Source organism: Elephas maximus, chromosome X (assembly GCF_024166365.1).
Source record: "Elephas maximus indicus isolate mEleMax1 chromosome X, mEleMax1 primary haplotype, whole genome shotgun sequence".
Classification (NCBI taxonomy): Eukaryota; Metazoa; Chordata; class Mammalia; order Proboscidea; family Elephantidae; genus Elephas; species Elephas maximus.
In genome coordinates, this window is record NC_064846.1 from 19,964,841 (window position 1) to 20,105,398 (window position 140,558).

General features: G+C 41.7%; 2 protein-coding genes across 6 annotated transcripts; one reads left to right on the top strand and one right to left on the bottom strand.

Moving 5' to 3' along the window:
• Nucleotides 1-8,444: 8,444 nt before the first annotated feature.
• Nucleotides 8,445-76,841, bottom strand: SLC9A6 (solute carrier family 9 member A6). 5 transcript variants are annotated; one of them, XM_049871810.1, is made up of 17 exons: nt 76,755-76,841; nt 62,054-62,278; nt 51,053-51,252; nt 49,493-49,570; nt 49,124-49,200; nt 48,719-48,831; nt 46,060-46,165; nt 40,271-40,412; nt 38,382-38,487; nt 37,992-38,080; nt 35,632-35,745; nt 29,376-29,487; nt 28,203-28,356; nt 22,688-22,718; nt 20,257-20,336; nt 12,750-12,855; nt 8,445-9,735 (listed from the first exon to the last, which is right to left on the bottom strand). In XM_049871810.1, exons 2-17 carry the CDS (start codon nt 62,220-62,222, stop codon nt 9,463-9,465), a joined length of 1,950 nt encoding a protein of 649 aa, XP_049727767.1. In that variant the 5' UTR covers nt 62,223-62,278; nt 76,755-76,841; the 3' UTR covers nt 8,445-9,462. The 5 variants fall into 5 exon arrangements, with proteins under 5 accessions (XP_049727767.1, XP_049727768.1, XP_049727769.1 ...); XM_049871811.1 differs by lacking the exon at nt 76,755-76,841 and adding an exon at nt 62,411-62,456; XM_049871812.1 differs by lacking the exon at nt 76,755-76,841 and adding an exon at nt 62,406-62,451.
• Nucleotides 76,702-89,060, top strand: MMGT1 (membrane magnesium transporter 1). Its single transcript, XM_049871814.1, has 4 exons — nt 76,702-77,028; nt 81,953-82,005; nt 84,087-84,190; nt 86,002-89,060. The coding sequence occupies exons 1-4, from the start codon at nt 76,950-76,952 to the stop codon at nt 86,159-86,161; spliced, it is 396 nt and encodes a 131-aa protein (XP_049727771.1). The 5' UTR covers nt 76,702-76,949; the 3' UTR covers nt 86,162-89,060.
• The last annotated feature ends 51,498 nt before the right edge of the window (nt 89,061-140,558 follow it).

The window sequence follows — 140,558 nt, forward strand, 5'->3', positions numbered from 1 at the left end:
TTGATGCACTGAACACTAATGACTGAAGACCAAACAAGTTGTGGGATGATATCAAGGACATCATACCTGAAGAAAACAAAAGGCCATTAAAAAGACAGGAAAGAAAGACTAAAATGGATGTTAGAAGAAACTCTGAAACTTGTTCTTGAACGTAGAGTAGCTAAAGCAAACAGAAGAAATACGAAGTAAAATAGCTGAACAGAAGATTTCAAAGGGTGCCTGGAAAAGACAAAGTATTGTAATGAAATGTGCAAAGACCTGGAGTTAGAAAACCAAAAGGGAAGAACATACTTGGCATTTCTCAAACTGAAAGAACTGAAGAAAAAACTCAAGCCTCGAGTTGCAATATTGAAGGATTCTATGGTCAAAATATTGAATGACATAGGAAACATCAAAGGAAGATGGAGGGAATATTCAGAATCACTGTACCAAAAGGAATTGGTTGATGTTCAACCATTTCGGGAGGTAACATATGATCAAGAACCAATGGTACTGAAGAAAGAAGTCCAAGCTGCACTGAACGCATTAGCAAAAAGAAGTCTCCAGGAATTGACGGAATACCAATTGAGATGCTCCAACAAATGAATGTAGCGCTGGAAGTGCTCACTGGTCTATGCCAAGAAATTTAAAAGACAGCTACCCGGCCAACCAACTGGGAAGAGATCCATACTTATGCCCATTCCAAAGAAAGGTGATCCAACACAACACGGAAATTATTGAACAATATATCAACGTCACACACACAAGTAAAATTTTGCTGAAGATATTTTCAAAAATGGTTGCAGTATACATTGACAGGGAACTGCCAGAAATTCAAGCCGGATTCAGAAGAGGACATGGAATGACGGATATCATTGCTGATATCAGATGGATCTTGGCTGAAAGTAGACAATACAATGTTTACCTGTGTTTTATTGACCGTGCAAAGGGATTCGACTGTGTGGATCATAACAAATTACGGATCAGATTGCGAAGAATGGGAATTCCAGAACATTTGTTTGTGCTCACGAGGAATCTGTACATAGGCCAAGAAGCAGTCGTTTGAACAGAACAAGTGGATACTGAGTGGTTTAAAGTCAGGAAAGGTTTGCATCAGCGATGTATCCTTTCACCACACTAATTCAATCTGTACACTGAGCAAATAATCCGAGAAACTGGACTATATATGAAGAATGGGACATCAGGGTTGGAGGAAGATTCATTAACAACCTGTGATATGCAGATGACAAAACTTTGCTTGCTGAAAGCAAAGAGGACTTGAAGCACTTGCTGATGAAGATCAAAGCATACAGCCTTCAGTACGGATTACACATCAGCATAAAAAAAAATCCTCACAACTGGACCAATAAGCAACATCATGATAAACTGAGAAAAGATTGAAGTTGTCAAGGATTTCATTTTACTTGGATTCACAATCAATGCTCATGGAAGCGCCAGTCAAATGACATATTGCATTGGGCAACTCTGCTGCAAAAAAAAAAAAGCTCTTTAAAGTGTTAAAAAGCAAAAACGTCAGCTTGAGGACTACAACACACCTGACCCAAGCCATGGCATTTTCAATTGCCCTCATATGCATGCAAAAGCTGGACAATGAATAAGGAAGACTGAAGAAAAATTGACACCTTTCAATCGTGGTGTTGGAGAAGAATATTGAATATACCACGGACTGCCGAAAGAACCAACAAATCTATCTTAGAATAAGTGCAGCCAGAATGCTTCTTAGCAGCGAGAATGGCAAGACTTCGTCTCGTGTACTTTGGACATGTTTTCAGGAGGGACCTGATGGTGCAGTGGTTAAAAGCTACAGCTGCTAACCAAAAAAAGTCAGCAGTTTGAATCTACCACCTGCTCCTTGGAAACCCTATGGGGCAGTTCTACTCTGTCCTATAGGGTCACTATGAGTCAAAATGGACTCGATGACAATGGGTATCAGGAGCGACCAGTCCCTGGAGGAGGACATCATGCTTGGTGGAGGGTCATTGAAAGAGAGGAAGATCCTCAATGAGATGGACTGACACAGTGGCTGCAACAACGGGCTCAAACATAGCAATGACTGTGGCGATGGCACAAGACCAGGCAGTGTTTCACTGGGCAGTGTTTCCTTCTGTTGTACATAGGGTTGCTGTGAGTCATAACCGATTTGGTAGCATTTTTTTAACAACAATGGCTTCCCATTCCTTTGAGAATAAAGTCCCCTCTGTTGACCACGGCCTGGCTCCTGCCTGGCTTTCCTCTGGCATTGCAAATCATCTCTGATGGTGAATTTTATGCGTCAACTCAACTAGTCTATGATGTCTGGTTGTGTGGTCAAGCACTAGTTTAGATGTTGTTGTTAGGTGAGTTGAGTTGATTTTGACTCATAGTGACCCCATGTAACAGAGCAGAACTGCCTCATAGGGTTTCCTAGGCTGTAATCTTTAAGGGAACAGATTGCCAGGCCTTTCTCCCTCGGAGCCACTGGGCGAATTTGAACTGTTAACCTTTCAGTTAGCAGCCAAGCGCTTAACCATTATGACACCAGGGCTCAACCAGATGTTGCTATCAAGTATTTATGTGTGATTAGTATTTAAATCAGTTGGCCTTACGTAACCTGATTTAAGTACTAATGTGGATGGGTTTCATCTAATCAATTGAAGGTCTTAAGAGCAAAAGCCTCCCAGAACAATGCCTAGCACATGGTAAGTGCTGAACAAGTATTTATTAAATGAATTAATGAGTTCCCAAAGTAGAGTTACTGGATTAGAGAATATGTGTTTTAACACTTTACCAGATGTTGCCTCATTGCTTTATAGAAATTAACACTTCCACCAGCAATGGATACAAGTACTCTTTTCATAGCATCCCCACCAGCAAGAGGTGTGGTTGCTGTTCGTAGATATGCCAGTCAGATGGATGTAAATACATATCTCGTCATTACATTTGTGTGTGTGTGTGCGCTTTAGGCAAAGGTTGACAGAGCAAATTAGTTTCCCTTTCAATAGTTTATACACAAATTGTTTCATGACATTGGTTGCCATCGCTGCAATGTGTCAGCACCCTCCCCATTACCACCCTGAGTTCCCCATTTCCATTCGTCTCATTTTCCAGCCCCCTCCCTGCCTTCTTATATTTGCTTTTGGGCATATGTTGTACTTTTGGTCTCATATAGATGATTGTTCTAAGGAGCACTTTCCTCATGTGTGTTATTGCTTGTTTATTATCTTTTATTTGGCTGAAAAGTCATCTCCAGAATTGGCTTCAGTTCCAAGTTAGAGAGGAGGCCACGGTTTTGGGAGTTTCTCCAGTCTCTCCCAGACCAGTAAATCTGGCCTTTTTTATGAATTTGAAATTTGCTCTACATTATTTTATTTTTTGTTTTTTCCCACTCTAACCAGGACTTTCTATTGTGATCCTGGTCAGAGCAGTCTATAGTGGTAGCTGGGCCCCATCTAGTTCTTCTGGTCTCAGGCTGGTGTAGGCTGTGGTTCCTGTGGTCCATTAGTTCTTTGGACTAATTGTTGCCTTGGGTCTTTGGTTGTCTTCATGTTCCTTTGCTCTGAATGGAAAGAGACCAACAACTGTATCTCAGAAGGCTGCTCACATGCAGACAAGGATGCCCTTTATGACCACTCATTTAACATTGTGCTGGAGGTCCTAGCCAGAGCAATTAGGCTAGATAAAGAAATAAAGGGCATCCGGACTGGCAAGGAAGAAGTAAAAGCATCTCTATTTGCAGAGGACATGATCTTATATATAGAAATCCCTAAGGAATCCTCCAGAAAACTACTGAAACTAATAGAAGAGTTCAGCAGAGTATCGGGATACAAGATAAACATACAAAAATCATTTGGATTCCTCTACACCAACAAAAAGAACAATGAAGAGGAAATCACCAAATCAATACCATTTACAGTAGCCCCCCAAGAAGATAAAATACTTAGGAATAAATCTTACCAGAGATGTAAAAGACTTATGCAAAGAAAACTACAATACACTTCTGCAAGAAAACCAAAAGAGACCTACATAAGTGGAAAAACATACCTTGCTCATGGATAGGAAGACTTAACATTGTAAAAACGTCTATTCTACCAAAAGTCATCTATAGATACAATACAATTCTGATTGAAATCCCAATGACATTCTTTAATGAGATGGAGAAACAAATCACCAACTTCATATGGAAGGGAAAGAGGCCCCGGATAAGTAAAGCATTACTGAAAAACAGAAACAAAGTGGGAGGCCTCACTCTACCTGATTTTAGAACCTATTATACCGCCACTGTAGCCTGGTACTGGTACAACAACAGATACATAGAGCAATGGAACAGAATTGAGAGTCCAGACATTAATCCACCCACATAAGAGCAGCTGATATTTGACAAAGGCCCAAAGTCTGTTAAATGGGGAAAAGACAGTCTAACAAATGCTGCTGGCATAACTGGATATCCATCTGCAAAAAATTGAAACAAGACCCATACCTCACACCATGCACAAAAATGAACTCAAAATGGATCAAACACCTAAACATAAAATCTAAAATGATAAAGATCATGGAAGAAAAAATAGGGGCAATGTTAGGAGTCCTAATACATGGCATAAACAGTACAGAAAACATTACTAACAATGCAGAAGAAAAACTAGATAACTGGGAGCTCCTAAAGATCAAACACCTAAGACTTAACCAAAAGAGTAAAAAGACTACCTACAGACCGGGAAAAAGTTTTTACCTATGACATTTCCGATCAGGGCCTGATCTGTAAAATCTACATGATACTGCAAAAACTCAACTACAAAAAGACAAATAACCCAATTAAAAAATGGGCAAAAGATATGAGTAGACACTTCACTAAAGAAGACACTCAGATGGCTAACAGATACATGAGGAAATGCTCATGATCATTAGCCATTAGACAAATGCAAATCAAAACGACCGTGAGATTTTGTCTCATTCCAACAAGGCTGGCATTAACCCAAAAAACACAAAATAATAAATATTGAAGAGGTTGTGGAGAGATTGGAACACTTCTACACTGCTGGTGGGAATGTCAAATGGTACAACCACTTTGGAAATTGATTTGGCGCGTCCTTAAAAAGCTAGAAATAGAACTACCATACGATTCAGCAATCCCACTGCTTGGAGTATATCCTAGAGAATTAAGAGCCTTCACACGAACAGATATATGCACACTCATGTTCACTGCAGCACTGTTTACAGTAGCAAAAAGATGGAAGCAACCAAGGTGCCCATCAACGGATGAATGGATACATAAATTATGGTATATTCACACAATGGAATACTGTGCATCGATAAAGAACAGTGAGGAACCTGTGAAACATTTCATAACATGGAGGAACCTGGAAGGCATTATGCTGAGTGAAATTAGTCAGCTGCAAAAGGAAAACTATTGTATAAGACTACTATTATAAGAACTCTAGAAGAAGTTTAAACACGGAAGAAAATATTCTTATTTACTAATTAGATAATAGATAAGAACTACTTTAGGTGAAGGGAAAGACAACACAGAATACAGGAGAGGTCAGCACTTCTGGACTAAACCAGAGCAAAAAGTTTCCGGAATAAACTGAATGCTTCGAAGGCTGGCGTAGCAGGGGCGGGGGGTTGGGGGCCATGGTTTCAGGGGACATCTAAGTCAATTGGCATCATAAAATTTATTAAGAAAACATTCTGCCTCCCACTTTGGAGAGTGGCATCAGGGTGTTAAATGATAGCAAGCAGCCATCTAAGATGCATCAATTGGTCTCAGCCCACCTGGAGCTGAGGAGAATGAAGAACACCAAAGACAGAAGGTAAATATGAGCCCGAGAAACAGAAAGGGCCACATGAACCAGAGACTGCATCAGCCCAAGACCAGAAGAACTAGATGGTGTGTGGCTACCACCAATGACTGCCCTGACAGGGAACACAATAGAGAACCCCTGAGGGAGCAGAACAGCGGGATGCAGATCTCCAATTCTCGTAAAAAGACCAGACTTAATGGTCTGGCTGAGGCTAGAAGGACTCCAGAGGTCATGGTCCCCAGACCTTTTGTTAGCCCAAGACTGGAACCATTCCCAAACGCCAACTCTTCAGACAGGGATTGGGCTGGACTTTAAGACAGAAAATGATACTGGTGAGGAGTGACCTTCTTGGCTTAACTGGACACATGAGACTATGTGGGCAACTCCTACCTGGAGGCGAGATGAGAAGGAAGAGGGTGACAGGAGCTGGCTGAATGGACATGAGGAATACAGAGCGGAGAGGAGGAGTGTGCTGTCTCATTAAGGTGAGACCAGCTGGGAGTGCACGGCGGGGTGTATATGGCTTTTTGTATGAGTGACTGACTTGATTTGTAAACTTTCACCTAAAGCACAATAAATAAAAACAAACAAACAAACAAACAAAAACATGGGCTTGTGCAAGAAAAAAGCCGGTTGTCTGCAGACCCACCGCCTCTCTCTCACTGGGCCATGAGAAAAGGGAGCTGGGGTGGATGGAAACAAAGCTGCCATGGCCCTCCACAGCACAGACAGTGTGGCTGGTTCCATTACTAGATTAGACAAAGTTGCCATCAGAAAACTCTAACCTATAAAGCTTCTCATGTACCAAAAGCGAGCTGTAACTTTAAGTTGGAGGAAGAAACATTTGTGTGAACATGCTCTCAACCAAACCTGGCACTGCCTCTCTACCTAGCTGGGTACAGAAGTTACTCTCCCCATAGAATGGAACTAAAATGTTCATGATATTATCTATTACTGAGCTAATAGGCTACGAATCAATGTAACAGAACTAGACTGCTTTAGGTATTTCTTAAATGGTTCGATTGTGACCATAAGCAAATACACCCACCTTTATACATAAACACCAAGACTTTGCCACCCCGTAAGTTAAGTTCCATTTGGTTTCTGTTTGTTTCTTTTTCAAACATCAGTCTTCCCCATTTCCCAGTAGATATATAGGTGGAAAAATACATGAAGTCAGTACTCTTTACTTCTCAATAGAATAAATGGTAACTCAAATACGTGAGTGGTTATTTGCAAGGCTATCATTTTTTTTTTAATGGCAGATTTTCCTCTAAGAAATCACTATAACATCTGTCGAAGAACTCCAAAGGAAAACAAAAGACACATAAAGATTAGAAGTCTATTACTTTAACAGCACATTGCCAAACACAGACAACTAGGATAAAATGCCAAGGAACCTTAAAAAATAACTTTAAAAGATGCAATGTTCAAGTCAGTCGAACGTGTAGTTCCACAAACAACAGAAAAACAAGTCCAAGAGCAGTTCTACTGTGCAGGATGGCAGCTCACACTGTACTTCATCAAAGTTCATTCTGGTGTCTAAAGCCAGCAGGCCTCTGAGCAGGGCGGGGGTTTTCCTCTTCGCTTGGAGATGTGCATACGGGCTGGAGGAGAGGATAGTCTTCCAGGTGCTGACGTGGGCACGGCAGTCCTGGTTCCCCTTTGATAAAGTACGAAGGCAGATTTAGTGGACTCAAGCTTTGTCAGCGTCCCTAATAAAGTTTCATGCATGCCGAAACAGACGAGTTACTGAATATGTCATGCTAAGTATTTACAGCCATTTTCATCAAGTGAGCTCAGTAACCTGACAGAATAAAAAAGGTAGTTGTTAATTTATTGTATAACCTTTCACAACTTGAGTGACTCTGTGGGTGAACGAGGCTGAAGCTCAGACATACATTAACAAGAGATTATTTACTGCGTGAGGAGGACAAGTCGTACAAAACGCACACTTCACAGGGTTCCTGCATAGCAGGAAAGTTGCTACCGCTACACAACAAAGGGCAATGCCAACAGTTACAGCTGCCACTAAAGGGGGTGACGGCACAATTCCCTCAAAATCTCAAGGACTGTTTTCACCAGCACGGATTCCTCTTGGAGAGCATGTACATATTTGGTCTGGAAAGATGTGTTACGTTGGAAAATCTGAACATCACGTAAATCAGTTTTCTAAATGGGTAAAATGTAAGGCAACGCTACTCAGACCTGAGGGGGGAAAAAAAACACCCCGAAGTTTGTATTTTTCTTCAAAAACATTAACAGGTCAGAAGCGACATGAAAAAGGATTCCCTTTTGAAGTGTACTTTATCAGTGCGCCTTTAGTATTTTTATCATTGCCAAATAAAACTCCCTTTCACACTCCAAATATGAAATGAGAAATTTTTCCGTGCTCTTCCTTGAAACATGTAAACGCACACACACACACACACACACAGATACACGGCAGCTTAGGTGTTAATATTAAAAAAGATAACACAGAAAGGAAGACAACTACACCCACCGAGTGCACACAAGGGCGCCGCCAGCTCTGACCACACATGCTCAGGAGAGGGCGCCCCAAAGCCTTTCCGTGTCTCTTACCACTGGTGTAGTGGGAAACTAGCAAGGACTCATAAATTAACTTGTAACATCAACTACAGACTAACAAATGACAATCAGACACAGTAAGTTCAAAAATTTTACATTTTGCTCCTGTCTGGCTGCTAAAGAGCAGCAATTTCAAGTGATACAAAAACTTCTGACCACAAAGCTCGCTATACAGATAAAGTCCATAATCAAAAGTTAAGCAGCAATTACATTTCTTAAACTTATCTGGTACAGAATATTTACATGTCTGCAAAGAGAGAGCTCTGCAACCCCCAGGCTCTTTATTTGCCCCCTGCCCTCTGCCCCCTCCGGCCCCAGCCTCTCCAAGTGGAAACCGCCAAGTGCTCTGAACTATATACCCCTGTACTTTGGCTCAACAGGCTGGATGTAACTCTGATGGGCCGGCTCCGGGGAAAAAAGAAAGTCTTGGAAGTCATTTGCAGCCTCCTTTTCTCCACAGCAGTGTATGGTAATGGCCGAATCTGTCTTTTCACAGCAAGGGGGAGAAGGGCCCCATACTTTCCTCCCCAACCTGAATGGGGCAAGATCCAATGCCCTCAGCCTTACACTTCAACAACTCCGTGACCACAACAGACCCGTCAAAGAAAGGGGTGAAAGAAAGGTCACAACAAAGGCAGCAGCAGTCAACAAAAGTTCTCCAACAAAAGAGCCTCTCCTCCCTCGCTCCTTGCTCCACGGCCCTTCCTCTTCCGGCTCCCTCCCCCTGCGCACAAAATAAATTCACATCACAGGAACTTGGCACACCAGTTAAGTGTCAGGTCAACATGAAAAGGAGGAAATTCGTCACTTCTGATATTTAGAAATGAGACAGAAAGCTAACAGAACACACAACATCACTGTGAAAAGAACTTTCTAAAACGAATCCATTCTACATAGTGCAGCCGATAAAACAGAAAAGGGATAGTTTGTTCACAATTTGCCTTGTACAGGATATTTATATTCTTTCTATGCCATATAAATAGTATTTATACAGCTTGGACATTCCGAGACATGCACTGGGACTTCGTAGGTAGTACAGATTTCTTCACAATCACATGTGCAAATGTCACAAATCACTAGGTGAGGATTAAGGAGCTTAGGCTGGACTGTGTCTCGTATTATCTAACATATTTAACGGCGGTTCAGAATCATCCATGGGAAGAACCAGGCGTGTGCCCCGAATGACCAGTTCGTGGTCCCCGAAAGCAAGCTCCCGATCCAAGGCATCTTCCGAACTGTTTTCCATAAATCTCCTAGGAGCGCCGGATGCTGCCGACTCCGTGTGCACGGTAGAATCCCCGTATGTCAAACTGATGTCACCATCATTGAGAATAAGATCTGAGTCGTCATCTTTCAGTTGTTCCTGGTTCTAAAGGCAAAGCAATTAAGTTTTAAGAATTGTGAAGAAATTTCAGAAACATTTCTACTAGGAGAATTTTAAGATTTCCTCTTAAAGATCCTTCAGTGGTATCCCACTGCCCTCAGGATAAAGTCTAAAGTCCTTACCTTGGCTTAGACGTAGACGCTGTGACTTGGCCCCTTTAGCTTTATCTCCTGCCACCACCTGCCTCCTCTGCCCGACATCCCCATGGAGTGCCAGTCGGATGAACTGCTGACGGTTGCCCAAATCTTTCCCTCACCTCCAGGCTGGTCTACATGTTGTCCCCTCTGCCCTCCTTCATAGGACTAACGCCTACTTGTCATTAAGGTCTCTGCTTACAAGTCACCTTGTGCAGGAAGACTTCCTTGATCTTCCAAGACTAGGCGAGATGCCCCTCCTGCACGCTCACGTAGCACCCTGCACACAGCCCTACCCTAGGGCACAGCGGACCCCTCATCATAACTGCTGCATACTGATCTGCTCCCCACACCCCCGCTAGACTGTAAAAAAACTGTAACCCCCATAAAAGGAGGGACTACATGGTCTTCGGTGCTCAATCCAACTATCTAAACACAGTGTGTGGAACACAGGAAGTACTCACTAAATGTAAGTGGAATTACTTAATGGCTTTAAATAGACAAAGCTTTCACTTCTGTATTAACAATGCCTAGAGGCACTAGGTTTTTTAGGTAGAAGTACAACATTCCCCAAATGTACTGACCCCATACTTGTCTCCCAGCTTGGTAACCTTTGGTTCTAATGGGAGTTTTGTGGCCAAAATAGTATATTAAATAGACTCCTACAGAAAAGAGTCAAGAAAATATAGCCCTGCTTCGGTAAATAAAAAATATACATATGCAGAGAAAAATCTGGAAGGGCATTTTAAAATGATGAGTACATAGTGTATTACTTTTAAAAATCAGAAAAAAGGTCATTTCTTTTTCTAATGTAAAGAGTAAGAATCCTTCTAAATACTCATATTGATCTTGCAAAAAAAGTCTGTGATTAATACTCCCTGAATGAAGTAGAACTGATAGAGACATTTTATATGCAAATCTATCCTACATATGTAACTTTATATACTTGGGTAAATTTATACGTACAAGCATGTCCACTGTAATGGTTGTTTGCAGTAGCAAACAAACCAAAAAAAGGAAACAAATATCTATCCATAGTATGCCACACAATGGAGTACTAAATTATGCCACACAATGGAGTACTAGGCAGCCATAAAAAAGAGAAAGTAACATAACTAATGTACTCATATAGAAAGAGATCCATGATGTATCATTAAATGAAAAAAAGTAAGTAACAGGACAATACACTTATTACAGTTCTATTTGTGTAAAACAATGCCAGAGTTATATACACATATACAATGAAACCTATGACAGCTGGAACTCCATGGGACTGCCTTGTTTTTCTGAGTCTTGCAAGTTTTCCGCCTTTGACAGGGTGTACTCACCACTTTTCCATTGCTCTCTATTAGTGGAAAATATCTGAGTTTTCCTTCTCTGACAGGTTTCCACCTTGCACAGATTCCAGCTTTCACAGGTTTTACTGTATGAGTTTGTACAGAGAAAATACATCAGGAGGTCTACAATAAGCCTTTAATAAAGACCACCTCTGGGGAATGCAGGTGGGAGCAGAATGGCGAGTTTTAGTTTTCGCTTTGTACATTCCATAGTGTTTGAATATTTAGCCATGAATTTGTCACTGTTGTAACTAAAAAAAGTAGTTAACAACATGAAAAAATAAATATAAAACATTAAGTCTGATGGTGTGTTCTACTTTATTATATTCCACAGAACATACAGTCCTTGTGGAACTCCTTGGCTTTCAGTGATGGTGAATGGGTCTCTGGAACCCAAGAGCCAAGCCTCAATGGCTTAACTGACAGAGATGCCTGAGCCCTCTGCACAGAGTTATGTAGGCACACGGCGCCCAGAGGAAATGGAGACCATGCTTGCGAGGGGAGCCTGGACAATGTGGGAAGGAAAGACAAGGACAAGGCAACATGGCCAGTTACCCCAGTCTACCAGCCAAAGGTCAGAAGTGTACACTGACTCCACACAACACAAAGCTGTAGAAGCTGTAGGGCACTCCTCCCTGATCCAGGGTGCCGCCCCCACCATGTCTACTCATTCCCATCTGTTCCCTGTAAGCTCTGACTCCTGCCACTCATGAAGTCTGGCTGCTCCAACATGCCACAACAGAGGTCGTAGGGAACTGGCGGTGCGGGTGCATGTCTATACTGCTTCACAACAGCTTCCCCTCTCTATTCAAAGCTCTGACTGGTGTATCAGAGGAACAGAAATAGGTTTTTTTTTTTTTTAACATGGGTGCCTACTTGATGCCATCAATTATTTCCAAAGGCTTGGTTCAGAATTAGAAAGCTTAAGTTTCAAAGGTTCACATTCAAAAATAAAGGCTGCTTAGCATATCTGTCATTTATTCCTCACCTGCAATACCTACGAAGTCCCCAGTCATGTCAGTAGCTCAGGCACAAATCTGGAATCTTGATTGTATCTAGATATGCTCATGTCTCCCAGCAACGGGGCACAGAGGTAGAGAAACTTGCCCTCCACCCAAATTGGATATAATAGACCATCTGTTGCACTCTTAGGTGCATCATGTTTTTTACTAATCTTCTCTATGTCACTGTGACAGCTCTAATTTATAGATGAAAACATACATTTAATACTGAGCTCAGGTCACATATTGCAAATAAATGGAAGCCAGCACAGCACGGAAATTGAATTCTTTACTAAAATCACTTACAGTAAGATGAGGTACTATTCTGTACCCGCTTTCAACTGATATTTCAAAGGCTATGAATTATATTTATAGATTTCTGTGTATTGTCAATCTACTGAGCAAAAATATGCTTACATTCTCTCTCGTGGTTTTTGTAACACAAAGGCAAACAAAACCAGCAACGCATCCATAAAGCAAGTAGATTCAGCTTAATGAAGAACTTAGTTGTCATATATCTAACTTACTTCATAAGCCTGAGGACTGGTCAGGCATCTCGCAATGGGTCCGCAGCAGGCAGGGAGGGTTGTTGTAAGAGGAGGCCCGCTATGCGTCAGCAGAGGCTTCAGGTAGCTGTGCTGGTTAAGGAAGAGCTTCATTCCTTTCTTCACAACTTTAAAACAACAACTCATTTGATAATAACTACCATCACAGTGCACCAGCCACTTCAGAGGAAAACAAAGGGCTTTCACCTGCATTTTCTCATTTCGTCTTCACATTATGTCAGTGAGATAGCCAAGGGAGAGTTTATGATCATTTCTAGTTCACAGATATGGAAACTGAGGCACAGGGAGCTCAATGATCTGCCTCAAGTCACACAAGTCAGTAAATGGGGGACCAATACTCTAACCCAGATTGGTTTGACTCCAAAGCCTGTGTGCCCTTTCCACTACACCGTATTGCCTTTCTGGTCTGATTAAAACCAAAAGAAAGAGAAAATCACTCTAAAGTGAAGGAGACAGGGTGAAAGTAAACAATGATAACAGTCACAGATGAGATTAAATATTCCAGTATATAGAAGACAACAATAAAAATGGCTTTGATGATTTATTGGGGAGTAAGCTGGCCTCTTGAAGGGTATAAGCTGAACTTCAGCATCAAGTTGTTTCTTTTCCTATAAACCTTTAAGGAGGAAAGGAAAGTCAATTCTAAAGACATTTTAATTATGGCTAGTGAGTTTCTCTACTATAGACCCTCATTCAGTATTCATTTATTCTCCTAAAAAAATAGATGTGATAATATATGATTCTCATAAAAAGAGGGAATCACAGAAAAAGGAGCGAGAAAAGGGGAAAGACACATATATCATATGCCTACTTTCTAAAATTAGAACTTAAGGTTGTTCTCAATTGAAAATGGGAAAAATATTTTAAGAATTTCCATCATTATAAATTCTAAGTAAAGATTAAAGCAGTCTATATAAATACATACATGTACTTTATAAAACATCTGGCCACACAAAGAAACTGAAATACTGGAATGATGAATTCTACTAGTGTATCAAGTAAACAAAACTACCAGGTCTTAGTCTAGTGGTACTTAATAAAGTAGTATTAAGGCAACTCTTGGTATTTGAACTCTACCAGAACAAATTCCTTAAAACCAAAAGTTGCCCAAAACTCCCCCCCCTCAAAAAAGAAGAAGAACGGAATAGTCCTGTATCCATTAAAGAAATCGAAAACCTTCCCATACAACAAGTTCCAGGCCCAGACGGTTTCATTGGTAAAGGCTTCCCAGCACTTAAGGAAGAAACAACACCAATCTTATACAGACTTCTCCAAAGAACAGAAAAAAAAGGGACTACTTCCCAAGTTATTTCATGAAGCCAGCATAATCTTGTTACAGAAACCTGACAAAGACATTATAAGAAAAAAATTCGTATGTCAATATCTCCCATGAAAATAAACACAAAACTAAAGACCCCAAAAGTCAGTGATTTAAATACAGTGACATATATAAACAATTAACACATCATGACCAAGTGTGATTTGTTCCAAGAATACAAGAATGGTTTAACATTCCATCAACCAACAGAAATCAGCATAGTAACAGATTAAAAGGAGAAAAAAAAAAAACACATGATCATCTCAACTGATGGAGAAAAAACATCTGATAATATCTCTTTAATGACGTGGATAGAATAGAGCTTCTGGAACCTTCATTTGCTGATGCAACACAACTCAAAATGAGCAAAAATAGCTGCAAACATCCATTAATAATCAGAACATGGAATTCATGAAATACGAATGCAGGAAAATAGGAAATTGTCAAAAATGAAATGGAACATTTGAAGATAGATATCCTAGGCATTAGTGAGCTGAAATGGACTGGTATTGGCCATCTTGAATTAGAGGGTCTAATAGTTTACCAGGGAGCCCTGGTGGTGCAGTGGTTAAGAGCCTGGATGCTAAGCAAAAGGTTGACAGTTCAAATCCACCAGCCACTCATTGGAAACCCTATGGAGCAATTCTACTCTATCCTATAGGGTCAGTATGAGTTGGAACTGACTCGACAGCAATGAGTTTACTATGCCAGGAATGACAAAATGAAGAGGAACAGTGCCACATTCATCGTCAAAAAGAGCTTTTCAAGATCCATCCTGAAGTACAGCACTGTCAGTGACAGGATAATATCCATACACCTACAAGGAAGACCAGTTAATACAACTATTATTCAAATTTACGCACTAACCACTAGGGCCAAAGATGAAGAAATTGAAGATTTTTACCAACTTCTGCAGCGTGAAATTGATCAAACATGCAATCAAGACGCATTGATAATTACTGGCGATTGGAATGCGAAAGCTGGAACCAAAGAAGGAACAGTAGTCGGAAAATATGGCCTTGGGACAGAAAAGATGCCAGAGATCGCATGACAGAATTTTGCAAGACCAACAACCTATTCATTGGAAACACCTTTTTTCAACAACATAAACAGCAACTATACATGTGGACCTTGCCAGATGGAATACACAGGAATCAAATCAACTACAACTATGGAAAAAGACAATGGAGCAGCTCACTATCAGTTAGAACAAGGCCAGGGGCCGATTGTGGAACAGACTATCAATTGCTTATATGAAGTTCAAGGTGAAGCTGGACAAAATTAAAACAAGTCCACGAGAGCCAAAATGCAACCTTAAGTATATCCCACCTGAATTTAGGGGCCATCTCAAGAGCAGATTTCAAGCATTGAACACAAGACTGAAGACTAGGGGAGTTGTGAGATGACATCATACATGAAGAAAGCAAGGGATCATTAAAAAGACAGTAAAGAAAGACAAGGCCAAAATGGATGTTAGAAGAGACTCTTGAAACTTGCTCTTAAATGCAGAGTAGCTAAAGCGAGGAAGAAATATGAAGGAAAGCAGCTAAACAGAAGATTTCAAAGGGTGGCTTGAGAAGAAAAAGTATCATAATAACATGTGCAAACACCTGGAGTTAGAAAACCAAAAGGGAAGAACACTCTCAGAATTTCTCAAGCTGAAAGAACTGAAGAAAAAATTCAAGCCTTAAGTTGCAATATTGAAGGATTCTATGAATAAAATACTGAACAACACAGGAAGCATCAAAAGAAGATGGAAGGAATACACAGAGTCACTGTACCGAAAAGAATTGGACAACATTAAACCATTTCAGGAGGTAGCATATGATTAATAACTGATGGTATTGAAGGAAGAAGGCCAAGCTGCTCTGAAGACATTGGTGAAAAACAAGGCTCCAGGCACTGATGGAATACCTATTGAGATGTTTCAACAAACAGATGCAGCGCTAGAGGTGCTCACTCGTCTATGCCAAGAAATATGGAAGACAGCTTCCTGGCCAACTGACTGGAAGAGATCCACATTTATGCCTATTCCGAAGACAGGTGATCCAACCGAATGTGGAAATTATCATTAATGTCACATACAAGCAAGATTCTGCTGAAGATCATTCAAAAATGGCTGCAGCAGTATATCGACAGAGAACTGCCAGAAATTCAGGCCGGTTTCAGAAGAGCACATGGAACCAAGGATATCATTGCTGATGTCAGATGGATCGTGGCTGAAAGCAGAGAATACCAGAAGGATGTTTACCTGTGTTTTATTAACTATGCAAAGGCATTCGACTGTGTGGATCATAACAAACTGTGGATAACATTGCAAAGAATGGGAATTTCAGAACACTTAATTGTGCTCATGAGGAACCTGTACATAGATCAAGAGGCAGCATTCGAACAGAACAAGGGGATACTGATTGGTTTAAAGTTGGGAAAGGTGTGTGTCAGGGTCATATCCTTTCACTATACTTATTCAATCTGTATGCTGAGCAAATAATCCAAGAAGCTGGACTATATGAAGAAGAATGGGGAATCAGGATTGGAGGAAGACTCATTAACAACCTGTATTATGCAGATGACACAAACTCGCTTGCTGAAACAGAAGAAGACTTGAAGCATTTGCTCATGAAGATCAAAGACCACAGCCTTCAGTGTGGATTCACCTCAACATAAAGCAAATAAAAATCCTCACAACTGGACCAATAAGCAACATCATGATAAATGGAGAAAAGATTGAAGTTGTCAAGGATTTCATTTTACTTGGATCCACAATTGACACCCATGGAAGCAGCAGTCAAGAAATCAAATGACATATTACATTGGGCTCTGCTGCAAAGGACCTCTTGGAAGTTTTGAAAAGCAAAGATGTCACTTTGAGGACTAAGGTACGCCTGACCCAAGCCATGGTATATTCAATTGGCTTATATGCATGTGAAAGCTGGACAATGCATAAGGAAGACAGAAGAAGAATTGATCCCTTTAAATTATGGTGTTGGTGAAGAATATTGAATATACCATAGACAATCAGAAGAACGAACAAATTTGTCTTGGAAAAAGTACAGCCAGAATGTTCCTTGAAAGTGAGAGTGGCAAGATATCATCTCAAGTACTTGGGACATGTTATCAGAAGGGGACAGTCCCTGGAGAAGGACATCAAACTTGGTATAGTAGACGGTCAGCGAATGGGAGGAAGACTCTCAACAAGATGGACTCATACAGTGGCTGCAACAACGGGCTCAAGCGTAACAATGATTGTGATGACGGCTGGCCCAGGACCGGGCAGTGTTTTGTTCTGTTGTACAAAGGGTCGCTATGACTTGGACCCAACTCAATGGCACTTATCAACAACAACAATATCTAATACCCATTCATGACACACACACAAAAAAGTCAACAGACTAGAAATAGAACTATTTTCAACTTGACAAAGGATAGATCCAAAAACCTACAGCTAACATCATACTTAATGGTGAAAATATTGAACAATTTTCCCCTAATGCCACGAATAAGAATGTCCACTATCATTACTTATAGTCAACACTGCACTGGATAGGCCCAGGCAGTGTAAAAAGATTTAAAAAAAAACATAAGGTACTGGAAAAGAAATAAAAATTATGCATCATTATTCTCAGAAGATATGACTGTATAAACGGAAAACAAAAAGAACCTATAAGCTATTAGAAATAGTAAGAGAATTTTGCAAAATTGCTGGTACTAGGTCAATGTATAAAATCCAGTTGCATTTCTATATATTAACAAAGAATTGGGAAATAAAATAAATAGCATTTCAGTAGTATCAAAAAACCTAGGGATAAATCTAATGAAAGATGTACGAGACTTGCACACTGAAAATTACACAAGACTAACGAGAAATTAAAGACCTTAATAAATGGAAGGATGTACTGTGTTCATGGATTTGAAGACTCAACATGTTAAGATGTTCTTTCCAGATTGATCTATAGATTCATATATGAATCTAAGAAAATTGCCAGCAGGTGTGTCTCTCTGTATGTGTGTGGGGAGGGGAGGGAGGGGAATTGGCAAGCTGTTTCTAAAATTAAGATGGAAATGGAAAGGATTTAAAATAGCCAATACTGAAGAAGAACAAACCTAGAGGATTTACCCTACCAAACAGAAAAGGTTTATTAAAAAGTCCAATAATTAGAAGAGTGTGGTATTGGTGCAAAAAAAATAGGCAGATAGTAGAGAGTCCAGAAACAGACTCCCACATATATGGCCAAGTGATTTACAACAAAGGTTCCACTACAATTCAGTTGGGTAAGGAGTCCCTGGGTGGTACACTTAATGTGCTTGGCTGTTAACCAAAAGGTTGGCAGTTCAAGCCTGCCTTGGAAGAAAGGCCTGGTGATCTACTTCTGAAAAATCAGCCACTGAAAACACTATGGAGCACAGGTCTACTCTGACACACACAGGGTTGCTCTAAGTCCGAATCAACTCAAGAACAACTGGTAATGATGGCATTTTCAATAAACGGTCCTCTGTAAATTTTTTTCCATATGGAAAAAAAGTAGATCTTGACCCATACCTCACACCAGATATAAAAAATTAATTTGTGATGGATCAAAGGCCTCAATGTAATAGCTAAAACAATCATGCTACCTATATAAAGATCAGCATCCAAGGGAACACAGGGCAACTTCTAGAGCACGGATCTTTATATAGGTAGTTATAGAGGTCAACATTAAGCTGTACACTTAAGATTCATATACCTTAGTATATCTAAGATATGCCTCAATTTAAATAAACAAGCAATCTAGCCACACAAAGGAACCAAAATCTAGAATAATCAATTTTTTAAATTCTATTAGTGCACTAGGTATTTAAAACTACCAAGCCTTAGTCTAGTAGTACTTAACAGTAGTACTGAGGCTAACAAGTGTTGGTGTTTACTTCTGTAAGAATATACAGAAAATTAAGCTATACTATTCTACTTTCTCTACATTAGGTCATTTAATAGTTTTATGTAGTATGAAGAAAATGTACAAAACATTTCATGCAGGAAACACTAAAATTTTTTTTATTAAATGAGAAGTATGAAAAAGCCCCAAGAGATATAAGTGGCTTGGACCCAAAATGCTAATAATGGAGCCAAAAGCAATGACACAACCATTAAAGAATCTTAAAGAGCCAGGATCTCTCTTTCTAATGGGTGTCTTAGTACCACAGATATATTTCTATTATCGTTTCCATATAATTTAATTTTGAAGTACTTATAAAATTTGAATGCACCAATCTAATGTACATAAGTAGTAGCTTCTAACAATTAAGTGTCAAGTGTATTTCTTTTCAAACATACAAGGCTTTGATCAGAAAAAGTTGAAAGCAGGGAAAAAATTTTTGCATGGTTGTCTCAAAGTTGTTTCAATGGAACATAAACCATGTTTTGATTCATGTATTGGTAAACATCAGCCCGAAAGAACTTCATGGTTCCTTTTTCTGGTGTGATTTTCAAATAAGGAATTACTTTTACTAAACAGTGATCAAATGCTTTAAAAGAAATTACCGATTTAAACAGGTCACAGAATATCAACACTACCTAAAGTAAAGCTATGAAGTAGACTTCCAAGAAGACCAGAAGGAAATTTGGTCAAGAACGAAAACACGAGCTGTTTGTGGCAGTGCGAATGGAGAGGGGAATCTCACTGTCTCTGGAAAGCTCAGGCGAAAAAGGCACATTGCTGAATGTTTTGGTATCTAATACAACTGCATTTTTATTTCATTCTCACGCTTTTTTCTAAGACAGCCTTTCCTCTTTCACCCTCGTAGGTTCACTGGCAAGAACCAACAAATACGTTTTGCCAGATTCACTCAATTAGCTTAGGGATAATAAATATTAAAAGCTGCTTACTAAATATACCTGTACATCCAAGAAAGTATGTGATTAGGGCTCTCAAGTCCCTTCGCACAGCCAGCTTCTGCAGTCACCTGTCCCTACCGGCTTCATGGGTTTTCAGAAGAGCTCATTTGTGTGGGTTCCTTTAAGAACCTCCTCCACTACACTGAGGGGAAAGGGAGGACTAAAGGCTGCTCCTATATTCCGCCTTGAGAAGGAAAAAGTCAAAATAAACTGTATTTATCCGTCTATCTATTTATCAGTCTATCCCATACTGTCATTTTTTCCTCAATTAAGGATACTTATGATCAAAGTTGTACCATATCCGGAAAAGCCAAGCACTCTCTGCTTTGGTAGTCCTTCTTTCATTTTCAGGAACACCCTAGAAACAGATCATCAATAAATCAATGCATATACAAAGATTAAAACACATTTATGTAGAGACGGTCCTTTGTAGATCCAGAAATAGTGCCTGCTACCTATAAAACTCTCTAACATGGGTAACATTCGAAATTTAATAGCTTGTATTTGTAGCTTTGGAAGAAAAAATAGAAATTTTGTTTCTGAACACCTTTATTACTCAGACTGTTTACTGATTTATGAGTCTATTATCATTTAAAAATCAGTGTGGGATAATTCACAGCTAAATCGCAAAGATTTACATTCCCAATGTGAACAGTATCTTAAACAGAAAACACCACATCAACATCCCTATCTTTGGGGATTGTCATGGATTCCAAAAATAACCAGCATTTTCACAGTTGCTACTATGTTCTTAGAACACCAAGCAAAATGAAAGCAAGTAGGGAAATTCCATGGTAAGCCTGACAGACTAGGAGGAAAAACTAAGATAGCAAGCAGGCACCTTCTGAAAGAGCTTCCAACATCAACTGTGTCCTGATTTGTAGTATGGTGTGGTCAGCAGTCAGGCAGTTAGACGATCTGGCAGTTTGAGCCCCGGCTCTGACATTACAATTTGGAAAAGTTCCTTTCCCTCTCTGGACCTGAATTACTTCATGTGTAAAATGTGACAGATAATCCCCAAGGTCCTTCCTAGCTCTAATGTTCTATGGTTCCATGCTTTTCTTTTCTAAGAGCACAGGGTTTACATTTTGGCTTTTGGTTCCTTTCCTCCTGTCCTTACTGACCCTCAAAATGAATTTGTCTTCCCCTCAACATCTATCAAAGCATTCACAGTATAAAAATGTTTGAGGGAACACGGTGCGGGCTTACAAGGGCCAAAAAACATCCTCTGTATCTTTCATATTATTAGGCGTGGGTTTGTGTGTCCCCCCAGTTCTTGAAGAGCCAAAGAACTTTCTCGATTCAACTATAAATCTCAGTGTCTCTTCACCATACCCACACGCCTGTTTAACCCAATGCCGTCCCCGCTCCATACTTACTATAATGTTCCTCTGTGCTTCCTAGTGGGCACTTAAAATATTGAGTAAACAAAATAACAAACCAAGACATCCACAGGGTTTTGAAGGCAAGCGAAAAATGGGATTTTTTTTTTTCTGTCTGTCACAACTGGTACTCACCTCCCTGGCTCTCTCCCTGTCACTGCACTTCCATTTCTCCCCTGTGGCAACAGAGGTGACATAGCAGATGGAGACTTACACAGTGATCATGCATTTGCCTTGTGGGCTGGGTGATAACTTGATTCTTGTTTTGACACAGGGGTGGAGGCATTGAGCAGCTCTTATACCTGGGAAACCACCCCAGCAGCTTGGCATCATGCGAATTTATCCAGCTCGGTTTGAATAATATTTCAAGCCCAAAGAATTATATTTTAAGGTTCTGACCACAAAAGAGGGCAAATACTTTTTATATCACACACACACACTCTCATCACTCAACAGCTAATCAAATTAGCATCTAGAGAATAAATCAGATCACTTTTTTTTTGACCACACCCTGAAGACAAGATACCAGGGCTTGTTTCAGACATAAGAATTGTGTTTTGAAACCAAATGCTACCATGAGATGCCTTCCATCTTCAAAACCTAATTTCTTTGATTTCTCATATAAACCCTTATAAATATTGTCCAGCAGAGTCATGTATTCAGCGGTGTGCACACACGCATACACGCACACACAAAAAGCGAATGGAAAATACCAGAAAGGGGTGGTCAGTCTAAAAGGGAACCGAGTTACACGGCACTCAGTCCAACAGGCTCAGGTTCCCAGGAACAACTGAGAAAATGACACATGGAAGCAAGCCAGGAAATCTGGACAAGGTTGAAGCACAGGGTAAGAAAGTACACTCCCCTTAATAGGCAGGGAACACTGGTTGAAAATTCAAAAGCTTCTAGGCAGTTCTCAAGGGCAGCTGCTGGTCATCCAATTTGAAAGTGACACAGGAAGAGCAGCTGGAGTGGGGCTTACATCAGAGGCAAGTCCTTCATGCGCAAGCCAAAGTGGAAAACGGCTTCCCATGCCAGAGCAGTCACTTGAAAACCCAGAAGCACTTAAGAGATTGCTCTCCTCTGCGGCAAAAGCCCAGTATGGCCACATATATGAATGCTGTCACCCCTGATAACTACACCCTGTTGCAAATTTGGTTTTGTCTCTATCAAGTAGTGAGAAAAGCCAGGAATTATGTCAGTTAAAAGCTGATGCGAATGGGACAGGATCTAAATAATAATGGAACGAAGCCTACAGTAGATTGTTTTCTTTCCAGAAGACTACACATTCGACAGAAATGCCAGAACAATACAAACACATATTTACCAAATGTTCTTGGTCTGAATCAACACCAACCCTAAAGGAGAAACACAAAAGGCAAATGAGATTTCAAAGCCAAAAAAGGATCCATTCACATGTGTACATTGTCAGGCAACTACTTTTCTCAACACAGAAGCTACGGGATAGTTAATATTTTCTTTGTTCTCTCTGATTGTTGATGTAGAGTTTTGGCTACTGTCACTTCCTTTAGCAACAGCTTGGATTCTAAGTCAAGAAGGGTCTACTAATGATTCTCTTCCTGATAATCCCACTTACCAGCTTCAGAAAAAGAACATCTCCTTCTCTGGATGTAAACACACTGGAAGCAGAGTCAAGGAAAGCAACACTGCCTCAGTTGCCAACTAGGTGCCACCGGGGAGCTATTCCAGACACAAGGCTGGCACAATGCAACTCCGGGAGGGAGCTGCATGTTTCTGGACCTCCTGGCCCTTATGGCAGAATGCTGTTACAATGCCTGGAGACAGAGTCCAATTACTATTTTTTCACAGCTAACTTTACCTTTGGTTCTTCATTCTTTTTCATCTACTTAAAATTCCTGCTTTCTGTCTCCCAGGGAACAGCTTCCTCATGAAGAAGTTTCTTCGGCTTCTCTCTACCCCCCAAATATGAGCACTCACGAACTCTGGTGATTCTTGCTCTAGGCTCTCTCAGGTCTTTCCTCCTCTCCATCCCAACTACTCATGCTCAGGCCCTCATTCAGATTCATGGCGTCTATATCCATTGGCTGTGAGGTTTTTCAGCTGCCAGGCTCTCCCCTAGAGTTAGCTGTCTAAAGCATAGAATTCACTGGGTTATTCCCTTGACAAAAGACTAAGAGTGGGTTACAACCCAGAGGGTCAAGTCCAAAGTCCCAAGTGTGGCACTCAGGACTTTCTAAAAACTAGTGACTCTACACCCCAACCTACCTTTCCACCCTCACTTCCCGTGACTCTCTTCTACATACTAGCCAACCCCGACTAGGCCTCTCCCCAACTCTGTCCTTTGCTCATGCTATTCTATCTGAAATGTACCTTCCCTCATTTTTTTCTACTCATTTTTCAAGTTCCAAGTTAACCACTTCGTGACTCCCTCAGGCAGAATCATTTATCTCTCTGTGCTTTTGCAGTACTTCCTAGATTCCTCTATTATAATACTTAGCACAGTAGATTATAGTTATTTACCTGTCAGTCTCCCCAAATAGACTGTGAACTCCGCGAGGGTAAAGGCCATGTCTCAATTCATCTCTGTATCCCCAGAGTCTAGCACAGTACCTGACACACAATAGGTGCTCAAATGTTTATCGATTAAGCTAACTACTACAGAAAACACAGCAGTGTAAGAAGCCTGTAGCAGTAACACCCCAGAATACAAACAGCATTGAAGGGAAGAAAATGATACAAGACCTCATCTGGAACGCAAGTGAATCACGGTCCAGTACTTGAAAACAAATGTCCATGACCAGATTCATAATTCAAAGAAAGGTTCATTTCTTCTTTGTTAAAAGTACCAGAGGCTATTTAGTATCTTCTTACTCACATTAAACTCTAACCAGATTTATGCATCTAAAGTGACATCTAGTGGTCTTGAAGACAGCACATCTGTAATAGCCAGTTGTACTTTATCTGCAGCCAATTCAATGCAATAAACATTTATAGAGCACCTATTATTTGCCAGGCACTGTACTAGGCACAGGGCATAGGCATGAATTAGACATGGCCCCTGTCCTCAAGGAGCTCAGACTAGTGGGGGAGACAGACATAACTATAACGTAATTCCTAAGGGCTTTGCAATTCAGGGGGAGCTGGGCTCAAATTTGAACTCATTTGCATTCTAGCTGTGTAAACTTAGTCAAGTTATACAGCCCTATGAACCTTAATTTTACCACCTGGAAAACGGGGATAATGTCCACTATGCAGAGTTGCTGCAAAGATTAAAGGAAAAAAAATGTATCTAAAGATTTTAGCAGAGTGTTTGATACATCATAAAACACTCACTAAGCTGTAGCTATTATTATAACAAGGCTATTATTGTTAATATTATTATTACAAGGCTGAATGACATAAGTACCAGAGTACAGATACCCAGCGGTACGCAAACAGAAGAGTGGTTCGGATAGAAAAGATCGAGATCAAAGGAGGCACTTTAGCTGAGTCATTTACTAGGAGGAAAGGAGAATTCTAGGCAGAAGGAACAATATGAAAAAAGGCTCAGAGACAGAAAAGTGCAAAGTATGTTTGGTAAATGGCAGGGAGCCAAATGTGACTGTCACAAAGTTATGTGAAAGGAGGCAGAAACAGCTGGCTGGCTCTAACTCACTGAGGACCCATTGTTCACACAACAGCTAGAGTGATCCTTTTACACTGCAAATTAGATCATACCATTCCTTTGCTTAAAAATCCACCAAGATTTCCAATTGTAATTTAAAAATCCAAACTCTTTACCATGTCCTACAAGACCCTATAGCAGGAGTCTACAAATGACAGCCCATGGGCCAAATCTGACGTGTCATCTATTTTTGTAAATAAAGTTTTATTGGAACACAGGCACACCAATTAATTTATATATTGTCTATGGCTGCTGTCCTACTAGAGCTGAAAACAGAGACAGAGACCTTATGGCCCACAAAGTCTAAAATATTTGCTACTGGCCCTTTATAGGAACAGTCTGTTGACCGCTACCTTTGTAAGATCTTGCCCAACCTCATTTCCAACCTCCCCCTCAATCACTATACTCCAGGTACGTGGGCTTATTTTTCTGTCCATTAAACAGGCCAAGTTTGTTCCTGCCTCAGGGCCTTTGCACTTGCTTTTCCCTCTGCCTGCACTACTTTTCTTCTGATCATCGTGTAAGTGGCAACATCTTGTCATACAGGTAGACTGAGCTCAAATGTAACCTTTCAGAGGGAACTTTCCTGACTTCCTCCTAAAAAATAAACCTCCATCCTCAGTCATTATCACAGTACCTTGTTTGATTGTCATCACAGCATTTAATACCATTTGAAATTGTCATACTCATCTACTTGTTTACTAGTTTATTGTATCTCACTCAAGTATAAACTTGAGGAGACCAAGGACCTTTTCTCATTACTATCACTGTACATTTCTAGAGCAAGGTTTCTCAACCTTGGCATTCCTAACATTTTGGTCCAGATAATTCTTTCTTGGAGGGTGGTATTGGGAGTGGGTTAAAGGAAAGCATGTCCTGTGCACTGTAAAATGCTTCGCAGCATCCCTGGCCTCTATCCACTAGATGCCAGTAGCACCCCCTCCCCCAGTTGTGACAATCACAAATGTCTCCAGACACTGCCAAATGTCCCCTGGGGGCACAATCGTGTGAGTTGAGAACCACTGAGCTAGAGCCTAAAACAGTGCCTGACAGATGGCCAGGTGCTCAGTAAGTATTTGCTAAATGAATGAAATGCTGTGCTAAGAGCTTTACATACATTACCTCATTGAATCTTCACAACAACCCTAAGAGGTAGAACTGTTATACACATTCTACAGATGAGGAAAAGTGAGGCTTAAAATGTTAAATAACTTGCCCAAGATCACAGAATTAGTAAGTAAATGAGCAAGAACTCCAAAGCTAAGTCTGCGTGAATCTTAAACTTTAAGAGCTTATCAGCATCCCCAAAGCTAGGCAAATTTGGAGGAAGGGAAGAGAAGTTGCAAACACAGCTTCTGTTCTCAAAGAGGCAAAACAAACAAGAATATGAATTTATCTAAGCCTGTGAGGCAATGGATATAATTAAGTGCCAAACTGTATGCTACAGGGCAGGTGAGATGGGGCCAGACAAAGAGCTTTCAAAGCTCGTGAGGGGGATTAAACTTTATGTGAGTAGGTGAGTCTGGGGGGTTTAGGGGAGTAGGGGTAAGTGTGGGTGTATTGTTGGTATCAAGAGCATTTAGGGAAGAGAACTGATTCTACTTGAAACTATGAGATTCTACTGAAGAATGTTATTTTTCCTAAATTATATTTAATTTTGTTCTCCTTGGTGGAATAAGAAGCCTTCTTTTACAAGGTCGTGAGAAAAGACAGGAACCTCCTCCTGCCAAAAATTTACCACCCTCATTTCATGATACAACACAGCATAGAAGAAATGAAGTGAGAGCAGAAGCTCCTCAGCCCACCATTTAATTATCTGCATGACTTCAGCAACTGAGAATCTTTGTGAGGCTCTCTTTCCTCACACATAAAGTGGAGTTACTGTGACTGGATAGGATGTAAAACGCGCTAAGCACAATGCTCAGCATGCAGTAGACACACAACAAATGCCAGGTCATCTCTGAAGTAATAATTAGGGTTATAAGAACATGAATTTCATGTATTTTCTATTGTATGCAGTAACAGCACGGAAATCATAAAAAAGAGATTTGAATATAAACAGAAGTGAAGATAATAAGAACATTCAAAGCGTGATTTAGGGCTGGCTGGTTTTTAGAATGTTAAAAGAAAGGCAAGAGAATAATGAAATGAAAAAAATGGGAAGCAGATTCTATAAAATGTGAAATACTGTTTTCTCTAATGAACTCTGCAGATTCTGGAAGCTCAATAGCTCTTAAGGTCTATGAAGAACACAGAACTAAGATTTACAAAGGTTTTAGCAAGGCAGCTGCTGTATCCATGGAAACAAATGCAAAACTCTGGAGAAAAAAGGGAGCTTTCGAACTGAATACATTAACTAGAACACATTTAAGACTAAGACCCCACAATTTCAGCCGCGGATCGTTAGGTTTCTAACAACTGTTAGAAACAACCATAATAATGAGAGAATGATAATATCTAGTGTTGATTAGGGTTGAGGTAAAGTACAACCAACAGGGATTCAGTCAAATAAATTATGAGCTATACCAAACCCTTGCTGTCAATTCTGACTCATAGTGACCCTATAGTACAGAGTAAAACTGCCCCCTTAGGATTTCCAAGGCTGTAAATCTTTATGGAAGCAGACTGCCACATTTTTCTCCCAAGGAGCGGCTGGTGGGTTCAAACAGCCGGCATTTTGGTTAAAAGTCGAGCACTTTAACCACTGCGCCACCAGGGCCCCTTCTGAGCTATACAGCCATTAAAAATTATGATGTCAATATATTTGCTAACATAAATGCCCATACTACGTTACACTGAAAAATCAGTTTACAAAAGTGTACTTTTAGTGTTGCCCCTTTTTGTTAAAAATATATATCATGCACAGGAAGAGGTCTGGAGAGATACCCCTCAAGATGTTAACAAATGATTTTTCTTTTTCTTTTGCGTATTTTCAAGTTTTTCCTAAAATACATGCTGTAGACTTGAAAAAACTGTGGTAAAATACATGTAGTAAAACCTTTGCAGTTCTCATCATTTTGAAGCGCACAATTCAGTGATAGCAACTACATTCACCATGTTATGCAACCATCACTGCTAGCCATTTCTAAAATGAAACATTACGGACTCATCAAAGCCTAAAATTGTCTCATGACTGTAAGAAAAATGAACGGAGTTACAATTTCATATTAAAATGAGGTCTCCAGTCCCTACTTACCTTATATGCAAGCATGACAACATCGCAGTGGTACCACCGCCAAACACCCACACAGTGAAAAACACAATTAGAAGTGTGGTGCTAAACATCATCTGCCGGGCATAAGTGGCAGTGTCTCGAATGGCCAGGGCAAAGGCCATTGCACCACGAAGCCCTACAAGGGAATGAAGAGGCATGTCTTCTATTAACTCATTACCAATGGGAGCTTCATAAATTCATATAAGTATATTCTAAAAACTTACGAGCATGTTAACAAATACGCAATATATATTAACATATACAAATAGAGAAAAATAAATAGAATTAGTATATGATGTTCACATGCATTGATCTTTCAATAATTTTTAGCAACCCTATACGACAGAGTAGAACCTCCCCATAGAGTTTCCAAGGAGAGCCTGGTGGATTCGAACTGCTGACCTTTTGGTGAGCAGCCGTAGCTCTCAACCACTGTGTCACCAGGGCTCCATTTTTTAATTTACATACTGTAAAATGCACTCTTTTTGGTATACAGTTGCATGAGTTTTGATAAATGCATAGAGGTACATCACTACTACCACAATCAAGGTAGGGAACAGTTTCATCACCTCCCAAAATTCCTTTGTGCTACCCCTTTTTAGTCCAATCCCTATCCTGCCAAACCCCTGGCAATCACTGACCTGATCGCCATTGCTATGGTTCTGTCTTTCGGAGAATGTCACATCAATGGAATCATACAGTATGAAACCTTTTGAGACTGTTTTCTTTCACTCAGCACAATGTCTCTGAGATTCATCCATGTTAATGTGTGTATTAATAGTTTGTCCCTTTTTAGTGCTAAGTGGTATTCCATTGTAAGGATGTACCACAGTTTGTTTATCCACTCACCCATTGAAAAACAGATTGTTTCCAGTTTTGGGCAGCTATGAATACAGCTGCTATGAACATTCACATACAAGTTTTTGTTTGAACATGAATTAATCTTTATTTTCACCTTCATGTAACATTATTTCTGAACCAGAACACACAGAAGTCCCATAGAAGAGAATGGAACTCAATAAAAAGAATTTTCTATCTGACGTTGTTTAATGGAGTCTTACAACATCAGCCTATCATTTCAGTTTGACATTAAACTGGCATGTGCATTATGAGTGATTTCTTGGGGTAGGCAAGAGAAGGAAAGTTGTAACTTACCAGCAAACATCATCATGTGTTGAAAATTTGATCCAATCTTACTTCTTCTACCCAAATTAAGTAAGAGGGACAATGGGTAAATATTGGCAGCTCTTCCCAAGAAAATAGCAATCTGAAATTATTAATACGTTAAGGATGATTTCCTTTTACTTTCAATATTATTTAGACTATACAATCAAGATGGTGGAAGATTATCTTAGGGAACTCAGTTTCTAACAGTCTTTTGATTCCGCTATCTAACGCGACGCTATCTAACAGAACTTTCTGCAATGATGGCACTGTTCTGTATCTGCACTGCCCAAAATGGTGAGTGCTTGAAATGTGGCTAGTGTGACTGAAGAACTGAAATTTTAATTTGATATAACTTTAAATAATCACATGTGGCTAGCTGCTACCAAATTGGACAGTGCAGGTCTAACATATAGGAAATTATTTAGATGAATAGAAACATGTTTAAAATTTACATTTAAATTTCTATGTTTAAAATTTATATAATAGGTTAACTCATTTTAATTGCCAGTGTTGATAAAATGAACAGCAATACTGGCTAAAGTTTCCTTTTCTTCCTCAGAACGATGAAAAAGGGAAGCTCAAATACCTCCTACCACTGGAATTCCTGCTAGCCCTGTTGTGTCCCACTGAGTCCCTACTTCCATCTGCTGCAAAGGAGAGGCTGAACTGCTGTCATGGATTGAATTCTGTCCCCCAAAAATATCTGTCAGGTTAGCCGGGCCATGATTCTCAGTACTGTATGACTGTCCACCATTTTATGTGATTTTCCTCTATGCTGTAAATCCTATCACTATGACGTAATACGATGGATTAGCAGTAATTACATTGACAAGATGAACCTGAACCAACTTGCAGCGCCAGAAGTTAGGAAGTACTTAACAAAAAACATAATGATGGGGGTATGTCAAAGGGACACAGGAGCCAACTAAGAGAGCTCCCAATGGCCATGGCCAGAACAATTTGAGCAACAAAATATAGTAGTATGGGATTATAACCCAAAGCATAAAATAAATATTCGTAAGTCCATACTGATATAAATAAATGATTAAATAAAACAATAAGTGGGGAGAACAGACAAATCTCCAAAGGAGAAGAATTCCAAATAATTTATGCGGACATTCTGCCTTCAAGGAGGTGGGTGTGTGGATATCCACTCCCTAAGCGTGGGCTGCACCCAGTGATGTGTCTCCAAAGAGTACAGTATGAAAGGTGGGAGTAACTTCACAGCAGAGACACTTGACATGCACCACCTCAGCCCCGCAATCAAGATTAACATGAACGTTGATAAGACATGTTAATAGGTCTATATCCTTGATATGATATAATGAGAATAGCACCTCACCTCTGTGGTCTTCCTCCCAATAACTCCAGTCTAATCATGAGAAAAGCATCAGACAAATTGCAACTGAAGGACATTCTACGAAATACCTGACCAGTACTCCTGAAGGCCATCACAAACAAGGAAAGTCTGGGAAACTGTTACAGCCAAGAGGAGCCTAAAGAGACACGATGACTAATTGTAATGTGATATCCTGGCTGGGATCTTGGAACAGAAAAAGGACATTAGGTAAAACCAAAGAACATGTGAATAAAGTACAGTTAATAATAACGTATCAGTACTGGTTCATTAACTGTGATAAATGTATACTAATATAAGATGCTAATAAGTTATGTTAACAGGAAACTCGTGGTGGGGTATATGGGAATTCACAACTTTTCTGTAAAATCTAAAATAAAAAGTTTATTTAAAAGAAATGATTCCCTTAAAAAATAATAAAACAACAGAACACGTAGTTACCCCCACCATCTGTTCTCCATTCTTCTTTAGTAGTAGACACCTTACCCCTCACCTCCAACTTTTATCTGATAAAGAATATAATTCCCCGCCTCCCTTGCAGGTAGGTATAACCAATGGGATTGCTAAGTAGAAGTGAAGTGCGCATCTTCTGGGTCATGTCCTTAAAGGAAACTGGCAGCCACGAGAGTGAGCCACTGTGGGTGGTTAAGAACAAGGGCAACTCCCTATTGCAACGAGTTAGAAGCTTGGGTCCCTGATGACACCACCTCATGCTTTTACATGAAAAAGAAAGAAACTTCTATCTTGTTTAAGCATTGTTCATCTAGGTCTTTGTCACATGAAACCAAACCTAAGTTTAACCAACAGAGTCAGAAAGAGAACAACTCTCTCCTGTTAAGAGTCAATTTTCATGGTAGGATTTTTAATTGAAGAACTTAATTCCTAAGAGATTCAGAAATCTACAGAGAATATTTGGCCTTGTTTCCAGATTAAATATAGTGTTGCTAGTTCATCAAGCCACTTGACCGCTCAAAAATCTCTCAAAGACTAGCAGGTTATGAAGTTACCAATTTCATGGTCATCTTCCAGTTCAGTTTCTTCTCTTATTAACAGGGCTTTATCTTTTTTGCCTGAAAGTTCATTTCCAGAATAAGACTCTTCAGAATGGCATTTCGGTAATATCTCACTTTCTAACAAGGATCTTACATAGCGTTTTAATTTTAAAAATATTTCCGCTGATGCTTCTGGCAAAATCTTCATTCTGAGGTAGGCTTGTTTACATTTTGGAAAATCACTAATTCAAACATTCTTCTCTCTGACCATAACTCTCCTTCCATGTTTCTTGTTCAACCCTCCAACTCTGATCATTTTTCTACCTTGATGCATGCAGCCTCCAGTCCAATGATTCCTCTACTTTTTCCTCAAACAACCAGTCCTCTTTCTTTGCATTCCTTCTTATCCATCATTTTAATAATACTCTTTCCAATGCCCTAAATTCACTTGCCCCTCTGTGTTTTCACTGCATCCATTTGACCAAATCCCAACCTTGGATGGATCCTCATTTATCTCTTTTCTCCATGCTTACAGCTAAACACTTCCGGACAAAGTCATACAACAGGGCAGACTGCTTCAACTGTTAATACCTAATCTCCAAACTCAAACAGGTCCCTTATACTGCTCAGAAATCCTATGGCATTTCCTTTGGTCAACTCACTCTTCCAGTCTCTACAACAATTCACAAACCTTCTCTAGTCCCCTCAAAACTCGTTATCACCTATGGAAGCCAGCCTCCAAGATGATCGCCAATGGCCCCCGCCTCCTAGTATTCACACACCGTACCAGGATGGTCTGTTCAACAGAATACGGCAGAAGTGATGATAGTTTGTCACTTCCAACATTAGGTTATAGAAGACACTATAGCTTCCATCTTGTGTACTTTCTATCTCTCTCTTAGTTCACTCTTGGAGAAGCCATACAGTGAGCTGCACTACGGAGAGGTCCACACAGAGAAGAACTGATGCCCTGCCAACAGCCATGGGAGTGAGCTTGGAGTGGATCATTCGACTCCAGTCAAGTCATCAGAAATTGCAGTCCCACGTTCCAACAGACCCAACTGAAATAAAAAGGATCATAACAGAGTATTATGAAAAACTATACTCCAACAGATTTGAAAACATAGAGGAAACGGACAAATTTCTAGCAACACAATACCTCCCAAACTAACACAAAATGATATTGAAAATCTGAACAGGCCCATAACAAGAGAAGAGATTGAAAAGGTAATTAAAAAAACTTCCCACAAAAAAAGCCCTGACTCAGATGGCTTCACTGGAGAATTCGACCAAACATTCAGAGAAGTGCTCACACCAGTACGACTCAAAATATTTCAGAACATAGAAAAGGAAGCAATACCTTCGAATTCATTCCATGAAGCCAGCATAACCCTGATACCAAAACCAGGCAAAAACACTACAAAAAAAGAAAATTACAGACCAATATCTCTCGTGAGTATACATGCAAAAATTCTCGCCAAGAGAATTCAGCATCATATAACAAAACAAAACAAAACACACTTCACCAAAAAAGACATTCAAGCGTCACAATCACTAGCCATTCGAGAAATGCGAATCAAAACCACAATGAGATACCATCTCACCCCAGCGGTTACTGGCAGGAATAAAAAAAAAACCAGAAAATAACAAATGCTGGAGAGGCACTGAGGAGATCAGAACTCTTATACACTGCTGATGGGAATACAAAATGATACAACCATTTTGGAAAACAATATGGCGCTTCCTTAGAAAGCTAGAAATAGAAAAATACTATATGATCCGGCAATTCCACTCATAAGAATATATCCTAGAGAAATGAGAGTTGTCACACGAATAGACATATGCACACCCATGTTCACTGTAGCACTGTTTACAATAGCAAAAAGATGGAAACAACCTAGGTGCCCATCAATAGATGAATGGATAAACAAACTCTGGTATATACACACAATGGAGTATTACAAAACGATAAAGAACAATGATGAATCTGGGAAACATCTCACGACATGGCTGAATCTGGAGGGCACCATGCTGAGTGAAATAAGTGAATCACAAATGGACAAATATCGTATGAGACCACTAGTATAAAAACTCATGAAAAGGTTTTACACATATAAGGAAACAATCTTTGATGATTACGAGGTAGGGGAGGGGTAGGGGTGGAAAAACACTAAATAGACAACAGATAAGCAGTAACTTGGTAAAGGGTAAGACAGTACACAATACTGGGGAAGCCAGCACAACTTGTACAAGGCAAGGTCACGGAAGCTTCATAGACACATCCTGAGGAACTGAATTGCTGGGCTAGGGCTATGGGAACCGTGGTCTTGGGGAACATTTAGCTCAACTAGCATAACATAGTTTATAAAGAAAACGTTCTACATTCTACTTTGGTGAGTAGCATCTGGGGTCTTAAAAGCTTGTGAGCAGCCATCTAGGATACTCCAATGGTCCCACTCCTCTGGAAGCAAGGGAGAATGAAGAAAACTAAAGATACAAGGGAAAGATTAGTCCAAAGGACTAATGGACCACAACTATCATGACCTCCACCAGACTGAGTCCAGTACAACTAGATGGTGCCCGGCTGCCACCACCAACTGCTCTGACACAGACCACAATAGAGGGTCCCGGGCAGAGCCGGAGAAAAATGTAGAACAAAATTCTAACTCAAAAAGAAAGACCAGACTTGCTGGCCTGACAGAGACTGGAGAAACCCTGAGAGTATGGCCCCTGGACACCCTTTTAGCTCAGTAATGAATTCACTCCTGAGGTTCACCCTTCAGCCAAAGATGAGAGAGGTCCATAAAACAAAATGAGACTAAAGGGGCACACCTGCCCAGGGACAAGGATAAGAAGGCAGGAGGGGACAGGAAATCTGGTAATAGGGAACCCAAGGTCGAGAAGGGAGAGTGCTGACATGCTGTGGGGTTGTTAACCAATGTCATACAACAATATGTGTACTGATTATTTAATGAGAAGCTAATTTGTTTTGTAAACCTTCATCTACAGTGCAATAAAAAAAAAAAAGAAATTGCAGTCCCAGCTAACAGTATGACTGCAACCTCATGAGAAATTCTGGATCCTGGATACCTGTCTCTCAGAAGGCTTATGAGATAATATTTTTTAAGTGGCTGTTTTAAGGTAATCTGCTCCGTATCTCCCTCTCAGCAGATGACCTCACCTCCTACTTTACAGGTAAAAACAGAAGCCATCAGACAGAAACTCCATCTCACAACTGTGCCTTCATCTCTACATAGCCTATCCTCTCCTGTGACAGTGGAGGAGCCATGCACCTCCTACTGAAGGACAATCCTCTCCCTAGGCTTTGGACTCCATTTCCTCCTGCCTCCTCACCAGGCTAGTACTACTGATTGCTCTCTTTCATATACTCAGCTTCTCCCTTTCAACTGTTTTTTTTTTTCTTAGACTCAATTTGCTCTTGGGGTGGGGAGACAGAGAGAGGAGAAGATAAAGAAGGGAGAGGCGAGAAACAGAGACAGGCGTAGGGAAACAGACAGAAGGAAAAAGATTAGCCTCATTCAGTCTCTCATTATCTTTCAACTACTACCCAGCAGCACAGACTGCTAACTGTTCCCCAATATCCAATCTCTCCTTCTCTTTAGTAATAGAGGGCAACCAGTTTTCTCTTTTGGGGCTGCTAGGATGGTAGAAGACTTTTCTGTCGTTTAATCTATCAACACTATTTACGCAATAAACAAAAATGTCATTCTAGTATTTTAAGATAGGAAAAAAGGTTGAAATCCTTGTTTGTTTTAATCACAGGAAATTTTTATATATTTAGATGTATTCTTATCAACCACATCACCCCTTCAGAACACAGGAAAATTTCAATTTTTAAAGACATTTTCCAAAGAAAACACATAGTAAAGGATACAAAAGCTCCTACTACAAATGTTGGGTTAAAAACATGGTTTTGGAAGGTGAACAGTGTCAGCCCCATGTAGGAGAAGATGAAATTCTCTGCCAAGAAATTGAGAAGCTCAAACAACTGAAAGAAAATTGAAAAAGTTAGTCCAGTAACAAAACTGAGTTACATAATTTGAAAACACGAGTTTTACTAAAATAACGAAACAGATATTTCAAATACATAAAGTTCATGTAACCAAAAAAAAAAAAAAAAACCCATTACTGTCCCATCGATTACAACTCAAAGAGACCCTGTAGGACAGAGTAGAACTAACTGCCCCATAGGGTTTCCAAGGCTTTAATCATTATGGAAGCAGACTGCCACATCCTTCTCCCGCAGAGCAGCTGGTGGGTTCCAACCACCAACGTTTCCGTTAGCAGCTGAGCACTTAACCATTGCGCCACCAGGGGCTCCTTGTAAAGTTCACATACACACCTTAAGATATGTGATTCAGAGGGGAGAGAATGGAGACATGACATTTCTAGCCCCAAAGAAAAAGCCAGAAATGTTACTTCCTCACTTGCCCCAATCGGCTTCCCTTCTCCAAATCTCCATTTTTTGTTTACTTTACGCAGGTTTACGCTCCTCCAAATCCTGCCCATTTTTCTTTCATAATATTTCCTGTGCCCCTGCCATTGCCCTAGTCTAGCTCTCATCACTTCTTATCCATAATGCTACAAAAGGATCCTAACTGGAACCCTGCCTCCAACTTCTCCCCTACCCCCCACCCCCATTTCCCACACCCCCACCAAATAACTCTCTCAAAATGGCCATTTCAAAGTACTTCCCTCTTTATAAGATCCAGTTCAACTTCCTTCATCCTAGCACAGGGTATCTTGTGCCAGCTCTTGTATCACTGCCTTGCTGTGTGCTGATTTCACTTTTCACCAGGGTCTTGCCCCTCATTTGGGGAGCAAGTTCCCTAAGCACAGGGCTTACATATTGCAGTCCTGTGCCCTGGACCCTCCTCCAAGCTCCCTGCCCACCCCCTTTCACATCAGGGCATAGCCAAATGTTACTAACACAGCAGGGATGCTAAGTGCTGAATGGATGAGTTGAAGGCCCTCCATAATCTGGCATCCCTCTATCCTCTCTTGCTCCTTAACCGGAACCCTCTACTCCACAACCAGAGGGTAGTGGTTAAGAACATGGGCCCAGGAGTCAAAACGCCTAGGCTTGAATTCTGTCTTCCCCATTTGCTGGCTATGTGCCTTTGGGTAATTTATTTAATCTTTCTAAATCACAATGAGAATAGAAATGGAAATCAATAAATATATCTTATTTAAATTAAAATGATTTAACATACCAATTATTACTATTTGCTTATTTAAGGATAATAGCTAAACTTTATCAAGTTTTTATTATGTGCCAGATAATATGCAGAGGACTTCGGATGCATTATCTTGTTTTAATCTCACAATCACACCATAAGGTAGGTAGCTATTATTATCTCTATTTTAAAAGTGAGGAGATTGAAGTGTTGAGACGATATGTAACTTGCCCAGGTCAGCTGCAAGAAAGTGTGGGACTGGGATTTGAAACAATACAATGACTCCGGAGCCCATGTTTTAATCCACTATACCAGGGTTGGCAAACTTTTTCTGTAAAGAGCCAGACAGTAAATAATTTAGGCTTTGCAGACCACACAGTGGTCTCTGTCATGCCTATTCGAACCTGCTGTTGCAGTTGCAAAAACAGCCATAGACTATAAATGAATGGGCATGGCTGTGTTCCAATAAAACTTTACTGATGGACAATGAAATCTGAATTTCCTATAACTTTCACATATCACAAAATACTATTCTTCTTTTTTTAGCCCACCTTTAAAAATCTAAAAACACTTCTTAGCTCCCAGACTTTACAAAACTAGACAAGGGCCTCAGTTTGCCAACCTCTGCATTACTGTAGCTCTGCAGTGCCTGAAATGAAGACTGAAGGAGTTCATCTTATCTGGATCAGACAGCAGTAGCTCTAGGCAGATCAGAAGTTAATTTCCTCTGTATCACACAGCAATAGCTCTAGTTAGACCAGAATGAGCTTCCAAAATATTCCTCTTATGCTGTAAAAACACTAAGAGGAAAGCAAGCTAACTGACTGGTTGTTGCAGCCCTAATCATAATAGCTCCTGTCTATTCTGCTGACCCAGTGCCACCCTAAAAGCTGCCAACCTTCAGCTTGCCTGTCCCATCAATTTCTGGAGTCAAAGGAAAAGGTGCTGAAATTAGCAGATTATCGTTTTAAAGCAGATCAAAGGTTATTTTTGGGTAAAAAGACTTCTGTTATGCTGAGAGGAATAGTTTATTCACGAACTATGAAGTTTCTCTTACCTGTTTAGTTCTATGTTGAGACTCCGTGGACAAGTTATTGTATGTATAATGTGCCTGTGTGATGCCACAAAACAATACTGCAACCACACCTATAAAGACAATGAGTTCCGAGTTCACATATAAAAGGATGGTTCGCAACTTTTTTTTACTGAAGGTTCTTATTTTAGAGAAGTAGGTTATATGCTTATGTTAGAATTCTCATTTGTGACTTACTTTGTTGAGAGGGACCATGTCTATTGAAAATCTTCTTTTACACTCTAAAGTGGGAGCATAAATTCCAGCCATAATAAGCATGTTCAAATAGTAGCGGAGTTTGTCCACTTGTTGAACAAGTGACTGGCAAAGTCACTTCTTGTGAGGGTTTAAGATCATAAAGAGAAAGCAACCTACCTGTGAAACCCCACGCTTCAGCCAGGAGAAAGGTACTCCAGGACATCAAGAAGAACAGGCCCGTCTCCAACAACTGGAACTCTCGTAATTTGGTGAACTTTGTTACGTAAGACCGTTAAGGCTGGTGACACGATCTCTTAATACAGAAGTGTGGCTAGGAAAATCATAGCAAGGCAACCATAAAAACAAGAGGGATTCTCTCATCCTTCTAACAGTCACAGAATGAGGAGGCACCAAAGTGAAGTAACTCTTAAAATGAGCACTTTGCTGAGAGTCAGCAGTCTCCTTCAGTGAGGACGTCTTACAGCTCAGTCAAGCCAATTGTTTTATGGGTATCACATACCTTGCTTCCAGAAACCATGCAGAAAAGGACAGGTAAACACCAGAGCCACAGATCAGATACATAACACCTGAACTCTGACTATTAATTTGCAACCCCAAGCAAGACGGCTTCCCTAATTATAGCAATTTACATTGATAAAAACAAGTGAGTTCCATGGGATTTCACAGTTATTTTCTCCTCTAAAACCTCTGTGACACAGGGCGTTTCATGAGGAAGAAACTGAGGCACATCACTGACTTATACTAGTCTAAAAAGTATTTGTACATTGAGGTAGCAGCTGTGTCAAGCTGTGACAAATCTTAGGCTAGAATCTAGATTTACTCTAACGAATGATTAACAACGAAAAGATTAACAAGATATACTCCTACTCTCAAGGAGCTTATAAGATAATGGGGAAGAGATACTATCTGTCCTGGCTTTTGCTTCGGAACTCTTTCTACTGCTCCTTTATGCTTCAGTTCGCCTGTAAAAGGCCATAAAGCAAGTCTTTCCACCACAAGGCAAACTTCGAGATCCTTATAAAAGAATAACGTATTTGCTTTATATAAGAGCGTCTTGGAAGTTTCAGATTTGGAAACTCTTTAGAACTCATCCAGTCAGTCCCAATCACCTTTACTGCCATCTCTGCCCCCTCACTTTCCTACGCTGAAGTCCAAAGAGGCAAAGTCTAAAAGCTTCTAACATGCTTGTGTCTGCCACTCTACCGTGAACTCCACGAAGGCAGGGCGCACATTTGTCTCATTTATCTTTGTTACTCAGAGCCTAGCATAGCATCTGGCATATAGCAGGCACTCAGTAAATGTTTCTTGAGGGAGTACAAGAATGACCAGCCCAATACTTCTAATAGTTAACCAGTGGCAGTGCCAGGACTACAACCTAGGTTCCTTTGGCTTCCAGCTCAGGACTCTAAAGCAGAAAGGTTAAAATCAAGGAGAGCTGAGATGTACTCCTATATATCCTAACACAGGGACCATATTTTGTTCACTTGGCAACAGGTCCTATTTGTCTTATTAAACAAAGAGCCAAAGACTGCCAGGCTGAGCACAGAACACACAGAGGCTCTTTGAACTATCTCTACCTTTATGCTTTATATCAATTCAACCTACAACCTTAAAACTTCACCCCCAAAGGGTCACTGCATCTCATTAGACCTTTGAACCTAAGGCCCTAGGGCACTATGCAAAACAGTGAAGTTAATTTATTTATTTATTTATTTATTGGTAAATATTATTGCCTAATGTTTTCAAGGAAACCCTGGTGGCATAATGGTTAAGAGCTAAGGCTGCTAACCAAAATGCTGGCAGTTTGAATCCACCAGGCGCTCCTGGGAAACCCTATGGGGCAGTTCTACTCTGTCCTCTAGGGTCGCTATGAGTCAGAATCCACTTGAAGGTAACAGGTTTGGTTTTTTAATGTTTTCAAACTTGGTTATACAGTTAATAATTATAACATAATTCCAACTATGGAATTAGGAGAAACCACTGAACACAGCATTTCAACTACTCTGTCAGGTTAACAAGAAACGACAAATGTAATAAAAGGATATTAAAGCTGTCACCACCCCAGTAGCAGCACCCATCGCAAAAGATCCACTGAAGATCCCCAGGAAAATCCCAATGGACTTGAACATGGCTGTGACATCAAAGGTGTGACTGTTGTCTCCAGCTGGCTGGTAGGCCACTATCGAGCTACAAAAGAGAGATTGCTCTTACTTCTATGAGCAAATGGTACTTTAAAAACTATGACAGATATCCCCTGCTTCTCAAAAGTTTGCTTTATGCCACTTCGCTCTTAAGAAACACCTACATTAGTACTTCTCTTCACTACCTGAAAGAATCTGAAGAAAATTTTTGCTTTTATTTTTTTAAAAAAAAGGCAAAAAGCAAAAATAGCATTCAACAAGAGAGCCACACCCATTCTCACTCCTCAAGAGCAAGCCAGATATTTGGTAAAGTATCTACATCAAGGCCTTTGCCACCCGTTTTACATAGTGGCTTGAGCAAGCTCCTTTCAAACTCATCCACCCTTATCGAACAACCAAGCCACATCCAGCCAAATGCCTGGTGACGTATAAACACACCATGCTTCGCAAGATCCCATCCTGGACTCATCGTCCCCTGTGCATTTCTCTAATAGTAGGACTCATCCTTCGGCAACTGCAGTTAGCATAAACCCCACTCTTCCGCGGGACTGGAACCCCGGCCCTTCAACCCAGCCCCATGTGCCATTGCTAGCTAGGTTACTGGGACTCCCATCATCACCACCCCTGCTCAGCCTCCAGCGTGCTCGCTGTCTTCCCGATTCTGGTAAATGGCACAACACTGTACACATTATTTCTACTTTATATAGGCTGTGTTCATTTTATCATTCCTGCTTTTACTATACATTAGCATTATTTTAGGTTTTATGTGTTATTTGGTATGATTTGGTGGGTTGTTTTGGGGGGTAAGGAAACACTCAAAATTTTTTCCTGTATATTAACGGTAATTGCTTCTTCGCTTTACCCCATTTCGGTTTACAAAAGGCTTCATAGGAGACTACATCTGGATAGCGGGGGAAACCTGTATCTAGTATAGCACTTGAAAGATGAAATCAGAGAAGGAAAGAAACTTTGGATTCAAATTGCTGAAATAAGGACAAAAAAAAAAAAAGGGACAAAAGGTTACCAAAAACCCACCAGTGTATCCAGGTAACAAGAAAATTCAGCTCTTACTTAAATGACACTTTCAGGAAGCAGGACATTTAGAAGTCCTTTTTCTACATGAAAGCTGTATGGAGCCTTTCCCTCCATCCTCAAGACACTGAACAGCACTATTGTTTCGTGACTCTAAGATTTACCAGTGCCTGAGTGTCCTAAAGCCCAAATGTCTGAAAGCCCTAATGTACTAACGTGAACAAACTAATGAAAAATTCCACTTATTTCCATCAGAGGTCTGAGAATATAAAGAATATTGTGCAAAACTCAATCTCATCACAGTTTGTTTTTCCTATGGGAAAAACAAAGATGACTGAAGTACCTTTTCAACCTTTGTTGTTGTTGTTGCTAGGTGCCATCGAGTCAGTTCCGACTCACAGCGACCCTATGCACAACAGAACGAAACACTGCCCGGTTCTGCGCCATCCTCACAATCATTATGCTTGAGCTCATTGTTGCAGCCACTGTGTCAATCCACCTCGTTGAGGGTCTTCCTCTTTTCTGCTGACCCTGTACTCTGCCAAGCATGATGTCCTTCTCCAGGGACTAATCCCTCCTGACAACATGTCCAAACTATGTAAGATGCAGTCTCACCATCTTTGCCTCTAAGAAGCATTCTGGCTGCACTTCTTCCAAGACAGATTTGTTCGTTCTTTTGGCAGTCCATGGTATATTCAATATATTTCACTAACACCACAATTCAAAGGTGTCAACTCTTCTTTGGTCTTCCTTATTCATTGTCTAGCTTTCACATGCATATGATGCGATTGAAAATATCATGGCTTGGGTCAGGCACACCTTAGTCTTCAAGGTGACCTCTTTGCTTTTTAACACTTTAAAGAGATCTTTTTCAGCAGATTTACCCAATGCAACGCGTCTTTTGATTTCCTGGCTGCCGATCACATGCGTGGTGATTGCGGATCCAAGTAAAACGAAATCCTTGACAACTTCAATCTTTTCTCCATTTATCATGATGTTGCTCATTGGTCCAGTTGTGAGGATTTTTGTTTTCTTTATGTTGAGGTGCAATCCATACTGAAAGCTGTGTTCTTTGATCTTCACCAGTAAGTACTTCAAGTCCTCTTCACTTTCAGCAAGCAAGGCTCTGTCATCTGCATAATGCAGGTTGTTAAAGTGTCTTCCTCCGATCCTGATGCCACATTCTTCTGGTTTGGAATACCAAAATGGACCAAATGCTTAGTATCTATTCATATTCACTGAAATGGACTTTTCTAGACAAGAAAAAGGGCTTGAAAGGCCTTCCAAGAGATTAAAATTCACTCAACAGTACGTCTAGCATACCCAGCTGGACCGTCCACCGCAAACTTCTGAAAGAAAGCCACTCTGTAACGGACCGGGCAGGCAATTACGGGAGCCACTCTCCATCTTGAACTTACAGTCCAAAGCTGGTCTACGAAAGCTTCTATGACAGCAGCCACCACAGGAAAGAGAAATGGCTGGGAATATCACTGTTGCCAGCAGGTCCCTGACAAGAGTGTTCACCATTACTAAATCACTTCTCATCTCAGATAATTAAGGTACCAGTGTTACAAAAAGTCCTGACTCAAAGACATCATACAAGTCATGTCAAAGCAGAGAACACGGAAAAACACATTCCTACAAATATAATGAATTCTTCCTGTGGTTACTCCAATTTTTCTGAATAAAGGAAAAAAAAAGGTGGTTGCTGTGCTATCTACACCAATTTCTCTTCATATCTCCCCTAGTTCAAGTAAGCAAAACAAAACAAAAACTAAGAGCAAATTAAAATTTCCTAATCTGTGTCTATTTTATTGTAAGTATAGCACTCACATTAATTTCTGGTGGTTGCATTTAGAAATTTCTGAGGCTCAAGGAGAACCAAACATTTTAAACATCTGACTTTAAATGTTCAAAGTAACCAGATCATTTTGGGAACAGTAGATTTGATATTGCTTGATATTTGATATTGTTTGATATTTGATATTGTTTGATATTGTATGGAATAGCCTTTAATATGCTACCGTACCTACACAAAAGGGCCCTACCACCATAAATAAGATTTGACCACATTAAAACATGATGATATAAAAAAATAAAATAAAATAACACATGACAATATAGCAACCAACTGGAGAAAAGATATTCGACAACCTTATTTCTCCTTGGCCACATTTTTCAAAATGCTGGCTGGAAATAGACTATTCCTACGGAACGTCCTTTGGAACACATAAAAGGAAAATGAAAGCTGATGACAAGCATTTTGCTGAGCCCTCCAGCTAGTAACCTATTTGCTCAGCTCCATTAAGACAAGTACACGGCTAACAATTTCCCTCTTAGGATACACTCTGGATATAACCCTTCTCTACCAGAGTTGCACCAGAGTATATGATGAATTAACTTATAGCATCCTTAGGAGAAGTGAGAAAAGAGTCACTCAAATCCATTTCTAGAAGGCTTCATTCTCTCACAGAATCTTCCCCAAGAAAGGCTGCAATAGAAGGGCAAGCACGTCCCTTTGTGAGAAGTGCTACGGGAAGGGCATTCTCCCTTTAACACATCTATTTTTCACCAACACTGATATTTATACTCCCAAGCTCAAAACCTTTCAGTGAGCTTTCTTCCTTTTACACTATTCAGCTGTTCTTAAAGTTGCGAGAGTTACTTTATTAATGGAAAAGCTAAGGCACAGGGCACATGAGCTTCACATAGGGCCAGAGAGAGATTTTCTATCTCTTAATCCATTACGGCAACGAAGAAGGAACACTTAGCAGTAAGATGATTAAGTAGCGTAATAATTTGCCAGGATAGGGAACTGATGCTCAAAGCAACTGCCTGTACCTTATTCTCTTCGCCTGGTAACACCGGTGACCTCGCATGTACCTATGTTCTGAAAGCTTCAACAACCTTTGTAGTCTCATTTTTTTTAATAACACACAAGTTACAACAGTCATGTTTTCCTACCGTCAAATAATATAAAACTTTTACTTTGCATCTGTCGTCATTGAAGGTGCTTACATTCAGTATCAATATGAGCTACAGTCTTTAGATTTTATTTCTCTAAATTTACATTAGCTATAGAAAAAAAACAGATACAAAAAAATTCTGACAATATGAGGAGGGTAAATTTATATACACTGCATTCACAAAAAAGGATCTGACCTTTTGTTTATCTTAATTAAGGTTTTAGTGTTAGAGTCATCTAAGAAAAAATAATTTTCTACTTTGCAGGAAGGCAATCAGTTTACACAAACCAGAGTCAGTGACTTATTACCACTGTTTTATAGTTATCAAAGTGGAAATTAAGGAGGGAAATAAAAAAAGAGAGAGAGAAAATATATGAAGAACTTTTACTTCTCTCTCATAGAAGTTCTAGAATGGGGTAAAGGCAACTGTCTATACAGCTGTATATTTGCTTAGTAGGAGTGGACAGTCAAGATTGAGTTCCTCAGAGGTTCAGACCCATTTTTTCCATCTACAAAACCTTTTAATAACATGTATTGTAATTTCTATAATTACAGAAAAGTATCACTGATTTCAATAATTATCTTCAATAAAAAGTATATTATTTAATACTTCTAAAGATTAAAAAGTTTTTCTGAAATTTTAAACAAGAAAAATACAAGTTAAACTACAATGAGATATTTCTCAATTATCAAATTGGCAAAAACATAAAAGTGTGACAAATACTTTGTTGGGGAAGCTGTGAGGAAACAGGCACCCCCATACTTTACTGGTTAACATGCAAAATGGTACAATTCCTTTGACAGCCAATTTAGCAAGGTCTAACAAAATTACCAACATATTTATCCTTTAATCCAGCAATCTCACTTCTGAGAATTTACCCTACCAATATACCTACGCATGTATGAAACGAGTTAAGTTCAAGGCTAATCACTGCAGCATTGTGTGTGACAGCAGAAGCTCGAAAACACTCCAAGTATCCAGCGGTAGGGGACTGATTGAATAAACTATAGTACAGTTCACAGATAATACAATGCAGCTGCAAAAAAAGAATGAGGAGACTCTGTTTTGATATGGAATGATCTGTAGAATATGCTGTTAAAGTAAGAAAAAGCTAGGTATAGAACAGATGTAGTTGTTACTTTTAAAATAAAAAAATGGGAGGCAAAAATGAATAAATATTTGTCTCCCTTTTTTTTATTTTAAAAGCTTGTATTTGAATAAATAGAAATACAAGAAAAAATTTTAAATGGTTACCTATAAGGGGTGGTGGGGGACAGGGTAGATGAGGACAAGAGTAAGAACGTGAAGGTGATTTCTGAACCATGTGAATATATTATCTATTCTAAAAATTTTAATTTAATAAAAAATAAAATTTTGTTATAATGTTAAATACAAAATTATATGCATATACTACAATCACAACTGTGCAAAAATACTATGCATAGAAAAAAAAAAGAGTCAAAGGAAAGTCCTAGAATATTTATAGTAATTATCTTTAGACAGTAGGACTATGTATCATTTTTTTCTTCCCTTCATTTTCCAAATTATCTATAAGGTATGCATGGCTTCAAAAGTAAAAAAATGACTCGTTCTTCCAAACATCTCCATTCATACTATATTTCATTCGATAAGTGACTTTCGGTTCCTAGTACCCTAACATTTACTGTACAGAATATATGAGGAAAACAACTTACGAAGAGAGCACTATGGCAACAGCATCATTGAGGACACTTTCACCAAAAAGAAGCGCATAGAGTTCAACATCAACTTGAAGTTCATGGAATATGGCAAGAACGGTCACTAGCAAATGGAAAGAACCAGATATTACAAATAATACACCCCCTCAATAGATAATTACAATAGTTATTTGGAATTTCGTCTCTTTCCCTTAGAAATCAAACCTAGTAAACATTCCCTTACCATATTAAAAATTTAGTAATTTTATACCAATATTTTTCTTTCCCTAATTATGTACACTCACTACCTCCTTTTTCTCTCCCTGAAAATAACCTTAAAAGGGCTGAGTAAGCTTATATTCTTCATGCAAATATTACTAATCTTGTCTTTTACATTTCTTTTCCATGACGGATAGATTCAGAATTTGATGATGAAAAAAGTGTGTCCTGCTAAAAAGTTCATTTTTTACTTGGAGCCTTACAACTCACTTCTATCTGATGTGCAAATTTTAAGCACATCAGTTTAGCAAAGAGAGGAAATGAAAACACAGGTTTAGTTTTTGGCTGGGGTAAAACATATGACCAGAATTACAGCTGCTATATTTAACAAAAGAAGCCAACTATCAGGACAGTACAGCATGAGAAGAAAAGAGTCTTCTTTTAGGAAAAGTATTACACAAGAATCCTTGAAAAATCATATGATATGGAAGTTGCATTATAACCTTCATTGCTGAGTCACATACAGCTCACTAGCTAAATAAACTCAAGCAGACGTGAAAAACTAATATAACTAGAGATGGAAGAGCCCCCTCGATGCCAAGTAAAAAACAGGATTCTTGCATTTTAAAACATATAGTTTCTACTGTAGAGCATTTCATCTAGAATATACTGATACTGAAGCTTACAAAGAGAGACGGAAAAGGAAGGTGGGAGCAAGATGGCAGAATTTTGAAAGAACTTATGGCCCACCCTTGCCATAGAATTGGGACGAATGCCTATACAATTCAGAAAAAAATATAACCGTACAACTTATTTAAGCCAAAGATCTGTAACTGCACTATTCGGGTCATACTCCTCCCAAAACAAAGTAGAAGGTTGAAGTAACGTAGCCAGTCTGATCGATTCCAGTTTCTCACAGGCTTTGAAAAGTTGAGGAGCTTGCTTTCAGTTAGAAGACACAGAAAACCAAGACCACTGGCTCCTTGCAGAAACCATTCTGCTTTCATACTGACAATGTAAGCGGGCAGCCTTGATAAGTCTTTAAGGAAACGATTTGATCTCCAGTTTAAAAAATACTAAACTACATAAATGTCTAAAATGGTCTTCTGCCTGATGTTTTAAAATCATCTCTTACATAGAGTGCATTTTTTCTCCTTCCTATAATGCCTTGCATTGTCAGAGTTAACACAGGAATTCAGAGATAACCTTAGGATTCTACATTTAATTGTGCTGGAAGACAATTAAAGAAGATGATTAACTTACAAGGTCAAAAGGTAAAACAGAACAAACCTCTATCAGAATCATGAAGTACTATATAATAAAAGAAAACTTCCATTCTTAGTCCTAAAACTTCAGTCTATGTGCCTACCCTTACTTCTTCAGCCTACATTTTCTCTAGCCTCCTAATTTAAATGCAGCTGTTAAACTTGCCAATACTATATTAGAAAAAATAAACCTAACTCAATACAATTAAATTCATTCTACATTATTTTTTAGAAGATCTGACACTAAAAAGCACAAGGGAAACAAGCTGCGCTAATATCAAAACAGTAACAATTTTATAACCTTAAGTCCAATTTTATAAGAACAATTATTTAATGTATGTTAAAGCACACCAATGATCCAAAACGGTACCTGTGTTAGCTCAACTGCCTTGTAACAATCATTTTAAAACTGTTTTTCTCTTACCGTTAAATCCAGGTAAAACCCCAAAACCAAACCCACTGCCATGGAGTCGAATCTGACTCATGACAACCCTACAAGATGGAGAACTGCCCCACAGGGTTTCTAAGGAGTGGCTCGTGGATTCAAACTGCCAACCTTTTGGTTAGCGGCTGAGCTCTTAACCACTGCATCACCAGGACTCCTTAAATGCTGGTAGCGGAATGTAAACAGAAGATTTTTAGGGAACTGGTTTTCTAGAAGCTTGAAAGAAACTGTACAATTATTATCCTTTTCATTAATCTGGCTAATCTCTTACAGCTGGAGCCCTGGTGGTGCAGTGGTCAAAGCGATTGACTGCTAACCAAAAGGTCAGTGGTTTGAAACTACCAGAGGCTCAACGGGAGAAACGTGTGGCAGTAATAGAGATTTACAGCCTTGGAAACCCTATGGGGTCACTGTGAATCGGAATCAACTTGACGGCAGGGGGTTTTTTGTTTTGTTTTGTTTTAATCTCTTATATTCAATCAGTAGAGATACAGGTCAATCAAAATTCCTAAAGAAAACACCTTACAGCCCTTGCCTAAATAGCATCAAATTGCAGGCCAGTAATAGGCAAATGTAACAAACAAGTAAAAGAAAAACCTAAACATGTGCTTAAGCCAGAAGAAACCATGAATTTTGTTTTCTCTTTTACAGTTGGCAAGTATAGTACTGTGGAAAGTACCTAATCATGAATTCTACACTTAAAAGGAAGAAATACCCACATACGCTTTGACTGCAATGTAAAACATACCCGGATCAGTTGCTGAAACGATGGCACCAAACAGCAGGCAATCTGTGAAGTAAAAATCTCCTGCAAGCTGTCCAGTTACTTTCATCAGTGTTACACAGCCATACATTACTGACCTGTTAAATGAAAATATTTCTACTTTAGAAAACCGACAACTGCTAAAGAAGAGTAAGATGAGGCTAATGTAGTACCTTTTGATTAATCCCAAATTTAATTCATGTCATTGAAATATGGTAATACCTTGGCTTCAAGGGAAATTCAAACAACTTATTACCTGTGTGAATACATTTTACTGTATAAAGCCCTTAGACACATCCAGGAATACAATACTGCATAAATCAAATACACACTGTTTTCAAACTATAATTGGAAAACTAGAAAAAAGTATTTTAAGCTTCAAGTACTTACCCAATAACAAAACAAGAAATTGCCGTTCCAAGAAAAGCATATGCTAGGATAGATCCAAGGTTTCGAAAGAAATGTCTCTGACAAAAAAAAAAAAAAGTTACACTGTGTTAGAATTCTTAACAATCATTTGAAAAAGTTTTCTATTCTAGTGTGCTATGCTAATATTAAATGCATTATTCAGTACAGGAAATAAGAGGAAGCATTCTCGTCAGGCTTAAATTTCAGCATCTAAAAAAGTTAAGAAATTAAAAGAAATGGAGAAGAGAAGGGAGGGAAACCTGGAAAGAACCGTGTTTCTGAGGTGTCAAATATTATAAAGCTCCTGGAGTTTAAGTTTGCTCAAAGTATTTGAAACACAAAAGCACTTACCCTTTTCAGACTATATCCCGCATAAAATATGATAGGAGGAAGTAATATGTTGAAAAATACTTCTGGATCAAAAGTTACCTGTTGAAATAAACAGGGTTCTTTTAGATGAATTTCTTTAGAAGAGCTCATATGACCTGACCAAGTTATCAGAAAGGAAAAAAAAAAAAAACTGCTAAACCGAACAAAGGCAAGAATATTAATATGGTAACATAAAAAATATTTCACATAGGATAGCTATTGTTCTACCTCTCAACCAAACAAGGACACAGTGTTAGGACAATTGGTTAAATCATAGCTGTGAAAAGTGTGTTAAAATACTACGACATTAGAAATCTTAAAAAGAGAAGAAAGGATGAACATTTTTGCTTTGAATACGACAGGCTGAAAACTGGTAACAAAATGTGGGGTACGGCATTATAGTCGACATGAGGAAACAGACTTCTGTCTAGGTGACATTTCTAAAAGTATACACCGTAATATTATGGCAAACAGTTCCTGCACAAAACAGATTTCTAGTCCTCACAGCCCACCTACTTTAAGACCAATTAAGTATAATAATATTGATGGCCTCTTTGGTTCATGAGGCTGTAGCTGAATTTGACATGAATTCAAAGAAGCAACACATATACCCATGCTAAAACTTAGTTTACTAGAACTTCTAAGGAACTGGAAATCTTCCACAGGTGGAAAGAACTCTCGCTCCAAAGTAAAGTTTAAGTTTATACGAAATTTTGAAAGCATTAAAGATGGTCAGGAACACAAATCAAGTAGCTATAAAAACCAAGTCCTGCCAGGGACTTGGTCACACTTGATAATGATGGGAGGGACAGGAGAAAGCAACTCCAGGAATGTCTGGAAACCAGTAAGATGTAACCCAACCTCCTACATAAATCTGTACGCACAGAGTGGTACAATAACTGATACTCCTATCAAAGTCCCTGAAGTTGTGCCAAATTATGAATCAAAGAAAGATTTAATTGTACTCAGTACAGAATATAATCAAGGCAAGAAAAATATTCAAAAAAATATTAACCCATTGCCATCGAGTCGATTCTGACTCATAGCAACCCTACAGGACAGAGTAGAACTGCCTAATAGAGTTTCCAAGGAGCACCTGGTGGATCTGAACTGCCGACCTTTTGGTTAGCAGCCGTAGCACTTAAGCACTATGCCACCAAGGTTTCCAAATAAATTAGTCAATTAAATAAATGGAATATTTAAGGTATTATCAAATAAACTCAATGTGCTAAAATGCTATAAAACTATAAAGATCACCTAAACACTCGAATTCTGCTTAACTCAATACTGTGCACAATTTATTATAACTGTAAACAACACAGAGTGAAACAAAAAGGATTATAGCATTCAGACTCAATCAGAAAATGAAATTTACAGACATGTCCATTTCCATACCATTACATTACATTCACTGAGGTTTCACTTCATTTGTAAAGATTCTCAATATCATTAAAAATTCATCATTTTTCTTCTGAATCACTTTGCTGCTAGTTATACACTTAAAAAAAAAACCCCAAAGATTCCCTATAACTAAAAACTTACCTTTCGAAGCATTTCATTATCTTGAACGTTATTGAGTTCATGTGAACTAATCTCTCCTTTCAGCGTATACTCATAAAATTTTCCACTAACATTTACCAATAACGTAGTTGGACTTGACTGCACTTCACAGCTCAGGGTCACATTATTTACATCGCTTGGAACATGAATGCCGTATCGCAGGACAAGGCCCACCAAAAGACCTGGAAACAAAGGAGAATGTAAGCCGTTCTTACAGAGACTACTTCTTTTGTTCTCCATACATCTCTTTAGATTGATAACAGAAATTTCCTCACGATAATCCCCTATGACTCAGAATGAATTTCTGGACCAAATGCCATTACATTTTGAAGTATTACTGAATTCACAAGTCTGAGAGCCCAATATTCATATAATTCAGTGGACAGGAGAGGAAAATATTCCCTAGGGTAATAACACAGATGACTACATTTCTAAAAAAGTGATGAGGAAGGTAACGACATGAGAAAATATCCTCAAATGAGCTGTACTTAGAACAGGCTCCGAGGTTTCCCAACCTGACAGTACAACCATGTTAGAGACGTGTCTTCCACCTCCACCCATCAATTCACAAGACGGTTACACATGTATCTTCTCAGATTTATTCCTAAAGCACAGGGCTGGCCAAATAACACATATTTAACAAATCTGAAAGTCAACGATATTTGTAGGTTGACTGAGTTCTACTACTACTAAAAGGTCGGATTTTAATTTTAAAATATCTGCTTCAAATCAAAACAAGGGATAGAAGTCATGAATCTGGTTCTATGAGGTCAACGTATTGCCTGGATTTTGCCTGGATCGCCCTATCACTATTCAAACATGCACGATGTTCTAGGCACTACAAAGCTATTTGGACCAGCTGCAATTCTTAAATACCAGCTTTACTGAAAAACAATTCACATACCATAAAGTTTACCCATTCAAAGTGAATAATTTGTGTTTTTTAAGTATATTCATGAAGTTGTATTTCAATCACCACTAATTCCAGAACATTTTCATTACCCAAAAAGAAACCCTGTACCAGTTAGCAGTCATACTTTTCCACTCCCCCCATCCGTCCAGTCCCAAGCTTTCTCTCTCTACAGATATGCCCATTCCAGACATCTCATATAAATGGAATCACAATGTGGTCTTCTGTGTCTGGCTTCTTTCACTTAGCATCACGTTCTCAAGGTTCCTCCATGTGGTAACATGTATCAGAACTTCATTTCTCTTTATGGCTGAATAATATTCTCTATTGTATGGCTATATCTCAACTGCAAATTGAAACCAAAATCCTGAAACTTTTCTGAACTCCAAGGTACACAGGCTACCGCTACTAGTTACATTTTATATTCTTGTATCCTTTCATTCCGACCAGTCTGCCATACTTACATGTATTATGTATGCTAAGTAATCCCAATCCCCCAGGGTTCATCAATCAAAACAAGCCCCCCATTTCAAGAAGCTCTAAATCCAGTTAGGAAAAACAGACCAAATAAACAGTTATAATACATATATATGTATACAAGGTATTATAAAAACCTAAAGAGGTACCTAACCAAGGCTGAGACATTAAAGAAATCTTTCCAGAAGTGTTACCTGAGCAAATAACAAAGTAGAGGAAGAGGTATTCCAGGTAGGGGGAACAGTTGCACAAACCAAGTTGAAAAAGAATGAGAGAGCACAGCCCATTCAAGGGAATCACAAGTAGTTCACAATGTTTGGCTCATAAGATACAGGTAAAGTGACAAGAGCTGAGGTCCCCAAGATCAGCAGGGGCTGAATCGCAATAGATCCTAGATGTTGAGGAAGGGAGTTTGGACTTTATCCTGAAGGCAAAAGGAAGTCATAGAAGGATTATAAGCAGGGGCTTGACATAATACTTCCAATTTAGAAAGATTAGTCTAGACTTGTTGTTAGATGCTATAAAGTCGATTCCAATTCATAGTGACCCTATAGTACAGAGTAGAACTCCCCCATAGCATTTCCAAGGTCGTAATCCTTTACAGAAGCAGACTGCCACATCTTTCTCCCATGGAGGAGCTGGTGGGTTCAAACCACTGACCTTTTGGTTAGCAGCCAAATCCGACAGAAGACCACTGCAGTCTTTCAGGCAAAAAGAGCTTAGGGCCTAATTTAGCCAAAAAACAACCAAACCTGTTGCCACTGAGTTGAATCTAACTCAGCGACCCTACAGGACAGAGTAGAATTGCCCCATCAAGTTTCCAAGGAGTGGCTGGTAGATTCGAACTGCTGACCTTTTGGTTAACAGTTGTAGCTCTTAACCACTGCACCACCATGGCTCCTTCCATGTCCTCAAGCTCAATTATACGAAGAATAACATCCACTGGACCTACTGAATCCCCAACCCTATCTACTGGGTCTATTACATTCCTGGTCTTACACTAAAACATCATTGGGTACCCTGAGACAAGTGTGAAACACGTACCTTAGAAGTTCAAACAACAGCAAGAGGAATAATTACTTAGGTTGGAAAAATATCAATATCTTTTTATTACAGCATCAGGCATCTGAAAAATTGGGATTTCTCTGAAAAAAGTCCACAGATCAAGTAAATTTGGGTTATGGAAAAGGTCAAATCCTAATCATGGAGCTAAAACAATTCTCAGTAAAGAGAAAGTACACAAAGAGTGTTTTGTTAAGAGGGTAAAGGAGAAACTCCTAGCCTCCTACATAGACAAAGATACTGAAAATACTAAGAAATTCAAAATGACCATAATAGGAAACAAAGAATACAATCACAAAGAGATATCATTCACAAAACAGATAGGCCCCACCCCTCCTACACATTCCTGACCCACTTGTGGGGACTACTCCCTGAGATAAGTAACTCAGTATCACCCCAGGCCCCCTCCCTTGTCTGATTGTCACTGTTGGTGCAAACTGTTCACAGCCCATCCTTCTAGCCTATCACACTTCATATCTCTGACACTCAAAATTGCAGGAGGAATATCCCTGGGGCATTAGGTATGGCCCAAACTGGTCAAATTTCTACAGATTAAAAAGATATATATATATATGCTTAAGGAAGGTTGTTAGATTCTGTGTTAAAAGCTAATTAAACTCCCAGATAGTCAAGAAAGTCAAGGCTTTTGCTGACCTCCAGTTTTAACCGTGTTTATTCATCTCTTTGTCTCCTAGCACCTTCCTGACAGCAGCTGTTCCAACCTTTATCCTCCTTCTCAAGTCTTCAACCTTATTGCCTACCTTTCTGAGAAGATGGGGGACATCTGACATAAGCCACCTCAATTCCAAGCATCTCCATCTCAATGTAAGCTCAGCTATGCTTAGCTCTCCCCCTCAGGAAAGATTTACCTCTTTTCCAAGCAAACCCTTTTACCTAGGTCCTTGAACCAATCCCCATCCCGTTTCTGCATCTATTATCTCATCCTCATAACCCTGTGAAACAGACATAAATCTATCCGTCTTTGTTTCCTCATCTATAAAATGGGGATAAGTGACTTCCCCAGCCTTATTCAGCATTAAGTGACAAAGCCAGAACTGAAATCTAGGTTTTCTAACTCCCAGGCTTCTATGATTTTCTAATCATCATCTCTCGCTTCACCACCAACTTCTTACCTTCTCCAGTAGCTCTCTGGAGAACCAGAATGGTTTAGGTCTTCATTATCTCCTATCCCTCCAACTCTAAGTACTCTCTCCCTGTATGTTTAATATCATGAAATTAAGCACAGTATAATATAAGATAAAAGCACAAGTTTGAAAGACAGATGTATGACTTCTGGTTCCATGAAGTTCCAGTGTGTATCCTTAGGGTAGATAACCTCTCCATGAACCTCAGTTTCATCAAATGTGGGGACAGTAATACTAAACTATGGGGTTGCTGAGAGTATTACATGAAATAATTTTTATAAAGAGCTTAACATAGTATCTTGGTCCTGGTAAGTACACAATGGTACATACCTCCCCCCCTTCTTCTAAACTTCTTGAAAGAGTTATTTGCACACTCTCAAGCTACATTGCCTAGATTCAAATCTCAGGTCTGCAGTCCTGTGTGGCCTTGGGCAAGTCACTTAGCCTCCCTGTGCCTCAGTTTCTTCATTTGTAAATGGGGACACTAATAGTACCTACTACCCCATAGGGTTGCTGCTGAGGATTCGATGAGTGAATAAACGTAAATGTTATCTACTATTATTACCTATATCTTACCCCCAATTTCTCTTCAAATTCTTACAATCTCATCTTTGCACTCTCTAAAGAAATGATTGTCAGCTTTTTTGGGGTGACAGACCCCTTTGAGAAGGTAATATCGATTCTTTACCCCTGCCCCAGAAGTGGATACACACACACACACACACACACACGCTTTTGCACACAGTATCGGGACCCTAAAAGCCCAGGTTCCTTTCATCTTTTCTATTCCTCGCCCCATCCACCACTTGGCCAACGGTACTGTACTCTCTCACTTCAGAAACAATGCTCTATCTTTTCCTCTTACTTCAGCTGCTTAAAACAAAGGCATCACCCAAGGTTCTCTTTAGAACCTTTTCTGGCTATCCATACTATCTATTCCTTGGTAACCAGGTTTTATAAGATTATCTAACACTCTCTAACTGGCTGTCTTGCCAGATGAAAGTTCAATGTGTTTAGAACTAAACTGAACATACTTCCCATTATTCTCCTCTCCCCTCTCCACATAAACTTTTTTTTTTTCCTATTTCTGGTAGTCGCCTAGGTTGAAATTATCGGTCTCTTTTGATATTGCCTTCTTCCCTTAAATCCCATCGGTTGACAAGTCCCGTCCCTTGGAAATCCTGGTGGTGCAGTGGTTAAGAGCTACAGCTGCTAACCAAAAGGCTGGCAGTTCGAATCCACCAGCTGCTCCTTGGAAACTCTATGGGGCAGTTCTACTCTGTACTATAGGGTCGCTATGAGTCGGAATCCACAGCAATGGGTTTGGATTTTGCTTATCTAGTCCCTTATCATATCTGATCAATTCCAACAGCTTCCTTTCCCTTTCCCCCTTTTCCCACTCCAATCTCTTCTACATACTATGACCAGATTTATCTTCCCAATGAACAGTTGTAATCATATCTAACCTTGTTTTTCAGCCTTACCTCTCACTTTCCCCTTTCGCATATCCTAAATGGCAACTAAAGGGGACTACTCACCATTTCCTGAACCTGCTCCACACTCCCCCCATCACACTGTCTTTGCTAGAGCCATTGTCTCCTCCTAGAATACCCTTCCTCCTTTACCATAACACACCACCAACACCACCTTTCAGTGGAAATTCAAAGGCCTGGTTTTAAAGCCTACTCTGTACTTGATGGAGCCTTTGCTGGTAATTCCCAAAGTGCTTCTTTCTTGTCTCTTCTGCTTTGTCTTTATAGTGAAGATTTATCTCTTCCACATGAGGCAACGTGGTTTAGGGGCTAAGAGAATGGGGTTTTGGGTCAAACTGACTAGGTTTGAATCCTGGATCAATAGTTAATCCTGATATAACTTCAGGCAGTTCATTTAACTGTGATCCAATTTCCTCATCTGTAAAATGGGAAAACTAATAATACCATCTCACAGGCTTGTTAATGAGGTTTAAACGAAATAAGATTTGTAAAGCGCCTAGTATAACAAACATCTAACACATTATACTGCTCAATAAATGTTTATCTACTAAGTCGCTTTACCACCCGTCTGTCAGTTTGTGGTGCTGTGGTGGCTTGAGTGTTGCTGTGGTGCTGGAAACTATGTCACTGGTATTTCAAATACCAGCAAGGTCACCCATGGTGGACGGATTTCAGCAGAGCTTCCAGACTAAGACAGACTAGGAAGAAAGACCTGGCAATCTACTTCTAAAAATTAGATGATGAAAACCTTATGGATTACAATGGAACACTGTCTGACTTGTTTACTTTGGAGGAATTAGATGCTGGAGGAAGATATTCTATTAGGTGAAGTAGAGGGAGACCCTCAGTAAGATGGATTGGCACAACAGCCACAACCATGCTGGCAATCATGCGGATGATGCAGAACTGGCCAACATTTAGTTCTGTTATACATAAGGTCACCATGAATTGGCAGCCAATAAGGTCACCATGAGTCGGCAACTATCTATCTATTAAGTCACTAGATTGCAAGTGCTTTGTGGACAGGGACTATTTCCCATCAGAGACAATAAATGTTTATTGACGAAACACATTAGTTAAGCCTGGGACTCTGGATACCTTAAGTTTAAGGAAAAAAATATTTCTTTCCTCTCTTTTGCTTTTCACACCATCTGTAGGCATGCTGCAATGGTGATCACTTTTCAGACTTAACTACCTTGACGATTTTTACTAACAGTGACTTGCTTTTAAGTTTCTGAAGAAACCCAAACGAACAAAGCACTTTGTTGCCTTGAGATTGTATGTTTATAACTGAAGCAATTAGTGTATACTACAATCTAGAAACTGACCACACTGGCAATTTACATTTTTTTATCCTTGCTTTTTAAAAACATACAGGAGAGGCTTATTTAAATAGCACTCTTCCAGGATTTAAGTAGCTAAACCGACATCAAAGGAATAAAATCAACAGTGGGCTGAAACTGAGAGGTCCAAACATTCCCAGAGTAAACAGCCTTTTCACCCGGAAATCAAACTGAAAATAAAGGTGTTAAATAAAATAGCAAGGCAATGGCTGTGATGGTGCAAGATTCATGAGAAAAAGTAAATGACGGACAGTAATCAGGATTAGAAAATTGCAATTTCTGTGTGTTATGGATTATATTCCCCCAAAAATATGTGTTGTAAATTCTAACCTCTAGGCCTGTGCTATAATCCCACTTGGGAATGGGATGTCTTTGTTATGTTAATGGACAGGATTAGTGTGGGATGTGTCTTGAGTCGATCTCTTTTGAGATATAAAAGAAATTAACAAGCAAGTAAGCAGAAAAGGGGGAAGAGAGATGCCAAGCCACATAAAGATCGCCCACAAGGACCTTCCTCTTGAGCAGACAGAGAGAGAAAGCTTTCCTCTAGAGCTGGCACCCTGAATTCAGACTTCTAGCCTCCTAATTGTGAGAAAATAAATTTCTGTTTGTTAAAGCCACCCACTTGTGTATTTCTGTTATAGTAGCACTAGATAACTAAGACACCGTGGTATTGGAAATACTCTGGCCCTATCCCATCTTTTCTTAAACTGGACTTGGGAGTTAGTGAGGAGAATAAGTCCCCAGTCCCTATCCTGAGAAAATGTGGCAGGCGAAAGAACGCCAGGCCGTGGCAAAGTCAACCCCAGTGTTGACTCCCAGGTTAACACTCTTCCAATTTATATTCCCCAAGAAAAACCTTTATTTTTCTTCACAAGATATTAACACCAAGGTGCTCTCTTGATTTTTTTCCTGTGAATAATTTTATTTTTTGTGGTTGTTGGGAATATACACAACAGAACACACACCAATTCAACAATTTCTATTACATGTACAATTCAGTGACACTGATTACATTCTTCAAGTTGTGCAACCATTCTCACTTTCCTTTTCCCGATTGCTCCTCCCCCGTTAACATACATTCACTGCCCCTAAGCTTCCTGTTTAAACTTTCGAGTTGCTGTTGTCACTTCGAACCCAGTTCCTTGAGATTCAAGCCCCTGATGGGAATTTGCATTTCCACCCCAGATACACTGAGTCAGAATCTGTAGTTTAACAAGATCCCCAGGTGATTCTCATGTATAACTTGTCAGAAATGCACATGGGGGGGTTCAAATCGGGGAAGGAACCAGTCTGAAGCCCTGGTTTAAAGGAATAAGCATAGACAGATAAGATAGGAATGCTGATACTAGCTGTTACAAACAACAACCCATTGCCTTCAAGTCAATTCTGACTCACAGCGACTCTACAAGACAGAGTAGAACTGCCTGCCCCATAGGGTTTCTAAGGAGTGGCTGGTGGATTCAAACTGCTGACCTTTTGGTAGCTCTTAACCACTGTGCCAGGTACTAGCTATGGAGCCTTAAAAATATTAGCTAACATTTCTGAACTTCAGTTTCTTTTCTAGTAAAATGGAAAGAATTTCATTTAGTCATACCCCATGTAAATATCAGGGGGCTTATAAGGAAGCGGGGATAACAACCTCTACCTCACTGGGTTGTCCTGTGGATTAAAGAGGCTATGAGCAGAATCGACTGGATGGCAAGGGGTTTGGTTTCCAATTTATATGTAGAGCATGGATTCCCCAGGTAGGGCAACTCCCTCGCTTTTTATTAACTTAGAAACATCAGGAAATGCAATCATTAATCAATCCTATTTTTCTACTTTAGCTCGAGAGTTAAACGAGGTTAATGATACCTGCTACCAAACAGCAAATATGTTCCAGGTAATTCTAAACCCCTATTTGATTTGCTAAAAATATTGTATTTTTCTCCTAATTTAAAAGACTGACCAATTAAAAGAACTGTTTGAAGCCTAACCCGAGAAAACAGTTATACTAACAATAATAATAGCACACCTATCATTTATTGAGCATTATGTAGGAGTCAGGCTAAAACATTTCTTTCTCCCAATAATCTTACTATCATTGACTCCAATTTATAGATGAGGGTAGAAGACAGTAAGGAACTACCCAAGTCTGACTCTAAAGCCAAAAAACCAAAAACCAAACCCATTGCCATGGAGTCGATCCCGACTCATAGTGACCCTATAGGACAGAGTAGAACTGCCCCATAGAGTTTCCAAGGAGCGCCTGGTGGATTTTGAACTGCCGACCTTTAGGTTAGCATCCCTAGCACTTAACTACTACGCCACCAGGGTTTCCAACTCTAAAGCAGGGGGTGGCGAACTACAGCCTGTAGTTCGCTTTCTGTATGGCCCAGGAGCCCTGGTGATGCAGTGGTTAAGAGCTACGGGTAACCAAAAGGTTGGCAGTTTGAATCCACCAGCAGCTCCTCGGAAACCCTATGGGGCAGTTCTACTCTGTCCTGTAGGGTCACTGATACTAGCTCTTACAACCATGGGTTTGGTTCTTTTTTTTGGTTTATGAGCTAAGAATAATTTTTATCGTTTTAAAGGTTGTTTAAAAAAAAAAGAAGAAAATGCAACATAGACAGAGACCTATGTGACCCACAAAGCTGACAATATTTACTATCTGGCCCTTTAAAGAAAAAAAAAAATTGGCCGATCTGTGGTCTAAAGCTTTGCACCTTTAACCACTACCACATGGTACTATCCCTCTCCATACGCAGGATGCATCTGTGATCAGTTCCCTTATTTTAAAACTATAATACTCCTTTGGATTTTAACCAAATTTAAGATGCCATTTTTTTATATGACCTATCTACCCAAGAAGAATGATGATAAGTTCCTTGAAGGCAAGGATCTTATATCTTTGTATTTTCTGTACATAATATATAGTAAACTGCTCAGTAAACGTTTGTTCAGGATAATAGATAAATCACATACTATTATACAGACAAATTATATTGAAATGCATAACTTGGAAACCCTGGTGGCATAGTGGTTAAGTGCTACAGCTGCTAACCAAAGGGTCGGCAGTTCGAATCTGCCAGGCGCTCCTTGGAAACTCTATGGGGCAGTTCTACTCTGTCCTATAGGGTCGCTATGAGTCGGAATCGACTCGACGGCACTGGGTTTGGTTTGGTTATCCGAATGATGCAGCTTAAGGGCCACGGCAAATTAAACTGAAAAACGTGAAATGTAAAAACCACCTAATATGACCAAAAACTAGGAATCCTGGTGAGCAGAGACCATGTACACCCAGTCTTAGAATTTTATTACCTTACAAATGAAAAATATGCCTAGGTTTACACATTTTCACCTTCCCTTGCTACCCTTGAGATGCATGTTCCAGAAGTCTGTAGCTACTGGAAAGGGGTTGGGGAGAAGGTGTGGAGAGATTTCTTTTTGTGCCAAGGCTTTTTCTACCTACTTGCAAGTCTGAGACACAAACCTCAACAAGCTGATCAGTTAAGTCTGTTCTAAATGAAGATAAACCACCTTCACTGCACAGAAAGGACTGACTGTCCGCCCTCATCTCTTCGGCCATACTCACACAGTCATCTTCGATTAAAAAAGTCAGCAAAATATATCTTCTCTCCTGAGAGGGACCGGCATACCTCAAAAGACCTCCGAGCCCACGGTTTGATTTACCATTCTCTCCCCATTAGCGAGAAACAAACATAAATAAATAACCTCAAAAAGAAAGCACACTGAGGCAACAGAACTGAAGCCAATGACAATACGGACCCGTCAATAACCTCATGCCAACATCCAGTCACCCAGACAGCATCTGCGTGGCATTTGTAATTACTGTTTGGCTCAACTGTCCTGATCACCGTAGAGTACAACACACTGCTAAGGGAACCTTAACTCTTCCTTGTCCTCACTTGTGTCCACCTGAATCCGAAGGGTCAACCAGAGGGATCCTGACCAGGTACTACAGGCACAGGACAAGAGACCAGAACGTCATTAAAAATACCCTACGCCTTCCTGAGCGTATTTCACGCTCAGGTTTTTATGCGGGCTACACAGAAGTAAGGTTTTCTTCTCAACCTCGGAAGGACAGGGCGTAGCAAGGGCTGAGTGATGGGTAAAGGTCGGCTCTGGCTCCCAAAGAACACCCGATTGTGGGCAGTAGAGCTACTACTGCAGCTTCGATGGGCTGGCCACCACCTGACTCCCGGAGAAATTGATGGAAATGGTGTCTTCCCCTCCCCCAGCCCCCAGCCCAAGCCGAGCCACCGCACCCACTCCCCTCCCATCCTCAGTCCGGGGCCCCAGCTCGGTAGACAGAGGAAGGGGGTGGGGTCGGAGGAGAAAGAGGGGGTGGAGAGACAGGAAAAAGGGGGTGCAAGGCAGAGAAAAGGTGGAAAGGGGGTGAGGCGGAGAAACGGGGGGCGAGGCAGAGAAACGGGGGGAAGGCAAGGCAGCAAATGGAAGGAATCGCGGGGAGCAAGCGTAGGCCGAGAAGGGCCAAGCGGGCAGAGAACCGGGGAGCGCCAGGGGGCAGCCAAGGCTGAAGCACTTGCCGTAAATCATGGCCAGGCCAGTTTCGTGCAGGAAGCGGGCCCGGCGGTGCTTGAAGAGCCAGATTGTGAGGATGGTGAGCGTGAGCAGCAGGATGAAGATGAGCAGGTTGGCGCTGTCCTGCCGGTGGCTCTCCTCCGCTTGCTTCTCGGACACGATCTCCTCGTCCATAGCTCCTGCCGCTCCGCCAGCGCCCTCCGAAGCCCCGGCCCAGCCAAAGACACCCACTGCGAGGAGCAACCAGAGAGGCCGCGTGAGCACGCGGGCCCGGGGACCGCCGCCGCCCAGTCCGCGCCCGATGAGCGCCCGCCGCCAGCCGCGCCGCGCCATGTCTCCCCCGCCCCCCACCCGCACCTCACCGGCAGCCACCCGCGGTCGGACCACTCCCTGAGGGCTCACGGGAAAGGGGTGGGGCCCCGGGCAGCCGGCGGAGCGCGCGCCGCCTCCGCGCCACCGCTCTTAAAGGGGACGCGCCACCCCGAGCTGCTGGGCCCCCCTCTCCCCTTCTGCCCACAGCACGTCTTTCTGCACCCTCATCACGCACGCCCAAGCTCTGCCCTGGAAGGAAAGGCCGTCGAATTTAGCCCACTACCATCTGAAAGAGAGGCATCCGTTCAGTGTGCTCCAGGAGAGGCAGATGGAGCTATGGCTACTGTGAGCCTATTCTAAGACCTCTCAGGAGAATTGATCGTTCCTAACGCATCTGAATATTATCCCCCTGCGTCTCTTAACAGGCTAAGAAGTTGTCCCCCTGGGAGTGGCTTACATCTCCATCTCTGTACATTTACATCGGATTCTCCTTGTTCTGTTTTCACTGGAAAAAACAACAACACTGTAGTAGTTCATAAAAGAATTGACTCAAAGACATGGGTTTTCCATGTGTCTGTGTAATAGGTTTTCTTTACAATGTAAACACCTAATATAGTCATCTTTCACGTCAGGAACGTGTACAAAGAGACTCATCAACCTCACAAAGAAGATTCAATCGCTTTGTGCCCAGATTTACCCGTGCTCAAAAAGCTCTCCCCTCCTGACTAAAAGAGATGTTCTGTGGTGCCATTTCTCTCTCCTCTTGATCCTGTTTACTGATGTCTTAGAGCACATTTCCCCAGCTCGGAAGTCACCTTTGACCCGCTCATCTGTCTTCTTCAGAGTTTTTTTTCTCTGTTCTCAGCCTCCTCCACCTCTCAACCTGCACACCAGAATTTTCAGTTCTCACCTCCATACTCAAGCTTTGTCTTTGAGACCAGTGTATTCCGGTTTTCTCCATACTTCTCAGATCGCTCCTAATTCTGTGTTAGCTTTGTTTTCTGTAGACTCCCATTTCTATCTCCACGGGAATGAACTACAAATCTCCCACCCTGACCTGTCCTCTCTTTAGGCCTCTACCTGTTAGATACTGAGCCTATCCTGTTGAGGCTCCTGCCAACCTCAAAAACTAAAAAATTTTAAAAAATGAACATTTTATCTTCCACCTACAAACACATATTCTTTCTCAAATTCTCCATACCATCAATAGCAGGTACTATCAATCCAGCTCCAGCATTCTGCCTACATGATTCTCAAACGTTTTCACGTCATGGTCATATAGTCTCCCTGCTAAAACAAGTAACACTCAGGAATCTCCAAGCTGTCCCAGTGTGAATTCAGCCCCACTAACCAGCACTTTTTTTAACCAGCACTGGGAAACCCTGGTGGCATAGTGGTTAAGTGCTACGGCTGCTAACCAAAGGGTCAGCAGTTCGAATCTGCCAGGCGCTCCTTGGAAACTGTGGGGCAGTTCTACTCTGTCCTATAGGGTCGCTATGAGTTGGAATCGACTCGATGGCACTGGGTTTGGTTTTGGTTTAACCAGCACTGAGGAAACCCTGGTGGCATAGTGGCTAAGAGTTCAGCTGCTAACCAAAAGGTCAGCAGTTTGAATCCACCAGGCACTCTTTGGAAACCATGTGGGGCAGTTCTACTCTGTCCTATAGGGTCACTAGGAGTCAGAATCGACTTGACAGCAATGAGTTTCAGTTTAACCAGCACTGAGGAGTCCTGCTGGTATTGTAGTTAAGAGCTTAGCTGCTAACCAAAAGATTGGCAGTTCAAATCCACCAGCTGCTCCTCGGAAACCCTATGGAGCAGTTGTATTCTGTCTATAGGGTCACTAACCCCAGTGCCATCGAGTCGATTCTGACTCATAGCGACCTTATAGGACAGAGTAGAACTGCCCCATAGAGTTTCCAAGGAGCGCCTGGTGGATTTGAACTGCCAACCCTTTGGTTCACAGCTGTAGCACTTAATCACTACGCCGCCAGGGTTTTCATAGGGTCACTACAAGTCGCAATCGACTTGATGGCAACGGGTTTGGTTTTGGGTTAACTAGCAGTGGTTTTGGTTTTGGTAACCAGCTCTTTAGGAGCCCTGGTGATGTAGTGGTTAAGCACTTGGCTGCTAACCGAAAGGTGGGTGGTTCAAACCCACCAGCTGCTCCTCGGGAGAAAGATGTGGCAGTCTGCTTCCATAAAGATTTACAACCTTGTAAACCCTATGGGGCAGTTCTACTCTGTTCTACAGGATCGCTATGAGTTGGAAGTGACTTGATGGCACTCACTGGGTTTGGTACAGCTTTAACCAGCTATTTAAGCTCTGTGAGAATTATGAGCCTCAAAAAGTGTTACAGGGCAAGGCTTCCCAGCTCAGGACTAAGCCCTGCCTAGGTTCTAACCTTCTTCTGACCAAGAATGACCAGGATAGGCTCAGAGGTTCCACAAGAACAAAGGTTTAGTAGGGACAGAAAGAAAGTAAAAGGCTCACGAGGGAGAGAGGGAGAGGGGTTTCCACCTACACCAGCGTCCAGTCTCTCTGAACAAAGGATCTCCTGTTGTTGTTCTTCTTCTTCTTAGGTGCCGTCGAGTCAGTTCCGACTCATAGCGACCCTATGCACAACAGAACGAAACACTGCCCGGTCCTGCGCCATCCTTACAATCGTTGTTATGCTTGAGCCCATTGTTGCAGCCACTGTGTCACTCCACCTCATTGAGGGTCTTCCTCCTTTCCGCTGACCCTGTACTCTGCCAAGCATGATGTCCTTCTCCAGGAACTGATCCCTCCTGACAACATGTCTAACATATGTAAGACGCAGTCTCGCCATCCTTGCCTCTAAGGAGCATTCTGGCCACACTTCTTCCAGGACAGATTTGTTCGTTCTTTTGGCAGTCCATGGTATATTCAATATTCTTCGCCAACACCACAATCCAAAGGCGTCAACTCTTCTTCAGTCTTCCTTATTCATTGTCCAGCTTTCACATGCATATGATGTGAATGAAAATATCATGGCTTGGGTCAGGCGCACCTTAGTCTTCAAGGTGACATATTTGCTCTTCAACACTTTGAAGAGTTCCTTTGTAGCAGATTTGCCCAATACAATGGGCCTTTTGATTTCTTGACTGCTGCTTCCATGGCTGTTGATTGTGGATCCAAGTAAAATGAAATGCAAGGATCTCATTTTTTATGTTTAAGGATCTCCTAGGGCTTATAAATGTTCTTAGGTGGGGCGGGGGGTCATTATCTTTATTCATTAGATGGGTGGAGATTTCCAGGAGAGGGAGAGGGATTATGAAAATCAAATGCAAACGCAATTAGAATTGGACTTCCTCGCAGAGGTTGCTGGAACCAAGAAGGAGTCTGTCACAAAGGCTGTTGGGTCTGGGATGTTGTGCATGCGTGATACCTCTGGTTCTTGGTTCAAGCCCTGGCGAGGGGTCCCTGATCATGTTTGTCTCACGTGAAAGGTCATTCATAGGCCACGTTCACCTTTACTGTGCATGGTCTACACCTGGTGAGGCCTTGAAAAACAACTCAGAATTATCAGTAATTTATAGCTGGTCAAGCACACAGGGCCTTGAAATGTAGCCCCTTATCTTGTCTAAGCACCTAGTTTGTTAATTGTAAGTAGTTCTCGGGTGCCCACAGTAAAAGTTATATGGTGGTACACACTTAGGTTTAGATTTAATTATAGCTGGTCAAGCACACTGGGCCTTGAAAAGTAGCCCTTATTTAATTCAGCCAGCCCGATCTCTTCCCTGTCTCAAAAGCACTGAATAGTCTTTAAGTCCAAGTCTGTCCCTGTCAGGTCAGCAACTGTCCCAGACTCGGGACAATGACTGTAAGCCCATTCTTTCTCATTACTACCTGTGTCTTTCTGTGCCTTCCCAAGAAACTTCATGGCTGCCTGTCTCCTGGACCCTGACTTCAGCCTAACCACATTGCTCAGTTCACACAGGGCTAGGCTTTGCAGAGGCAAGAAACCCAGGTGAAGACCCTTCCCAGGCTCCTCCATTGACTCCACCCCAGACCTATCTTGGTCACCCCAGAAGACCTAGCGAATGAGCTTACCTGCTTCTTCAGGCCTGACTGCCCAATTCAAGGCTGTTTTGCATCAGCGCAAAACCACTTTTCACTCTTCAAGTATTTGGAACTTGAAAAACCAAAGCCACAGATTGCTTGCCTGACCACAGCAAATGTCTTCAAGCCCTAGACGCTACCTGGCCCCTTTGTTTACATAACCCCAGCAACTTAGTCTTTGCCTCCCCAGCAAATTCTTTATATCCAGGTCCCAGGAGGAATCTTGAGATGGCAATAACTCCACCAAGCAGCTAATGCCTTGCTCCCCTCTGAATGCACCTCTCCCTCAACCTAGCACTGCTCTGTGCTTTTGACCCCACCCCGCAGTTTCTCCTCTCACTGCTGCCCTTCACTGCGAACTGCGCAACTCTCCCAATTGCTGCCTTGATGCTCCCTCCATCTCCTCCCTTCATCAGTAACTGAATCTAACCCAGGACACTCCCTGCTCTGAAGCTGTTTCAAGTGGAGGCTGTTCATCTCCTCACAACCCTACTGTCCTACACATCTGTCCACACATCCACATCCACACACAGCTCACCCTATATCACGTGGCCTAAAGAAGGAGTTGGCACTCTACCCACTCTCCATTGTTGTCTCCAGCCCATTACTCCTCCACCTTCCCTGAAGCTCTGACACCCTCTCCCTGCCTTGTCATCTAATGACTTCCTGGTCGCTCCCACACATTCCTTAAGTGCTTAGGCATCTGGTTCACAAGCTTCCTCTTTTCCCCAACCCCAAAGCCATCCTGGGTGATTTTAGTGTCAGACAACTCATGTGGAATTCAAGTCTTGCCTCTTTGCTCACTGGGAAAATCAAAGTCCTGAAGAAAATAATTCTCACCTTCCTATTCTGTGGCCTACTTAAATACCCCTGTCAGTGTCCACCCTTCCTTCCTCCATTCCAGCCTAAATAAACGAGAAGTTTCCTCCTCCCTTTTGAAGCTGATTCCTCAGCCTGTACTCTGCATTTCATCACCCCCTTCCTGCCTCTTCCAGGATCTACTCCAACGATCACCCCTACCACCACTACTAGTATCTTCAATGGCTCCTTCGCCACTGTCTCTTTCTGCTCTCTATAAATACCTTCAGGTCTCTTCTGAGAAACAGTGTCCATCAGTAAAGTTCTATTGGAACACAGGCACGACCATTCATTTATTTATTGGCAGTGGTTAAAGAAATCAACTGCTAACTGAAAGGTCGGCAGTTTGAAACCACCAGCAGCTCCTCAGGAGAAAAGATGTGGCAGCCTGCTTCCACAGAGATTTACAGCCTTGGAAACTCTACAGGGTCACCATGAGTTTGGTTTGGGTTTTTTTCGCACTACAAGGGCAGAGTTGAATAATTTTGACAGACCATATAGCCTGCAAAGCCTAAAATGTTTACTATCTGGCCCTTTATAGAAAATGTTTGCTGCCATATCTTTCTCCCAAAGAGCAGCTGGTGGGTTCAAACTGCCGATGCTTTGGTTAGCAGCCAAGCACTTTAACTACTGCGCCACCAGGGCTCCTCGACCACTACTTTCGCCCCTTCAAATCATTCCTCCACACTTCTACCCGCGAGGTCTTTCTGAAGCACAAATCTGATTCTATCACACCCCTGCTCCAAACCCTCTACTGGCCACCCATTGCCTTCAGTTGTGGCTCCTAAGCCTGGCACACTGTGCATCACATGCCCTGACTCCAGACTGCCTCTTCATCCTTACATCCTGCCCTTCTTCCCCAAATTTATTTTGCTTCCGCCATCCTGAACTTCTTGCAGTTCCCTGAATGCTTCTTGTGGTTTCATGCCATCTATGTGCCTTTCCAGGAGCCCTGGTGGTGCAGTGGTTAAGCACATGGCTGCTAACTGGAAAGGTCAGTGGTTTGAACCCACCAGCCGCTCTTCTGGAGAAAGATGTGGCAGTCTGCTTCTGTAAAGATTACAGCCTTGGAAACCCTATGGGGCAGGTCTACTCTGTCCTACAGGGTCTCTATGAGTTGGAATCGACTCGATGGCAATGTCTTTGGTTTTTGGTTTTCCATGAGTTCCCTCTGCTTGGGTAGCCCTTCAACCTCTTCCTCACCTATCTAACTTCTACTTGTCTGACAAAACTCAGATTAAAGGTCATCAAGTATTCAAGAATGCTGAGTTAGGAGCCCTCCATTTGGTCTACCACAGCCCCTCAGGCAAATCTCTACCCTAGCCCTCAGGATGTAGTATCACGTTTGGTTTACAGGATTGTTATCTCACAGGCTGGGAGCACCTTGGGGGCAGGGACCAGGTGTTATTTATTTCTTTACTGATAGCACCTAGCACAAGCTCTACCCAAGGTCCAAACCCAAAACCAAACCCGTTGCTGTCGAGTCAATTCCAACTCATAGCAACCCTTTAGGACAGAGTAGAACTGCCCCATAGGGTTTGCAAGGAGCAGCTGGTGGATTTGAACTGCCAACCTTTTGGTTAGCAGCCGAGCTCTTAACCACTGTGCCACCAGAGCCCCCTACCCCAGGTTTTACTCAGTAAAACATATCTATGCATCAATAAATGTCTCTTAAATTTAATTGAGTACACAGGAAATCTCCACGTTTGCAAATAACATTAAGGTCCTCTGGAGACAAGTTCAATTCAAGAAGGATAAACTGGAAGAGAGCTTTACATACTGAGTACATGTTAAGTGCTCAATAAATACTTGATAACTGAAAAGTAGAGATAAGTTTAGTCCAAGGTTTTGCACAGTCCCTGGTTCATTGGAGGGGCATGATAAACACTGAATTAATTAATTCATGTATTGGGGGAAGGCTGAACAGCTGAGGTCATATTGTAAAAGGTCTTTATGCCTCAGAAAATTTTAACTCATTCATTTCCCCGATCAAAAACCTTTCCAATATTAATTTGGCAGCAGAAAGGGAGATGAATGAAATGCAGGAAGATGGGCAGGTAGGAAGGCCAACTAGAAGGTTAGAAAAGTAGTCCTGCTGAAAAGTAATGATGCCTTAACTAGGCCAATGCAGTAGGAATGGAAATGGGAAGCTAGATGCAAGAGTTAACGCAAAGGTAGGATTAATCTGTCTGGAGTCCTGGTGGTGTAGTGGTTAAGAGCTTGGCTGCTAACCAAAAGGTTGGCAGTTCAAATCCACCAGCTGCTCCTTAGAAACCCTGCAGGGCAGTTCTACTCTGTCCTATAGGGTCACTATGAGTCAGAATCGACTCGACAGCAACAGGTTTTGGGTTTGGCAATTGATGGGTGGGCAGGGGGCAAGGCACTTGAGGAAGAAGGATTGAAAGGTTTTGAGCCTGGATAATTGGAAAAAACAGGACTGCTAATAGCATTAATGTATTGGTGGTTCAGTGGTAGAATTCTCACCTTCCAAGCGGGAGACTCGGGTTTCGTTCCCAGCCAATGCACCTCATGTGCAACCACTGACTGTCAGTGGGGGCTTGTGTATTGCTATGATGCTAGACAGGTTTCAGGGAAGCTTCTGGACTAAGAGAGACTAGGAAGCAAGGCATGGTGATCTACTTCCGAAAATCAGCCAATGAAAATCTTACGGATCACAACTCTTTCATAAGCAACAGATCATGGGGATGGCTCAGAACCAGGCAGCATTTCGTTCTGCTGTGCATGAGGCCACCAAAAGTTGGGTACCTACTTGGTGGCTACTATCAACAACAACAATGGCATTAATATGGGAGTCAAAAGGAAGACCTTGGTCATGGGAATGTTGGATTTAAGGAACTGGAGGGATATCTAAGAGCAGATATCAAAATAGGTAGTTGGAAACTTGGGTCTGGAGTTGAGGGAAGTCAGACTAGTGATAGATTTAGGAGCTATAGGCACAATACTGAGGCTGTGGGAACTCATGTGATCTCCAAAGAAGAAAGTAGGAAGAGACTCGGTCCTACAGTAGTACAGGAAATGCCTATAATGTATTTAAGGACTAGAACAAAGAATAGGTCATACGCTATCAGTTAGAACCCGGTATAAGGATGCTGAAGTTTTCATAGTTTATTTCCTGAACATACCAACTCGATGTGCTAAAAAAAGCAAATAAGATTTTCAATATCATTGGGAAGGCTATTGAAATGAATCATCATATTACCATCATACAAGTAACCTAGGATATTTTGGGCAAATGTGGTAATGAAACCCCAAGAGAGATATTAGTAGATCTGGAAATGGTCCAGAGAAGAGGAATTAAAATAAAGGGGAGAAGCAACTGATGCTTTAGGAAAGATTAAAAGAATAAAGAACTTCTTCAGTCTGGAAAATTAGAGCTAAAAGGGTCACTAACACCACCACCACCACCAATAATAACAATGGCTAACATTTACTGAGTGCTCACTATACGTGAGACTATTTTAAATGCTTTATATGTATACCCACTAAACCAAACCCAGTGCCATCGAGTCGATTCTGACTCATAGTGACCCTACAGGACAGAGCAGAACTGCCCCATAGAGTTTCTAAGGAGCACCTGGCAGATTCCAACTGCTGACCTTTTGGTTAGCAGCTGTAGCACTTAACCACTACGCCACCAGGGTTTCCTCATATGTATAGTCTCATTCAGTTCTGACAACAATCTTATCACGTAAGTAGTAGTATTATCTCCATTTTGCAGGTGAGGAAACTGAGGCACAGTAAGGTTAAGTAACTTGTCCAATTTCACAGAGCTAGAAGAGGAGAAGCCGAAATTCAAACCCAATCTGATTCCAGAGCATATGCTTTTAACCACCAACAAACAAACAAATCTTAAAAATATGAATCATTTGACCACAAGCTTGTTTGCTAAGATTCAAGATTCTAAATACCAAGGCACCACTTAATGCTTTAAGAGGAGTACATTTTTTGTTGTTGTTTGAATTTTTTTTTTTTTGCAATGAACACAATCACTTTTGTAAAGAAAAAAATAAAGAGGATGCAATTTCAATATAAATACTGAGAAATACTAGTTTACCCAGCAGGTACTAAACATCTAGAATTTGTTACTCAGAGTGGTTGTAATAAATAAAAATAGTTTGAGGAATGGTTTAGCACATACAATAGATTTATACCTCTTATTTAAAAAAAAAAAAAAACAGTTGCCATAGAGTCGATTCTGACTCATGGCGACCCCACGTGTGTCAGAGTAGAACTATGTTCCACAGGATTTTCAGTGGCTGATTTTTCAGAAGTAGATCACCAGGCCTTTCTTCCAAGGTGCCTGTGGGTGGACTCAAACTTCCACCTTTCAGTTAGCAGCCAAGTGCACTAACCTTTTGCACCCTCTAGGGACTCCACATACCTCTTACGGATACCCGTAACAGGTTATTAGGAAATTATTCCTGGAGAAAATGGAATTTTGAACTGGGTAGGAAAGGAGAGAGTATGCCAGACAGACGGGGAATCTGCCTGGGAAATGGAGACATGGATGAGCTGTGTATGAAGAGACTCCTGTAGTGTAATAAGGTTAATTAACAACTAACTTGAAAACAATTCTGGGCTAGCAATTCTTTCTCTATTCCACAGACTATCTGAGGAAATGTGAAGAGTCTTCACAGGTAACATCGCTGTAGGAAATGCTTTAGAGATCATTATCTCCCACCTTTAATAACATCCACATCATTTATCCACTGTGCATATGGAAAATGTCTGTTTCTTTGGGGAAACTAAAGCCACTCCTCCTTTAGTTTGCTTAGGAATTTAAATGCTCTTTCTCATGAGGTTTGACTTTTGTTCTAGGAGCTCCTGAAAATAGTGCTGCCACTAGCCATACTTTACACCTTTGGGATTAATCCTACCCTAGAGAGTGGTCTCAAAGTATTTATTTGACCCACACAGTACTTGGTAACTGTGACTATGAACACCTTGACTTTCCTCAAGGTTGGAATCCACAGATAAAACAATTAAAAGACCCCCATCCATGAACATGAATTAACCATTTATTTCCAGAAAATGTGAAACTAGGTTTGTTTTCTTATACTCGGTACATGTGTAAGAGGTTAAAAAGAAGAGGGTGGGGAGTGCATTTTAGGAGGGCAACGGGGAAAACAAAACTCAATGTCTGGGCACAGGTCATTTCCCTGAAGACTAGGACAATGTGTTGGTAGCTTATACAAATACCAGATTCCTTACTGAAACCAAAACCCAAACCCGTTGCCATTGAGTCGATTCCTATAGGGTCGCTATGAGTCCGAATCAACTCGATGGCAATTCCTTACTGGCTCTGTCTTTTATCCATAATCTCATCTTTTTTAAAAGAAAGGAGCTAGATCTGAGATCCCTTAAGATACCTCTTAATCAACACTAACCCTCCCCTGCAAAAACAAAACAAAAAAACCAACCCTTTGCAATAGAGTCAATTCCAACTCCTAGCTATGCTATAGGACAGTGTAGAACTGCCCCATAAGAGTTTGCAAGGAACGGCTAGTAGATTCAAACTGCCAACCTTTTGGTTAGCGGCCAAGCTTCTTAACCATACTAAAACCAAACAAAAAACCAAACTTATTGCTACTGAGTCAATTCTGACTCATAGCGACCCTACAGAACAGAGAAGGACTGCCCTGTAGGGTTTCCAAGGAGCACCTGGTGGATTCAAACTGCCAACCTTTTGGTTAGCAGCCTTAGCTCTATAACTACTACGCCACCAGGGTTTCCTCTTAACCATACTAGGAGAGGTAATTTTTTTTTGAATGAGTGAATTTAATTTTTTTAATTAATTTTTATTGTGCTTTAAGTGAAAGTTTACAAATCAAGTCAGTCCCTCACACAAAAACCCATATACACCTTGCTACATACTCCCAATTGCTCTCCCCCAATGAGACAGCCCACTCCCTCCCTCCACTCTCTCTTTTTCGTGTCCATTTCACCAGCTTCTAACCCCCTCTACCATCTCATCTCCCCTCCAGGGAGGAGATGCCAACATAGTCTCAAGTGTCCACCTGATCCAAGAAGCTCACTCCTCACCAGCATCCCTCTCCAACCCATTGTCCAGTCCAATCCCTGTCTGAAGAGTTGGCTTTGGGAATGGTTCCTATTCTGAGCCAACAGAAGGTCTGGGAGCCATGACCACCGGGGTTAGGACAGGTAATTTAACAGGGTACCTGAAAAAGCTAATTTCGATTTGACTGTTATCAAAGCTGAAATGAAATATAAAAAAGTTTTCTTGTCAACTATCTTTTCTATCTTGCCATCTCCCAGGTGTGGAGAAGGAAGAACTTTCCTGCCAAGTACAAGATACCATCTCCTTGTTCCTCCTGATTTTGAGGCTTATAAATAGGACTACATTTTAAGGAATACATTAACCCACCCAGTGCCCTCGAGTCAATTCCGACTCATAGCGACCCTACAGACAATATATAAGGAATACATTATACTCTTGTTAATATTGATCAAGTACTGTGTAAAATGTTGGCTTAAAATGTTGGCTTAGAGATGAATAAATTGGAAAAGATCCAGAGAAAAATAATAACAATAATTAAAGATTTGGAAAAAAGGAAAGATCCAGGAAAAAATTATATGAGTAAAGTTGAGGAAACCTGATGAATCTTGGATACCTTCTTTATTTGCTAGTTTTCTTTTTTCCAGCTTTGAAGAAGCTCAAGTATATCAGAAAATGTTTATAATCAAGTGGGTCATCAAAATTTGAGTGCTTGCAAAGGTATATATGAAATAGAATTGAAAGCAGAGGCTCAAACAGATACTTGCACGCCAACATTCATTGCTGCGTTATTCCCATTAGCCAAAAGGTGGAAACAACCCAAACATACACCAACAGGTGACTGGATAAACAAAATGTGGTATACACATACAACAGAGTATTATTCAGCCATAAAGAGGGATGAAGTTCTCATACATGGTACAAATTGATGAATCTTGAAAGCATTATGCTGAGTGAAATAAGGCACAAAAGGGCAAATTCAATGATCCACTTATGTGAAATATCTAGAGCAGGCAAATGCATTGAGACCAAAGTTTATTAGTGGTTATTTGGGGATGGGGGAGAGAGGAATGGGGAATTATTGCTTAATGGGTACAATATTTCCATTTGGGGTGGTGGAAAATTTTTGGAAATAGATGGTGGCGATGGATGCACAACCCAGTGAATGTAATTAATGTCACTGAATTGTACACTTAAAAATGGTTTCAGAAAAACGAGTGCAAGTCCATAAGGATTTCTGAACGCAATTCAAAACAATGGAAGGACTCTCTAAGGAGATCCTTTCAAAGAAGAATACATCCCTCCCCTTCTCTTCCTTTCTTCATTCATTCAACAGACATTTACTGAATGCCTACCATGTACCAGTGAACATTCTAGGCATAGACAGCAATCCCTGCCCTCTTGGAGCTTACATTCAAATGGGAGAATGGATATAGTAAAATATAATAGCGCAACGAACATAATAAATAAGTAAATTACATAGTATGTTACAAGGTGATATAAAAACAGAGCAGGCTGAGGGAGATCAGGAATAGGGACATCGCAAATTTAAAAGGGGTGGCCAGGCTGGGCATCTTTGGTCACGTGTGGTTGAGCAAATTGATACAGCTAAAATGCAGAATTCTGATAGGGCTGAGGGAAAAGAATTATGATCATACTTTACTTTTACCTTGTATTTTGAAGTTTACAAAGCTGTACCAATCAGTTAGGGGGCATTGGAGAAGCTGGTGCAGATTTTGAAAAAAAAAATGATGAATTCTGTTTTGGCCAGTTTGAAGTCCCAGAGGACCACTTAAACAGAAATAATTGTCCAGCAGGTAGTCGGAAATACAGATCTGGAGTTAAGGTGAGATATTGGAAATAGAGACGCCATTTGGGATCACTGAAATATCTAGATGGCTGCAGCAGTGGGAATGAATGAGTGAGTCGGTGAGCAAGTGAGTGAGTCAGTGAGCAAGCTCGTCAGAGGAGAGCAGAGTGAAACGAGGTCAAGGGGAGAACCTCACTACTGAATGTCTGTATTTTTAGGGGATGAGGACAAAGAAAAATAGGTAAAGGAGAGTACATTTTATTCTGATCATTTCGAGAGAGAAAGAATGAGAGAGAACTGCTGTCGTTTCTTCCTGAACGTAAGCTGATTCTCTTTATGACAAAACACTCCTGCTATGCTTCACCATTTTTGGTGTCAATCCTTCTCCAAGATCTTTTGAAGGTAAGGATAAGGGAACTAACATTGAGTGAGCATCCCACGTGTGCCAAGTGCTGGTTGTCCTGTACAGCCCATCTGCCTCCACACTTCAACACCCTCGCCTCCTCCTACACTGCTGGTTCCCAGAGGGCTGAAGCACAAGAAAGGCCTGCCGAAAAAAAAAAAAAAAGGACATGGCTTGAGGGGGGAAACCCAAACACAATCAGTGTTCTGGGATGGCACTCCAGCAGGGACAGATTACCCAATAAGCAAGGTACACACGGGCTTACTTGCTGTTGTTGTTGTTAGGTGCAGTTGAGTCAGTTCTGACTCATAGCGACCCTATGTACAACAGAACAAAACACTGCCCGGTCCTGAGCCATCCTTACAATCGTTGTTATGCTCGAGCTCATTGTTTCAGCCACTGTGTCAGTCCATCCCGTTGAGGGTCTTCCTCTTCTTTGCTGACCCCCTTCTTTACCAGCGTAATGTCTTTCTCCAGGGACTGGTCCCTCCTGATAACACGGCCAAAGTACATGAGACGATGTCTCGCCATCCTTGCTTCTGAGGAGCATTCTGGCTGTGCTTCTTCCAAGACAGATTTGTTCGTTCTTCTGGCAGTCCATGGTATACTCAATATTCTTCACCAACACCATAATTCAAAGGCATCAATTCTTCTTCACTCTTCCTTATTCATTGTCCAGCTTTCACATACATATGAGGTGATTGAAAATACCATTGCTTGGGTCAGGCACACCTTAGTCCTCAAAGTGACATCTTTGCTTGTTAACACTTTAAGGAAGTCTTTTGCAGATTTGCCCAGTGCAATACGTCGTTTGATTTCTTAGCGGATGTTTCTATGGGCAATGACTGTGGCTCCAAGTAAAATGAAATCCTTGACAACTTCAAGTTGAAGTTGCCAAGGGCTTACTTGTGCTTACTTACTAATCTGTAGAGCACAATTTCACCTGTTTTTCACCACATCAAAGATACCTTGCTTACTGGTTAATCTGTCACTCGCCCCCAGAGCTCAGGCCCTTTAGCCTCCAGCCCCTCCGCCCCTCTTCCGGCAGAACACGCCCCTTTCTTCCTATGCCCGCACTCATTGGCTGGCGTCCTTCCTCTCCACCTCCCCTAGAGCCCCCTTCCACTTTTCCTTTAATCCCTCAGCTGTGCTTTGCCCTTCCCTGGGTGGCCGCACCCCGCAGGCTCGAAGGCTCTCGCTGACCTTTTCCGTGTCGCCTGTCCCTTCTCGTCACGCCAGTTTCTGCTTTCTCAAGGCTCGGTGGCTGTTCCACCACTGAGGCGCTTGGCGCCCAGGGTTCCACTGACGTCATCTCTCTGCGCTGCGCGTAGAAGCGCCGGTGGCAGCAGCAACGGCTCCACCACCCTTTGCTTTTGTAGGACTGTGCTCCGCGGGATCATGGCGCCGTCGCTATGGAAGGGGGTGGTGGGCATCGGCCTTTTTGCCCTAGCCCATGCAGCCTTTTCCGCTGCGCAGCGTAAGTGCCTGGGGGACGGGCGCCGCTCCGATGCGGGACCCAGGAGACGGTGTGTGGGCACACACCTTAGGGAGTGTCGGAGCGAGTGTCCGAGAAATGGTTGTTTCAGGCCTTTGACTTTCGGCTTGAAGTTTGAGTGGGCCACCTGAGATTGTGGGAAGGTTGGAGCAGGGATGTTTAGGAGAGGGCGCAGAGCAGGACAGGCGGGCCGAGGGGTGGGCAGAGAGGGAGTCTATCCGGGAATCCAGGACAAGTGATGTGAGTTCTAGCATGGGGCTGGGCAGGCAGAGCGTGGGACTGATGACTCCCGAAGCTCGGGGTCTCTTGACAGCTAGGTAGGCAACATCTTGGACACTCCTTCCTGGGCTGTCCAGGTAAAGACGGGGAACTTAAGTGAGACCCGTTGCCTCAGGGAGGCACTGTGTTACTCGAGAAAGAGCACTGGATGGGAGTCCTAGGAGCTAGTTCTTAAAACTTGCTTTACCGCCGAAGCTGTGTGACCTTGGGCAAGTCACGTGCCTTCTCTGAGTTGCAGGGAAGTGAATTTGAATTATTGCCCTTTCTACCATACAGAATTATTGGGAAGTTTAAATGAAAAAAAATTTTTTTAAGCACTTTATAAATTCTAAAATTTCATACAAATACAATTGTATTGTCAAAAAGAAACTTGAAGGCCAGCAAAGGATGCCGTGCACTCTTGAGATGGCTGATTTGTTTGAGGTCTCCTCTCTCAGACCAGGGTCAGCAAACTATGGTATGTGGGCCAAATGCAGCCTCACTCCTGTGTTTGTAGTGAGTTGAGAATTTTTTTTAACCTTTTTAAATGGCTGGGGGGCGGGAAACAAAAACAAAAGAAGAATAACATTTTATGGCCTATGAGAATTACATAAAATTCATATTTCATTGCACATCAATGAAGTTTTATTGGAACATAGCCACAACCATTCATTTAGGTACGTCTGTACGCTGTGAGTCGGAATTGACTCGACGGCACTGGGTTGTTTTTTTTTTTTTTTTTTTTGGTGACTGCTTTCCAAGGACAGAGTTGAGTAGTTGTGATAGAGACAGTATGGCCTTTGAAGTCAAAAATATTTACTCTGTGGCTCTTTACAGGAAAGGTTTGCTGACTTCTAGCCTGTGAAGCCCAGGGGGCAGGGACCAAGCATATTTTGTACATGGCTATACACATGTGTCTAGCACAGTGTTGACCACAGTGGTGCTCAGTACATTTGTTGAATAAAGAAAGTAAATTGAAAGTTGAACCTTATTCCTTTATTTACTTTTCTAGATTACTTTCCATCTCCCAGAATAAAGTAGAAAATTAATATGTATTGGAATTCCTTCAAAGCTCCAATGTTTTTTTGAAGTGAAATGTTTTGTTCTATTTATTATCAGTAATTGAAACTACCCAATTATTTAAGGAACCCTGGTGTTGCAGTGGTTAAAGTGCTTGGCTGCTAACCAAAAGATCAGAGGTTCAAACCCACCAGCCGCTCTTAGGAAGAAAGATGTGGCGGTCTGCTTCCATAAAGATTTTCAGCCTTGGGAACCCTATGGGGCAGTTCTATTCTGTCCTATAGGGTCGCTATGAGTTGGCAGTGGGTTTGGTTTGGGTATCCAGTTATTTAAACTACTTTGTACGTATGTGTATTATAAAAACATTTTGTTTGACAAGCTCAGCTTTATTTTTTTAATTTGAAATTTAGATTTACACAAAAGTTGCAAAGGCAGTACAGAGATTTATTGTATACCCTTCATCCAGTTTTCCCCATTGTTCATATCTTACATTTACCATGGCATACGGTCGTAACTAAGAAACTAACTTTGGTACATTACTATTAACTAAAGTCTAGTCTTTATTTAGATGGCACCAGTTTCTGTTAATGTCTTCTTTCTTTTCCAGGATCCAGACCATGGGTTTAGTTGTCATGTTGCCCTAGTCTCCTTTGGTCTGTGATACTTCCTCTAAAACTCCAGTCTTTAATAACAGCAATAATAACTAACATTTATTAAGTGCTAACTATGTGCCGGGCACTGAACTAAGCACTTTACATGTATTATATAATTTAATCCTCCTCAAAGCCCTGTGAGGTAGTTAGTATTATTATTATCCCCTTCTGAAAGATGAAACATCGGACACATAGGCAGCTGGGAAACTTGCACAAGAGTGCAGAGATAATACATGGTGGGGCCAGGATTCAAACTCAAGCAGTTTTGACTCTAGAGCTTATGTACTAGACTGCTTTATAAAACTGAGTCTCGGGTAGTTGGTTGAAATTGTGCCGTGCTTAGGTGCTAGAGGTACAGTGAGGTCCTGAGGGAGTTCAGAGTCTAGTGGAGAGACAAGTGGATGGAGAAAGAATCACAATAAAGCATTATAGATGCTATGCTAAAAGTATGTAAGAATGCATAGAGGTGGGGGCGGTCAGTTGTTTTGGGCAAAAGATTAAGAAATATATCATAGAGCCTGGCTGTCCAAAGTGTGGTTAACAGACCAGCATCCCTGGCCTCGCCTGGGAGCTTGTTAGAAATATAGAAACTTTGGCCCCACTTCACACCTACAGAGTCAGAATCTGTGTTTCAGTAAGATCCCCAGGTGATTTGTATGTGCATTAAAGATTGAGAAGCGTACTCCTAGAGAAGATTAGCGTACACTGGACTACTGTGTCGTTTTCTACAATAAGCTTCGGCTGTAAAATTATACAACAGTAGTGCAAGAAGGACCCTTGAGGATCACTAAAGTCTGACCCATTCATTTTATAGATCAGGAAATGCCTGGTAAAGGTAGTGTTAATGTCAGATTGGGCTTCAAGCAAAGAAGAAAGCTAGCTGGTAACTGGAACAGACAGTAGGTTAGCAGGTTAGCTAAAATCTAATTTTTGTATTGATTTGAGTTTTCTTTTATATCGGTCCTTATGTTAAACCCCAAAACTTAAAACTTAAGGGATGTCTCTAAATACACTCTTTAGGAGTCAATACATGTTCACTCAAAACAATTCAGGTTTTTCAGTCCAAAATACATTATTGAATAGGGATTGTGCAAGGCTCATCAGGAATTAGGATTTTGTATTTTTATGTTTCAAGTGATAAGAACGCCTTGTGGGTTTACCACTGCAGTGGGACCTCTTATAATGCTTATGCTGGGAAGAGACTAATACTTTGAGACTAATTATGTTGTGTCAGGTTGTGGCAGCAGATAGCATGCTATGGGGCTGTGGTTTGCTCATCTTTGCTGTATGAACTTTGTTACACCAGCACACCCATCATGTACCGTATCTCATTTAATCTTCATATCACTCCCATATACTGTTAATGGAAACTGAAGCACTGAAAGGATAAACGCTGTATGTCTTTGATTCGAAGACACGCTCTCCCCTCACATCAACACTCTGAAATTAAGATACATCTTAACAGTCAATGAGGGTCTCTTAAATGAGAAATAGTAAGTTGGAGAGCTAGTATTAAGATTCAGGTTTATAAGCCTCCAAACCCTATCCTTTTCCTTTGTACAGGTGGTCCCTGACTTATGATATATTCAAATTTCGACAAACGACACTTATGACCATCCTTTTTTTTTCGTACATCTTATCATTAGTAATATGGACTACGTACAGTGTTATAGCATGTAATTTGCTTATATTATCATTCTCATGCCAGCCCCGAAAGACAAAGATCAGATTTATAAAGATACTGATAATAAAAAGCAATAGTAATGAAAACTAAAAAAAAAAAAAAAAAGGGTTTTGGCTTACATCAGAACCTATAGAGTCATCGGAATGGAACGCCCTCCTAACTCTTGAGCTACCTGTAACCTGCTGCCTCCTAAGATTAAGCCAGCAGGAGAATTATAAACTAAATGGTAGAGGCAGAAATTCACGTCCTAGAATTCCTATTCCACCACTGGCCCAGCCTAGCCTCTCAGGAAAAACATTTCCATACCACTGTTACTCAGTACAAGGAGCCCTGGTGGTACAACGGTTAAGCACTTGGTTGCTATCCTAAAGGTCAGAGGTTTGAACCCACCAGTGACTGTGGGAGAAAAGACCTGGCGATCTGTTCCTGTAAAGATTTCAGCCTAGGAAACCCAGTGGGGCAGTTCTACTCTGTCATATATTGGGTCACTGAGTCGGAATTGACTTGATGGCACGTGACAAGAACATTACTCAGTACGATCTACAGAGTCCCTGGGTTGTGCAAATGGTTAACGCGCTGGGCTGCTTTGAGTCTACTTCGGAAGAAAGGCCTGGCAACCTACTTCTTGAAAAATTAGCCATTGAAAACCCTGTGGAGCACAGCAATACTCTGACGTAGGAGGTCACCATGAGTCAGAATTGACTTGGCAACTGGTATTACTTTGTCCATCGTATGAGAGTGTGGTGCACTTTTAGACCTGAGATTTTCTTTAGACTTTTTCATTTTTAAATAGCTGTGATTTCTTTGACCAGTTAGTAAAAGAAATTATGTTCTTTTGCTTAGTTTCAGAGGTTTCTAGTATAGTAGTGAAAGGAAAGTTAGGTATTTCTGCCTCATACATGCTCATCTTTTATTCTTACCCCCTTTTATAAGGTGACAAGGCAGGTCATGATGAGAATAAAATATTAAAATAAGGCTGATTGACTTACGAGATAGAGGTTTTTGGGGAATCTGGGGTTAGCGTTACTTTATGTGACATAGGAGCCCTGGTGGCACAGTGGTTAAGAGATCAGCTGCTAACCAAAAGGTCAGCAGTTCGAATCTGCCAGCCACTCCTTGGAAAAACCCTATGGGGTGGTTCTACTCTGTCCTATAGGGTCGCTATGAGTTAGAATCGACGACAATGGGTTTTTGGTTTATGTGACATGTAAGTGATGGTATATTTATTTGCTTGCATTTTAAGAAAAAAAAAGGGCTACAATTTTCTTAATGGTATGCTTCTGGTTTATAGATCGTTCTTATATGCGATTAACAGAAAAGGAAGATGAATCGCTGCCAATAGATGTAAGTTTTGGTCATTTATATTCCATTAAAATATATTTTTAAAATTAGCCTCATGGCTTATAATAATTCTTTTGACTGATTTTTATGCTCTTCAGTTTTTCCAGACGTGAAATAACATCTGTTCTCTACTTTTCTTCAGTCATTATAAAACCCAAAGAATTGGAAACCTTAAAAGAATTCTGTTTCATTTCCAGAGCTGTGGTTTAATACTCTTTCCAGAAATTGTTGTGTCCATAGTATGAGATGGACTTAGAAAGTTGATTATTTGGCTTTATTTTTTAGAAGAATTTCTTTTATGTAAAGTAAAAAAAAAAAAAGTAACACATTATTTAGGGACACATAAGTGGTAAAACTAAAGAAAAATAAGGAATTTTTTTTTAAGCTGAAATGATATATATGTTAGCTTCACTCACAATTTTTAGCTTTACTGGATTTTAAATTACAAAAGTTGTACCTTCTTTGTAACAGAGTCAAATAATAAACATAAAAATGAAAACTGACCCCATTTCTCAGCAATTCCACTTCTACTCCCAAGATGTACCAGCCACTGTTAACAGTTTGGAGTGTACTAGTTCAGTATTCTTCCTATGCATAAACAACATTATGTACGTGTAGTTTTATCTAATCGTACACACACACACACACAGAATTTTTTCCTAACGTTATTATGCATGTGTGTATAGTTTTGTAATTAGCTTTTTCTTTTTTTTGTCTCTACTTAATCTATCTTGAACATGTTCTCATGATAATTCATATAGATTTACTACATTCTTGTTAACAGTGCCTGTGATTCCACTGTGTGAAATAGGCCTTGGTACCCTGGTGGTAGGAACGTAAACTGGTATAATATATTACATAACGTTTTAATTTAGAAAGTTTGAATAATAGCGTGTGACTAATCTTGACTTTGGCTGTCTATAATTAAGGATATGGTATATATGCCTATTAACTCATTATCCAGTCACCTTTGCTTTGTGGTAGGTAGATGTATGTATGTATGTGTATATGTATATATTCACTTATAAGTATTGTAAATAACTTTCTTCAGATTATAAATTTTAAAAATACAGAAAATCACATTCAAGAAAATAAGAAATGCCTATATTCCCGTGTCGGTTAATATCAAACATCACAAACTTTTAGTTGCACAATCTCTTTCAAAAGCCTGTTGGTGTCACCTAACAAAGCCGAGCGTGTGGGTACCCCGCACCCAGCAGTTCCTCTCCTGTGCGCCAGGAGACATGCATGAGAGTATTTGTATTGACGTTGTTTGTAAAAGTTACAAACAGAAAACAGCCCAGATGCCTATCAATGGTAGAATGAATAAATTGGGGTGTTTTCGTGTAATGAAATGCAAAACACAATGAAAACAAACGGACTCCTACTGCATGTTATAACAGGAATGAATCTCACAAACATAATGTTGAGGGAAAAAAGCTAGACCCCCAAAAATACATTTGAGTCCATGTATATAAAGTTCTAAACAATATGTATATTTCAGAGATTGATACGTAAAAAAAAATTTTTTTTAATGGTATAAAGACAAGCAGGGAACTAATCTGATTAATACAAAATTTGGGACAGTAGTTAACTGTGGGAGAAAGGGCGAAGGATGTAATTGGAGAGGGACAGGCAGGACTTGAAAGCCACTGGTAGTGCTCTATTTCTTAAGCTGGGTGGTGGAGGAGTGGTGGTCTCTTTATCGGTTTTCTGAACGCTCTACACATACGCATCATAAACGCTTTTGTACATGCTAGTTAACAGTAACACATTGAAGAAGCTCCTAGTTGTTCATGGAATCAGGTAATATTCAGTAATCCAGTTTTGAATGGCTCGGTGCCTGCTTTTGCTATTTGAGCACGTTACTGAGTTCATCTTTGGAAGCAGTGGAATTATTTTTGCGGAGGTTTTTATCGTGTCTTGAGTCTAAATCATTTAAAGTGAAAATTGACTACTTCATGAGTAGCACTTGGATATGGGAGGAGTACCTGTTCGAGGCCAAAAAGAGAGGGAGGGAAAAGTATAAATTTTTATACTAATATTTCTATATTCCTCAGTAATCTCGATCTTTACACTCACAGATAGTTCTTCAGACACTTCTGGCCTTTGCAGTTACCTGTTATGGTATAGTTCATATCGCAGGGGAGTTTAAAGACATGGATGCTACGTCAGAACTGAAAAATAAGTAAGTCTTTCCCTTTTCAGAGGTGTTTCATTTCATAGGGGTTTCCTTCATTTACATAATTTAAAATGCATGTTTTCTGCTATATAAAAGTTGGTCTTATTTTTTGATTATGCAGTTTGGATGAGTAAATGAGGTAAAAATATTGAGATAGTGTTTGACATGATAGGGAAAGTGAAAGCTGAATGTCAGATTATTGACATTAGAAATAAGATGTTCTTAAATTATGGTGTTCACTAGTTGCTTAAAATTATTTGTTGATTGGTCGGATGGATGGTTGGATGGATGGATGAAAATAGACAGAAGATTCCCTCTGAGATCTTAGCTACCTTTCCTCCCTCCCCCTCTGCCTACCTCTTTTTACCCTCTTGTCCCAGCTTAGTTTTTGAAGGAATAAGGGGTTTTCTGTTTGCTCAGTCACTTCAACTGAGTCTGTGACATAAGCTCTCATTCCTGGGCCCTTTTCTATCCCTGTATTAAAGCATATTTGTTATTCTGCTTTTTTTTTTCCTCCTCCTATGTTCTTCTAGGGAGCCCTGGTGGCACTCGGCTGCTAACCAAAAGGTTGGCAGTTCAAACCCATCCAGCAGCTCTGTGGGAGAAAGATCCGGCAATCTGCTCCCATGAAGATTACAGCCTAGAAAACCCCATGGGGCAGTTCTGCTCTGTCACATGGGGTTGCTATGAGTCAGAATGAACTCGCCGGCACCTAACCTAACAACATACTTCTCCTAAGTTACTTTCATGAGCTTTATTCACCTTTCTTCTCCATACGATATCTTACTTTCCTAAAAGCGTCTTTTAAAAAAGTCTTTTAGCTTTGTCCAATTCCATCTCCGGACATTACCCACTTTCCTGGTGCTGGAAATGATAACCCTTTACACTATTTTCTTAAAAGGATTCACAGTGAACATTTCTGGGCTAGAGGAAAGTCACCCTCCTTTTACTTTTGCTTCCTTGTTAGACATTTGGAATACGCAACATCTCAGGCCACATGTTTTGTATGGGGGTATGCTTGAGTTTTTAGGTGGGCTGACTTTGAGATTTGAGTTTTTATCAAAGAAAGAGTTCTGTTTTTTCCAGAAAAATATTTAAAAACAAACCAACCTTAAAGACCATATACTTAATTAGGTGTTTGTGAATTAAAAAAAAATGTATATATGTATGTATGTACGTGTGTATCACTGAAAAAGAAGAAAGGACCCTTCACTATCATCAGCCACTACTGCTCATACAGAGTCGGCCAGCGATCACAGGCAAGGGGCCAGAAAAGAAGGAATTAAGACAGAATGGCATTAAGTAGGTAGTAGCAGAATATATGAGTTTGGACGATAGCAGGTACAGAGGGCCAAAAGTTATTTTTCGTTGTACTTGAAAGATTCTTGGGAAGCAGATCTGTGAACTGACCACGCGGCTTGAATAATGAGGGCCCAATGAGAATAATCAAAGGTGCAACCTGTGTACTGGCTTTTTAAATGACTGTTTGGCTCGGGCTTGTATTAGATTTACAGAGGCAATTAAAGTTGACCTAGTACTTGTGTACTTGTGTTATTATTCATAGGCATCTTTGACGGAAAAGCTGAATGAAAAAGAATTTTTGAGGGCTTTATGTTGGTTTTCTGTGTTTCTTATTTTCCTTGTACAGGAAAAAAAATGAAATAGAGTCTGATGACCATTCACAGTCTGATTTCATGGATTTATACTTAGTTTAAAATATAACCAATAGCAGATTCGTAGTTTTTTGGAAGTTTGCTTATTTTCAGATAGGCACTTATAAAGATTTACTTAAAATTGATACTTTTTTTTCTTTTAAGGACATTTGATACATTAAGGAATCACCCATCATTTTATGTATTTAATCATCGTGGTCGAGTACTGTTCCGGCCTTCGGATGCAACAAATACTTCAAACCAAGATGCACTGTCCTCTAACACATCACTGAAGTTAAGGAAACTCGACTCACTGCGTCGTTAAGATTTTTACAAATTCTATTAACAGGACAGGACACAGAGTTGGAATATTGGAGTTTGGGGTATAAAACACTCCCCCAGCAGTATTTATATTGATCTCCCAGACCTAATAAAAACAGAGTCTGTGGCCCTTGTTTGTACACTGTTAATCAAGTCATTAATGCAATATAAGTTATCTGTGAAACAAGTCTGACTTTTTTCATAGAGGAATTTTTTTTTTTCATTGAAAGCAAATTCGCATCTTTTGTAAAAGTCACTGTTTTGGACATATTTCTTTGGAAAATGTTGATGGGTTTTGTAACTATTTATTTTCTTAGATTTCTTTTCTTTTGCACTACAGTTTTTAGGATCCTTTTGGAAATACTGTGTGACGACTGCATTTGGCACTATGAATTCAAGGAAAATGTTCTTCCGTTCCCAGCAACAGACGGACTTTACTAAGGAGACCAAAATGGTGATTCATCAGGTTTTCTTGTGCCCCCTAAAAAGTGACTCTCCTTCAGCAGATACTTGCCAGGTTTTAATTTATCCATGACTTTTCACTTCACCCCACTCCCATATGCCTTCGAACATCAGCCGTCTGGTTTCATCACTTCTCTGAGATTCTGTGTATGAAAGTGAGCAGTTTTTATGTCAGAAATTCTTGGTTTTACCAAGTATATGTAACAAACAGCTTGCTGTAAGCGAGTTGTGTTGCCTTTGTTTATCTGTAAGAATTTGCCCTAGTTGATTATGTAGTGTAAGAATAGTTGACGATCGACCAAAAAGACCATTCATAACTTAATTATATCACCTTTGTAGAAGAGTAGTGAGGAAAACCCATTACATGTCGTTAGCCAGTTTGACTTATTTAAAACCTCTGTTAGTTTACTGCATACTAAACTTGAGAATTTGGAAAATAAAGACCACTTCTCATTAATCTGAAGTCAGACTTCAAAGGAATTGGGCCAAATGAGTTCTAAACATTTGGAACTAATATCTTTAATTTTTAAAAAATTAAGGTCATTTAAGAAATTGTTGCGTAGCTTCTGATTTAGAGCAGGCTCAGCGTTTTCCATCTTCACTGGATGTTGCTGAAGGTGAGGATGAGGGTACAGAGTTGAATTATTTTTTTTTTTTTAAGAAATATTTAGTAATTTTACTTTTAGGGGAAGTTTGGCTAGCACTTTGATCTTCCGAAAGCTCAACATTTCTTTGTAGAACAGATTGCTTTTGCTGAATTGTATAGGTGTAAAAGGAATAACTAGAAGCAGGTTTGAAAAGGAAATGTGCTTTAGGCAAGAGTCATATGATGCCCTTATACTGGATGAGAGTTTTTCCTTTGAAGATGAACATGATACCCTTATGCTTGATGTAATCTTTTCCCTTGAAAATGAACGTCAGCTCTTCTATTCTGCCTGGTAATGCACAAGCCCGAAGCATGAGATTGTTTTGTCATAGGTTGTTTTTGTTGTTTTACCAACCAGTCTGTCTGTAGAATACTGACTCTGCTCTCTAATGAGAACAAAGTTAGAAATCTGCTAATAACTACAAATAATTTAGAAATGATTTATTAAACTGTGAAATCAGGGGTTAAAATGATTTTTACAGCAAAATAATGTGTACGAGGTCAGCTCCTTAAGTCAGGCATGTCTATGTTTCCTTCAAGTATGACTTGATTTGGAAGAGCCTCTTGTTTTCTTCTTTTGGGGGGCTGGTTTCCTTTCCTAATACTTTTTTTAGTAACTTTATTAAGGTGTAATTCATATACTTCACAGTTCGCCCATTTAAACGGTACCATTCAGTGGTTTTTAAGATATTTACATTTGTGCAACCACAGTCAATTTTAGAACATTTTCATCATCCCATACCCATTAGCAGTTACCTCCTCTTTCCTTGCCACCCCTCCCCAGCCCTAGGCTTCCCTTTGTCCCGATAGATTTGCCTATGGATTTATACAGTATGTAGTCTTTTGTGACTGGCTTCCCAAATATGGTTTTACTCTGTGGAATTTTTCTCATCTTGAGAACTGTTATTGCTGTGAAAGGAAGTGGTTGGTTAATTGGTAGATTTCAGGAGAGGGGTCAGATGCCTAGCAGGTTTCTCAGTAAATCTTAACGTGGAATGGTTTTTCATCACAGACAAGCATTCATGATACACTTATAATATTTTGGCTAATCTCTGGAATGGATATTGAAGTCTTTGCCTGCCCAGTCAGGAATGTACTGCTAAAAACGATGCCAAATAATTTGGCAAATAATTGACACGGCAGTTTTCAGATATGTTTAATTTTGCTGGTAGTTTAAAAAAAAAAAAAGTATACCTTGGGCCAGGTGAGCTTCTAAAAAATATATTTTTAATGCCCTCCATTGCATTTCTGCTGTCTTTTTAAGTATGTACCTTAGGACTGAAGGTGATTTGGGTGCAGTGTAACACTGCTAAATAAAGCAAGTACAGATTTTTATTTACAGTACTATAAGATGGTGCATTACTACCTAGGGTAGTCTAAAAATATAACCACATGAGCTACTTAAGCCTGCAGTTAACTGTTGTTTCAGTGATATTCAGAAGTGTGTACTATGCAAGGAACTCTAGAATAGAGAAAGGCACTTCTTAAATATCTAGGGAACCAGCCAAGTACTGTTGGCTAATGGCCCACCCGATGAAAATGCACATAGGTTCATTGGAGGCTGTTAAGCTCTGTAACGTCCTAATGATTGTTTACTAAGCATTGTGTCTGATTTTTTGAGTGGCATGAAAGCATCTTCCTGGTTCTGTGTGGCCTATTTCCATGATGTATTGAGTAGTGTTGTTTGTTGTGAGCATTGATGCCTGTAACACCAAGCAAAACACGTTTTTTGGATATGTTTCCTCTCTTTAAATGACTTGCCCTGTCCAATAAATAAATGATTGTGTCACGCTGTTTTTGGTAGTCTTGGATTTTTTTCTTTCCATTTTCTTCCGTTTCTCTGTCCCCAGAAAACAGTAAGCTGATTTTATGACTGTATTTTTTTCCAGTGTGATGCTGTTTTACTAAATTCAAAAGATACTTTACTTTTTTTCTGTCAAGCAAAAATATTCTTTATTCAGATTTAATGGAGACAGGGGTCACTATACTTTGCAAGATGGGGAAAAATAAAATTAAAATAATGTCTTGTTTTTATATAAAACAGTACAGTTACACTACCCGAATATGGAACTCTACAGTTTATTTTATGGGGGTTACTGCAGGTATCGATTTTCCTCGACTGTGCTAGTCACAGCTTTGTTCATTCCAAAAATATGAAACCAAAGTGGTAGGAAACTTAAGACTTTGTACTTGCACTAAGTGGTACGTTTTTTAAAATCGTGGTGAAAATAATACATACACCAAAACATTCGCCAATTCAATAATTTCTGTGTGTAAAATCCAGTGACAATTTTACATTCTTCATATTGTGCAACCATTAGCACTAGATACTTTACGTTTTATTGTACATGTAACATCTTACTGCAGTTTTGGGGGTTATTTTTTAGGATAGTAGAATTTATAATCATATATATATATATACTCTTAAAATTTTACATTAATGGGCTCTTAACTATATACAGTCTTCCATACCTTGCTTTTTCACCTCCTTGGTTTACCCTAGAAGGTCATTCTGTACCAGCATATACACAAAGGAAACCCTGGTGACACAGTGGTTAAAAGCTACAGCTGCTAACCAAAAGGTCGGCAGTTCGAATCCCCCAGGCCCTCCTTGGAAACTCTGTGGGGCAGTTCTACTCTGTCCTATAGGGTCGCTGAATCGGGATCGACTCCATGGCAATGGGTTTTTCCTTTTTTAAGTATGCAGAAATACCTCACTCTTTTTAATGACTGTGGAATTCCAGTGTATCATAAATGTTCAAACACTGATGGTCTTTTAGGTTGTGTCCAACGTTCTACCATAACCAATCCATATTGCAGAGAACATTATTGTACATACAATGAGAGCGTATCTACATGATTAATTCCTAGCAGAATTGCTGGGCCAAAGGCATTTTTCATTTTTAGTTCAGTAATTACTGTCAAATTGCCCTCTAGAAATCTTTACTTCCACGTATAATATATGAGAATGGCTATTTACTAGACCAGTGCCAATCCTGGGTACTAATTAATCTTTGAGCTTCGATAATCTGAAAGGAAAAATACATTGCATTTTAATGAGGGTATAGCACATTTTCATGAAGGAGATGGAGCACATTTGATGTTTATTGGTTCCTTATATTTCGTCTTCTGTGAACTGTGTGGTCATCTCCTGTTTTCTATTCTATGATTTGTTTTTCTACTGATTTGTATGAGCTCTTGGTAAGATAAGAAAATTAGTCCGTTGTCATATGCTTACTGATATTTTCCTGAGTTTTATTTATTCATGCAGCTAAACTTAACAGTCTTTATGGCTTCTGGGATTTGTGCCTTGCTTAGAAAGGTCTTCTTTACATTTAATAATAAATGTAACACTTTTTCCCAGTACTTTTATGGTTTTCTTTTTAACCTTTACATCTTTGATTCATTTGGAATTTATTTAGATATAAGGACTTAGGAGTGAGGAGTCATCATTTTTCTCCCCCAGATAGCTATCTGGTTATCCCAATCGCATTTATTAGCTATTGTCTACACTGATTTGAAAAGCCATCCTTATTCATATACTGAATTTCTATATGCGTTTGTATGTGTTTCTGGACTCTGCAGTCTGTTGGAAACAATACCAGGCTTAATTATTTTAAGTTGTTATACATCTTCCTATTTGACATGGCTAGTCCATACCTCATTATTCTTTTTCAGGATTTTTTTCTGGTTACATTTGCATGTTTATTTTTGCAGGTGGACTTTAGTATCATTTTATCCAATTCTAAAATCCTGTTCGTATTTCATAAAATTTGATTTTGAAAAATTGCAAACCCACAGAAAATCTGATAGTATGAACACCAGTATACTTTTAGATCCACCGATTCTTAACACTTTGCCACCGTTGCCTCTTTTTTTTTTTTTAATGTATTTTTGGTGACAATATACACAGCAAAACCTGCTCCCGTTCCACAGTTTCTAGACAATGATCAGTGACGTTGGTTAAATTCTTCACATTGTGTCAACATTCTTATTATTTCTGTTCTCGTTGTTTCACTTCCATTTACTTAATCTTCCTGCCCCCTGACCTCATTTATGCTTTAAAATAGCTGTTGACCCTTTGGGCTTATATAGATAAAATTTTTTTTAAAAGTAACGCAATACTCAAAGGTGACAGTCGTTACTCTTTGGGCTAAACTCTTACATAGTTTAAAGGTGACTTCAGAAGATAGTTTCAATTCAAGGTTTGTAGAGCCACTCAGGGGCATAGTCTTGGGAACTCCTCCAGACTCAACAGATCCAGTAAGTCTGGATTCTTTAAGAATTTGAAGTTCTGTTCCACATTTTTCTCCCTTTCTATCAGGATTTCTTGATTCTAACCTTGATCAGAATGTTCAGTAGTGGCAGCTGGGCGTGCAACCTTTGCTTCTGATTTCTCCAAATGTACTTTTTTTTTCCTCCTGAATCATTTGAGGTAAGTTGCAGACTTCATCATGGCACTTCATGACTCATGACATCCCCAGGTATGTCAGTGTTCCTCTTCTGAGAGTACAGACATTCTCCCATTTAACCACAGCACCATTCTCACACCTAAGAAAATGATCAGCCATCCAATATTACTTCATATTCAAATTTCCTCATGTATCCCCCAAATGGCTGTAGCTGTCTCCCCCTAAGGTTCACGCATTGCATTAGTTGATGTGTCTGTAGTTTTTTTTTTAAAACACTCCCTCTACCTCTTTTTTTACTTGGATTATATTTCTCAATAAACTTTACTTTTTAGAACTGTTTCAGATTTACAGAAAATTGCGAAGATGGTACAGAGTTTCCAATACCTCGCGCTCAGTTTCCTCTACTATTAACATTTTACATTAGCATGGCACATTTGTTACGATCTAAATGGACCAATATTAATACATTATTATTAACTAAAGTCCGTATTTTATTCAGATATCCTTAGTTTTTAACCTAATGCCCTTTTTCTGTTCCAGGATCCCAACCAGTATACCACACTGTTTAGTTGTCATGTTTCCTTCGGCTCCTCTTGACTGTGACAGTTTTGCAGACTTTGTTTTTGATGACTTTGAGAGTTTTGAGGAGTACTAGTCAGGCATTTTGGAGAATGTCCCTATACTGGGATTTGTCTGATGTTTTTCAAATGATTAGACAGGCATTATGTATTTTAGGGAGGAAGACCACAGAGGTGAAGTCCCTTTCTCATCACACGATATCAAGGGTACGTACCTATTAACATGTCTTAACAGTGTTGGTGTTAATCTCAGTCACCTGGCTGAAGCACTGCTTGTCAGCTTTCTTCGCTGTAAAGTTACTATTTCCCCTTTCCATATAGTATCTTTTGGAAGGAAGTCACTATGTGCATCCCACACTTAGGAAGCAGGGGAGTATGCTCCCCCTCCTTGAGGGTGGACTATCTACATAAATTATTTGGAATTCTTTTACATGGAAGATTTGTTTCCCCCCTCTAATAATTTATTCAATCATTTATTTATATAAGTATGGACTCATGGATATTTGTTTCATACTTTGGATTATAGTGTGTAAAAATGGCGTGGGGGAAGGTGTCTGACTTCCTCCAACCCCACAAAGGGGAAGGAGAAGCAAGATCAACAGCCCAAGGCTGATTCCTACGAGGTGGAGATCAGACATGCCTCCTCTTTCCACCATCTCTTACCATTTCTGACACCAACCGTCCCTCCCACAACACTCTCTACTGGGTTTGATAATTCATTGCAATAGCCGCATAGAACTCAAAGACCATACTCAAAATTATGGGGTTTATTATAAGGGAAGTAACAATTAAAATTCAGACTCAGGAACACTCAGGATACAGTTCTTTCATCAGGATAGCCTCTCACCAGCTGTGCTCACAGGCACGCCTCTCCCTGGCCCTTGGTCTCTGCCCAAGGGCACTCAGCTTTCTGTCTCTGTGGGCCAGGAAGCCCACTGCACCGTCTCCTGCTGATGGGTCTCTCCTTCCTTGGTGATGGTGGACTCCTCTCCTCTGCTCTGGAATTGGCTCTTTTTTAAGGCAAAACTAACCAATCTCCTTGGATTACCCTACCACAGTCCCGCCCAATCACCTGGATGGGAGTTACAAGACCACGGCTAGAAAGGCAACACAAAAGTAATCAATCACACCGCATAGTGCAATACTATACTGAAGTCGTTCCAGTTTTGGACATCAGTAGCTTTCAGTTGGCTCTCTTTGACATACGACCATAATTATGGATTTTTTTTTTTTTTGGAGCACTTTCTTTCTGGCGCTGCAAGAAGCTCCAGGCTCATGTTGTATATTTCCTTCCTTACCCAGTCCTAGAATCAGCCATTTCTCCAAGGAGCAGTGGTTCCTTTTACTGGAGAATGATATTAGAAACCAAGATCTGGGTGCCAGGTGTGCTCATCGCTCCCAGAGTGTTGTTGTGTCTCGGCCCCTTCAGCTGACAGAGCAAGGTAATACATGTGTGTGTACTAACCCATGCCTATATATGAATACTTCTATCTATAACATCTCGACAGCACTGGGTCTTTGAGTTTATCTGTAACACCTGTATATTAAGGGGAACGTGAGTTCATGCTGATGTTTAACCCATTACCACATGGATCGTTCTAACCTCTTCCTCTCGTTTATCTGTAAACTCCAGTTCCAACACGGAGAAACCTGGCTTCCACCATCTGCTATCCATTTACTTGAATTATTTGATTCCAATATACATGTAAAGTGTAAAGAATTGTTAACTTGTGCTGCTCTTGGGAAACAACTTTACAATTAGGTTATGTGCAGTTTCTTTTGCCTTTAGGTTTGCAGATTACACTCATTTCCAAAGTTACTTAGGTCAGCATCTCCCCACACTCCGCTTCAGTTTTGTTGTTTCATAAACTTACAATACAGTTAGGTTGTTTTGTCGCATTCTCCATTCCATCCTGGGATTCCCTCAACCTTCCAAATGATTTTAAAAATTTGTATATATTAAAGTTCATTTTTTTTGTGCTGTAAATTTCAGTGGGTTTTGACAAATACATAATACCATGTATTCACCATTATAGTATCGTACACAATAATTTCACTGCCCCAGAAAATCCCCTGTGCTTCACCTATTCATCTCTCCTCCCTCTCCCTTGAATCCCTGGAAACAACTGATCTTTTCACTGTCTCTATAGTTTCCCTTTTACAAAATGTCATATTATTGGAATCATACTCTATGTAGCCTTTTCAGATTGGTTTCTTTCACTTGGCAATACGCATTTAAGGTTCCTTCCTGGCGTCCTGTCTTTTTATGGCTTGATAGCTCATTTCTTTGTATCTCTGAATAGCATTCCATCATATGAACGTACCCCAGTTTGTTTATCCACTCACCTATTGAAGGACATCTTGGTTGCTTCCAATTTTTGGCTATTTTTTGAATAAAACTGCTATAAACTTTTGTTGAAGGTTTTTGTGTGGACATAATTGTTCAAATCAATTGGATAAATATCTAGGAGCATGATTGCTGGATCATATGGTTTGGCTTTATAAGAAACTGCCAAACCATCTTCTAAAATGGCTGTATTATTTTGCATTCCCACCACCAATGAATGACAGTTCCCATTGCTCCACATCCTCACCAGCAATTGGCATTATCAGTTTTTTTAATTTTAGCCATTCTAATAAGTATGTAGCGGTATCTCATTGTTGTTTTAATTTGTAACTCCCTTAGGACACATAGCATTGAGCATCTTTTTTAAAATAATTTTTATTGTGCTTTTCAAGTCAGTCTCTCATACAAAAACCCATATACACCTTGCTATACACCCCCAATTATTCTCCCCCTTTTTTTTAATGAGACAGCCCGCTTCCTCCCTCCACTCTCTCTTTTCGGGTCCATTTCGCCAGCTTCTAACCCCCTCCACCCTCTCATCTCCCCTCCAGGCAGGAGATGTCAACATAGTCTCAAGTGTCCACCTGATCCAAGAAGCTCACTCCTCACCAGCATCCCTCTCCAACCCATTGTCCAGTCCAATCCATGTCTCAAAAGTTGGCTTCGGGAATGGGTCCTGTCCTGGGGCAACAGAAGGTATGGGGGCCATGACCACTGCGGTCCTTCTAGTCTCAGTCAGACCATCAAGTCTGGTCTTATGAGAATTTGGGGTCTGCATCCCACTGTTCTCCTGCTCCCTCAGGGGTTCTCTGTTGTGTTCCCTGTCAGGGCAGTCATCGGTTGTAGCTGGGCACCATCTAGTTCTTCTGGTCTCAGGATGATGTAAGTCTCTGGTTCCTGTGGCCCTTTCTGTCTCTTGGGCTCACAGTTATCGTGTGACCTTCGTGTTCTTCTTTCTCCTTTGATCCAGGTGGGTTGAGACCAATCGATGCATCTTAGATGGCTGCTTGCTAGCGTTTAAGACCCCAGATGCCACTCTTCAAACAAAGTGGGATGCAGAATGTTTTGTTAATAGATTTTATTATGCCAATTGACTCAGATGTCCCCTGCAACCGTGGTCCCCAGACCCCTGCCCCTGCTATGCTGGCCTTCGAAGCATCCAGTTTATTCAGGAAACTTCTTTGCTTGTGGTTTAGTCCAACTGTGCTGACCTCCCCTGTATTGTATGCTGTCTTTCCCTTCACCTAAAGTAGTTCTTATCTACTATCTAATTAGTGAATGCCCCTCCCCCCTCTCTTAACCACAAAACAATGTTTTATTCTCAGTTTAAACTATTTTTCAAGTTCTTATAATAGTGGTCTTATACAATATTTGTCCTTTTGCAACTAATTTCACTCAGCATAATGCCTTCCAGGTTCCTCCATGTTATGAAATGTTTCACAGATTCCTCACTGTTCTTTATTGATGGGTAATATTCCATTGTGTGAATATACCATAATTTATTTACCCATTCATCCGTTGATGGGCACCTTGTTTGCTTCCAAGTGTTGAGCATCTTTTTATATGCTTATCTGCTCTTCCAAATAGGGAGAAATGATAGTTTTTTGAGTTGGGATATGGCATAAAGGAGGTCATCCCATTCTCAAACCTGTCTTGAAGGGTAAAGGAGTTTTTCTGGACTTAGTTATTTGTGCCTGTAGGCAAGTGTAATGATGGACTTAGTAAAGATCGAGTTGAAGGGAGATGATTCAAGGTCCTAGAACATGATGATAGATTTAAGATTTTAAACTCTGGTTTAGATACACATCACTAAATGAGTCTATGATCATAGTGTGGCAAAGGGATCATACATTTCAGCTGTGTAACATAAATTTGTTTTATAGTGAACTACCATTTTCTGGTGATCTACCAGTTACCTCACGTAGTGTTCTAGTAAAAAAAAATGTGTTGTGGTCAGGAATATCTGAAGACACTGGCTTCTCAACCTCAAGACATCGATCCAGACCAGTCAAAAAGATTTCCAACTTTTGGCAATCTACTTAAACAAGATAAGAAGGTAGGATATTTATTTCTATTTCTGCCCAAATTGTGACATCTTTGTTATAATTATTTTCTTCTTGGCAAGATGAATATATATCAAAGATTTTCCCTCCATTTGTTTAAAAAATAAAACATAACCTTCAGCTATTATGTGGTAGCCTCCTGATGCAAGAGTGTATTGGTTCAACAGACATAATAAAAAAAATAGCTCCCATTTATCAAATACCTACCAGGAGCCGGTGTTTTAAACTATCACATTTAATGCTCAACTGTTCTGCAAGGGGAATATTACTAGCCTTCTTTTAATAAGAAGAAATCAAGACTCACAGTGTTCAATGGCTTGACTAGAGTGACAGCTGATAAGAGATAGAGCCAGGATTTGAACTTACATCTTTCTTTCTCCAGAGTCTATATTATTTCCCACAAGCCCACACTTCAATGGCTTGACTAGAGTGACAGCTGATAAGAGATAGAGCCAGGATTTGAACTTACATCTTTCTTGCTCCAGAGTCTATATTATTTCCCACAAGCCCACACTAACTCCTTTAATATTTAGATCACAGTCTACTTCATCTGCTTCCATTATGGAGATCACTAGTGCTCTATCTGGACAATGACTACGTGTCCCTCTTGAAATATGAGGTACCAGGGAATGTTGCCTTATTTGGATTGTCCTATTGGAGAGTGTGTATGTGAGAGAGACAGACATACTGACTTTACCATTGAAGCATGAAGACAAATGAGATTATATTTGTACTCATGGAGGAAGTTATTGGTATAAAGGCCCAGAATATGCAACAATCTCTTCTGAAACAATGATAGACTTCAAGGTTTTCCACTTTGCCCCAATTCTCACTTAATTGGAGTTTTTGGTAATCTTTCTATGCTTTTGTGACTATGGGGATAATAATCACCCCAACTCATGGGGCTTTTTGGAGGGTTAAGTGAACTAATACATGTAAAGCATTTAGAACAGTATCTGGCAGGTAGGAAATGCTCAGTGAAAATGTCACACGTTCTAGACTCCTCTTTTATGAGAATTACAAACGGTTCAGTAATAACGGCAGGTTATATTCTTGTGTTATTCTTGGATGATAACAGCTTCAAACTAACCTATACCACACGATTCATCTTTTATCTACCACCAACATTCACATGCCGCCCCAGCTCTTCTGCACCCAGCTCAAGGTGGGCATATTTGACTCTCTGTGGGATCATGGGTGGGTGGATTTACATTTTCAAATTACCCTGCTCTTCACCATCTACATGTAGCATTTGGTAAAGTGTTAATCAATATTTCTTACTCATGAGCTTAAAGAACAAAAGGAGTAAACAAGGAATTTTTTTCAGAATGGTTTGTACTTCTTCAAAGAAGTTACTGTATGTTTATCCCCTTTTGGTAGATGAGAGCCACTCAGTGAGCTTCAGAGAATACCTTCTACTTTATCTTCCTCCTTATATCACTTAAATGAGATTAAAGTTGAGTTTCGTTTACTGAAAAGAGTGTGTGTTGGGTGATAGTAAATCCTTGGCTCATGAATAAGACTTAACACTGTAAATTCATGTCAGTATATGTTTATGAAAACTGTGATTTTGCAACGATTGTATTTCTGACTTTAATGGAATATGCTTGTTGATTTTTCAGCAAATGGTGATTGATGAAGTAGATGAGATTGCAACAGGTCCTCAAAACAAAGTGAAACATGGAAAACCCAACTGTTGAACCTCATCTAAGAGAAGGCAGAGTATGACCATGTTGTTAATGAATCAGTCATGTCATAGGAAGATGGTAGTTAAGTCTTTGAGAGATGGAGAGATACAAGCATGTTTGCAAGTGGAAGGGCAATGAGATGCAACTATTAAGAGTTACTGCCAAGAGTTAGAAGGATAAAACCAGTCCCTGATTAGGCAGGCATGAGCTCAAGGAGAGAATGAGTCTGCACTCAGTTTTTGACTGTCCTCACGTCTTGCCCATGCTCTAACCCGGTGCAGTCTGATACCTGCCTTCTCAACTCCATTGAAACTGTTACCAAGGCCACCAGCATCTGTGGACATTGCCATGAATTCTTCAGCAGCACTTGGCACAGTTGTTCACTCCCTCCTCCATGGAAACCTTTTTGTATTCCCATACATCAAACTCTCCTGGATTTCTTTCTTCTTACTGGTGACTCCCTTTCATTTTCTTTTCTGAGTTTTCCTTTTTTTTCCCACCTACAAATGTTGCAGGGCCCCAACTGCTTCTATGTGTTCAAACTGAACTCCTGAACGCCCTGTCTTCAACGCTGCTCTACTTTTAGTATTCCTCATCTCAGTCTATGGCACCACCCAGAGGTGTGCTGGTAAAGCTGTAATTGTCCACTGTCCAAGGGAATGTGGGCACGGGAGGGTGGAGAAGCCCTCATCCTTAGAGTTTGCAGATTTCCATAGTGTAAATGCTCCCACCGAGGCTGATTTCAAACCACCAACGTGAGAACACTGACCACAGAATCAGGAAGAGTTGCTCGCTATCCACCCTCGTGATCTGTTGCCTGATGGCTCCCATGGACCCCGGCACAATGATTTTTCCAATGGTTCAGGTAAAAAACATCAAAGTCACCGGGATTTTCTTTTCTTATTCTCTCACTTATGATCCATTAGTATGCCCCCCAAAACGTGATGCCAATACAATCCTGCATCCCACCATTCTCTCTATTCCTCTTATCCACACTGCCACCATCTCTTCACCAAACTACCACAATAGCTCCTTAGCCGATTTGCCTTCTTCCCATGCTTGATCCCAGCTAACTCACTTTCTGCTCTGTGGTCAGAATGATCTTGTAGGCATGTAAATCAGATCATGCCATGTCCCACTTGAAAACCCTTCATTAACTTTCCTACGCACTCAGAACAGAATCTAAACTCTACAAGGCTCTGCATGTCCTGCTCCTTCCATCCTCTTCTAACATGTCTCCTACTGGTCTCCTCCCTGCTCTCTCTGCTGTCTGTCCTCTCCTCAGTTGCACCAGGCTGGGTGCCCTCATGGCCTCTCACTGTGCCGTTTCCACAGCCTGGAGCACTTACCCTGGGTCTGCACATGGCTGGCTCTTTGTCCTCCTCCAGGGCTCAGCTCAAAGGACGCCTCCTGAGCAAGGCCCTGCCTGCCCACCCTGTCCACTGAGGCCCCTCCCCCACTCTCCAGCACAGCCATGCTCCCTGCCCCCCTTACAGGAATCCAGGCTCTCATCTCTCTGTTTGCTCCTTGGACACCTTACTGTCCAATTCCCCACAGAAATGTCAGAACCATGAGGCTGGGCATTGTTTCTGTCTCTCTTGTTCACTGCTGATCCCTGGCATGGTGCCTGGCACAGAGGAGGTTGAATAAGTGAGGTAGACATGGCAGACATGGAGTAAAAAGAAAATCACTTCTCTGAGACAGAAGCGAAGGATGAGGAGAATGACATAACCACAGGGCTGTTTGGTGATGGAGGGGAGACACAGCGTTCAGATCTAACTGCCACTTCTGTTTTCTCAGAAGGTTTGAGATAGAGGTGAGGGGTTGTGGGGGCCACGTTGTCTGGCTGCCAGCTCAATAAAGCATGACAGCTTGTATGCGAAATTCAGGAATCACATCATCAAGCGAGACTTGCAGCTTTGCAACTCGTAAAGGGCAACAAGACAGAGCTAAATCATGAGTACCAGGGGTCTGCGAATGTTTGTTTACAAGTTGTACTATCTCACTTGGTTTCCTTCTGTATTCATAGAAGGGAAGATGATGGTTTTGTTGTGTTATTTTTCCTGAGCTCTACTTGAGGAATCTGAGATTTCCACTTATTACATTCTCCCGATTCATGAAATACATGATTCCCTGGAGACTGAAGAGCACAAAGATGTACCTTTGGGGGAGAGGAAATTCCCCCACCTCTCGGCTCAACCCCTTAATTTGGTTTCCAGATGCTATTGCCATTCACAATGACCACGAGGAGATGATACAAAATGGCCAACCACCACCTGACAGTTTCTCGTCAAAATCTGTCCCATCAAAACCTAGGAATATAGCAGGACATGGTATTCCATCCAGCAAATTGGATGCTCTGTCTAATGACTTCACTCATCTCGGGAAACACAGAGTGATTCAAAAACCTGGAAGCAACACACTTGTAAGAGAAACCATTACCAGCAATCTGTCTGCACGTGACCACGAAGTTACAGCAATGTCGACGTTGGGGACTGTGCCAAATGCATCCATAATAAGTCCTGCTATGGCACAGAAAATCAAAGATGATATAAAATACCAATTAATGAAGGAAGTTCAAAACTTTGGATGCAATAGTGAAGTCTATCGATAAAGCAATGGGAGTTTGCTCTTATGCTATGATTTAGAAGAGATACAAGCTACCTCTTGAGGTGCATCTTTGAAAGAATTGTGTTTTCACCTAATTTATGACGGTTCATTCTTCCTTTCACTAAAAAGGACCAGTAATGCCTTTTCTCTCCCTTAATTGTCTAGTAGCGTTCACAAGAATTTCCATAGTAGATATGAGCAGGTGTCTTTATTTAAGTATTTAAAAGACAAACTGTTTCTAACAGTTTAACCTACAGAGAATGGTTATTGAGGTAGAGGATGCAGGAAGACTGAACAGTGTTTCATCTTTGTCTTAGTTATCTAGTGCTGCTGTAACAGCAATACCACAGGTGGATGGCTTTAACAGACTGAAATTTATTTTCTCACTGTTTGTTGTTGTTGTTGTTGTTAGGTGCCTTTGAGTCGCGTCCAACCCACAGCAACCCCATGTACAACAGAATGAAACATTGCCTGGTCCTCCACCATCTTCACAATCGTTGCTGTGTTTGAGCCCATTGTTGCAGCCACTGTGGTCTTCCTCTTTTTTGCTGGCCCTCTACTTTACCACGCATGATGTGTTTCTCCAGGGACTGACTCCTCCTGATAAACCACGTGCAAAATATGTGAGACATAGTCTCACCATCCTTGCTTCTAAGGAGCATCCTGGCTGTACTTCTTCAAGGACATATTTGTTCGTTCTTTTGGCAGTCCGTGGTATATTCAATAATCTTCGCCAACACCACAATTCAAAGGCACGAATTCTTCTTCGGTCTTCCTTATTCATCATCCAGCATTCACGTGCATATGAGGTGACTGAAAACAGCATGGCTTGGATCAGGTGCACTTTAGTCTTCAAGGTGACATCTTTGCTTTTCAAGACTTTAAAGAGGTCTTGTGGAGCAGATTTGCCCAGTGCAATGCGTCTTTTGATTTCTCACTGTTGAGGAGGCTAGAAGTCCAAATTTAGAGCACTGGCTCTTGGGGAAGGTTTTCTCTCTCTGTGGGCTCTGGAGGAAGGCCTTTGTCTCTTCTGAGCTTCTGCTCTTGGGCCATCTTCACGTGGCTTGGAATGTGTCTTCCCCCATCTCTGCTACTGGCTTGCTTGTTTAATCTCTTATATCTCAAAATAGATGGATTTGAGATTCACCTACACTAATCCAGTTTCATTAACGTAACAGAGATGACCCATTCCCAAATGGGATTATAACCACAGGCACAGAGGTTCAGACTTACAGCTCATATTTTGGGGGGCACAATTCAATCTATAACAATCTTCATATTTTTAGAAATACTGAAAGGATTTTTTTTTTCTAGTGTCTTCAGAATTTGGAAGAATCTTCAGTTTGCTTGAAGAAGTACAAGGACCTCTAAGTCAAAAAACAGTTTGTTGAATATACCATCAAGGAAGCAGGAAGATGGATGTAAAGAGAAATTTCAATATTGTGTTAAGTATTACGGCCCCTTACAGGATCAGGGAGGGTAGGTACAGGCCCTGCCTTGTCCTTCTCAAACCCAGGCCCTCACTCTTACGTTGTCTCCACAGGTGTTTGGGTTGATATTATCTGAGTCTACAGCATTCTTGCAAGCCCACAGGGCATTCCAGACTCTCCATAGTCTGGGGTGGGCTTAGACGTTCAGCTGACTCTGTTGGCATTTGCTACAGTGTGTCTTTCCATGAGGGCGCATTTTCTATTCCCAGGTAGATTGTAAGCTCCTTTTTGTAATTTCCACAATGCCTCCAACATCACAGGTGTTTTAGGTATCATTGTTTAATGAAATATGCCTTTATTTTCAGATTTAAAAGGCAAGTCTCAGTTCAGTCTCTTGAGAAGCTACTAGAAAACGTAAATTCCAATCACCACCTTGTCGGTAAAGTTAACCACATCCAAAACACATAATCGTGTTATCGCAACAATCAAGGAGAAACACAGGCAGGTTTGCTGTGCTCTAGAGTGGAACCAGATATTGCTGAAGCTTCCCAGAATGTGGCAGTCAAGGGAATTGCCTTCCAGAGGCCAAAAACAGCAGTGGAGCTTTACAATGTTACGATCCTCTTTCAGTAAAAGCTGGGCTTTTGCCCCATAAATCTCCTTTGAAAGCATTGTTTATTGGTTGGTTATTTGTTTTCCCGCCTGAGAAGAAGGATTCTAATATCTCACCAAGCTAAATGCTATGACAATCTTGGTTTATGCAGATGGCTACACGTCAGTAGCTGGTATTTATAACTGCCCTCTTTCGTTAACTATTTTCTTATTCCCTTTCTCCTCAGCAAGTACCTCAGCTAGTTCTTTCCGAGGAGGATGACTTAAACCTTCCTTCCTGAAGGGTCTGGCCATTTGATACCCTTCCCGAATTGGGTCGTTGTGTTTTCCATCAACTTTAATAAAAAAACTCCGGAGTAGTAAGAACTGCTCCAGTCCTATCAGACACATTCTTCCTTGTCCCCTTTGTAGTAGCAACACATTGCCCTTTGCTAGTCAGGTTCCATTACCCCAGACAGTACGGGACCTCCTTTTGTGCCTACTGTCTGAAAGGTATGCAGAGTCCAAAGTGGTCAGCTGGGAGTTTCAACTTCTAATTTAAAGGAATCGCTCTTTTATCCACTTCTGTAAAGATTTCTCCCATTAAAACTAAGACCTCTAGTTCAGCAGAGCTTAGTCATTGGGATGGCAAGCCACAGTTTCGCTAGTGGATCACTAGGGGTGCTAGTGAGAGGAGGTACTCCCATGTCCACAGCCTGTTTCCTGGACTCCTGCGTGCTGGCTATGGGAGAAACAGCACCATACTAAATGCTGAGGTAGAGCATTACTACCTCCTAGAGGACATTTGAATAATAGTCATATTAAGTGGTCTTCCTCCTAGGTGTATGGATATTATCCTGTCACTGACAGCATTGTACTTCAAGACAGACCCTGAAATGTTCTTTTTGAAGATGAGTGCAACGCCCTTCCTCTTCAAGTTGGCATTCCTGGCGTGGTATACCATATGGTTGTCCGATTCAAAATGGCCAATACCACTCCATTTCGGCTCGCTAATGCCTAGGATATGGATGTTTATGCATTCCATTCCATTTTTGAGGATTTTCAAATTTCCTAGATTCATACTTTGTATATTCCACATTCTGATTATTAATGGATGTTTGCAGCTGTTTCTTCTCACTTTGTGTCATGCCACATCAGCAAATAAAGGCCCCGAAAGCTTGACTCTATCCACGTCAGTAAGGTCAACTCAACTTGGAGGAGGCACATCTTCCCTCTTCGTATTTTGAGTGCCTTCCAACCTGAGGGGCTCAACTTCCAGCATTACATCAGACAATGTTCCACTGCTTTCATAAGGTTTTCGCTGGCTAATTCTTTTCAGAAGTAGACTGCCAGGTCCTTCTTCCTAGTCTGTCTTAGTCCGGAAGCTCAGCTGAAACCTGTCCTCCATGGGTGACCCTGCTGGTATCTGAATACCGGGGGCATAGCTCCCAGCATCGCAGCAACATGCAAGCCCCCACAGTACGACAAACTGATAGATGCCTGGGAGGGGGTCTGTCATTTCAGGAGGTGGCATATGATCAGGAACCGATGGTACCAAAGGAAGAATTCCAAGCTGCACTGAAGGCACTGGCAAAAAACAAGGCTCCAGGAACTGACAGAATACCAACTGAGATGTTTCAACTAACAGATGCAGTGCTTGAAGTGCTCACTCATCTATGCCAAGAAATTTGGAAGACAGCTACTTGGCCAACTGAGTAGAAGCAACCCATATTTGTGCCCATTCCAAAGAAAGGTGATCCAACCGAATGCGGAAGTTATCAAACAGTATCATTGATATCACATGCAAGTAAAATTTTGCTAAAGACGATTCAAAGATGGCTGCAGCAGTATATCGACAGAGAACTGTCAGAAACCCAGGCTGGATTCAGAAAATAGCTTGAAACCAGGGATATCATTGCTGATGTCAGATGGCTCCTGGCTGAAAGCAGAGAATACCGGAAAGATGTTTACCTGTGTTGTAATGACTCCACAAAGGCATTCAACTGTGTGGATCATAACAAATTATGGATAACATCGCAAAGAATGGGAATTCTGGAACACTCGATTGTGCTCATGAGGAACCTGTACATAGATCAAGAGGCAGTCATTCAAACAGAAAAAGGGGATGCTGCATGGTTTAAAGTCAGGAAAGTTGTGCGTCAGGGTTGTATCCTTTCACCATACCTATTCAATGTGTATGCTGAGCAAATAATCCCAGAAACTGGACTGTATGAAGAAGAACGGGGCATCAGGATCGGAAGAAGACTCATTAACAACCTGCGTTATGCAGATGACACAACCTTGCTTGCTGGAAGTGAAGAGGACTTAAGTCGGAGCACTTACTGATGAAGATCAAAGACCACAGCCTTCAGTATGGATTACACCTCAACATAAAGAAGACAAAAATGCTCACAACTGGACCAATAAGCAACATCATGATAAATGGAGAAAATATCGAAGTTATCAAGGACTTCATTTTACTTGGATCCACAATCAACACCCATGGAAGCATCAGTCAAGAAATCAAAAGATGCGTTGCATTGGGCAAATCTGCTGCAAAGGACCTCTTTAAAGTTTTGAAAAGCAAAGACGTCACCTTGAAGACTGAGGTGTACCAGACCCAACTCATGGTGTTTTCAATTGTAACATATGCATGCAAAAGCTGGACGATGAATAAGGAAGACAGAAGAAGAATTGACGCCTTTGAATTGTGGCGTTGATGAAGAATATTGACTATATCATGGACTGTCAAAACAACGAACAAATCTGTCTTGGAAGAAGTACAACCAGAATGCTCCTTAGAACCAAGGATGGCGAGACTACGGCTTAAATACTTTGGACGTGTTATTAGGAGGAGAAGGACATCATGCTTGGTAAAATAGAGGGTCAGGGAAAAAGAAGAAGGCCCTCAGTGAGCCCACTGGCTGCGACAATGGGCTCGCACAACGATTGTGAGAATGGTGCAGGACCGGGCAGTGTTTTGTTCTGTTGTACATAAAGTCGCTATGAGTTGGAGCTAACTCAATGGCACCTGACAACAACAACAACAGAGGACACTGGCAAGCCCTACCTGTGCCTGTCCCCTAGCTAGAATCATAACGGAGTCTTCAAAAGGCCATCTATTCTCTATTGAGCCAGCCACTTCAGAATGATGCGGGACAAATAAGACCTGTGAATTCCATTAACTTGGCCCTATTCCCTGTAAAGGAAGTTCCTTATTTAGAAGTGATGCTGTGTGGAATTCTTGGTGTTGGATAAAGGATTTTCTAAATCACAGATAATGGTTTTCAAAAAAGCACTGCGTGTACGGAAGGAAAATCCATACCCAGAATAATTGCCTGTTCATGTAAGAACAAAGTGTCACCCCTTCCATGATGGAAGTGATCCGGTGTAAGTAACCTGACACCAGGTAGATGTCTGATCCCTCTGCAGATGCTGCTATATTGGGGGCTCAGTGTTGGTCTCTGTGGTTGGCAGATTGGGCACCGAGCAGTGCCTCTAGCCAGGTTGGGCTTGGTGAGCAGAAGGGCATGTTGCTGAGCCCATGCAAAATTCCATCCCTGCCACCACGGCCACTTTGTTCGTGAACCCACTGGATTACAACACGAGGGCTGCGGAAAGAGGCTGATTGGCATCTAGAGAATGAGTACCCTATGCATCAGGTTATTAAAACTCTGCTCTGACGAGGCTACCCTTTGCTGGGCATTCTACTGAGTAACTAATATCTTCATACCCTGTGCCCATTTGGACATGTCTATCCACATACCACTTTCCCAGACGTACTCGTTACAAATTTTCAACCGCGTGCCGTCAAAGTTCCTGACCCTCGGCCAATCATTTGGACTCAGCCTGTACAAGGATATACATTCGTAGCTGTAGCCACCTCTCCTCCAGGCCGAAGGAGCAAACAGGTGTACTGCTCACACCTCTGCCCTCTGGGAGGAGTGCCCTTCACAGCGTCCTTCGGGGCCGTCCCAGAGTGGGACTGTAGTGCTGCAGCTGTCCTCTGTAGGCTTGTGTGGCAGACAGGATTCTAATTATGTCCATCCAATGTCCTGTCTTCTGGCTATCCAATCAAACACGCATATGAGTATTGCTATGATGGAATATTGCAGACGTAATTAAAGTCCCGATTCACTGGACCCTGAGAGATACGGAGATAACGCTGGTGGGCCTGACCCACTCAGTTGAGTCCTTTAAAAGCAGATCATTTTCTCTATCGGGGAGCGGAAGAGCAAGTCAGAGACACTCGATGGACAAGAAGGATTTGACACAGCTTTATTGCTTTGAAGACGGAGGGGTCCATGTGAGAAGGCATGCGAGTGGCCCTAGGAGCTGCGATCAGCCCCTGGCTGACAGCCAGCAAGGAAATGGGGATCTCATTTCTAGAACCTCAAACACATGAAAAGATCCTCAACAGCATCAGTCATCAGGGAAGTGGAAATCCAAACCACAATGAGATACGTCTCCACACCCACTAGAATGGGTACCCAGTACCCAGTGCCGTCGAGTGATCAGAAAAATGGAAAACAACAAGCGTTGGGAAGATGTGGAGAAATTGGAACCCTCAACCATGGCCGGTGGGAATGTAAAATGGTGCAGTGGCTGTGACAAGCAGTCTGGTTGTTCCTCAAAACATTAAAAATAGAGTTATCATATGAGCCAACAACTTCACTCCTAGGTATATACCCAAAAGAAATGGAGCATATGTCTACACAAAACTCGGACACAAAGATTTGTAGCTAGATCCAACATTATATTGCTTCCTACTTCATATCCCACCCCTGAGGACCATTCCCACACGTATTCCCCGGGTCACAGTTTCTATATATTGGAAAAATCATGCAGTTCTTTTCGGGCATAGCACACCTGCTTGGGGGCGACAATGTGTCCCTCACATTTCGGCCTGTGGGAACGTGAGTCTAGGTGTAGGTTAAGGAGCGATGACCTCTGGTGGATGTAGCTCCCGAGAAGGGTCAGCAGTGCCATGGGAGGCAACCACCTTAGGTGAGACCATAGCAAGTTACTCAGGCAAGAGATAAGTAACCTCCTTAGGCAAGAGTGGAAGGGCTACTTCTACATGCAAAGTCAATGTGCAGAATTTAGGCATTCAAAGGCTTCATTGTAATCTGTTCATGTGTTCTCATTCCAATTTCCAGCTTCTCACTCCTTCTCAATTACTGCCCTAATATTAACAGAAGACCCAACCCAATCATATGATTTTGGAGAATCAGTTTGTGCTGTAATTCAGCCGCTCATAGGATTAGGCTTTGGTATTTGGTTTTCCCAAATCTTGGCCCTGTGGCTGCTAGAAATCATATTTGCTTTCAGGGAAGTCATAGAATCCTTGAGTCCTTCAGTCAGACCTCAGGGTGGGAAATCAAAGCCCTGAATTCATCATTTTCTTTCCCAACTCTTATGGATTGAATTGTTCCCCCCCCCCAAAAAAAATATGTGTGTCAACTTGGCTAGCCCATGATTCCCAGTATTGTGTGATTGTCCACAACTTTGTCATCTGATGTGTTTTTCCTCTGTGCTGTAAATCCTACCTCTATGATGTTAATGAGGCAGGATTAGAGGCAGTTCTGTTAATGAGGCAGGACTCAATCTACAAGATTAGGTTGTGTCTTAAATCAATCTGGTTTGAGATATAGAAGAGAGAATTGAACAGAGAGAGATGGTGACCTCATACCACCAAGAAAGTAGTGCCAGGAGCAGAGTGCGCCCTTTGGACCTGTGATCCCTGTGGTGAGAAGCTCCTAGACCAGGGGAAGATTGATGACAAGGACTTTCCCCTAGAACTGACAGAGAGAGAAAGCCTTCCCCTAGAGCTGGCACCCTGAATTTGGGCTTCTAGCCTCCTAAACCGTGAGAGAATAAATTTCTCTTTGTTTAAGCCATTCACTTGTAGTATATCCGTTATAGCAGCACTGGGTAACTAAGACACCCACATTCTGTATTTTGAAATAACAAACTAACTCCTTTAACTCCTTGTTTTGATTAAAAGATTCTAAAACAGCATTTCCTTGGTCACCTGGGAACTTGTCTGTTGCTGGTATACTTGATTACAGGTGTCTAAAGGTAAAAATTTGAGCAATGCTTTCCCACCTCCTGCTAAGATTCCCGGTGTCCACTTTACCACTGGAACAAAGTCAGTAAAGCTTTAAATCTGGTCAGATTAAAGAATGTATTGCAGAAACCTAGAATCAGTTCAGAGAATGAACCCTCAAGGTCCTGATCCTCTCTACCAAAATCTGTCAGTCAGACTTCAACCAGAAAAACAGAACCATCAGGAGATAAAAGTGTGTGTGTGTGCATATTAAAAGGAGTTGCCCTGGTGGTACAGGGATTAAACTCTCGCTGCTAACCAAAAGGTCAGCGGTTTGAACCCACAAGCTGCTCCAGAAGAGAAAAACCTGGCTATCTGCTCCCGTAAAGATTACAGCCTAGGAAAACCTAAGGGGCAGTTCTACTCTGTCATATAGGGTCGCTATGAGTCAGAATGTACTTGATCCCACACAACAGCAACAACTGCCTATACCAGTCAGAGTTCAACCAGAAGCAGAAAAAGGGTTAGAGATAGGTAGGTAGGTAGGTAGGTGGGTCGGTAGGTGGGTAGGTAGGTAGATAGGTAGGTGGACAAATGGGCAGACCGATAGATAGAGGACAGATTTGTTAAAGGAAGTTGGGCTTGTGGAATTGTAGAAGGTGCTTAAGCAGGTTACATAAGGCTTTGTCATAATTGAGGGTGGGCAGGTAACGAACAGGCTGGAACCCACAAACATGATCTGAACCTATCAGGACAGATTAAAATACATCTCCACTCTTGTTGCCTCTGACCTTGGTGACAAGAGTATCTTAAAAAATCCAGGACCCTATTAAACCCTGGTGGCGTAGAGGTTAAGTGCTCACAAAAGGGTCGACAGTTCAAATCCTTGGAAACCATATGGGGCAGTTCTACTCTGTCCTATAGGGTCACTATGAGTCGGAATCGACTCAATGGCAGTGGGTTTTGGCTTGGTTTATTACACGAAGAAAAACATAAACCTCAGGCTATCCAAAAGACAGAAAAGCTGACAGGAGGCCGGGGAAGGTAATAATGGGAAATAGTGTCAAAATAAGGGTTTCCGCTGCTGGCGGGAGTGTCAAATGGCACAACCGCTTTGGAAATTGATTTGGCGTTTCCTTAAAAAGTTAGAAATAGAACTACCATACAATCCGGCAATCCCACTCCTTGGAATATACCCTAGAGGAGTAATTGCCTTCTCACTAACAGATATATGCACACCCATGTTTATTGCAGCTCTGTTTACAATAGCAAAAAGCTGGAAGCAACCAAGGTGCCATTAACGGATGAATGGTTAAATAAATTGTGGTATATTCACACAATGGAATACTACGCATCGATAAAGAACAGTGAGGAATCTGTGAAACATTTCATAACATGGAGGAACCTGGAAGGCATTATGCTGAGTGAAATTAGTCAGTTGCAAAAGGACAAATATTGTATAAGACCACTATTATAAGAACTTGAGAAATAGTTTAAACTGAGAAGAAAACATTCTTTTGTGGTTACGAGAGGGGGGAGGGAGGGAGGGGGTGAGAGGGGTATTCACTAATTAGATAGTAGATAAGAACTACTTTAGGTGAAGGGAAAGACAACACACAATACAGGGGAGGTCAGCACAACTGGGCTAAACCAAAAGCAAAGAAGTTTCCGGAATAAACTGAACCCTTCGAAGGCCAGCGTAGCAGGGGCAGGGGTCTGGGGACCATGGTTTCAGGGGACATCTGAGTCAATTGGCATAATAAAATCTATTAACAAAACATTCTGCATCCCACTTTGTTTGAAGAGTGGCTTCTGGGGTCTTAAACGCTAGCAAGCGGCCATCTAAGATGCGTCAATTGGTCTCAACCCACCTGGATCAAAGGAGAATGAAGAACACCAAGGACACAAGGTGATTACTAGCCCAAGAGACAGAAAGGGCCACACGAACCAGCGACTATATCATCCTGAAACCAGACGAACAAGATGGTGCCCGGCTACAACCGATGACTGCCCTAACAGGGAACACAACAGAGAACCCCTAAGGGAGCAGGAGAGCAGTGGGATACAGATTCCAAATTCTCGTAAAAAGACCAGAGTTAATTGTCTGACTGAGACTGGAAGGACCCCGGTGGTCATGGCCCCCAGACCTTCTGTTGGCCCAGGACTGGAACCATTCCCAAAGCCAACTCTTCAGACATGGATTGGACTGGACAATGGGTTGGAGAGGGATGCTGGTGAGGAGTGAACTTCTTGGATCAGGTGGACGCTTGAGACTATGTTGGCATCTCCTGCCTGGAGGGGAGATGAGAGGGCGGAGGGGGTTAGAAGCTGGGGAAAAGGACACGAAAAGAGAGAGTGGAGGGAGAGAGTGGGCTGTCTCAGGGGGAGAATAATTGGGGGTGTACAGCAAGGTGTATATGGGTTTTTGTGTGAGAGACTGACTTGATTTCTAAACTTTCACTTAAAGCACAATAAAAATTATTAAAAAAAAAAAAGCTTTTCCAGAACTCGGGAAACTAACCAAAGGCTCGCAACAATCTGAGCAGCGTGTACTGGGGAAACATGGCAAATGGCAATAACAATGGCAAGCTTTGTGGCGTGTTAACTTGCCCTGTTCCCATTCCCCTCTGCTTGGCTCCTGGGTAGCCTTGAAAACAGACAATAGCAACTGCAGCACAGCTGTGAAAACTAGCAACTTCTTGGCCACTGGAGGGGGCCCAACAAATTTGGAGCTCCCCACAAAGGCTCCATCCCCAGAGAAAAATCACTCTTTGCCATGCCTGGCAGCTCCCTGAAAGGCACCATTCTCGGGGCCTGTCCTTACTTCCACTGACTCGGAGCTTGCTCTGTGTGAACAGCCCTATCCACTATCTTCAGATGCAAGCTAGGTATCCCTGCAGCGCAGTGTTGAACAGAAGTGATGATAGCGGGCATTTATGTCTTGTTCTTGGTCTTACAAAGAATACTTCTAAATATTTCTCCACGAGGAGTAATGTATGCTGTAGGTTCCTGCTCCATACCCTTCTTAACAAATGCTTTTACGTTTTTACTCACGAACGGTTGTTGCACTTTGTCACATGTGTTTTCTGCATCAGTTAGGATGATTGCAAGATTTTTCTCCTTAATCTGTTAATGTCAAGTGCTGGTTATCGATATATTGCTCCTTAGCTCCGCATTCACCCTTTTTGCCTGCTCTGTGAAAATGGTTCTGGTTCCTTTAAATATTTTTTTTTCCTGTGGCAGCTGTCGCTGAAGAATGTCTGTAGGGGGCACTAGAGAAATATTCCAGGGAAAAGTTTTGCTTCCTGGTCCTGCTGTTCACAAGGCTTCTCCAGCACCAGGCTCTAGCACTGCACGGCTTCTCCGGTGCGTGGCTGGTGCAGGGCACGGGGGCCAGCAGCACCCAGTGGCCAGTAGTTTTCCTTATACCTCTCTCAGGTAGGATTTATATCAGAGTGATTCTGGTGAGATGCCTTCTCATGTACAATATCCCCAGAAACCCCAGAGGAGGGTTTCTAGAAAGTTCCACTGGTGTGGTACCACAACGATTTTACTATCAGCTATGGCATTCCTTCCAGGCTCCTCCAACAGGGTGAGGGTTATAACAGGGAGGGTGGGGGATACTTTTTATTGAGTGATATATCTCATCTCTGAAAGGGGCTTTTCCTGGGGTGTTCTCAGTGCAGGAGGTGGTACTGTTTACTGAATGCTTTATCTCAACAGTGCAGTGGGGGTCTCTTCCTTGGGCCCTTATCTGAGCACTGGGGGAGGACTTTGCCTTGGGTGAGTGCTCAATCTCAGGCATGGTGCTCGATTTCAGCTCTGGTAGAATACTCTTTCTTGAGTGCTCTATAGCAGCCATGTGGGGGTCTCTTGGGTGCTTGTCTTAGCACCTGGTGGGGGGCGGAGAGTAGATTTCTTTTGTGTTCTCTCTCTCAGCCATGTGGTGGGGGGGAGGTGCTTTCCTTGTGCTAGATTTCAGCCCTGGTAGGGGACTCTTCTTCCTTGAGGGCCCTCTCTCAGCCCTGTGGGGGAAGCTCTTCCTAGGGCACCCTACATTAGCCATGCTAGCAGAGTTAGCAGAGGGATTTTTCCTTGGGTGCCGTGCCTCAGCCCTGGTGCAGGCCTTTTTTTCCTGTGTCAGTTGTAACCAAGGTTAGTCTGTAGCAGACACTAGAGAGACAATGCAGAGGAAAAGTTTTGCTTCTGGTGCGCATGTGGCTTCTCCAGCCCCAGGCTTGGCACCGCACACAGCCTCTTCAGTGCCTGGCTGGTGAAAGGCACAGTGGCCAGCATCACTCAGTGGCCAGCAGTTTCCCTTACAGACTCCCTCGAGCAGTATTATATCATAGTGTTTCTGGCCACACACCTCCTTGTGTACAACATTCCCAGGCACCACAGAGGGTGAATTTTCGGCAATTTCCAGTAAGTTCCGCTGGTGTGGTACCACAACAACTTCACTGCCATTCTTTGATTTGCTTCCAGGCTTCTCCAACAAGGAGAGGATTTCAATGCTCACTAGGGGTGGGAATACTCTTCCTTGGATACTCTACCTCAGCCGTGCAAGAGGGGGAGGGTGGTATTCGAGGACTCCATTTCAGACCTGTAGGGGGAGCTTTGCAAGGGCACTCTGTCAGCCATATTTGGGGAGGGACTTTTCCTTGGGTGCTCTGTCTCAGCCCTGAGCAGACAGTCTACCTTGGAGACTACATCTCAAATTTCAGAGAGTGGATTTCCAGTGAGTTCTGCCAGTGTGGCACCACAACAAATTCTCTGCCACACATTCAGTCACATCTGAGCCTCTCCAACAAGATCTGGACTTCAGTGTTTGTGAGGGAGTGTTCTTTGTGTGCTCTCTCTAAGCCCTGTGGAGGACTTTCATTGGCTACTCTATCCAGGCCTTTTCAGCACTGGGGGTGGGGGTGGGGGGGGCAGAAGAATTTAACTTGGGTATGTTGTCTCAGCTACTTAGTTGGGGGCTTTCTTTGGATGCAGTATTGCAGCCCTGGTGGGGATTCTTCCTTGTGGCTTAGCTAAGATTCTGAGGGGGGAATGTTTCCTTTGATGATTTTTATCAGCACTGTGGTAAGAATCTCCATACTGTGTGCTCTATCTCAGTCCTAAAGTGGGGGGTCTTCTTTGGGTAATCCTCAACATTGGCGAGAAAGGGTTTCCTAGGATGAGCTATATCAGTCTGGTTTTGGGGTGCACTCTTTAGGAGAGCTTTATCTCAGCCCTGTGGGGGTCAGAATCTTCCTTGGTTGCTCTATCTCATATTGCAGAGGGCAGATTTCCAGCAGATTCAGTCAGTGTGGAACTACAATGCCTTCTCTGCCATTCAGGAGTCACAGCCAGATCCCTCGAAATAGGTCAGGATTTCAACATTGGTTTCATGGTACTCTTCCTCCGATGTTATGTCTCAGCCCTGCAGGAGGGGCGATTTCCTTAGTGCTCTATGGGAGCCCTGGGAGGGACTGACTCCTCCTTGGGAGCTCTGGGTTAACCTGGGAACAGGGAGTGCAGGGAGAGGTCTCCTTTGGTCTTCTATCTTAGCCTTTCAATGGGAATGTTCCTGGTGCTCTGCCTCCGCACTGTATGGTTATTCTCTTGCTAGGTGCTCTGTCTCAGGCCTGGAAGGGGCACCTTCCTTGTGGGCTCTAACTTACCCCTGAATAGGATCTCTTTCTTTGGGGGCTCCGCTTGGTGGGTGTGGAGCTCTTTCTTGGGTGCTCTATCTCAGACATGTGGTGGGGGATTTTCTTGGATACACTCTCTTGGCCTGGGGTTGGGGGTGGGCCTATATTATATGTGCCCTCATGGAGGGGTCCTTTGGTATTAAGGCACAGGACATGCAATAATATCTTCTGTAACAAAAGAAGATTGTCAGATATTCTACCTCACCCCAATCGCCAATTGACTGGACATTTTCTTGGTCTCTATGCTTTGGTTTCCTTATTTGTGACAATGGGTTGATAATCGTACCTACCTCATAGGCGTCAGAAAGAGATTAAGTGACTTAATTGCAGGTCAAGTGGTTACAACAGTACCAGGCAGGTAGTATATATTTAGTGAAAATGTTTTTTCCATTTCTGTACTTTTTTTTGCTTTATAAGACTTTTTAATTTTTAATAATATTTCATTGTGTTTTCAGTAAAGATTTTAATAATATTTCAATGTGTACTTCTGGTGAAGATTTACACAGCAGTTGAAGTTCCTATTCAACAATTTCTACACAAGTTGTTCAGTAACAATGGTTACATTCTTAACAATGCATGAACATTCTCATTATTTCCACTCTGGTTGTTCTGTTTCCATTAATCTAGTTTCCCTGCCCCCTTACATTCTCATCTTTTTTTTAATGTATTATATATATATATACATATTCTTATTATTATACTTTAGATGAAGGTTTAGAGAACAAACTAGCTTCTCATTAAACAATTAGTACACATATTGTTGTGTGACATTGATTACGAACCCCATGACGTGTCAACATTCTCCCTTCTTGACCTTGGGTTCCCTATTACCAGCTTTCCTGTCCCCTCCTGCCTTCTTTTGGTAAAGTACAGGGTCAGCGGAAAAGAGGAAGACCCCAAGGAGATGGATTGACACAGTGGCTGCAACAATGGGCTCAAGCACAGCAACGATTGTAAGGATGGTGCAGGACCAGGCAGTGTTTCCTTCTGTGGTACATAGGGTCGCTATGAGTCCGACCCGATCCGACAGCATCTAACAACGACAACCTGCCTTCTAGTCCTTGCGCCTGGGCTGGTGTGCCCCTCTAGTCTCTTTTTGTTTTATGGGCCTATCTAATCTTTGGCTGAAGGGTGACCCTCGGGAGCGACTTTATTACTGAGTTAAAAGGGTGTCCGGGGACCATTCCATTTCTCTACTTTTTGTTTACAGGAAATGTAAATGGTCGGGAAAGGTTGTTTCTCACTAGTTTGTTTCAATAACGGTAGGGCATATTCTTGGGTTATCCTTGGATGATAACAGCTTTAAGAGAGCCTTGTATGCCCCTAGATCTCTTCTTTTATCTACTACCGACATTGAAAAGGAGTCCTGGTGGCACAGTGGCTAAAGGACTCGGCTGCTAACCAAAAGGTTGATGGTTTGAACCCACCAGCGTCTCCGTAGGAGCAAGAAGTGTCGGTCTGCTTCCAAAAAGATTTACATCCTTGGAAACCCTATGGGGCAGTCTACTCCATCCTAGAGGGTTGCTGTGAGTCGGAATCGACTCCACTGCAATGGGTTAACATTGAAAAGTACCCCCAGCACTCTGCCTGGCTCCAAGGTTGATATATTTGAGGTCCTGGGGAGCTGAGAGTAACGGAATTTCAATTTTCAAAGTACCCAGCTTTCATCATCTACGTGTAACATTTGGTAAAGTGTTAATGTTTGTTAATGATGAGTTTAAAGCACGAAAAGGCAAAATATAAAAATAAAATGATTTTATTCCCTCAGCAAGAGTGGACACAGAATGTTTTGTACTTTTTCAATAGATAACCATCTGTTTATCTATCCCCTTTTGGTTGATGATAGCTGCTCAATCGCCAGACATTCTGACAAACCATGACTGTGTTATGTGTAGCTTTCGACAACACCTTGGATGTAACCTTACTCCTTATTTCACTTATACTGGTGGCCTAATGGTTAAGACCTACAGCTGCCTAGAAAAAGGGTGGCAGTTCAAATTCACCAGGTGCTCCTTGGAAACCCAATGGGGCCTTTCTACTCTGTCATATAGGGTCACTATGAGTCAGAATCGACTGGACAGCAATGGGTTTGGTAGTTTTGGGGTTTGGAGTAAAATTGGGGTGCATTTCTGAGACCAGAGTGTCTCTTGGGGGATGGTAAATCTTTGGCCCCAGATTAAAACTTATATTAATGAGGCAAATGCATGATCTTATATGATTATGAACACTGTTTGCAATTTTGCAATCATTGGATTTTTGTCATTAATGGAATATGTTCATTGATGTTTTTTAGCAAATGATGATGGATGAAGCCGATGAGTCTGCAACAGGGCCTGCAAAGGATGTGAAACTCCCCGAAGAAGCCGACGGCTCTTCGTCATCTAAGAAAATGTGGAGCTCCGCCGAGCCACTAATGGAGCGGGAAGGAAAAAGAGGATCTCGTCTTAAGGGCTCGGCCATGCCAAAGGAAGATGGTAGTTAAGCCTCTGAGGGATGGAGAGACGAGAGCATGTTTGCAAGTGGAAGGGAAAGACTCCTATTGCGGGCAACCATTTGGGGTTACTGCAAGAGTTAGAAGGACAAAGCAGGTTCCTGAGGCAGTAGCGGGGTGGGCTCAACCAGAGGATGGGTCTGTTCCCCGCTCTCGGCCTGGCCTCACTCCTGTCCATGCTCTAACCCAGCGCAGTCTGGCATCTGCCTCCTCAACTCTGCTGAAACCGTCCTTGTCAAGGTCACCAGCCTCTGTTGCATGGTACCTACGGGTAACTTCTCAACAGGAGTTGACATTGCTGTTTACTCCTTCCTCCATGGAAACCTTCTTAGGTTCCCAGACACCACACTCTCTTAGTTTTTTTTCCCTGCTTATTGGCAACTCCTTTTCATTCTCTTTTCTGGTTTCCCTTTTTTTCACACCTCATAATACTGCAGGGCCCCAAGCTGGCTCCGGGGCCCTCTCTTCTTCACTACGTTATCCCTAGGTGGTGATCCCAGATAGTCTGGGGCTTGTTATGTTTCAGCTATTCCAGATATGTTTCTCTGGACTGTAATTTGCTCCTGAACTCTAGACTCAAATATAACCGCACTCGTGGTATCTCTGTCCTTGTTGTGTGCCGTTGAGTCAATTCTGACGCACAGCGATCCTACAGCACAGACTGGGGATTCCTAGGCGGAAATCTTTACAAGAGCAGATTGTCAGGTCTTTTCTTGTGTGGGGTGGCTGGTGGGATCGAACCACCAACCTTTCGGTAGCAGCCAAGCACTTAATCATCGCTCTACCAGGGCTCCAATGGTTTCTCTAGTTGGGGTCTAATGGACATCTAACACCACAGGTTTCAGGTGATGAAGCTGCACTCCTGGACTCCACCTCCCCAAACCTTCTCTACTTACAGCCTTTGCCAACTCAACCAAAGGACACCATCCACTGGGTGCCGGTAAAACTGCAACAACCGGCTGCTTAAACATTTGGGGTGCTGTGGAGGATGGAGAGGCCCTGGATTGTGGTGTTTACAGTTTTCCATGTTATAAATTGATCACAAAATGTTTGATGTCACGCTAACAATGTGACACCGCTGAATAGAGAATCAGGAAGGGTTGCACAGAGGCTGGTCTGGTGAGCTGTTGCCGGCCGGCTCCTGCACACACTGGCACGATTATTTACCCAGTGGTTCAGGCCCAACCCTTAGAGTCACCCATGATGTAGCTTTTATTCTTCTCTCCCTTCCCATCCATTAGCAAATCCAGGCCACTTGGCCTTTGAAATAAACCCTGCACTCTGCCATTTCTCTCTATTCCTCTATTTCGTCTTACATTGATCTCTCAGCAAGCTGCCACAGAGCGCCTTAGCTGATCTCCCTGTTTCCCGTGCTTGAGCCCAGCTAACTCATTTTCTGCCCTACGGTCAGGCTGATCCTGTCGACATGTGATGCTCTCCCACTGGTCTCCTCCTTGCTCTCTCTGCTCTCTGTCCTTTCCTCGGTTGCACCAGGCTGGCTCCCTCCTCACGGCCTCTGCCCGTGCCCTTTCCACAGCCTGAAGCACTTACCCTGGGTCTGCACATGGCTGGCTCTTTGTCCTCCTCCAGGGCTCAGCTCAAAGGACGCCTCCTGAGCAAGGCCCTGCCTGCCCACCCTGTCCACTGAGGCCCCACCCCATTCTCCATGCTCACTGCCCCCCTTACAGGAACCCAGGCCTTCATCTCTCTGTTTGCTCCTTGGACCCCTTACTGTCTGATTCCCCAAGGGAATGTCGGAGCCACAGGGCTGGGCATTGTTTCTGTCTCTTTCGTTCACTGCTGATCTCTGGCACAGAGGAGTCTGGATAAATGAGACAGACGTGGCAGACGTGGAGTAAAAAGAAACCCACTTCTCTGAGACAGACAGAAGCGAAGGATGAGGAGAATGACGTAACCACAGGGCTGTCTGGTGATGGAGGGGAGACACAGCGTTCAGATCTAACGGCCGCTTCTGTTTTCTCAGAAAGTTTGAGGTAGGGGCGAGGGGTTATGGGGGCCACGTTGTCTGGCTGCCAGCTCGGTAAAGCATGACAGGTTATAGGTGAATTTCAGAAATTACGGCATCAAGTGAGACTTGTAAATGGCTACAATATAGCACTCAATCGTGAGTACGAGGGGTCTGCGAATGTTTATTACTTACACCTTCTTACTTGGTTTCCATGTGTATTCATAGTGCCAAGAAGGGAAGAAGATGGTTTTGTCATATTATTTTTCCCGAGCTTAATTTAAGGCATCTGAGATTTCCCTCTGTCACATCCTCTTGCTTCTTGAGATAATGTTCTCGAAATTGAGGAGCACAGAGATGTACCTATGGAAGTGATGAAACGCACCTCCATCACAGCTCAACCTCTTAATTTGGCTTCTAGATGCTAGATTCTAGATTCATGATTTCCATGAGGAGGGGATGGAAAATGGTCAAACAGCACCTGATGGCTTCTTGTCCAAATCTGTCCCTCCAGATTTCATAAATATGGCAGGAGATGGTGTTCCACCCAAGAAATTGGATTCTCCCTCTGATCAGTTGGCTTGTGTCGGGCAAGATGGAGCAATGCGCAAACCTGGTAGTAGTGCACGTGGAGGAGGAGCCGGGAGCAGCAGTCTCTCTGTAGATGGCCCCAAAGCCGCAGCAATGTCTGCTTTGGGAACCATGACCAATACAGTGCAAATAAGTTCACAGAGAGCCAATGATGATATTAAACATGAATTAATGAAAGAAGTTCGTAGATTTGGACGAAGTAAGTAGTGAAAGAACATGTATAAATAAAACACTGGGGAGTCTCTCGTTTTATGATTTAAAATAAATACAAGCTACCTCTTGAGGCATATCCTTTGGCAGAATTGGGTTTTCACATAATTTGGAATGGTTTCTCTTTACTTTGACTAAAAAGTCTCAACACATCTTTTTTCTTTTTCATTCCTTGCTTGGTTGCTGTTCACTAGAGTTTCCCTAGTAGATATGTGCAGGGCCCTGATTTAAGTGTTTAAAACACAAACTGTATGTACGTGGGGATCCATGAAGAATGATTACCGAGGTTGTGGATGCACTGAGGTTGGGTTCTAGTTCATTTTCATATTCTATCATCTGCTTGAAATGATGGTTTTCTTTTTCACATCCTCAGAGTATGAAAGAATCTTCATTTTGCTTGAAGAAGTGCAAGGACCTCTGGAAGTCAAGAAACAATTTGTTGAATTTACCATCAAGGAAGCAGCAAGGTGGGTGTAAAGAGGAACTCTTCAATATTTTTAAGGTAAAGGGGTGAGAGCTGAGGGGAGCCTTGCCTTGTTTTTCTCAAATCCTCACCCTCGTTCATAGTTCATATTGTCTCCACAGGCATTTAGATTGCTATTATCTGAGTCTAAATCATTCTTCCAAGGCCACGGTGCCTTCCAGGCTCACCATAGTCTTAGGTGGGCTTGGGCCCTCAATTGACACACTTTGTATTTACTGGACGTTATCCTTCCACGAGGATACGTTTTCTACTCCCAGGTAGATTGTAAGCTTTTTGTATCCCCTCAATGCCTCCCACATCATAAGCGCTTTAGGTAGCTTTGGTTAATGAAACGTCTCTTCATTTTCAGGTTCAAAAGGCGAGACTTAATTCAGCACCTTGAGAAGTTACTAGAAAAAATAGATTCCGACCACCTTGTGGAGGATGAAAACATCCAAAATGTGTAATCGTGTTATCACAACAACCAACATGAGCAAGTTTGCCGTGCTCTAGAGTAGAACCAGATATTGTTCAAGTTTCTTAGGATGTAGTGGTCAAGGGAATTTCCTTCCAGAGGTTAAGTACAAGCAGTGGAGCTGTAAAGTTTTTTGATTCTCTGCCGGTAAAAGCTGGGCTTCTGCCCCATAAATTTCCTTTGAAAGTAAAACATGCTGTTTGTTTTCCCACCTGAGGAGGGGATGTTATTCTAACTGCCTTCATTCACCACCCATTTCTCATTTCTTTTGTCCTCAGCCAGCATCTCAGCTGGTCACAATTCTTGGTCTGGTGGGATGACTCACTCCTTCATTCATGAAAGGTCTTGGCCACTAAATACCTTTCCTCAATTGGGTTGCTGTAATTTTCAACAGCCTTTAATTTCTTGTTTTTTAATTTCAAAACATGGGAGTACTAGGAAGGGCTGTAGACATTGCAGACAAACTCCTCCTTAGCTCCTTTTGTAGTTAGAACCCAATTTCCCTTTGATAGTCAAGTTTAATCACCCCAGCCATTACAGAATCCCCCTTCTCTGCTGTTGATTGAGCGGGATAAGGAGACTAAAATGGACAGCTGGCAGTCTCATCAGCCCTGTCATACAATCGTTGCTATGTTTCATGGAGAAAGCATTTCTTCCTTTGGAATTAAGCATTCGGCTGCTAACCAGAAGGTCGGCAGCTGAAATCCACCAGGTGCTCCTTGGAAACCCTATAGGGCAGTTCCACTCTGTCCTCTAGGGTTGATTTGGGTAGCAATCGACTCCATGGCAACGGGTTTGATTTTTTTTTTCTTTCCTTTTTTAGTTCAGCAGAGCCTTAAGTCAGGGGTACGAGAAGTGAAATTTTTGCTACTGGATCGTGAGTAGTAGTAGTGAGAGCAGACACTCCCATTTCCATCCCTTGATTCTGGCCTCATGAATCCTGGTTATGGAATACTACAAGGGCATAAAAAAAAAAAGAGTGCATTCCGACTCATAGCGACCTTATAGGGCAAAGTTAGAACTGCCCCACAGGGTTCCCAAGGCTATTAGGTTAACAGTAAGTGTTTAACCACTGCACCACCAGACCTCCTTTATCAGAGTATCGCCCATCCCATTGCCCATTGCCGCCGAGTACTTTCTGACTCATAGCGACCCAGTACAACAGAGTAGAACTGCCCGAATAAAGCTTCCATCGCTGTAAATCTTTACAGAAGCAGACTGCCACATCTTTCTCCAGCGGAATGGACAGTGAGCCTAAACGCCTGACCTTTCAGTCAGCAGTCGAGGGCTTTAACCGCTGTGCCACCAGGACTCCTTTTATGAGAGCATTACCACCTCCTAAAGGATGTTGCCCTCTAGATAGGAACATAACAGAGTCTTTAAAGGGCCATTTGACTGGTCTGTTGAGCCACCCACTTCAGGATGATGGGTAAGGTAACACCGAAAAAAAAAAAAACCCATTGCCATCGGGTCGATTCCAACTCATAGAGACCTTATTGGACAGGGTAGAACTGTCCCATAGGATTTCCAAGGAGTGGCTGTTGGATTGGAACTGCCAAACTTTTGGTTAGCAGCCATAGCATTTAACCACTGCGCCACCAGGGCCCCAGGGAACATAGTGAGACCAGTGAATTCCATGACCATAGACCCATTGCTGCACTTCATTTCCTGTGAAGTGAGTTGCTTGCTTAGAATTTATGACTTGCAGGATGCCATGATAGTGGAAAAGGTAATTTTTAAATCCATAAACGTTGATTTTCTCAAAAGCACTGTAGATAGGGAAGGAAGATCATATTAAGAGTAAGTTTCTTTTGAGTAGGACAAAGCACTGCCCTTTTCATGATGTAAGCACCTGTTAACTGGCTGATCACTCTGGGTACGGTACCATAACAGGTACTCAGTGTTGGTCTCTGCTGCTGGCAGATTGGGCACTCTGTAGTGCCTGTAGTGAGAGGGGCATTAGTGCTTGGATGTCCGTGTTGCTGAGTCCGTGCATAACCTCCATTGCTGCCACCATGACCATGACACAGCATTATTGCTTTAAAGATGGAGGGGCCTATATAAGAAGGTATGAGGCCTCCTGCCAGGAGAAGAGAAGAAACCTGGGGATTCAACCAATCATGGTGAAGTGCTGTAAAAGTTGTAACAAAAATGTAGCAAGAGTGGACTTTTCTGAAAAACAACTATTATGGGATGGTTATTACCCTTAACCCTTTCATGACTGCCTGCTTCACCCTAACCCACAGTCTCACATTGGCCCCTACTTGTCAGGTTACCCTGGATCCAGAACATTCTCTACTCACTCCCCCTCCTTGACAGGATCACCCAAAGCAGAGAGAGCCCCCCCCTCATCTGCCTGTGCCTCAGCCACTCAGCTCTCACTTCTCCCAGGAAGCTTTACTTGTTGGACAGGGTCCAACTACTCTCACTCAGCCCATCCCTGGTCCATAGGGCAGGTCTTCTCTCTGGGTTTCTAAAAATAGAGAAATAAAAATCAGTGTGTAACATACCTGGAGCTTCTCTGAGCCTCAAAGCTGGTAGCTTCTACCGGGTACTTGGCCATGACCACTGTTTCTGAAGTTTCTGACTTGCAGAAGAAGTCCCAGGGATAACACTGACTAAGGACTGAATATATGCAGGCATTTGGTATGGGAATAATGGTTTCATCATTTCCTTCTTACCTTCAGGAGGCTCTGGGTGGTGCAAATGGCATTGAGCTACTAACCAAAAGCTTTGTGATTCAAGTCCACCTAGTGGTGCCTCAGAAGAAAGGCCTGGCAATCTGCTTCTGAAAAATCAGCACTTAAAAACTGTATGAAGCACAGTTCTACGCTGAAACACGTGGGGTCACCATGAATCAGAGTCGACACAGAGAATTGTATTTTTTTTTCTTGCTTTTACTCTTACATTCAATCCCCTCAGCAACCACATGAAGTAGGGGCTATCATTTCCACTTGATAACTGAGCTGTGAAAGGTAAGGCCACTTGCCCAGAGTCAGAGGACTGGTTGGTAACTGAGTCCAGATTAAATTCGGGTGCGCTTCACTCCACAGCCCATGGTCTCAAGAACTATCCAGTGCTGCTATAACGGAAATAACACAAGTGAATGGCTTAAACAAAGAGAAATTTATTCTCTCACGGTTTAGGAGGCTAGAAGTCCAAATTCAGGGTGCCAGCTCTAGGGGAAGGCTTTCTCTCTCTGTCAGTTCTAGGGGAAAGTCCTTGTCATCAATCTTCCCCTGGTCTAGGAGCTTCTCACCACAGGGATCCCAGGTCCAAAGGGCACACTCTGCTCCTGGCACTACTTTCGTGGTCTCTCTCTGTTCAATTCTCTCTTCTATATCTCAAACCAGATTGATTTAAGACACAACCTAATCTTGTAGATTGAGTCCTGCCTCATTAACAGAACTGCCTCTAATCCTGCCTCATTAACATCATAGAGGTAGGATTTACAGCACAGAGGAAAAACACATCAGATGACAAAGTTGTGGACAATCACACAATACTGGGAATCATGGGCTAGCCAAGTTGACACACATATTTTTTTTGGGGGGGGGGAACAATTCAATCCATAAGAGTTGGGAAAGAAAATGATGAATTCAGGGCTTTGATTTCCCACCCTGAGGTCTGACTGAAGGACTCAAGGATTCTATGACTTCCCTGAAAGCAAATATGATTTCTAGCAGCCACAGGGCCAAGATTTGGGAAAACCAAATACCAAAGCCTAATCCTATGAGTGGCTGAATTACAGCACAAACTGATTCTCCAAAATCATATGATTGGGTTGGGTCTTCTGTTAATATTAGGGCAGTAAATTAAAAAAAAAAAAAATTGAGAAGGAGTGAGAAGCTGGAAATTGGAATGAGAACACATGAACAGATTACAATGAAGCCTTTGAATGCCTAAATTCTGCACATTGACTTTGCATGTAGAAGTAGCCCTTCCACTCTTGCCTAAGGAGGTTACTTATCTCTTGCCTGAGTAACTTGCTATGGTCTCACCTAAGGTGGTTGCCTCCCATGGCACTGCTGACCCTTCTCGGGAGCTACATCCACCAGAGGTCATCGCTCCTTAACCTACACCTAGACTCACGTTCCCACAGGCCGAAATGTGAGGGACACATTGTCGCCCCCAAGCAGGTGTGCTATGCCCGAAAAGAACTGCATGATTTTTCCAATATATAGAAACTGTGACCCGGGGAATACGTGTGGGAATGGTCCTCAGGGGTGGGATATGAAGTAGGAAGCAATATAATGTTGGATCTAGCTACAAATCTTTGTGTCCGAGTTTTGTGTAGACATATGCTCCATTTCTTTTGGGTATATACCTAGGAGTGAAGTTGTTGGCTCATATGATAACTCTATTTTTAATGTTTTGAGGAACAACCAGACTGCTTGTCACAGCCACTGCACCATTTTACATTCCCACCGGCCATGGTTGAGGGTTCCAATTTCTCCACATCTTCCCAACGCTTGTTGTTTTCCATTTTTCTGATCACTCGACGGCACTGGGTACTGGGTACCCATTCTAGTGGGTGTGGAGACGTATCTCATTGTGGTTTGGATTTCCACTTCCCTGATGACTGATGCTGTTGAGGATCTTTTCATGTGTTTGAGGTTCTAGAAATGAGATCCCCATTTCCTTGCTGGCTGTCAGCCAGGGGCTGATCGCAGCTCCTAGGGCCACTCGCATGCCTTCTCACATGGACCCCTCCGTCTTCAAAGCAATAAAGCTGTGTCAAATCCTTCTTGTCCATCGAGTGTCTCTGACTTGCTCTTCCGCTCCCCGATAGAGAAAATGATCTGCTTTTAAAGGACTCAACTGAGTGGGTCAGGCCCACCAGCGTTATCTCCGTATCTCTCAGGGTCCAGTGAATCGGGACTTTAATTACGTCTGCAATATTCCATCATAGCAATACTCATATGCGTGTTTGATTGGATAGCCAGAAGACAGGACATTGGATGGACATAATTAGAATCCTGTCTGCCACACAAGCCTACAGAGGACAGCTGCAGCACTACAGTCCCACTCTGGGACGGCCCCGAAGGACGCTGTGAAGGGCACTCCTCCCAGAGGGCAGAGGTGTGAGCAGTACACCTGTTTGCTCCTTCGGCCTGGAGGAGAGGTGGCTACAGCTACGAATGTATATCCTTGTACAGGCTGAGTCCAAATGATTGGCCGAGGGTCAGGAACTTTGACGGCACGCGGTTGAAAATTTGTAACGAGTACGTCTGGGAAAGTGGTATGTGGATAGACATGTCCAAATGGGCACAGGGTATGAAGATATTAGTTACTCAGTAGAATGCCCAGCAAAGGGTAGCCTCGTCAGAGCAGAGTTTTAATAACCTGATGCATAGGGTACTCATTCTCTAGATGCCAATCAGCCTCTTTCCGCAGCCCTCGTGTTGTAATCCAGTGGGTTCACGAACAAAGTGGCCGTGGTGGCAGGGATGGAATTTTGCATGGGCTCAGCAACATGCCCTTCTGCTCACCAAGCCCAACCTGGCTAGAGGCACTGCTCGGTGCCCAATCTGCCAACCACAGAGACCAACACTGAGCCCCCAATATAGCAGCATCTGCAGAGGGATCAGACATCTACCTGGTGTCAGGTTACTTACACCGGATCACTTCCATCATGGAAGGGGTGACACTTTGTTCTTACATGAACAGGCAATTATTCTGGGTATGGATTTTCCTTCCGTACACGCAGTGCTTTTTTGAAAACCATTATCTGTGATTTAGAAAATCCTTTATCCAACACCAAGAATTCCACACAGCATCACTTCTAAATAAGGAACTTCCTTTACAGGGAATAGGGCCAAGTTAATGGAATTCACAGGTCTTATTTGTCCCGCATCATTCTGAAGTGGCTGGCTCAATAGAGAATAGATGGCCTTTTGAAGACTCCGTTATGATTCTAGCTAGGGGACAGGCACAGGTAGGGCTTGCCAGTGTCCTCTGTTGTTGTTGTTGTCAGGTGCCATTGAGTTAGCTCCAACTCATAGCGACTTTATGTACAACAGAACAAAACACTGCCCGGTCCTGCACCATTCTCACAATCGTTGTGCGAGCCCATTGTCGCAGCCAGTGGGCTCACTGAGGGCCTTCTTCTTTTTCCCTGACCCTCTATTTTACCAAGCATGATGTCCTTCTCCTCCTAATAACACGTCCAAAGTATTTAAGCCGTAGTCTCGCCATCCTTGGTTCTAAGGAGCATTCTGGTTGTACTTCTTCCAAGACAGATTTGTTCGTTGTTTTGACAGTCCATGATATAGTCAATATTCTTCATCAACGCCACAATTCAAAGGCGTCAATTCTTCTTCTGTCTTCCTTATTCATCGTCCAGCTTTTGCATGCATATGTTACAATTGAAAACACCATGAGTTGGGTCTGGTACACCTCAGTCTTCAAGGTGACGTCTTTGCTTTTCAAAACTTTAAAGAGGTCCTTTGCAGCAGATTTGCCCAATGCAACGCATCTTTTGATTTCTTGACTGATGCTTCCATGGGTGTTGATTGTGGATCCAAGTAAAATGAAGTCCTTGATAACTTCGATATTTTCTCCATTTATCATGATGTTGCTTATTGGTCCAGTTGTGAGCATTTTTGTCTTCTTTATGTTGAGGTGTAATCCATACTGAAGGCTGTGGTCTTTGATCTTCATCAGTAAGTGCTCCGACTTAAGTCCTCTTCACTTCCAGCAAGCAAGGTTGTGTCATCTGCATAACGCAGGTTGTTAATGAGTCTTCTTCCGATCCTGATGCCCCGTTCTTCTTCATACAGTCCAGTTTCTGGGATTATTTGCTCAGCATACACATTGAATAGGTATGGTGAAAGGATACAACCCTGACGCACAACTTTCCTGACTTTAAACCATGCAGCATCCCCTTTTTCTGTTTGAATGACTGCCTCTTGATCTATGTACAGGTTCCTCATGAGCACAATCGAGTGTTCCAGAATTCCCATTCTTTGCGATGTTATCCATAATTTGTTATGATCCACACAGTTGAATGCCTTTGTGGAGTCATTACAACACAGGTAAACATCTTTCCGGTATTCTCTGCTTTCAGCCAGGAGCCATCTGACATCAGCAATGATATCCCTGGTTTCAAGCTATTTTCTGAATCCAGCCTGGGTTTCTGACAGTTCTCTGTCGATATACTGCTGCAGCCATCTTTGAATCGTCTTTAGCAAAATTTTACTTGCATGTGATATCAATGATACTGTTTGATAACTTCCGCATTCGGTTGGATCACCTTTCTTTGGAATGGGCACAAATATGGGTTGCTTCTACTCAGTTGGCCAAGTAGCTGTCTTCCAAATTTCTTGGCATAGATGAGTGAGCACTTCAAGCACTGCATCTGTTAGTTGAAACATCTCAGTTGGTATTCTGTCAGTTCCTGGAGCCTTGTTTTTTGCCAGTGCCTTCAGTGCAGCTTGGAATTCTTCCTTTGGTACCATCGGTTCCTGATCATATGCCACCTCCTGAAATGACAGACCCCCTCCCAGGCATCTATCAGTTTGTCGTACTGTGGGGGCTTGCATGTTGCTGCGATGCTGGGAGCTATGCCCCCGGTATTCAGATACCAGCAGGGTCACCCATGGAGGACAGGTTTCAGCTGAGCTTCCGGACTAAGACAGACTAGGAAGAAGGACCTGGCAGTCTACTTCTGAAAAGAATTAGCCAGCGAAAACCTTATGAAAGCAGTGGAACATTGTCTGATGTAATGCTGGAAGTTGAGCCCCTCAGGTTGGAAGGCACTCAAAATACGAAGAGGGAAGATGTGCCTCCTCCAAGTTGAGTTGACCTTACTGACGTGGATAGAGTCAAGCTTTCGGGGCCTTTATTTGCTGATGTGGCATGACACAAAGTGAGAAGAAACAGCTGCAAACATCCATTAATAATCAGAATGTGGAATATACAAAGTATGAATCTAGGAAATTTGAAAATCCTCAAAAATGGAATGGAATGCATAAACATCCATATCCTAGGCATTAGCGAGCCGAAATGGAGTGGTATTGGCCATTTTGAATCGGACAACCATATGGTCTACCACGCCAGGAATGCCAACTTGAAGAGGAAGGGCGTTGCACTCATCTTCAAAAAGAACATTTCAGGGTCTGTCTTGAAGTACAATGCTGTCAGTGACAGGATAATATCCATACACCTAGGAGGAAGACCACTTAATATGACTATTATTCAAATGTCCTCTAGGAGGTAGTAATGCTCTACCTCAGCATTTAGTATGGTGCTGTTTCTCCCATAGCCAGCACGCAGGAGTCCAGGAAACAGGCTGTGGACATGGGAGTACCTCCTCTCACTAGCACCCCTAGTGATCCACTAGCGAAACTGTGGCTTGCCATCCCAATGACTAAGCTCTGCTGAACTAGAGGTCTTAGTTTTAATGGGAGAAATCTTTACAGAAGTGGATAAAAGAGCGATTCCTTTAAATTAGAAGTTGAAACTCTCAGCTGACCACTTTGGACTCTGCATACCTTTCAGACAGTAGGCACAAAAGGAGGTCCCGTACTGTCTGGGGTAATGGAACCTGACTAGCAAAGGGCAATGTGTTGCTACTACAAAGGGGACAAGGAAGAATGTGTCTGATAGGACTGGAGCAGTTCTTACTACTCCGGAGTTTTTTTATTAAAGTTGATGGAAAACACAACGACCCAATTCGGGAAGGGTATCAAATGGCCAGACCCTTCAGGAAGGAAGGTTTAAGTCATCCTCCTCGGAAAGAACTAGCTGAGGTACTTGCTGAGGAGAAAGGGAATAAGAAAATAGTTAACGAAAGAGGGCAGTTATAAATACCAGCTACTGACGTGTAGCCATCTGCATAAACCAAGATTGTCATAGCATTTAGCTTGGTGAGATATTAGAATCCTTCTTCTCAGGCGGGAAAACAAATAACCAACCAATAAACAATGCTTTCAAAGGAGATTTATGGGGCAAAAGCCCAGCTTTTACTGAAAGAGGATCGTAACATTGTAAAGCTCCACTGCTGTTTTTGGCCTCTGGAAGGCAATTCCCTTGACTGCCACATTCTGGGAAGCTTCAGCAATATCTGGTTCCACTCTAGAGCACAGCAAACCTGCCTGTGTTTCTCCTTGATTGTTGCGATAACACGATTATGTGTTTTGGATGTGGTTAACTTTACCGACAAGGTGGTGATTGGAATTTACGTTTTCTAGTAGCTTCTCAAGAGACTGAACTGAGACTTGCCTTTTAAATCTGAAAATAAAGGCATATTTCATTAAACAATGATACCTAAAACACCTGTGATGTTGGAGGCATTGTGGAAATTACAAAAAGGAGCTTACAATCTACCTGGGAATAGAAAATGCGCCCTCATGGAAAGACACACTGTAGCAAATGCCAACAGAGTCAGCTGAACGTCTAAGCCCACCCCAGACTATGGAGAGTCTGGAATGCCCTGTGGGCTTGCAAGAATGCTGTAGACTCAGATAATATCAACCCAAACACCTGTGGAGACAACGTAAGAGTGAGGGCCTGGGTTTGAGAAGGACAAGGCAGGGCCTGTACCTACCCTCCCTGATCCTGTAAGGGGCCGTAATACTTAACACAATATTGAAATTTCTCTTTACATCCATCTTCCTGCTTCCTTGATGGTATATTCAACAAACTGTTTTTTGACTTAGAGGTCCTTGTACTTCTTCAAGCAAACTGAAGATTCTTCCAAATTCTGAAGACACTAGAAAAAAAAATCCTTTCAGTATTTCTAAAAATATGAAGATTGTTATAGATTGAATTGTGCCCCCCAAAATATGAGCTGTAAGTCTGAACCTCTGTGCCTGTGGTTATAATCCCATTTGGGAATGGGTCATCTCTGTTACGTTAATGAAACTGGATTAGTGTAGGTGAATCTCAAATCCATCTATTTTGAGATATAAGAGATTAAACAAGCAAGCCAGTAGCAGAGATGGGGGAAGACACATTCCAAGCCACGTGAAGATGGCCCAAGAGCAGAAGCTCAGAAGAGACAAAGGCCTTCCTCCAGAGCCCACAGAGAGAGAAAACCTTCCCCAAGAGCCAGTGCTCTAAATTTGGACTTCTAGCCTCCTCAACAGTGAGAAATCAAAAGACGCATTGCACTGGGCAAATCTGCTCCACAAGACCTCTTTAAAGTCTTGAAAAGCAAAGATGTCACCTTGAAGACTAAAGTGCACCTGATCCAAGCCATGCTGTTTTCAGTCACCTCATATGCACGTGAATGCTGGATGATGAATAAGGAAGACCGAAGAAGAATTCGTGCCTTTGAATTGTGGTGTTGGCGAAGATTATTGAATATACCACGGACTGCCAAAAGAACGAACAAATATGTCCTTGAAGAAGTACAGCCAGGATGCTCCTTAGAAGCAAGGATGGTGAGACTATGTCTCACATATTTTGCACGTGGTTTATCAGGAGGAGTCAGTCCCTGGAGAAACACATCATGCGTGGTAAAGTAGAGGGCCAGCAAAAAAGAGGAAGACCACAGTGGCTGCAACAATGGGCTCAAACACAGCAACGATTGTGAAGATGGTGGAGGACCAGGCAATGTTTCATTCTGTTGTACATGGGGTTGCTGTGGGTTGGACGCGACTCAAAGGCACCTAACAACAACAACAACAACAAACAGTGAGAAAATAAATTTCAGTCTGTTAAAGCCATCCACCTGTGGTATTGCTGTTACAGCAGCACTAGATAACTAAGACAAAGATGAAACACTGTTCAGTCTTCCTGCATCCTCTACCTCAATAACCATTCTCTGTAGGTTAAACTGTTAGAAACAGTTTGTCTTTTAAATACTTAAATAAAGACACCTGCTCATATCTACTATGGAAATTCTTGTGAACGCTACTAGACAATTAAGGGAGAGAAAAGGCATTACTGGTCCTTTTTAGTGAAAGGAAGAATGAACCGTCATAAATTAGGTGAAAACACAATTCTTTCAAAGATGCACCTCAAGAGGTAGCTTGTATCTCTTCTAAATCATAGCATAAGAGCAAACTCCCATTGCTTTATCGATAGACTTCACTATTGCATCCAAAGTTTTGAACTTCCTTCATTAATTGGTATTTTATATCATCTTTGATTTTCTGTGCCATAGCAGGACTTATTATGGATGCATTTGGCACAGTCCCCAACGTCGACATTGCTGTAACTTCGTGGTCACGTGCAGACAGATTGCTGGTAATGGTTTCTCTTACAAGTGTGTTGCTTCCAGGTTTTTGAATCACTCTGTGTTTCCCGAGATGAGTGAAGTCATTAGACAGAGCATCCAATTTGCTGGATGGAATACCATGTCCTGCTATATTCCTAGGTTTTGATGGGACAGATTTTGACGAGAAACTGTCAGGTGGTGGTTGGCCATTTTGTATCATCTCCTCGTGGTCATTGTGAATGGCAATAGCATCTGGAAACCAAATTAAGGGGTTGAGCCGAGAGGTGGGGGAATTTCCTCTCCCCCAAAGGTACATCTTTGTGCTCTTCAGTCTCCAGGGAATCATGTATTTCATGAATCGGGAGAATGTAATAAGTGGAAATCTCAGATTCCTCAAGTAGAGCTCAGGAAAAATAACACAACAAAACCATCATCTTCCCTTCTATGAATACAGAAGGAAACCAAGTGAGATAGTACAACTTGTAAACAAACATTCGCAGACCCCTGGTACTCATGATTTAGCTCTGTCTTGTTGCCCTTTACGAGTTGCAAAGCTGCAAGTCTCGCTTGATGATGTGATTCCTGAATTTCGCATACAAGCTGTCATGCTTTATTGAGCTGGCAGCCAGACAACGTGGCCCCCACAACCCCTCACCTCTATCTCAAACCTTCTGAGAAAACAGAAGTGGCAGTTAGATCTGAACGCTGTGTCTCCCCTCCATCACCAAACAGCCCTGTGGTTATGTCATTCTCCTCATCCTTCGCTTCTGTCTGTCTCAGAGAAGTGATTTTCTTTTTACTCCATGTCTGCCACGTCTACCTCACTTATTCAACCTCCTCTGTGCCAGGCACCATGCCAGGGATCAGCAGTGAACAAGAGAGACAGAAACAATGCCCAGCCTCATGGTTCTGACATTTCTGTGGGGAATTGGACAGTAAGGTGTCCAAGGAGCAAACAGAGAGATGAGAGCCTGGATTCCTGTAAGGGGGGCAGGGAGCATGGCTGTGCTGGAGAGTGGGGGAGGGGCCTCAGTGGACAGGGTGGGCAGGCAGGGCCTTGCTCAGGAGGCGTCCTTTGAGCTGAGCCCTGGAGGAGGAGAAAGAGCCGGCCATGTGCAGACCCTTGGGTGTCTTAGTCATCTAGTGCTGCTATACTAGAAATACCACAAATGGACGGCTTTAACAAAGAGAAATTTAGGAAGGTAGAAGCCCAAATTCAGAATTCCGGCTCGCGGGGAAGGGTTTTTGTCTCTGTCAGCTCTGCAGGAACATCCTTGTCATCAATCTTCCCCTGGACTAGGAGCTCCTGAGTTCAGGGACCTTGTGTTCAAAGGAAGCACTATTTTCCTGGCTATACATTCTTGGTGGTAAGAGGTCCCCATGTCTCTCTGTTTGCTTCTCTCTTTTATACCTCAAAAGAGATTGGCTCAAGACACAATTCAGTCTTGTAGATTGAGTCCTGCTTCATTAACATAAATGCCCATAATCCCATCTCAACAAAATCATAGAGACGGGGTTTACAGCACACAGGAAAATCACATCAGATGACAAAATGGTGAACAGTCACACAATACTGGGACTCATGGCCTTGCCAAAACAATACACGTATTTTTGGAGGGCACAATTCAATCCATGACACAGGGTAAGTGCTACAGTGGAAAGGGCATGTAGAGGACATGAAGAGGGAGTGAGCCTGGTACAACTGAGGAAAGGACAGAGAGGAGAGTAAACAAAGAGGAGACTGGTAGGAAAGCATCACATGTCGACAGGATCAGCCTGACCGGGGAAACTGAGTTAGGTGGGATCAAGCACGGAAAACAGGCAGACCAGCTAAGGCACTCTGTGGCAGCTTGGTGAGAGATGAATGTAAGATGAAATAGAGGGATGGAGAGAAATGGTGGAGTGCAGGGCTGATATCAAAGACCAAGTGGCCTGGACTTGCTAATGGTAGGAAGGGAGAGAAGAATAAAAGCTACATCACGGGTGACTCTAAGGGCTTGTCCTGAACCACCGGGTAAATAATCATGTCAGTGTATACAGGAGCCGGAGAGCAACAGCTCAACAGACCAGCTTCTGTGCAACTCTTCCTGATTCTGTGGTCAGTGTCCTTGCATTGATGGCTTGGAATCAGCCCTGGTGGAGTATTTACACTGTGGAAATCTGCAAAATCCAAGGACCAGGGCTTCTCCACCCTCCCATGCCCACATTCCCTTGGACAGCGGACTATTAAACCTTAACAGCACACCTCCTGGTGGTGCCATTGACTGAGATAAGGACGGCTGAAAGTAGAGCAGAATTGAAGACAGGGCGTTCAGGAGTTCAGTTTGAACACATGAACCAGTTGAGTATTAGATGTTTATTAGGCACCTGTGGGGATATCATGTACACAGTTGACCATGTTCAGGAACATGTTTTAGTCTAAAGATATAAAGCTGGGAATTATAATGTGAATCATACTTAAAGCCTCACCTAGGGAAATGGTGTATTAAAGAGAAGAGGGCCTAGGATCAAGTTTTGAGGCATTGCAATATTTAGAGGTGGGAAATAAGAGGAAACACCTGGAGAACGAATATGAGTCACCAGAAAAGGGGGAAGAAATCCAGGAGAGTGTGGTGCCTGAGAACTCAACAAGGTTTTCACGGAGGAGGGAGTGAACAGCCCCTGTCAAATGCTGCTGAGATATGCATGGCTCAGTGCAGTAAACACTGGTGATCCTGATGAGAACAGTTTCAGCAGAGCTGAGAAGGCAGATACCAGACTGCACTAGGTTAGAGTATGGACAGGAGTGAGGCCAGGCAGAGGGGGAGGGCAGGCCCATCCTCTGGTTGAGCCCACCCTTCTACTGCCTCAGGAACCTGCTTTGTCCTTCTAACTTACAGCAACCCCAAATGATTGCCCCTCATTAGAGCCTTTCCCTTCCACTTGCAAACATGCTCTTATCTCTCTATCCCTCAAAAACTTAACTACCATCTTCCTGTGACAATACTGAGTTCCCACTATGGAGTCCCCTGCTCTTTCCTTAATCACAGGGGCAAAGTCTGCCTTCCCTTAGATGAGGTAGGACTATTGGGCTTTCCAGGATGTTTCACTTCATTTTGAGGCCTTGATGCAACCAGATCTGCTTTATCAATCTTCATTCACTGAAAAACATCCATGAACATATTTCAATTAGAGATGAAATCCAACCATTTCATAATCTCAAGCAGTTTTCATAGGCATATACAACCACGCATTTATATCATTAATGTCAATTACAATTATGGTCCTAAGAGTTCCCAAATAGACAAGAATCTAATCTCTAAAATCTGTAGAATGCCTCAACACCCCAACAACAACAAATGACAACTTAATTAAAAAATGGGCAAAGAGTACGAACAGACACTTCACCAAAGAAGACATTCAGGCAGCTAACAGACATATGAGGAAATGCTTGAGATCATTAGCCATTAGAGAAATTCAAATCAAAACTACAATGAGATACCACTTCACCTCAACATTACTGGCACTATTTAAAAAAACAAAACAAACAAACCAAAAAAAGCCAGAAAATAAAAATGTTGGTAAAAAGACCAGACTTAATGGTCTGAGACTGGAGGAACCCCCAAAGCCACAGCCCCTGGAAGCTATGTTAACCCAGAACTAAATCCATTCCTGAAGACCACTCTTCAGACAAAGATTAGACTGGACTATAATAATACTTGTGAAGAGTGTGCTTCTTAGTTCAAGCAGATACATGAGACCAAATGGGCGGCTCCTGTCTGGAGGTAGGATGAGAAGGCTGGAAGGGATAGGAGCTGGTTGGATGAACGTGGGAAAACCGAGGTAGAAAGGGGGAGTGTGCTGTCACATTGTGGGATTGCAACTAGTGTCACATGACAATATGTATATAAAATTTTGTATGAGAGATCAACTTGAGCTGTAAACTTTCACCTAAAATACAATTTAAAAAAAAATAACACATGTTGGAGAGATTGCAGGGAGATTGGAACTCTTAGGCACTGCCGGTGGGAATGTAAAATGGTACAGCCACTGTGGAAAACAAGTTGGCACCTCCTTAAAAAGCTGGAAATAGAAATGCCATGCAATCCAGCAATCCCACTCTTGGGAATATATGCTAGAGAAATAAGAGCCATCACGCAAACAGACATATGCACACCTATGTTCCTTGCAGCATTATTTACAATAGCAAAAAGATGGAAACAAACTAAGTGCCCATTCACAGATGAATAGGTATACAAATTATGGTACATATGCACACTGGAATACTATGCAACGATAAAGAATAATGATGAATCCAAGAAATATCTCACAACATGGATGAATCTGGAGGGCATTATGCTGAGTGATATAAGTCAATCACAAAAGGACAAATATTATATGAGGTCACTACAGGGTCTCTTTGAGTTGGAATCAACTCAATGGCAACGGGTTTTGTTTGTTTATTATCAAAACCCAAAAATAGGTTTACACACACACACAAAAAAAAATCTTTGATGCTTACGAGGGATGGAAGGGGTGTGAAGGGGAAATCACTAACTAGATAGTAGACAAGTGTTAATTGGTGAAGGGAAAGGCAACACACAATACAGGGAAAGTCAACAAATCTTGACCAAGACAAAGTCACAGAAGCTCCCTAGACACATCCAAACACCTTGAGGGACTGAGTTACTGAGACTGAGGGCTGGGGACCATCTAAGATACATCTCTTGGTCCCATCACGTTTGGAGCAAAGGCAACTGAAGAAAACCAGAGACACAAGAAAAATATTAGTCCAAAGGACTAATAATGGATCACATGAGTCAGAGCCTCCACTAACCTGAGCCCAGGAGAATTAGATGGTGCCCAGCTACCACCATCGATCACCTAGACAGGGATCACAATAGAGTGTCCCGGACAGAGCGGGAGAAAAATGCAGAAGAAAATTCAAATTCACACAAAAAGATCAGACTTACTGGTCTGATGGTGACTGGAGGAACCCCAGAGACTACGGCACCTGGACACCCTGCTAACTGAGAACTGAAACCACTCCTGAAGTCCACCTTTGATTAGACGGGCCTATAAAATAAACAATAACACACATGAGGAAGGTGTTTCTTAGTTCAATCAAGTATTGGAGACCTAATGGGCAGCTCCTGCCCAAAAGCAAAGATGAGGAGGCAGGAAGGGACAGGAAAACTGGATGAATGGACACTGAGAACCCAGGGTGGAAAGGGAAAGCAGAGAGTGATGACACATTGCAGGGATGACAACTAATGTCACAAAACAATTTGCATTTAAATTTTTGATAGTATTCAGTTTAATCGGCGGCTGTTTATTTACAAAGTCACTTTACCTCATTTAAAAAATTTTAAGCCTGGTCATCTGTCTACAAAATTAAGCAGATCGTGGCATGAACACAACCCTAAAATTATTCACCATGTTTTGTGTGTAAGAGAACTTTTCTGGGAAGAAAGTCTGTAGATTTAATAAAATTATCAAAGAGGTTAAGACCTACTACCCAAAGTTCTCTAGATGATAAGAAACTGCCATGGAGTTTCCCATTAGGTTCTTCCTAATGGGAATAAGTATGATTTTTTGAGTTGGGATGCTGATATAAGGAAGGTCAGCCCATTCTGAAACCTGGCTTGAGGCATAAGGAAGTTTCTGGGCCTTGTAATTTGAACCTGCAGGCAATACCAATGGTGGATTGAGTAATGACTGAGATGAAGGGAGATGATTCTAGATCTTAGAACGTGATGCTAGATATGAGATTCTAAACTCTGGTGCTGAGGTACAAATATCTAAACAAGTCTATGATCATGTCCTCTCAAAAGGATCATACATTTCAGCTGTATATCATTAATTCCTTTTCCGGTGACATTCCAGTTTCTCTTCAGAGTGTTCTAGTCACACGAGAAGTTAGCTATCAGGAATATCTGAAGACACTGGCTTCTCCACTTTAAGAGATTAATCCAGGTCAGCCTAAAATACTTCATACTTTCGTCAATCCATTTAAACATGATAAGAAGGTAGGATAACTATTTTCTATTGCTGCCCAAATTATAACATTCTTGCTGTGATTATTTTCTTCTTGGCAAGATGAATATAAATCAAATGGTGTACTTGTATTTGTTTAAAAGATAAAATATGACTGTTAGGGTCTTATGCGGATGGGCAATGGGAGTATCCTGACACAAGAGTTTGTTGGTTGAACAGAAATAATAACTGCCATTTATTGGGCATCTACTAAGATCTGGTGTCTTAAATTATTACATTTAATGCTCACAATCATTTTTCAAGGAGAATATCGCTACCCATCCTCTAATAAGAAGAAATCAAGAGTGACTGGTCTAATGGCTTACCCCAAGTGACACAGCTGATAAGAGATAGAGCCAGGATTTGTACTTACATCCTTCTGGCTCCAGAGTCTGTATTCTTTCCTATCACCCCACACTAACTCCGTTTATATCAAGATCATCACCTACTTCATCTGTTTCTGTTATGGAGATCACCTGTGCTGTATATAGACAACGATTAAGTGTTTCTCTTGAAATATTAGGTACCAGGTCATGTTGCTTTGGATTATCCTACTATACATCTTAATCTGAGGTGTGTTGTGAGTGTATGTGATGCATAGTGACTTGACCATCCAAGTAGGAGGACAAATGAGATTATATCTACACTCATGGAAAGGATCATTGGTATAAGGCATAGAACATACAATAATATATTCTGTAACAAAAGTAAACTTCAAGGTGTTCCTCCTCACCATAATCCTTAATTATTTGGAGTTTTCTTAATTTTTCAATGCTTTAGCTTCTCCATTTTTGAAAATGAGAATAAAAATTGCACCTAACTCATAGGTCTCTGCAGAGGGTTAAGTGAGTTAATACATGTAAAGCATTTAGAACAGTACCTGGCAGGTAGGAAATGCTCAATTAAAATATTTGCACCCATCCTGCATTCCTCTTTTACGGAAAATGCAAAGGGCTCAGAAAAAAATTTAACATGGTTTTATTCAAATAATGAGAGTTATATTCTTGGGTTATCCTTTGACGATAACAGCTTTAACAGCTTTCTATAACCCTTCAATTTCATCTTTTATCTACCACCAACATTGAAAGGCACCCCCACCCTAGCCTGACTTTAAGGTCGACATATCTGAATCCCTGTAAGGTTGGAGGTAGGGAAATTTAGATTTTCAATCTACCCTATCCTGTATCATCTACATGTAGCAGTTGATAGCATCAATCAATATTTGTTAATGATGTTTTTAAGCAGAAAGGACAAAAAAGGGAGGCAGAGCCAAGACCGCAGACTATTCAGATACACTAAGCCATCCCACTGCAACAAAGACTGAAAAACCAAGTAAAACAGATACAGACACCAATCCTGGCACACTGAACCGTAAATGAAGGGATAAAGTATTAGATTGGAAGTCACCGAGGAGAAGAAGAAACTGATAGAAAAAGGGGAGGGAATAGAGATATGGAGTGGAGATTCCTGGCCAAAAGACATGACTTAGTGTGACCATCTTGGAATAAAGCCAACAACCCCACACACACAAAGGCACCTCCGCAGAATTCTCAGTAGGAGATACAGGTATGGTGTGGACACACCCAGGACTAAGTAAGATGATATTTTCTGGTTGTAACTCAAGGAAAGCCCAAGCTCTCTCACCTGGTAACCACAGGACCACACTCCTACAACCTACACTGCTCTGGTGAACAGCAGCTATAATCACCATCAGGGCAACCCCAACTGCCAGGAACCACAGGACCAATCCAACCTATTGCCCTTCTCCATCTAGCCCCCTCTTCCCCTGACTTCATTCACCCTCCTACCTCTCTCCTCTGTCCTGCTGGCTATGGCCCCGAGGGAAACCAGCCAGGACCACAGGCCTCTTCTCACTGGCCCCAGACTTCTCCCACCACACCTATGGCTCTAAGGGGACTCAGCCCAGAGCCCAGGCCCCTTCCTTCCAGCCCTAGATCACCCTCCCGTCCCACCCATGGGCCCAAGGGAACCCATCCTGACCTCAAGCCCCACCTTGCTGGCCCCAGGCCCCCCCCACCAACCACCACAGCCCTGCTCCAGCCCCTGGCCTGGTTCATGCTGCAGACAAATGACCCATGCCTGTCCCTTCCCCCCATGCTGCACCATAGCTGAGCAACTGGCCCTGCACTCGTGGACAAGGTGGTGAGAACTGTCGTGCACACAGATGAGCAAGCAACAAAGCACGCCCAGCCCACTCGTCCAGACATAACCAAACAAAACAAAAAAAGCAGGATGAAACAAACAAACCTACAATCAATGAAGAAATAATACTTGGATGTCTCAGAGACAGCAGATAAAATCAAAACATATTAAAAAAAAAAAAACAGGACAAGATGGTTCCAGTAAGCTACCAGAATAAAGCATCAGTTGACTTTCTGGCAGAAGAAAACGCACTGGAACTACCTGATAAAGAATTCAAAAGTCTAATAT

What these genes read in the sequence shown, in the direction of transcription:
- SLC9A6 (XM_049871813.1), bottom strand. Translation starts at nt 62,381, where the DNA reads ATGGCGCGGCGCGGCTGGCGGCGGGCGCTCATCGGGCGCGGACTGGGC. An exon ending in ATTTCTTGTTTTGTTATTGG is followed by an intron (nt 48,832 to 49,123) that starts GTAAGTACTTGA and finishes TTCATTTAACAG; the next exon opens with GTCAGTAATGTATGGCTGTG. An exon ending in TTGTCATGCTTGCATATAAG is followed by an intron (nt 23,953 to 28,202) that starts GTAAGTAGGGAC and finishes ATTGTGTGTCAG; the next exon opens with GTACTGTGCTAGACTCTGGG.
- MMGT1 (XM_049871814.1), top strand. Translation starts at nt 76,950, where the DNA reads ATGGCGCCGTCGCTATGGAAGGGGGTGGTGGGCATCGGCCTTTTTGCC. An exon ending in ATGAATCGCTGCCAATAGAT is followed by an intron (nt 82,006 to 84,086) that starts GTAAGTTTTGGT and finishes TTACACTCACAG; the next exon opens with ATAGTTCTTCAGACACTTCT. An exon ending in ACGTCAGAACTGAAAAATAA is followed by an intron (nt 84,191 to 86,001) that starts GTAAGTCTTTCC and finishes TTTTCTTTTAAG; the next exon opens with GACATTTGATACATTAAGGA.